The sequence below is a fragment of the Urocitellus parryii genome, chromosome 8 (genome assembly GCF_045843805.1).
Source record: "Urocitellus parryii isolate mUroPar1 chromosome 8, mUroPar1.hap1, whole genome shotgun sequence".
NCBI lineage: Eukaryota > Metazoa > Chordata > Mammalia > Rodentia > Sciuridae > Urocitellus > Urocitellus parryii.
Window position 1 is genome coordinate 27,648,445 of NC_135538.1, and position 121,896 is coordinate 27,770,340.

The 121,896-nt window shown below is 37.9% G+C and overlaps 2 protein-coding genes across 2 annotated transcripts; both read right to left on the bottom strand.

Moving 5' to 3' along the window:
• Positions 1-45,033: 45,033 nt before the first annotated feature.
• Slc35d3 (solute carrier family 35 member D3) lies at positions 45,034-47,293 on the bottom strand. Its single transcript, XM_026391911.2, has 2 exons — positions 46,855-47,293; positions 45,034-45,863 (listed from the first exon to the last, which is right to left on the bottom strand). Exons 1-2 carry the CDS (start codon positions 47,291-47,293, stop codon positions 45,034-45,036), a joined length of 1,269 nt encoding a protein of 422 aa, XP_026247696.2.
• Positions 47,294-53,930: 6,637 nt separating this feature from the next.
• Positions 53,931-118,289, bottom strand: Pex7 (peroxisomal biogenesis factor 7). Its single transcript, XM_026391868.2, has 10 exons — positions 118,088-118,289; positions 116,459-116,516; positions 115,021-115,171; positions 101,409-101,486; positions 100,939-101,047; positions 91,232-91,338; positions 89,520-89,633; positions 87,287-87,342; positions 67,749-67,848; positions 53,931-54,385 (listed from the first exon to the last, which is right to left on the bottom strand). The coding sequence occupies exons 1-10, from the start codon at positions 118,200-118,202 to the stop codon at positions 54,317-54,319; spliced, it is 957 nt and encodes a 318-aa protein (XP_026247653.1). The 5' UTR covers positions 118,203-118,289; the 3' UTR covers positions 53,931-54,316.
• Between the last annotated feature and the right edge of the window lie 3,607 nt (positions 118,290-121,896).

Here is a 121,896-nt window from a genome sequence, read left to right on the forward strand (position 1 = left end):
GATCATGCAAGCATATCCATGAAGACGACAGAACAATATGTGGACAGGTGTCAAAACTTTTATCTCATAGACAGGTTGACTGTCCCTCATCTGAAATGTTTGAGACAAGAAGTATTTCAGATTTTGGATTCTGGAGTGTGGGGGTGTTTGAATATTTGCATATACACAATGAAATATCTTGGGGATGGGACCCAAGTCTAAACATGAAATTCATTTTTGTTTCATGCAGACCTTGTAAAGATAGCCTGAAGGTTATTTCGTGCAATGTTTTTGATGAGTGTGTGTTCTGACTGTGACCTATCCTATGAGGTTAGCTGTGGAATTTTCCATTTGTGGCATCATGTCAGTGCTCAAAAAGTCTTGGGGTTTGGAGCATTTTGAATTTTTATTTTCACATTAGGATGTAAGGGCCTTTCAGGGATGGAGACAAGAGTGAAAGCCTTGTGAAACTGGCAAGGGAGCCCCATGTTTAGACCCCCAAGATAGAGCCTGGTCACGCTTGGAGCTCTAGAATCCCAGGTTGGAGACTCTGCTAGCCTCCTGTTTGCTACCATCCATAAGCAGTCTTTTCTGAAAGTCAGTCCTTTCCTAGCTGCCTTTCCGACCCTCAGCCCATCCATGACTGCACACACAAACTTTTTATCTCTGTGAATTCCTGCCAATTATTAAAAGTGTCATATGCAATCACACAAAGGCAGCGAATCTCGGAAGTAAACATAGAGGTTTTCTAGTGACTGGGCTTTGGCCAGCCCTCTGGGGGAGTCAAGACTCTCTGGACATCCAGTTACTGCTAACTAGGCACTTATTCCCCATCCTACCCACCCTACAGTTTAAAACCTAACTGGTGACATATTTGGGTAGAGTCCAAAGAGCTGTGTCTAGTCTCAGCTCTGTCTCTTACCAGCTAATTGGCAGACATTTGTATCATGCACTTGGGCTTTTTCGTCTTTTGTAAAATGGGGAGTTTGTTTGATGGAATCTCTCAGGTCAAAATTCAACAATCTGATTCTAACAATCTCTCTCATCCATGGCAGGTGACAGTACTTCCAATATTTAAATTCAATATTCACATCCTTTCCTCTGCAAATGTTCCCCTTCCCTCCCACATGTCCCTGTCACTTCAGGTTTCCAGATCCCTCTTTGCTCTTTCTGGTCATTCTCCTTTGGAAGGGGGCCAGTTCATCAGCTCGGTTCAGATAAGGGGCATAACAGAGCCTGCCTGGGACTTTTTCCAGAGCACCTGCTCATTGCCAGAACCAAGACGATCTGACTCATTAGAGCATCTGGTCACCTCCCTTATCCCCCCAGCTCTGTGGCATAACCACTGGCTTTGCAGATCCAGTAAGTTAGATTTAAAATGGGGACTATTAGGAAAAGACGAAAAAGGTGCCTACTAATGCATAACCTCATAGTTTCCAAGACATTAACTTAAGAAAAAAGAAACATTAAGAAAACTCTTTGAATGAGTACTGTGAAGCACCCCAGATCCTCAAAGAGCGACTGTGCCTGAAAGGTTTGAGGAGGGAGAAAACCATTTCTTCTGCAGTGAACAGGCACCCACTGGGCTAGAAGCAGTTGAGGAGATATTGCTGCCACCATGTGGCGGCCGTTGTTACCTATCTGTCCAGAAGGACTTCAGGATGAGAGACAGAGAAATTGGCTGGTTTTCCTATCAAGAGTCCTGAGACAGAGGAAATTAATGGAGTCAACACACAGCCCAGATTCCATTTCCTCACTTCATTATTCTCATCCCTCAAACCACTGGTTCTAAGCCTCTTTAATATCAGAAGTCAGTGTACTTTGGACAAGCTCTGCAGCCTGGAGTCCATCCCCAGGTTGGTTAAACAAAACCAATATAGAGAAACTACCTTTGTCTAAGAAGTACTAAATGCTTCAAGGACGACCCTGATGTCTGACCTCCATTTCTGCAGTGAAGATGAGCTGCTCCCGCACCTTTTTTGACAGCATTAATGGCTATCATCTAGGGTCTCCACCAAGAACACTACCAAGAGATGTCCAGCTGGACAGTAGCTCTGGGATGCACGGCCACAGCTTCCTATTGTTAGTCCCTCCAGATTGCAAGATATATGTGCCTGTGTCCACACAGGTCAGTGACACCAGCTTGTCTCCTCATAAATGCGTCTCTTTTCCTTCTGAAAGTCTTACTGCAGGGTCGTAGGGATTAGAAAACCAATGCACAGGAGAAGGGTGACTATGTATATGACTATGTGATCTCTCTGATGATGATCTTAGGAATGTTGTCAGCCTTAAAATAATGTATTTTCCCATCATTAGTTCACAAGTCCAACTAACCATAAAAGGGGGGGATGGATTGACCTATAGTAGAAAAGTATGATAATAAGCTTATTGGACAGCAAAAACTACTATTTACCTGAGTACTTTCCCAGGCAGCTAGAAAAAAAAAATAACCAATGTTATCTTAAAAAGAGAAAAGGATCTAACTGTTCTGGTTAAAAGGCAATGAGAAAAAAAATCACTTAAACAAGAGACAGAGATAGAAACACAAACAAGATGGGGTCTGGGGATGTAGCTCAGTGGTAGAGCACTTGCCTAGCATGTGTTCAATCCCCAGGACTTCCAAACACACATATACCAAATGGAACATATTGAATATTTAATGCACAATCTCAAGCAGTGGGTAGAATCACCTGCCCATCATAAACCCACTTGTGAGGAAAAGTATTTGTATGCTAATCAATTACCAGATGGAGTTGGAGATGCTTGACTACATGCAAGATGCTAGCCTATGACACGTGGGTAGGAGACAGGCCCAGTGAGCACCACCCACACTACACTGGTCCCTCAGTATAGAGGCCACTAAAAAGATACAATATATAAAATACCTAGAATAAGACCTGGAAAGATCCACAACAATGAATGTGCTTATCTTCAAGAGCTGGGGAGAAATAGGAACAGAGAGAGATGATCTTTTTTTCTTTTTTCTTTTCTTTCTTTCTTTTTTTTTGCAAGGGGGATATATTCATTATCACTTGTATAATTTTAAAAATAGATTAGTTACAAAATGCAGAAGAAGGAGCATGGGTTTAAGTTGCACACCTCAGTCTAAGTGCCAGTTTCATCTGTATCTAACTAGTGTCTAGCTTCAGGCAGATCACTAAAACTCTTGAGCCTCAGTTTCCTCATCTGTAAAATGGAGATGTTAATATCTAGCTCACAGGACTGTTGTGCTGATTGAGGCTATAATAGAAAGCACCTGAAATATAGTTGGTTCTCAATTAATGCTTAAGAAAGAAGAGATTATTGCCCAGGCCAGAGGTACTGCAGGCTTACTGAAGATGAAGGCAAAGACATAAAAGAAAGATGCGAGAGACATTTCAGAGACCATGTTGGAAAAATAAAGGGATTAGCCAACAAAACCAAGGTTTATGGTCCAAAGCCTTCTCTACATTCCGGGCTTGCTTTCCCTGGGCTGCCTTTTGTATATCTTTTCCCCTTTAAGTCTCCAAAATGTTGCTTTTGTTTGAGGCTATGAATTGGGAAGAGAGAAAAAGAATGAACAAAATGTATTCAAGACAAAAAAAAAAAAAAAAGTCCACAGTGAAACTTTCATATATTTGCATGTCACACTGGCTATTCTGTAAAGCAAGTTTCAATGCCCCTACATTCTATAAATGAAAAGGTACTGCATCCTGAGAGTACCCTTATAAAAATATATACTAATATGTCTCATTATAATAGCCTATTTCTGTCTCTTCCTCTAAGCCATTCTCAATAGAGAATCTACCCCAAGAAGACAAAAATTGGCTCTTGGAGGATGGAAAATCTTACAGTTTCAATGTGCAAGGCACAGATCTACATATGGTATGTACACCGACAATACAGTGTTTTCCATGGCATTAAATGCTCAGAAACAGCACCAGAAAAAAATCTAAAAGAGCACTTTTTGAGGTAATAATGAAAAAAGAATGTTAGGAAACCCTGCTCTTATACTGAGTGCCTTTGGGGCAGGGACTCTGAGTTCACATTCATTGTGGAATCCTCCATGCCAGCCACAGAGCCTGTGCATCTTAGGGGTTAACAGTAATAGACTAAAAGCACATTGGGAGGGAGGGAGAGAAATATTTCATGCATCCATTTTCACTACAAGAAAGGAAAATTATTCAATAGGCTTAAAAAATGAATGACATGGGTTGGCTTCGTTGGTGTTCAGCATAGGGAGTGGGGTGCTGCAACCTATCTCACCCTGAGAAGTAATTTCAAGAAAGAGGGCATGTTCTGGAAGCTCCCTCAAGGCTCCTACAAGGTTCTTATCCCATGTGCCGGACCAGAGTGACACGCCTTTCCCAAAGCCAGTCAGGAGCGAGAGAATGGAATAACCCTGAGATCAGAGGGTCCAGCCCTGGAAGGGAAGGGGGTCAGTTTCCCCGAAGGCACAGACACAGCACAGGGGCAAGGGAGCAGCAGGAACCTAAACAAAGTGGTGGTCAGGCAGACCATGCAGTCCACTTAATTCCTGGCTCAGAGGTTCCCAAGCAGTTTCATTAAGAGAAATATATTTCTGCATTGTTCCCTCCATATTTCACTAGGTTATAGAGAGCCAACAATTGTGAAATTAGTTATTTTGATCCCATTTATTTTGACAAGCTATTAATTTAGACACACGACCTATGGCTGTATCTTTCCGTTTTTGTACACACATTTTATGGTAAGTTGTGGTCTTATCTAAGTAATGTGAGCGATGGATAATGTTGTGGCTCAGGAAACAATACCTCAAAGCTGTGGCATTTTGACAGGCTGAATCCTTCAAACTAAAATAACAGCCTCAGAACCCGGATTTCTCTGACCTTCCCCAGGGTTCCCCCCTGCCCATCTCTCGCCCCTCTTTTCTTCCAAAGTACAGGGAGGAGCTTCTCTAAAGTCCCCCTTTCTACCTAAAACCTGGGTCCTCCAGAAGATAAATAATAAGAAATAATGCCCCACCCAGAACACAGGTGAGCTTCCTCCCAAGCTATTATCCCAGGCCCTTCTGTCTCTTGATAATTGTTTCCTTTTCCTCTCAAATTGCCTGCATCCTCCACTTCCTTCTCCCCTGTCAAGGGGGCACTTAGCCTTCCAGATCTCGTTGAGCTGAAGGCTCACTCTCCTGTGATGCTCTGTGCACATAATATACTCATATGCCTTTTCTCCTGTACATCTATGGTCTGTTTGTTTCAGCAGACTCAATTCTCAAGCCTTTGGTAGGGAGCAGGAAAGGGACATTCCTTTCACCCCTATGATGGACAGACAGATAGACAGACACAGAGAGAGAAAGAGAGAGATGTTTAGGTTTAGGATTTTTCCAAGGGAGGGAATATGTTATCAGGAAAGGAACATGGATCTGAGAACCTCAGCATCAGGGCTTTAAGCAACCTTAACTTGTCCAAGTGAAGTGGATGACATTAGTCCTTTCTTCTCTTAGAACTTTGATTTTCTCACTTGTGAGATAAAGATTTTCAAAGTCCCTGACGTCCTGGGGGCCAGCTGAGCTCAGTGGTGGAGCACTTACCTGGCACACATGAGGCACTGGGTGCAATTCTTAGTACCACATAAAAATAAAATAAAGGCGTTGTGTCCACCTACAACTAAAAAAATACATATAAAAAAAAGTCCCTAACATTCTTACATCCTTAACCTTGGAACATATTTCTACTGTATTATAGTTTATTTAGGTTTGTGGGGGTTTTACTGTTATTATTGGTTTTACTAAATATTAGGGTCCAATTTGCAATTTTTCCTGAAAATTTGAGCAGATTTAAGCTCTCAGTTGTAAAATTTGATAGGAAAATATAATCCATTTAAAGACAAACCATGTCCTGTCAGTTTCCAAAAGGGAATATTTATACTGACAACAGCAGCCTGTTGTATTCAGGTTTGTTGTTGTTGTTTGTTTTATTTTATTGTATTCAGTTTTAAATGATCACACTCAATCTTTTGGATAGATGGATGGGTGGTGGGCAAACAGGAAGAAAACTGAATGAACAAATAAATGTTCCTGCTGTCTAATAATTCACAGGTGACAATAAGGAAATTAAATGGCAGGTGTAGGTCTTTCCACAATTAAGAGCCTTCTGACATTGTGCCGATTCTAATAATAAGCCCATGGATGTTTCTGCCACTCAACCCACAGAAGCAACACACTATTTGCCAACTTCCCATGGGGCTTGCTGGCATTTTTTTATTAGACTCTGATTTCTTTCTATTAACACATCTAAACAATATGTTGCCCTTGCTAAGGGAGGCCAGAGTCAGCGTTTAAATCTGTAATGTCAAGGAATATTTGATAGTAGATACATTTCCCTGGTCCCTTGTCTCTTAAGGATCATGAAACTTGTAGGGCACTCCTAACCTCCACAACAGGGCTGTCACCTTAACTTGTCCAAGTGAAGTGGGTGACATTAGGAAGTCCTTTCTTCTCTTTGAATTTTGATTTTCTCACTTGTGAGATAAAGATTTTCTCAAAGTCCCTGACATCCTTACATCCTTAACCTTGGAACATATTTCTACTGTATTATAAGTAGAAATAGTAGTTTGCCCACCACCCATCCATACTGTATTATTGTAGAAATATCTTCCAATGTGGAACATTATGACATGAGTTGGCTTCATTGGTGTTCAGCAGTAAGGAGTGGGGTGCTGTAGTCTATCTCACCTTGAAAAAGTAATTTCAAGAGAGAGGGCATCTTCTGGAAGCCTGAGATCATTTTGTTTCTTTTTATACAAGTTCCATATAAAACACACACACACACACACACACACACACACACCTGGAGCCATTTAAGAAGTGCATACAATTTTGAGATTTTTAAGAGCAGCTATGAATTATAGATTTTCAGAGAGGACACTTTGATCTAGAAGGGCTTTTTAAAAGCAGCTCTCTATTTTGGCTTAATAAAATAACATAATCAAATAGTTAGTTTTTAACTTATTTAATTATTCCCAACTAATTCTGAAAGCCTAACTAACAAAAACTGCTTCTACCGTCCCAGGCTCAGAAACTCCAGGACACATGCTTCCTAACAGCCGCATTTAGTTGAAGACCTCCGCTGTCAACACCACATTGTGATTGTTGCTTAGAGGCCACTTCCTGCAGCTGCCATCTGGCTGATTAGAAGGGGGAAAGGCCTATGGTGACAAGCCCTCGGGGCATTTCTCCAACCCTTTAGGGAACAGAAGGAAATACTTGGGACTCTAATTAGAGACCCAGGAACCACTAATAAATAGTTCACGCAGCCTTAAAGGTTATGGGTCCTTTCCCATGCCATATTCCACATGGCCCCTTTCATTTGAGTAGAGTCTTTATCCCATTCTATTCTTTCTTTTTCACAAGTACAAATCTGAGCATCCAACCTCTGGCTCCATAATTAAGAATTCCCACTCTGTATCAGCCTAGGAGCCTAGCCAATCGTTTTTTTGTGTCTGTTAGGCACCAGGTATGGAGAGAAATGCTGTCACTTCAAAGACAGGCAAAAACAAAATCCTGCCATGAAAATATTTAAAACATAGTTGATTCAATACCTTCCTCTGCACCAAATATATCTATTTCTTTCTCTAGCTTCCCATTTTGGGCTCAGTGTAGCCCAGTGGTTACAAACATAGGCTCTAGGCTCCCAGACTTTATATGAACCCAGCTTTCCCTCCCATCTCTTTACCTCCCAACTCCGTATTACTTTTCCTCACTCACATTTGAGAAACTTACTCATGGTCACACAGCTTCTAAGATACAGAACCGGGGAGGGGTAGAGCCATCGATTCCATCAATCAATCTGGCTTATGATTTCATGCACTAAAGCACTATGTTGTACTGTTCTTCCAATCTATACATGTTATTTTTCACTTAAAAACATAATACAGGGCTGGGTTTTTAGCTCAGTGGTAAAGCATATGCTTAGCACGTTCAATGCCCCCCATATAAAGTTCTTTCCAGGTCCTTAATATACATCCATCTAACTATTTAATAATTTAATAATCCTAGTAATATTCCATCTAAATATGGATTTATACATGTATATAAACATGCATATAAATAAATATGAATTTATTATAGTACTAATTATATATTGTTCAATATGTATTTATATATTTAACCATCCTCATGTCATTATACATTTGGGCTTTTATCAGTTTTCACTATCATAAACAACAACCACCATCAATCATCCTTATGAACATGGTATGACTGTGTTCATTTATTTTCTCAGGATAAACACCTTGAAGTACAACACCAGACCAAGAACTTCACTCTGTATTTTTTTAAGTGGGGGGTGGGGTACCAGGGATTGAACTCAGGGGCACTTGCCCACTGAGCCACATGCCCAGCCCTATTTCATATTTTATTTAGAGACAAGTTTCACTGAATTGTTTTGAGCCTCTGGGTTGCTGAGGCTGGTTTTGAACTTGCCATCCTCCTGCCTCAGCATCCCAAGCTGCTGGGATGCTGCACCCTGTAATATTTGTAATGCCTCACACCAAGGTACCCTCCAGGAAGCCTCCAGTCAGCAGAGGCTGAATCTGTTTCCCCCACACCTTTGCCAATACTGATTCAATTTTATCAGTCTGAGAAGTGAAAACATCAAATGTCTATTTTTACTGATTAAAAGTTGAACATTTCTTTACCAATTAACTACCATTTATAACTTAATTGTTAAGTTGGAGAATGGTTTTCCCTGTCCTTTTTCTTTCTTTCTTTTTCCTTTCTAATGGAGTTTTAAATTTTTTCTTATTGATTATATTTTTTATGTGTTATTATTAACCTTTCATCTGATATAGTGTTGTCATATTTTCTCTAATCTTTAATGGAAGGGAAGTTTGCACCATAAATTACATATTTGTCTGTCCATATAGACAGTCCTTTCAACTCCAAGAGTATAAATATATTCACTTAAATTTTTTTCTAATCCTTTCAGGAAGTCATTTTTTTTAAAGTTAATATTTTCATGCAACCACCACATGTATGGCTCAAACATGGCTGATATCAAGGAAGGAAGAGAGGCTTTGTAAGCAAACCAGATAAAATATTACCAAGTTGAAGTATTTTGACTTTTTAAATCATAACTTTATACTAATTCATGTTAATTTTAAATACAGCAGAAAGCAAAATATCAAACTGATGGAGAAATGATCCACAGAAGAGGCTTTTGGGGATCGCAGTAATTGGTGGCATGCCAGGGTCACAGTATTAAAACTGATGAAACAGGACTTGAACCACCACCACCTGGTTTCACTCTGAGCTTGACAACATTCAACCTCCCTGGAAAACCAAGTCCTGCTCTTGCATCCCCGTTCCCCACGCTCTGTGTCCCCAGGGTACCATTTCTGTCTCAATCACCTGGATGTTCTTCTCCTCATTGCCCCTTCCTCGGGCCATAGGAACTGAACTTCCCTGCACCTGTGCTTGTCAGCCTCCGAGAAGGCAAAACGAGGGACTCTGGTGTAGGTAAAGTTGTTTTGCCTTGGGATGACATTATTACTCCGCGTTGGTGGCATCTTAATATCCTGGGTCAGGCCAGCTACCTAGTTTGCAGGGCAAAATGAAAATGTGGAACCCCTTGTTCAGAAACCAGCAAAGGACTCCGCCGCGGCCCGCCCCCTCACACACACACAGGTTTTCTCTTGCTCCTTTCTGGTGGGCTTTTTTTTTTTTTTTTTTTTTTTGCGGGGGAGAGGGGGGTGTAGTTTGTTTCTTCTATTTGATGCTAAACCCCCACAGGCACCAAGATACTTGGAGGGTGAGTACAGAAGCGCATGAGCACTTGTGGGCACTTGTGATCTCGGGATGTGGACAGGTAGGGTGGTGGCTTCCAACCCCTGCTCCTCTGTCCCATTCGACTTCATTTAAAAGACACAAATTCGGGCTGGGGATATAGGTCAGTTGGTAGAGTGCTTGGCTTGCCTGCACAAAGCCCTGGGTTCAATCCCCAGCTCCACAAAAAAGACGCAATTCAAATATAAATCAGAATTGCAAGGGAGCCACCGCAGAAATGACAGGTGAGGTCCTGTGTGCCTTCCCTGGGCGCAGGCCTAGGCAGCTAGTGGGGTCCTGGCTCTCCCTCTCCCCCAACCACCTCCTCCCAGGGCTCGGGTCTGCACACACAGTGCCATAATTAACTCTTGTCCGTTCCTCACCAGCTCCTCTCCACCCACCCCACTGGCAACCCCTGGGCTGGTCGAGATAAGCTCAAAAAGCCACAGGGAAAGCAAACCAAGCCGCCCTTCTGTGTGGGGTTGGCTGGGGCCTCAGAGTGCAAGTATTCCACCAAATTAGGGGGAGAAAGTCTCTAGGACTGCTTTTGATACTATTCCTAGAACCAATTAGCCCAAACCTTTCATTTAGTTGCAACTTGAAGATGCAAAAACAAATAACTATGGCACTGTATTTTAACAGCTTAAACAGCTCCGTTTGTTTAGCTTCCCAGAAATACCCAGAAGAGCACTTGGGGTCTGATGAATGCATAACAATGACAGCTGCGAAGTCACAAAGGAAGTACCGTTTAGGTGGCATTTGCTAATGAGTTGTATTTTGGGAGGGAGAGAAAAAAGTCGTTAAAATAATGAAAGTCAAGCCAAAGTAGAAACCCTCTCCCATTTACTTCTCTGTTTGAATTCACAGCTCTGCTGATCAGTTTGGAATATGATCTGGTTGACTTCAGCCAGGAGCAGGTTATAGCATTTTAAAAGGGACAGTTTTGTCTCCCCTGGCTTCTTTGACTTCACATTTAAATAGATATCTTATCCATGAGATTATTCTATAATTATGTGACTATAACTTTGTTTCTGTTTTCATAAAGATATTTGCTTATGGGCTGGGGATGTGGCTCAAGCGGTAGCGCGCTCACCTGGCATGCGTGCGGCCCGGGTTCGATCCTCAGCACCACATACCAACAAAGATGTTGTGTCCACCGAGAACTAAAAAATAAATATCAAAATTCTCTCTCTCTCTCTCTCCCTCCCTCTCTCCTTTCTCTCTCTCTTTAAAAAAAAAAAAAGATATTTGCTTATGATGAGATACATGTATGTATGTGCTTAAAAGTCACAGTTAGCAGACTTCCTACAAATAAGCAGGTGAGTGATTTAATTCCACAGAACACACTTAAAAGCTATGCTGAAAAGTAAGAAACAAATTTTCAAATATTTTCTTCAATTTTAAAATAATGTATTGAAGCAGAGCAGGGTGGTGCACACCTGTAATCCCAGCAACCCTGCAGATTGAGGCAGAGGATCAAAAGTTCCAGGCCAGCTTTGTCAATTTAGTGAGGCCCTCAGCAATTTAGCAAGGCCTTTCTCAAAATAAAAAGGACTAAAGATGTAACTTAGTGGTAAAGTGTTCCTGGGTTCAATCCCTAGCACCCCTCCCCCACAAAAAATAAATAAAATTATGTACTCGAAATAAGACAATAGAACTTTATGAGCTTTCAATTCAAACAAAAATTTAAAAATTAATTTTGTTGTTTTACTTCCTATCTCATTTAAAGATGAACTCATTTAAACATTAACTTAATTGATTTTCCACCTAAAGAACTTAATCCAAGCTTGAGTGATTTTGAATTACATGGGTAACAATGTCAGTCAGAGAGCAAATGTTTCCCTGAATGAATACAGACCTGTCAATTTGCAGATGAATAGACTGATCAGAGAAAAAGCCTGTTTCTAAATGACACTAGAATTGTTCACTTGTACTACACATAAAATAAAGAACTTAAGCAGTTTTGAAAGTGCAGAGAGACCATATACTCTGGTTGAAAGAGAACTTAAATGCATTGTTACAGCTCTGAGGAAGTTTGAGAATAGTAAGCAACATTTGCAGCTAAATATACATTAAGGATAGAACCAGGGGCACAGATCAACCTGCCCATTTTGACCTCAAGTACTCTCTCTCCTTCTTCCAGATTACCTTTTCTATATTTCCTTACCTGTTTCGTAAACCTCTTTTTCATCGTAATCTTAATTCCATTCTTGATTAAACTCCTGAATGAAATCAGCCTCTCCACACAGTCTCACACCAAAAGTGTTATATTTTTTAGCCTGCTTTGAGTTCATTTTGAGTTCATAAAACCATTGGATTACAAGATAAAAAAAAAATGTATTCTAAATTGTGTGCTGGTGAGCATGTGTCAGTGCCTGATTGGTAACACAGAGGGGCCAGCCACAGTCAAAACTGAATTAACTCTGTTGTGTCCTTCAGTTTTCCTGGATTTCCTCTCTTCACTACACTGCCTTCCTCCTCCCCACTGCCTCCTCTGCATCCTACTCTCAGCTTCCTCCTTCCCATCCTTCAAAAGGGTTCTTATCTCTTCTTTCATTAATGTGTCCATCGTACCCTACTCCAATGATTCTGTAAATGGATACATTACAGAAATCTGTTCCCAGATTCTTACATTTATATGGGCCTAGGAAGAGTCCATAGTCCAGGTGTCTTGTGGATATTTGTTCCCATCTCCCCTTCCACAGGCATCTTTCCCCAACCTGAAAAGGGTGGGGGGGTAGGCACTCATCTCATGTATCAAGACTTACCAGTTAGTGTAGTGCCTCAAGGATTAAACCTTCAGAGGCAGCCAAGATGAAATGAGTTTGAAATCATGGTGTTAATAAGAAGGCTTGCTGCCTAATGTGCACAGAAGCCAACATTACTATGGCACCAGGTTTGTGCAAAAAGAAAAAGCTTTTTTTTTTTTTCTTTCCTTTTTTGCACAGGGTCAACCTGCAAGGAGACCAGGAACTTCCAAAAGAGAGCAGCTCAAATCTGCCTCCCTATCAGTTATGGATGTGGAAGATTTATAAGAAAAGGAAGGGAAGAAATTACTTATTGATTGAATGGCAAGAAGAGTATGCTTTAGGGTTCTATTTGCACAGGCATAAATGGCCCCTTCCTAGGTGGCATGTTTCCCTTCCGGAGTTATCATGGGTGGCGGGGGTAGGGGAGGTGTTGCAGGAAAGGGGAGGTGTAGATTTTGAACCTCTGACATCGAGCTCAACTTTTGACCTGTTGAGCTGGCTGCTTCTGGAGGTCAGTTCTTGAAAAGCCAGTTCTAGTCTGTCCTCAAGAGGATTCTGTAGGCTTCTCCTGAAAGATAACTTAAGAACTTTGTTATTTAAGGAATTTATGTTCAGGTGTGTCCAGGCCTTGGCCAATGTCCATGTCATGTTCAAACTGTGAATGAATCTCATGACTGGGTGATAAATTCTCTTGCAAGTCAGGTGGCTTCCACCTTTCTTGTTCTTTCTTTTGAAGGAAGAGCTGATAAATCATTTAAAATGTTTCATGGTAGATCACTGTGACTTTATTAGGCTATATAGTCATGAATCACGTAAGGACAGGGATTAGGTTCTGAGAAACGTGACATTAGGTGATTTCATCCTTGTGTGAACACCATAGTGTATTTACACTAAGGTGACCACTATGTCACTAGATGGCGTAATCTTAAGGGACCACCCTCATACATGCAGTCCCTCCTGTGTCCTTACATGATGCATGACTGTATCACAGAAAATATAAAACTTCTCATTCCCATCTCTTTATCTGAGTGAACAAAGTTTCTCAACATTTCTATAAAAATGACAGATATGTTGAGAATTGGAGTTGGACCCCATCTCTTCCTCATCGTAGTCATATTCATCCATAAATATGGGAAATAACTTTTTAAATGCCCCAGCTATCCCATTAAGAGATGCACTCCTCGGCTGGGGTTGTGGCTCAGTGGTAGAGCACTTGCCTAGCACTCGTGAGGCACTGGGTTTGATCCTCAGCACCACATATAAATAAATAAATAAACAAAATAAGATATTTTTTAAAAATGACACCATGTTAAAGAAAAGAGATGCACCCCTAATAGTATTTTAATTTTATATTTAGTAACTATTAGCATTTGTGATATAATGATATTGAGGACCAATTGAGTACTGCTAATTCAGAAGAAAATCCTTAAATACTTTGGATCCTATAGTCAAAGGAAATTTTAAAAATCAGCTCAATTGACTCTTTGCCTGATAGAAGAAAAAGTTGGCTATGATCTACATATTGTGGGGTCGGGCTCCAAATTCCTTAATAGGACACCCATAGCACAAGAGTTAATAACAAGAATAAACAAATGGGACTTACTTAAACTAAAAAGTTTTTTCTCAGCAAGAGAAACAATAAGAGAGGTAAATAGGGAGCCTACATCCTGGGAACAAATCTTTACTCCACGCACTTCAGATAGAGCCCTAATATCCAGAGTATACAAAGAACTCAAAAAATGAGACAATAAGATAGCAAATAACCCAATCAACAAATGGGCCAAGGACCTGAACAGACACTTCTCAGAGGAGGACATACAATCAATCAACAAGTACATGAAAAAATGCTCACCATCTCTAGCAGTCAGAGAAATGCAAATCAAAACCACCCTAAGATACCATCTCACTCCAGTAAGATTGGCAGCCACTATGAAGTCAAACAACAACAAGTGCTGGCGAGGATGTGGAGAAAAGGGTACTCTTGTACATTGCTGGTGGGACTGCAAATTGGTGCGGCCAATTTGGAAAGCAGTTTGGAGATTCCTGGGAAAGCTGGGAATGGAACCACCATTTGACCCTGCTATTGCCCTTCTCGGACTATTCCCTGAAGACCTTAAAAGAGCATGCTACAGGGATGCTGCGACATCGATGTTCATTGCAGCACAATTCACAATAGCTAGACTGTGGAACCAACCCAGATGCCCTTCAATAGATGAATGGATAAAAAAACTGTGGCATCTATACACAATGGAGTACTATGCAGCAATAAAAAATGACAAAATCATAGAATTTGCAGGGAAATGGATGGCACTAGAGCAGATTATGCTTAGTGAAGCTAGCCAATCCCTAAAAAACAAATACCAAATGTCTTCTTTGATATAATGAGAGCAACTATGAACAGAGCAGGGAGGAAGGGCAGGAAGAAAAGATTAACATTAAACAGAGACATGAGATGGGAGGGAAAGGGAGAGAAAAGGGAAATTGCATGGAAATGAAGGGAGACCCTCATTGCTATACAATATTACATATAAGAGGTTGTGAGGGGAATGGGAAAATTAACAAGGAGAGAAATGAATTACAATAGATGGGGTAGAGAGAGAAGATGGGAGGGGAGGGGAGGGGGGATAGTAGGGGATAGGAAAAGTAGCAGAATACAATAATTACTAATTGGGCATTATGTAAAAATGTGGATGTGTAACCGACGTGATTCTGCAATCTGCATTTGGGGTAAAATTGGGAGTTCATAACCCACTTCAATCTAATGTATGAAATATGATATGTCAAGAGCTTTGTAATGTTGTGAACAACCAATAAAAAAAATTTAAAAAATAATAAAAAATAAAAAATAAAATCAGCTCAATTTATATGCATATGTTTGTTCTAGAAATATATTTAAGACTTTCAAGTATAGAATACATGGAATAAAATTCTGAAGAGCCAGGTGCTGAGGTGCACACCTGTAATCACGGCGGCTCAGGAGGCTGAGGCAGGAGGATCACGAATTCAAAGCCAGCCTCAAAAAAAACAAAGCCTTAAGCAACTCAGTAAAACCCTGTCTCTAAATAAAATACAAAATAGGGGTGCAGATGTGGCTCAGTGGTCGAGTGCTCCTGAGTTAAGTCCCTAGCGTGTGTGTGTGTGTGTGTGTGTGTGTGTGTGTGTATAAATTCTCCTGAAGAATGGAACAGAAATATGCTTCAAAGAGTGTAGGAAGAAGAAGATCACATGAAATGTCCTCCTCCTGTCTGCCCAGGTGACTGCCCAGGTCTTTCTTACAGCAACTCTTTAGGTTCCATTGAATACATTAGGAATGACCTATCAATTTTATTTCAAATAAAGCAAAGTAGAAATTTTATCCTTTGCGACTGTGTGAATTTATGTTGAAAGTGGTAAGAGATCAACTTTAAAATATACAAAACCCCCACAGCTTTTAAGCCTCTCTGGGGCTGCACAAGCATACAAGTTTAGTCACCGCTGCTGTGCCTCGTTTTCCAGCCTCCACCTCTTCACTCCTGGCATCTCTATCCAGTGTTCCTCCTTTGGCTATGGTACAATGCTCAGGAGCTTAGGCTTTGGGTTCAGGAAACCCTAAGTACAATTACTGGGCTGAGGAGGCAGCATGCAAGGTGCCCAGGATGCAAAATTTGAGACCTCCCCTCCAGGTCATCCCTGTGGACTCTGAGCTTGTGCAAACAGAGTTGCCCTCCCTGAACTGTGCGGAGTGCCCCTCTTGCCTCACCTAGAACCCTCCGGCTTATCACTGAGTGATCTCTGCAGATTATTTAGCTACTCTGAACCTCAGTTCTCCTATAAAATAGGCAAAATAATGCCACTTTACTGAATGCTGAGGGAGAACAAAGGTAGAGAAATGCAGAGTGTTTGGCAGAGTGCCTGCCCATCGCGGCCCACTGCTGCTTTATTCTGCAGCAGAGCAAAGAATCTGTTAAACCAACCCCTAATGAGGCAATAATCACCAAAAGACTCAATGGATTTCCATTTCCAGAAGATCTGATTTTAGAAGGCCTTGGAAAAGCACCAATCTCTCTCTGCCTCTCTCATACTCACACACCGAGTGGCTGACTGGTGAAAGCTGCTGACACCTTTATAACAAAAGACCGATTTACAAGAGAAAAATATCAGAAATTTATTTAACCAAAGTTTTTTTGTTTTTTGTTTTTTGTTTTGTTTGTTTGTTTGTTTGTTTTAGTTATAGTTGAACACAATACCTTTATTTATTTTTATGTGGTGCTGAGGATTGAACCCAGGGCCTCGCCCATGCTAGACGAGCACTCTACCGCTGAGACACAACCCCAGCCCCTTAACCAAAGTTTTACACAACACTAAAGCCCTCAGAAATGGAGACCCAATCCAAAATAACAGAACTGCCAGTTCACAGACTTGTGATCAATAATGAGCATCACTGTTTTAGGCCATGAAACACTGGGGTGGTTTGTTATGCAACCACATATCACCAGTACACTAAAATATATGATTGTTTTCTCAAAAAGAAAGAAGGAAAGGAGGGAAGAAGGGAGGGAGGGAGGGAGGGAGGGAGGGAAGGCAGGCCCAAAGACCAGAGGAAAAGCTGAGTCTTTTTCTGCTTAGGTTTGATGAAGAACGAACAGTCATGTTGAAGGATGATCAGACAGAAGGAATGTGACCTAATGGTGATGAGCTGGGGGAACTTAGCTAGACCTATTTGTTCACGTTCTTCTTTGCTTTTGTGAATAGCCAGGACCCCTCTGGAATGAAGGTCTCATGGCATGCTTTCAGACAAGGTAGGTCAGAGAATTGCTCTGTGTCCATGCTTCAAGGGAGAAAGGCATAAGGTAGTTTGGAGTGACCTCACTTTTGCCATATTCTCAATTGCCAAGGTGTCAGATTTGGGGTATCAGGCTCTGAGCCTCAACAAGGCTTTCCTCTTCTGTGCCTCCTGCTAACCTCTCTCCCCTCTATGCTGACATGTGCCCTCTCTGTGCTCAGGAATGTCCATCTTTCCAAACAAACCTGAATAGGGTAAGTTTCTGTTTGTTGCTTTCCTTTTGCAACAAACAGATGTAAAGACATGGTCCACACAATACATTAAACATAGTATAATATAGCCTAACAGCATGGCTTCCAAAAAGGCATTATTAATGGAACTACAAAAGAGTGCAGGAAGGATTAGATCTGAGGTACATGCATTTCTGTGAGATGTCCAGTGAAGATTTAATGATTTTCTCTTTCATTCCCTGCCCAACTGTTAGGATCAGGCTGCAGGACCTTGTTCCACCCTCAAGCTTCCAACTACTAAACTCTGTGTGGGGAGGATACAGGGCAACATTCTGTTTGTTTGTTTTTCTCTCTAACGATTGCCAGTTTTAATCCTCTGGCCAAGAAATCCACAGATGGTTTGAGGGTTACGTTTATTTTTTAAAGTTCTTTCATCAAGAACTATAGGCATCAAGTTACACACAGGATAAAATTCTGTATAACTTAGTTGCTAATTATTTATTGATTGACTGTTCCTTACAAAAAAAATCCTCAATTCTTTGTGTATATGAAACATATTCATTATGCTGGACACAATGGTGCACCCATACTTGTAATCCCAGCAACTCAGAAAGCTGACTCAGGAAGATCCCGGATTACAGGCCAGCCTCAGCAAAACTAGTGAGACCCTAAGCAACTTAGTGAGATGCTGTTACAAAATAAAAAATTAAAGGGCTAGGGATGCAGCTCAGTGGTAAAGCATCCCTGAGTTCAATTCCCAGGACAGGAAAAAATAAACATGTTCATTAAAAAATACACACATTTCTAAGATGTGCAAAACTTTCCAGTTAAAAAAATAAAAGTGAAAAATGGGTCAAAATTCAAGATCCAATAAGATGTTGATAACAAACTACCTAAAACAATACCAGAAAAGTAAAATGAAGGTCAAAAATGCATAAAATATTAACAGAAACAGGGACCACATTTTACTACCAGACAAAAGAAAGGATTCAAGGTCTGAAGCCCACAGATAAAGACGACTGTAGGAAAGTCTTTGCTTCCCACACACATCATCACAGAATTGTTTCTTACTCTTCCCTAAGCCTCTCCAGCTAATCCAGTCTTTTCTTTTTTTCCACAGTACTGGGATTGGACACAGAGGTACCCTACCACTGAACTACATCCCAGGCCCTTTCTTTAATTTTTTATTTTGAGACAAGCTCTTATTGCTGAGGCTGGCCTCAAAATCGTGAGCCTCCTGCCTCAGCCTCCCCAGTGCCTGGGATTATCAGGCATCCTCTTATCAATTCTTCAGGGTCCAAGGAGTATCTTCTTTAAATCCCTGGCCAGGCTGGGCAGCCCCTCCTCTAAGGTTCTATCTGCTTCTTGTGGCACACCTTCTGAAGGGCAGTCTAACTCTGCCTTCAACATGCTTCGTGGTTTTCCTTCATTTTCGTCACAAGACTTTTCACAAGATGAGTACTTTTTATCACTTTCCTTTTGAATAAATTAATCCTGTAGGAATCCAGGTGACTTTCCTCTCTCTTCTCTTACCTCTCATTGTCGTGCCCAAAAGACCAAGAGTCCTTTATTCTACCTGAAAAGATCCGGGCACTTTTCTACTTCTCCAGCAGAAGTCACTCTCCCAGGGTGACATTCTGGGGCAGCAACAGGATGCAGAGGTGAGGCTCACCTGCAATCCCCTTAAGATTGAGAGGATAGATTTGATTTCCTCTCTTGGATGCTCATTTTTTCTTTTCTAGATTCACAACACTAAATCAGTATTGTCTTTTTTTTTTTTTTTTTAGTTTGTCTGCTTGTTTGTTGCTGTTTGGTTTTACATGCCCAGAGTCACAGAGGGACTAGGTAAAAGAATTTTACCCGGGCTGGGGATGTGGCTCAAGCGGTAGCGCACTCGCCTGGCATGCGTGTGGCCCCGGGTTCTATCCTTAGCACCACATACAAACAAAGACGTTGTGTCTGCTGAGAACTAAGAAAAATAAATATTAAAATTCTCTCTCTCTCACTCTCTCTTTAAATAAATAAATAAATAAATAAAGGTAATGAGAGTCTTGTCTCTTAATTTTACCCGTTTTAAAATTCATCCAACAATCTTGTACAACCACAAGAATGGAGTCCTAATTAGAATAGGTTATACTCCATGTAAATATATGTCAAAATACATTCTACTGTCATGTATACCTAAAAGAAACTAACAAAATAAATAAAATAATAAATAACAATAGATAAATAAAGTAAAATTTATCCAACAAAGATTTTGGGGGGCCCAGTTTATATCAGGCAACTTTTGCAGGAGCTGAGGACACAGCAGAAACAAAATAAAAACAAACAAAACCCTACTGTTACGACGGGGTGGGAGAGGTGTTGATAAATCAAAACCCAACCCTATCTCAACCTATTCTGCACACTTCTTCCACTCCTCTTATTCTGCCATCATTTCCTCTGGGCCCAGGGATGGGTCATATCCCCTTTAACTATCCCACCCACTGAGCCTGGGAGCCAAAGCCAGCCGGATGCCTGTTCTTATAAATACAGTTTTATTGGCATCCAGCCACCTTTCTTTATGTGTTGACTGTGACTGCTTTCCCACAGTACAGCAGACTTGAGTGGTGGTGGCGGCAGGAATCATGGGGCCTGCAAAACCTGAAATATTTACTGTCTGAGTTTTTAAGGAAAAGTACTGACTTCTACAGGCCTCACCCCAGATCCACCTTCCCTTGGCTGCTCCTAGAATATCTGAAAGTCCTAAACTTTTGAAAAGACTTTACAAAATACCTAGAGGAAACAAAATGAAAATGAATTCAGAGAATAAAATAAGCCCAACCCTGGGCTTTGGTATCTGACTCTGGGCCCTGGCTTAACCCAGCTTGCTCCCTGGCTTCAGTCTTTACCTTCTAATCTTGCCCCCGTGGCAAACCCAGAGCTGCAGGCTTGTTAGTGCCTCTTCCTCTGGCCTGATTCTGTGCGGAGCTCCATCCCATTGTCTAACATTTAGGATCTACCTCCTGGACATCTTAAGACCCTCGACTCAAAACCATGACAGACTCCATTCCACAGTACTCCTAGGTCTCTGTGCTCCACCAATTCATCCCTCATAACTCCCAACCCCTGACAACCACTGTCACCATGGTTTTGCTTTTTCTAGGATGTCACATAGTTTGAATCACACAGTATGTAGCCCTTTCAGATTGGTTCCTTTCACTGAATACAATGCATTAAAGTTTCCTCCATGTCTTTTCACGGCTTATAGCTCATTTCTTTATAGTGCTGAATAATATTCCATTGTCTGAACATGCCATTCACCTACTGAAGGACACCTTGGTTGCTTTCAAGGCTTGGGCAATTATGAATAGAGCTACTATGCACATCCACATGCAAGCCTTTTTGTGGAGATAAGTCTTCAAATCAATTGGGTAGATACAAGGAATGTGATTGTAAGAGTGTGTTTAGTTTAATTTACATTTCACTGGTGACATATGATGTGGAGTAGCTTTTCATATGCTTATTTTCCATCTGTATATCTTCTTTGACTTGTTATCTGTTCAGGTCTTTGGTCTTTTTTAAAATTGAGTTTCTTATTGTTGAATTTTAAGCACTCTTTGTATAGTTGGAATAACAATTCTTTATTAGATATGTTTTTTTGCAAATATTTTCTCCCAGTCATTGGCTTTGACAGTACAATGCCTTTTGCGGAGCAGAGATTTTTTAATTTTAATGAAGTCCAGCTTATCAATTCTCAAAGAGAGAATTGGATTGTGTCTTTGGTGTCTCACCTCAAAAGATTTTGCCAAACCCAAGGTTGTCTAGGTTTTCTTCTATATTATCTGAGAGAAATTTTCTAATTTTGCATTTTTTACTTAGGTCTGTGATCCGTTTTGCATTGTGTTCTGTGAAGGGTGTAAGGTCTGGGTCTAGATTCATATTTTTGCACATGAATGTCCAGTTGTTGCAAAGAGTGTCCTTTCTCCATTGTGTTGCCTTTGCCCCTTTGTTGACCATATTTAAATAGGTTTGTTTCTGGGCTCACCATTCTGCTCATTTGCTCTATTTATTTATTCTTTGGCCAATACTACATGGTCTGATTACTATAACTTTACAGTAAATTTTGAAGTAATGTCAGTGCTCCAACTTTGTTCTCTTTCAATATTGTGTTGACTATCCCCAGTCCTTTGCCTCTTCATATGAACTTTAGAATCAATTAATTAATGTCCACAAAATAACTTTCTAGGCTTCCTGGTATTCCTATAATTTTTTTCTCCAGTGATTGACCCAATCAACAACCTCACCCTTAAGGGTCGTGTCTGGACTACAAGATGAACAATAGTATAAAAACTTCTGATAAATATAACATTCCAAAGGAAGTGTCACCTTCGTATATTGGCAGAGTGTTAGTTCTATTGTGTCCCAATTTCAGAAATGCAATCACCAAAAAGAAAAGAGAGAGAGAGAGAGAGAGAGAGATGCAATTTCCTAGAGAATATATAAATCACCTGAGGAAATCAAACCTGTTGGTGCAGACTAATCTGAGAAGAACATGAGAAAAGCTCATAAATTGATGTAGTTATGCATGTAGCTGCAGAGGGCTATGGGATGAGAGAAGGGTCAGAGAAGGAAGAAGAGGCAGGAAGGCCATTTAAAGGGACAGATGTTGAATAAATGTGGAATGGGAACTAACAGGGAAGATTTGTATCACCAAGAGACTGTGCTACTACCTTGTCACTGAATTTTTCTCTGTTTTATATTTTTATATTTATATTTGGTGACATATGATGTGGAACAGAAATACTATACAGTATCTCTTCCCTTTTAAATTGTCCTAATAACTGTGACAACAACATTGGATGGCTGGGGGCCTGGTAACAGCAGCTAAGGTATTAATATCTGTGTTTAGTGGGGGGGGGGGGATTTGAAGAGGTCTTAATTATGCATTTGGTGATCAACAGTGAAACAGAATTTGCTCACATAATCACCCTTTCTGGAAATGGAGGATATCTATGACTACATAGTAAGTGTAAGTGGCTTTGTCTCACCTAGGTAAAGAGAATTTTTATAACTGTAAGGTAACTGCTTACTGAGACCGATTTTCTCAAAAGGTACAAAATTTCTTCAGTATTGCACTCTCTCCCACCCAATGCCATTTTTAACTCAATGATGTTCCTTCCTTGCATAGTCATGTAATAAATTTATTCTGTTCCTTATAAATTAAGTGGCTCTAAAATTTGGTGTAAAATAGCAATGAAGAAATTTATTAATAAAGATAAGTTTAATCATTTGCCTTTGGATTTTTATCTTCCACTCTATATTAGTATCTCTAAGGGAAAATAGATGAGGTCAAAAACATTACAACTAGCACTTATTTTGCTTCAAAGGAAGAAAAAAATCTTTGTTTCTGTGGCACTGTTGGGCTGATGCTTAACATCAATTTCATGCTAATGGGCTTTCTTTTTTTGTTCTACAATTTAGATTTGAATTCCGCGTATTTCACTTTGATGCATTTGCAAAGAAGGATTCCAATTAATCTGCTTCTTCTTTTAAGTGTAATAGGAAGATCTCATTCTATGCCTCTCTTCTAGGTACCTTATTTAAATTTTTTAAAAAGTCATCAACTTTGTTCTATCCATGGAAGCTTACTGGGGAAGAGGGAGGTTGCAACAAGATGAAGGGGATGTTTCCATCAGAGGAGAATTGTTCCAGGATGAAAACGCTCCCAGGCATATATAATGTGTTTTAGAAAGAAACGAAGAGGAAACAGCAAAGGCTGGGAGGAGTCTGATCCTGTGGGTGGCAGACTCACAAGAGAGACTGCTCACACCTGACATGTTTCAGATCTTTTGACACGGTCATGCAAGCAACGGAAAGTTATATGGTTTTTAGTCTCCCAGGTAGCAGTCAAATGATGATGTGGGTGGATCAGGAAAAAAAAAATGAACTTCTCATTTTTTTATTTAAATTACTTTTGAGCTAGTTCTAGACTGCGGAGGAGTTGATAAACCACCCAGTTCCCACACACTCACACCTCCCTACTCCTCCACAGCCACACCAAAGTTTCTCATAGACTTGCTCTAGCCAAACCATCACTCACTGGAATTGTATTTCTGGAAGGACTGGTCCATGGGGACATGCTGTTTATGCCCTAAGAAAACAGATGAGTGGCTGGGGATGTGGTAGCGTGCTCACCTGGCATGTGTGTGGCCGGGTTCGATCCTCAGCACCACATACAAACAAAGATGTTGTGTCCGCCAAAAACTAAAAAATAAATATTAAAAGAAGAAAACAGATGAAAGAACACATTTCTTGCCTCTAATGAGAAAGTCGGCCAGATAGACCAAAACATGACACATACTGCAAGAAATCTACTGACAAGAGCAGGATGCTATGTGCCAGAGACGTCGCTGGGGAGGGGTGAGCAGAGGGCCAGGGAGGTCTTCCCAGAGGAGGTGATGGCTCGCTTGGCATTGAAAGATGGACGGAGTTGTTCAGGAAAGACATTTCTGACAACCTTAGCTGTACAATTTCCATATGTAAACTGCGGCATGGAAATGCTAGGTTTGGTAAAGAAAGCAGGGAGCATCACAAACCATCTTGGAGGGTACAGTAAGAGTTTGGACTTCATTCTGAAGTAGATGGGAGGAAATTACTAGGATATTAAAGAAGGGAATTATTTGATTGGCCTTAGCAGCAGCTGGGGTATGCATAGGTTCTCAGTTCCTCACCAAATGAATCCAATCAGGGCAAGGTGGTTAGGATAAAAAGCTGGCCCAGAGCCATGACTTCGAGTGAGGACAGGCAACACAGATGACTTGAGAGGCATTTCTAAGAAGAGGCATGCCAACCGTGTCGATGGGCTGGACGTGGGAAGAAAGTAAAAGCCGAGACTCAAGCAGAGATGGTGTGCAATACCAGGATCAAGAACAGAAACCTCACAGAGGAGGGGCAAGCAGGGTGAGGGGCTAGGTGGGCACAGCTGATGAGTCCAATCAGTGGACCTATCCCGTGGGAACTGGATATGGAGATCTTCAGCTCAGGAGACCTAAGGCGGGAAGATACAGTTGGATGCCGTCCAACAGGTAGAAGTCACAGGTGAGGATGAGATGGCCCAGGAGAGATATGAAGCCACCAGCCCATAAGGGATCCTGGGGGAAAAAAAGACTGAGAAAGTCCAGGTAGACAGGCAGAGTGAAAACCAGGAGAGCCGTGTAAAAAACTGAGGAGGGAAAGATATTTTAAGAATAATCAACAGGAGCAGGTGCCACCGAAATGTAATCAGACCAAACTAAAACCAAGTCGGGGAGGGACTTGGTTTTTATAAGCATGACAGCCTCCCAGATCTCAGCAGAGCAGCGTTAGTGGATCCCAGATCTCAAAGGCTGGAAATGAAATGGAGATGGACAAGAGGGGAAAACAACGCAGACTCTAAGTCCCTGTGGACTGACACCAGAAGCAAGGTGAAGGAGGAATGGTGAGGGGTCGGGGTGGAGATTGGAAGAGAGACATGAGTTTCCTCTTAAGGATATTTCATCTCTGGGCTGGGGATGTAGCTCAGTGATAGAGCGCTTGCCTATACCTGCCATCTCCCTCCTTTTCCTGCTCAGTGAGAACTCTAACTCTCATGTTCAGAGGTTTCAAAAAAAAAAAAAAATATAGCATGTGTGTTCCAGAAATCAATATTTAGGAACTGCTTACCACATGTCAGAAATGCCATGTACTTTTTCTCTCTCCATCCTAGAAACTTTACCTCATGAATATGTAAATATTGTCTCCCTTCAAACTGCTGGGAATATGGATTCAGAAAGTCTCCCTGTTTTGCCCCAAAGCCCACTACAGGTAAAGCTGGAATTTAGTTCCAGATCTCTTTTGGTTGGTCTGTTGGTTTGTTTTTGTGCAGGGGATGGAACTCAGGGTCTTTCATATGCAAAGCATGCATTCAGACCCTGAGCTGCATCCCCAAACCTTCCAGGTCTACTTGAATCTAAGGCACTAATCCCCTGGGAGTGAGAGGGTAGCCATGCACTAATAACTTCTCCACTGGGGCCTGTTTCCTTACTAATGAAATGAAAGGGCAGTGCTGGGCGCTCACCATCTCAGCCGCACTCTCAGCCGCACCTTGCAGTCAATACCCAAGTGCTCCATTGAAGGAGCCAATCGTTTGGTTTAAAAAAAAAAAAAAAAAGGAGGGGTGGGGAATCCATCTATTTATCTTCTTGGCCCTCTAACTCCCATCTGCAATTGTGTGCACACCTGAGCACACAATTCTATTACTTTCGAACTCTAATTTAAGTATAGGAGGAATTGAGCTCATTTTACCCCCTTAAGTGCTTGCTCAGCATGCCGAAGTCCCATTACATTAAACACAACTGCCTTTCCTAAGCAATTTCAGGAAAGCTTGTTTGGTAGGGGATTTTTAAATTTTTTTCTCTTTGTATCATGCTTCTGTGTATTTCAGCTTTTAACTTTTTATTGACATGTATCATAGATTCACAATAGTGAACTCGTTCTAAGTATTTAGCTTGATGAATTTTCACAAGATGGACACAACTGTGTAACCAGCACCCCAGTTATTGACTCCTTTTGAAAACTATTTTTTCTTGGTTCTCACAGTTACAAAGCTTCCTTGATAATTCAACTCTCTACCTCACAGTGAATTTAGAAGGGCTAGCTAATTATAGCTTTAAATGTAAAACACTTTGACAAACTTGAAGTAGGTAGAGAGCTGCTTAAATTGATTATAATGTCACATGGTTTCTACTTAAATTATTTCACCTAGGAGAATGTCAAACTGTCCTCATTAGCAGATCACGAAAGAAATGTGTTTGAGATTCAATTTAATGGAGACTTGTGAATTTTTTAAACTATTGGCGGCTTGTTACCTGAAATATTCCTGTTTAGGTTCTCTGAGTCAACCTCCTTCCCTTCACCTAACTTTCTGTGAATTCCTTTTTCTCTAGCAGTGGAAAACTCTGTGTTGGAAAGTGGTTTCCCCAAATCTCCATGTTGGTACTGTGCTTGCTGACGCTGATCCCAGCCTCAATTCTTGGTTCTCAAGCATTGTAAATGATGTCTTGAATGAAGCCACATTCAGAATTTCTGGGCCATTTCTAGCTCAGAGAGCCCTGGTTTGAAACAGCTCTGGTGGATTCTTCTCGGCATAGGAGGAGTGAGGCAGGAAGGTACCTGGTACTTCCACTCCCTCCACAGCACTGGGGACAAGGATGGGCCCTCTGTGACAAAGACTGCTGCTGAAATCTAGACAGTCCCAGGGTAATTAGTGAGAAGCCAGGTTCACTACATGGTGCAGGACTTCTACCCCAAAAATCAGGCATGGCAGGGTGAAGATGTGAACTAAATAATGATGTTTCTTGTGGCATGTGAAAAGGGTCTCCTTGATATTATTAATATTTAGTTATGCTGGGGATAACATGACTGGGGATTTCCCTTTCCAATAGCTGTTTTAATAAACCTAGTCATTTCATATACTCTCTGGGAAATTCGCTTTTCTATCTGAAAAGATCTAGCTCTCAAACTAGACTTATCACCATAAATTTACTTTCAAATTAGGGCCTTCCATCTTTCATGCATAGTGATTTACTAAGGGAGTGAAATTTAGCCCAGCTTTGGCAGTTTCTAACTTTAATTTTTTGTCTTGTAGCAAAAATATGCTATTTTCAAGTTAAAGGTCAGTTGTTCTATTTTGTTTTGCCTTTGGTATTGGCTTAGGTGCTAATTGGATTCTTAGGTCACTTGCCATGTACATCTATCTGCCTTGTTCTTCCGAGGAGAATTTAGTTCCTTGAGAGTAGAAACTGTCTTATACTTCTTTGTATGTACAAAGTGCCTTCAACAAAATAGTTCTAAATATATTAATTAATTGGATGGTTACTCAAAGATCCTGTTAATATTTTTAAATTCAAGAACATGCTACTTGATTTTGAACTGTCAATACTAATAATATAAACTTAGACTTTTAAACTTAAAAAACTGTTGCCGACAATAAATCAATCATCCAATAAGACTGAGTATCAGAGCAATACCTTCCCTTTCTTAATTCTAATGGCAGTTTCTTCAGGGCCAATTTTGATCCATCTTAGGAAAAAAAAAATCTCTTCCCCCATAAACCACTAAAAATCCATCATGCACAGTCTAAATGCTTTCCTACAAAACCTCTTAGATTATATTCTCACTCTCAGCTCTACCAGTTAGAAAATATCATTTTACATATCTGACAATGAAAATTTTTCTCCTAGCAAAGTGCAAGCAATTCATGAGAGCAACATGAATAGAAGGAACCAAGGAAAGGACTTCAGGCTGCATGTAAATGAACAATGTAGGGACTCCATTGACCTCCTCAGAGAAGACAGTCTTTACAAATCCTGAATAGTGGTATTAAGTATTTCAGATGCAAAATATGCATATGTCTGTTTTGCTCATCAGGATGTCTCTTCAACCAAATATGCGGCACCTCATTTAAATAATTATCTAATGGGTTGTATTTCTCTTCTATGTTGTGTATTAAGGGTGTTCAATCAGGAGAAACTCTTGCCTGCTTAAGAATGTTTGTTAATTAAAAGATTTGGAGACTGAAATGGAGTACTTCCAGCTTTGGAAGAATCCTCAAAGTTAGGTCAATAAAAATTACCGCTCTCCTTGCTCATCTGGAACTAACGCCATACTCTTGCAGGCATTTGAACACATCCTCAGCCACACAGGAGGAATTCCGCTGAACAGATCACTTTCAGAAGGCCATCTTTGCTATCCATCCATCCTGGACTCTTCCTGTTGGCCCAGCTTTGTTAATCTCCCCAAGGATATTTTTCTATTATTGAATCTAAAAATGAAGCAAAACAGCAAAAAAATTTGTGTCCCAAACAGTCCAGTTTACATAACAGTGTCTTGCCCAGGTTTAAGGATAACCTAATTTGCCAGTAAGAGATTAATAGCCAACTTAATAAAAAGAGAAGAAGAAATTAGACGTCTGTGCTATAATTTGGTTTTAAAATTTTGACAACAATCCAAAAACAGAAAATTCAAGGAGGATTTTCAGTGAGTCTCCTTTTTTAAGGTCTGCTACTCAAGAGTCTGTGAATCTCCTTGTTGCCAGAGTTGTGTTTATTTTCACAAATGGATGTGTTTGGGAAATTTGTTTTTAGTTTAGAAAGATAATTTGGATGAGTTCAAAGGTGTTTTTAGTGACCCTGAGAGGATTCATGCATTGAGGAGGCGCTGACAGAATACCACTAGGCTCTAGAAATCAGTCACAAGGAATACAAAGATGAACTCAAGCCTTTCTCCGTGGTAGTTCAGTCCAGTTGGGAACACAAACATAAATGAAAATAAGACACAAGATCCAGGTCCTATAATAACTTAAATGAACCCTTTGGGGTCAGCTGGAAGAAGCTGGCTAGGTTCTTCAGATATAGCCACACCCTACTTCAAAGGACTGTGCTTAGAACACTTCTGGAAAGTGAATCATTCATCTCTTTTGTTAGTCAGATTTTCATATATTCAGCTTTTAAAAAGCAATTGAGGGGGCTGGGGATATAGCTCAGTGGTGGGCACTTGCATGGGATAGATAAGGCCCTGAGTGAGGCCACAATAAAAACAGCAGGGCAGGATGGCCCATGCGTATAATCCCAGTGACTTGGGCAGAGGTAGAGCTCCCCTGAGTTCAATCTCCAGTACTGAAAAAGATAAAAATAAAAACAAATTAATAAAAATAATGGAGGACTGGGGTGTAGCTCAGTGGTAGACCACTTACCTTGCCTACCATGTATGTGGACCTTCGTTTGATCCCCAAAACCACAAAAGAAGAACAGTAAAGAAAAAGACAAAAACAGCTGAGATATACCTACCATTTTATTTAAGAACACTTATTCCTGAAGCTCTCTGACCATCCCAATTTTCAAAGATGAAACTGACGTCACCCAAGGTCATAAGAAATTGCTAGAAAGCACAGGACCCAGCTTCCATTTCTTCAACCAGCTCTAACTTGCTGCTAACATAACTGCAGACTCAGTAATTAGGTTTGGTTACTATATCAGCAATTAAACAGCTGTCTTCTAAAGGAAAAGGCCTCCTTAACTTTTCTTGTGAAACCATTAAACTGACAAATCTTCCAAAACCAAGAACTTCTATTGGATTCTCAAATAATACTTCCATCCATATGTACCATTTCCCTTTGCATTTGCATCAGTGACTGTATTTTTTTATCATTATTTTTAAATCAGAGGTTCTCTGGGGTATGTCTTAGATTTTTGTTGGCATCAGGTACACATTCCATGGCACTGGTGCAACTAATGGCATCTTAGACATCATTGGGGCCACTGGCTTACTCCCAACATGAGCAATCTCCTCTCCAGCCCTAAAAAAGGGCCCCTTGATTTTCACTTGTTCATCCATTCTATTTTATGGCTTCTTGCCTCGTTCACTTGGTTCACTTTCTTGCTAACTCCTTTTCTAACTGTTCTCCTTAGACATTGCATAGCTCTGCTACGATAACTCAGCACTAACTTAGAAGCTGCTAACTTCTCTGTTAAGATCCACAATTCTCCAAACTTGGACATGACTGACAGGCACCCCAGGATATCTTCTATTGCAAGGCTGTGCTTGGGAGGCAGCTGACCTCCAATGGGCTCAGTCTAGTCATTTCCTATTTATTAGTTATATCGATCACCACCCCCAGAGGAATGACAGAAACCCTGGCACAGATATTAACTCCAAAATACAGAACAAATTCCAGCTGCCAAGAGCTATTTCAAACACTGTTCAAAAGATTAAAGAAAGGCCAGGTCAACTTCACCCCTCATTTTTTGTCTGACCTATTTCTACCTTCCCCGTCTGAACTATTAACAATGTTCTATATTATTTTTCAAGACAAGCATCCTAGCCAAAAAAAAAAAAGTTTCTTTATGAACAATTTTTATTGGATCGGGCCAGGGCAAGTCTCCTAAAATCTGACTGCAAAAGAGCCCCCAGGGCGCCAGGATGCAGTTCTCCTGACTGAGCAGAACTCCAGACACTGTACCAAGTCATCCTGCTCCTCTTTCTTTCATGCACAGTCCCCAGTCTGTTCTCGCAACAGATTCAATTTATAGCATTTGATTTTCCAAGAATGGCACTATAGGCAAATCAGGCTTTCCTATCAGGCCATCTTAAAAGGAACTTAGAATCCATTGTCATTTCCAGTTGAATGAGAAAACTCAATTCATATTTTCATCTCATGTCTTTGGTTTCTTTTGTCAGTCCGTCAACCCACATTTATTAAGTGCTAGACCAAGTTCCAAGCACAGCGCTGGGTACAGGCAGCCTGAGAGGTGATAAGGTGGCTGGAATGCCAGTCTTTATGAGGTGTGCTGTCTAGCCTCTGTCTCCCTTTCACAATCATCTCTCTATATGGTTATGGAATTAAAGAGGATGATATTTGCTCACAAAGTCATTCATCAAATGAAAAAGGCAGTGCCATCCTGTGATTACAGCAGTGCCCTGGAAGGCTTAGGTACTATTAAGCAAAGTGAATTTCCTTTTATACCATTGCAATGACAGTAAGTGCCTACAGAAATGGCTGCTTACCAAGTCAGTAATAATGTTTATGAAATATATTGCAGATTTTGGAAGGCAGCCATTAGGTGAAATGCGAAATGTTAAACTTTTCCCGATTTGCCTGCCCAATTCATCTGAAAATTGATCATTATTCTTTAAGGAAGAATAAGAACTAGTGATTTGAACTGGGCTACTTATTGCAGTCTGCTGAAAGGGTAACTGGGCTTAGCAATTATTGATGAGAAAGAATGGTAGTCCTCCAGAGAGTTGGGCAATCAGTGGGAAAGCACTCTACATACAGCCAGGACTATTGGATTTCAGTCATGACCTGTATTCACTTGTGCTAATCCAAGACTACACAGAGAGATTTACAACTGGTGGTGCTATATTGAATCACACAATAGATTTGCTCTCTGGTCATAATTATATGGAAAGCCAGCCCTAAGATCAACAGCACTTCTCATTCATTAAGTGATCTTTAATACAAGGAAACACACACATACCACACAGGCACCTGTCTACATGAAGCAACAAATTTGACCCACTATCCAGATATTCCCAAATTAAGAGTTTTCTGCATCAAGTACCAAAGATGTCAAGAGGGATGAGTTTTTACACCTTTTTCAACCAAACAATTAAAATTAAAATCAAATTTTCTTTTTTGCATACACAAAAGAAGAAGCTTGACCCAGAGACACGAACAGATCCAATATACTTGGAGTTATATCCCATAGAGGGACAAAACCAAAAGTAAACTCTTCGCTAACAAGTCATTGTGCTTCCTGTGGTATCAATCTTAATTATACATTGTTTTTGGAATAAACAATGAATATAGGTTAATCTGTTGTTTGATTCTTGAAAATTTCAAAGATATACCAAATTAGTTTATAATAAAGAGTGACTTAAGGAAAATGATGGTTTCTATTCCTTTGCTTTCATGTGCTAAAATCTTTTCTGTGATGACACAAAGGAACAAATGGCAAATAGGCATGACTCACATGACTTTTTTAAGCAGACCCAGGGCATCGGAAATAATTCTTATTCGAGTTATAGTATGGGATGCTGTACTCACCCAAAATAGCTGTTAGTGAAATCAATGAGAAAAAATAGTAGTAGCCTTACCTTTATATACAATATTGTGCCTTCAGCAGTTTGGTAAATTAGAAGTTAAATTCTGCAGAGGGTCCAGGGAGTGTGGATTTGGGGGGCACTACTCATTATAGGATGAGAATTGGTAGTTTGAGGGAGGAAGAGGCTCTGGTTTGAATGTAGTTTGTCCCCCCTGAAATTCAGGTTGATGTTTGTTTGCCTTTGTGGTAGTTCTGGGAGGTTGAGGCTTTAAGAAGTGATTGGGTCATGAGTTGTCTGCCCTCCTGGATGGAGCAATAGATTAACAGGTCATTTTTATTATAAAAGCAAGCTCTCTCTGGCTAGTTTGCCCTGGCTCACCATGTGGTACCCTGTGCCATGTTATGATACAGCAAGAAAATTCTGACAAGATGCCAAGTAGATACCGGCACCAAGCTCTTGAACCTGCAGAACTGTGAGCTAGATAAACGTCTGTTCTTTATAAATTACCCAATCTCAAGTACTTTGTTATAGCAACAGAGTAGAAAAAGGTAAAAAAAAAAAGCCTCAACTAGATTAGTGTCTCTTGTTTTTCAAAATCATTGTCTTTTTTATTGTGAGAGGTGGGTGAAAGTGGATGGGTTATTATACTGGTTAAACCACTGAAGTTTGAAAAAAAAATAACCAAAAAAACTAAAACAAAAAATGCTCTGTTACAGTTTGATCTGGAATGTCCCACAAAGGTTAATGTGTTGAAAACTTGGTCCCCAATGCAGCAATGTTCAGAAGTGGGGCATTTTGGCTTTTGGAAAGTGACTGGGTCACTAGGGCTCTGACCTGATCAAATGGATTTACCCATTGATGGGTTCATAATTGAATGGACTGTTGGGAGATGGTGGAAACTATAGGAGGTAGGGCCTGGTTAGCAGAAATGGGTCACCAGGGACATGCCTTTGAAGGGAATATTTTGTCCCCAGCCCTTTGAGTGCACTTTCTCTCTCTCCCTCCCTCCCTTCCTCCTCCTCCTCCTCCTCCTCCTCCTCCTCCTCCTTCTTCTTCTTCTTCTCTCTCTCTCTCTCTTTCTCTCTCTCTCCCCTACTGTCATGAGCAGCTCTCTTCCACCATACAACCCTCTACTCCCCCACCATGATGATTTGACTTACTACAAGCCACAGAAAGGGAGCTAAACAACTATGGACTGAAACCTTGAGCAAAAATAAATTTTTTCCTCCCTTTAAGCTGATTTTCTCAGGTATTTTATCACAACAAGACGGAAAGCTGACTAACACAAACCAAAATTACAAAAGTTCCACATACAAGTCTATTTTCTCCCTTAATATTCTGAAATCAGGACTAGTGGTAGACTGATAGAAAGCTTCGCTCACGGGATTATTCAGAGCCCCTATTTTCTTCTGCATTTGCTCTGAGTCCCCTAGTCCTTGTCTTGGCTGAGTTACTGTCATACCCACAGTCAAGCCGTAGATTTAGAAAGAAAGGAAAGGACAAGTAGGTGTTTTATTGTTATTTTTTTAATGGCTTAAGATGTAATTCACATTCTATATACAATTCACCTTTTCAAAGTGCACAAGTCAATGGATTTTGGTATACTACATCATTAGCATGTTAAATTGTGGTAAGCTATATTTAACATTTTAAAAATCTGCCATTTTGACTATTGTTAAGTATATAATTCAGGGGCACTGATGACATTCATAATGCCAAGCAATCAGTGTGACCGTCTACTTCCAAAAAGTTTGATCAACAAGCAAGTTTAAGTAGGTGATAGGAACATTGTCCAATTCCCTTCCATTCACCTTCCATTGGTGAAATTAGTCATGTGGCAGCAGCTCTCTGCAAGGAGGCTAGGAAGGTAGTCCTCAGTTAGTAGCCAGGTGTCCAGCTAAAGCAGAAGGGTACTCCAGGAAGACATCTGCAGTTCCACCAAAGATATTTATCCAAAGCAAAATCTTATAGGACTTAATCACACATTTTAAACTATTTTCTAGAAATTGAATTTATTTATCCTCTATACTTTGGGGGGAATATAAGACACTAAACCTTTGTTTTCTTTCTCAGGAGGTTGTCATTTATATTCAACACCAGCAAATAAGCATCAGCTTTTTATCAAGAACTCGTGTGTCTTTGTCTGTTTTGGTTTGTTACAACAAAATATCTGAAGCTGGACGCTTATAAAGAAAAGAAGCTTATGTAGCCCACCGATCTGGAGATTCAAGAGCAAGACGCAGGCATCTCTGCTTGGCTCTGGTGAGGGTCTTGTGACCACGACATCACAACAGTGAGAGCAAGTATGGGAGAGATTACATGGTGAAACAGGAAGCAAGAAAAAAAGGGGCAGGCTGGCTTTTTTATAACAACTCACTCACAGAAACCAGCCCACTCCCTTCCAAGGGCAATGCTGATAAATAAATAAAATAAAGATATTGTGTCCATCTACAACTAAAAAAAATTATTTTAAAGTTACATTCCCAGAGCTATGGCTATGGCTCAGTGGTAACACACTTGCCTGGTATGTGTGAGGCACTGGGTTCGATTCTCAGCACCACATATAAATACGTAAATAAAATAAAGGTCTATCAACAACTAAAATATATTTTTTTAAAAAGTCTAAAACAAAAAGTTACATTCACAAAGTCTCCCACCCTCCACAGCTGTTTTCAGTGTATCTTAATGTTCTTTCCTACAATTTAAATGATGTGAAGGATCTTGACATGTGTAGTATAAGAGCCATTTGATTTCCTTTGCTGAAAATTTTCTGTTCATGTCTTTTCCCACTTTTAGGAGGTGTCTGTTTCCTTTTTTAAGTTCTTGATGAATATGGGGCTTGTCCAGCTTGGTCTTTCAGATAAATTTCAGAAGATAAGCTTGAGAGTTTGAATACCCTTTTCAAGAATGTTTGACTAGTATTTATCACCAAACTAGCTCTTACGGAAGTAATCCTTTATGTGTATAAGATTACTAATTACCTTTCTATAAAAAAAGAAAAGAAAAAGAAAAAGAAAGTATGCTGAACTAAAACTGAGTTTAAAGTAAAAATGTATTGCCCCATCAAACCAAAGATCTAGAAGTTCCAATGTGGTTTATTCAGCCAAGTCATGAAGGTGCAGGGAATTGGACTCTTAGCTCATCCATCCTGGTTGCCCACATAGTACTGCTCATCCTTGGAATTGTCCTCTCGTGGTGGCAAAGATTCGGGCATCACATCCTCACCAACTGCACCCAAAGAAGATCACCAGAGTTTCTTCTTAAGAGTCTCTCCTTGCCACAAAGAACTGCCCCCTGAGCCCCATCTCCAGCACACTTACCCATCATATCCTGCAGCACCGGCTTACTGGCCAGCCCCTAAACCGATCACTGGCCAAGAGATGTGGGTCCACTGTGATTGGTCTAGAAAATGACGTCATCCACCAGGGGTTGGCCCACCTTCCCTAGCACAGGCCTGGCTCTGCAGGACAAATTAAGTTCCAAGTGCAAAGGAGAATGAGGAGGAGAACAGAAGACAAGTGGGCAGACAAGCCATGTTGCATTGGATGTGAAATTTTCCAAGATAACTTTTTATGAGTTTGGTGAGGTGGCATAGAAGAGGGGTGATGTTTTAATAACTGTCTTTTCCACATTCTAGGAAGTGGTGAAGGGATTATATTGGAGAAGTTCCACTTTGAACTTGAAGAACACTGTTATAGCCTGTGTAGTTGCTACTTAAGAAAAAATATTCAGAAGTTGAGGACTGAGGATGTGAGTATAGGTAACCAAGGGGAAAGGAACTGTTCTGAGAGAACCCAAGGAGAAAGGAACATTCAAAAACTCCAAGAGCAGGGACTTTTTATACTGACCTTCAGGCTTCCCATTTTTTATGTTTAAAATGGTCTTATAAGTGCCAGGGCTGTAGCTCAATAGTAAAGCATTTGCCCAGCATTCCTAAGGCTCTGGGTTCAATTCCCTGTACCACAAAATCAATCAATCAATTAATGGAAACACCCTTACAATAGGTGACTTTCAATGTAAGTTTTCCCAATGCCAGTTTTGCATCAGCAATACCTTGGGTAAAATCAGAAACCAGCAGAAGATTGAGAAGAGCAATCTGAAAAGGCAATTTCAGGATTGTTGAGAGCCACAGCCAAAGGGGCCCCAGCAAACTTCCAGCTGCCGGCTGATGATTGGCTCACAGCGGCCCCAGCAACATCTAGCTGATTGGCTCCTCTGCGGTGATGTTCATTGGGCTGTTTCCCTGCCCTTCAGACTGCCAGCTGATGATTGGCTCACAGCTTGTTAAGAAAATTGTTTTCTTTTAGTGCTTTCTGGAATGTTACATAATTTTTTCTTTAGCCATTATTGCCAGAATTCCTATCTTCATCCCAGTGCCGGTGAAGACAAAGATAAAACTAATCTACAGTTTCTGCAATAGCCATCACTGAACTGCTTGCAGAACTTGCCTAAACTATGTGTCACTTGTATGCATTGTGAACTATCTGTTGGTGCAGCGACTTGTGGTAGTGTTGGGTAGCTCCTGAATTGTGCCCAGCCAAGGTCGCGGGTCCTAAATTGTGATAACGCCAAGGTCATGGGTTCGTTCCCCGTACGGGCCACCAAATGCCGCAGTCTGGCTGGGCACAATTCAGGAGCCACTTGTCAAAAGAAACTAACTTTATTTTTAGAACACAAACGCCAAACAAAACAGCTCCTCAGGAAAAAACCCTCAGAGCCCAACTGCCACCACCGGCTTCCCACAAGCCTCTCACCCACACAAGCCTCACCACCTCCCACAATCCTCCTGCTCTTGAGGCCGATTGGCTGGGTTGTGTGGGCGGAGCCAAAGAAGTCCCCCAATGAGCAGCTCCGTGGTCTGAAAGGGCAGGGAAACAGCCCAATGAACATCACCGCAGAGGAGCCAATCAGCTAGATGTTGCTGGGGCCGCTGTGAGCCAATCATCAGCCGGCAGCTGGAATTTTGCTGGGGCCCCTTTGGCTGTGGCTCTCAACACAGGATAGCAAGAACTGATCAGTCCCAATAGACAAATCCATGGAGACCAAAAGTAGAAGATCAATTGCCAGGGACTGGAGGCATCAGGGAGAAATGGGTGGTGACTTGCAATGCATGCAGGATTTTTTTTCTTTTTTCTTTCTTTTGTTTTATTATATGGATGCAACATTTATGTGATACTTCACATGTATAAATGTTTTTAAAAGAATATGCAAAATATATCAGAAAATAAAAATTTACAGAAGCACATAAAAGATTGAATTATACCCACTACAATTGAGTGTAGATGATAAAACTTGTCATTACAAAGTTAACTGTTATCCCCAAACTTAATCTGTAATATTATTCCAGCAAAATTTCATCGTGCTTTTCTTTTAATGAAAGAAGTACCAAAGCAAAAAGTTCTAAAATTCAACTAAGGGGTATATAAATTTTTTTAAAAAATAAACAAACTCTGACGTGTAAAAGCAAAAGAAGTAGATGTCATTTCTTTACACTAATGTGCATTTTGAAACTATAGTATCATAATAATAAAGACCAAGGAATCATAACACAAAAACAAAATCCATAGATAAATCCATATGCATATAAAGTTTTTTTGTATTAAGAGCAATAAAAAGGCCTGAATAAATCCAACCATATCTAGAATAACATTAGATGTGAATGGACAATAAAACCCAAATCTAAAGGTAAATGTTTGGATGGGGGACAGTTCACTGTAGTGTGTGTGTAGAATCTGTAAGGTCCTGGGTTCATACCCCAGCACCACAACAAAAGACAGATGTTACAGGAGGATGATGTTGGAAATAAAGCAGAATTGGAGTCCCTGCCTCTCCCTCAATCTATGCATGCACTGAATAAATATCTACTCATGTTTTGAGTCCCTCTTAGACAAAATCATAAATGAGTTGAGATATACAGTAGACAACTGAGAACATATCTACATTCAAAGGAGTAGGAAAAGCTGAGATATGCTTGTTCATTAGTTCTGCTTTGGGCAACGTGCCATATTAATTGGGACACAATCCCCAACAACCAACGTTACCCTGAGTAGATGAAGATTGGACCATATATAACCTAACTCTAAAGGTTTCTGTGGTTTATGTCTTTATCTAGTGCTAGGGAAGAAGGGATCAGGTATACATAGCTATCAAAACTTCAGGAAAATAGTAGTGATTTGCTATGGCCATGCAAGTTCTTCCATGGGCTTCACTAGACACTCCCAAGAGAATTTAGACATGATAGCTGTGAGTACCATGTGTCAGGCAGTTCTGAAATGCAGGACTAGGAAAAGACGGGAGGGTTGGATGGGGACGCATCACACAGTGACAACTGCAAGGGGCTCTCCGCTCAAAAATATTGTGATGAGGTGTCTATATCTGTGTTCACATATTTGATACATTCCCACCCCTTTGGTTTTCTTGATATTTCCACATGGTCACCCACAGTTTAGAGCTCCCTTCCTTGCTCCAACATGGAGACAATATTCCTAAGCAGACCATATTCCTAGGGAGACCAGGTCCCAGTTGTTCTCTAATATCATAGTCCTGTACAAAGCCCTCTGAGCAGGGTCCAAGCACTTCTACTCCTCCTCAGAAAGTTCTATGGTCCATTCCGGAATGTCAACAGGGTCAGTGAGTGTGAGACACTGACTGCATGGCAGGGGAGAGAACTGAGGACTAGAGGAGGAAACCATGAAAAGGGACGTGTCTATGCAGACTGGAGGCAGACAGCAGGCAGGACCCAGACAAGGCTGCCACAGCCAGACCTCTAGCTCACAGTCTACAGAGTCTCAGGGTTTTTTTTTTTGTTTTGTTTTGTTTATGGGGTGACGGAAATGTTCTAAAATGAGACAGTGGTGATGGTGGTTCAATTCTGTAAATATGCTGAAGACCAGTAACTGCACACTTAAAATGAGCAAAATTTGTGGTATTTGACTTATATCTCAAGAACATTAATTATATTATAAAGCTGTTTTTTAAAATGAGATCAGCACAGAGCCCAGAGCGGGAATAACGAATCATCTTGAGCAGTGGGGGTTGGGAGAGAGAGGATGCTCAAAAAATCTTTAGGAATACTAGGAGAAAAGGCAAAGGAAAAAGTCATTTTCTTTTAATATTAAAGGAAAGTTTGACCCAAGAGGTTGGATAGCGTGGGGACAACTAGGTTTCAGTGGAACTTCAGCCTCTTCTTCTACTCTACTTTTCATGTATCTCAAGTATACTCTTGGTCTCTTAGTTCTCACAGAGAAGTAGTCACACACACACACACACACACACACACACACACACACACACACACACACTGATCCTCCCCACTTCTGAGGAAAACAGAAAGGAATAAGGGAAAGAGCCAGGATCTTCATCAAGTGACACAGCGAATCACCCTTGGAACAGCCAACCACTACTCCCACCTTGTCCAGCTTTATCCTGTGAGACTGAACACTTCTCGTGGAGGGGCAGAGCAGCAGAGCGGTGGAACATTTGAGCTTTGCAGTCAAGCCACCTGGGTTCAAATCAAATTTCAGAATGCATGTTCCTGACTGAGTCATAGGGCAAGAGACTTAGCTTCCCCATGCTTCAGTTTACCCCTTGTATAACATACAGTAATGCTGTGAGGGTTAAATGAATTAGTTCATGTGAAACACTGAGACCTGAACATAGAAAGTATGAAACACAATAATAATAAGCATTAGGCTCTATTATTCACAGTAGTGTGCAAGACACAGCATTTCTTACACTCCGATAAATTCATAAAGCATGACTGACCATAGGAGTCTACAGAATCATAAACGAAGGCAAGACAGTAAATAAAACCACAGACTCCTTAAGAGCATGCATGATACATGACAGACAGTAATTTTCAAGGGACCCAGGAGTTATACCTTCTAATCCCTAGTTGGGCACAAGGGATTAGAGCCAGATTGTGTGGTGAAAAATCAAAACCCAAACAAACAAATAAAAACCCTCTTGGTCTTCCCGTCCCTGTGAGATGGAAGTCATTAATTTACATTTGTAATATTAGAACTCTTTGGTTTGCAAGGGCCAGAAATCTCAACTCAAAATGGCTTAAGCAAATAGCAACAACAACTACAAAAAAAAAAAAAAAAAAAAAACCCGCTTTGTCTTTTTTTAAAATGTAATTGACAGTCTAAGGGATAGTATGATTTTTTTTTTTTTTTTTTGGATAGTGTGATCTTAAGGTGAAAGTCAACTTAATACTAGGGCCAAGTAAGATAAGCAGAACTTAGTGTCAGTCTTTTCCCCATCCTTCCTTTCTTCCTCCTCCTCACCTGGTCCACCTCTCTGTGCTATTACCTTTCTGTTATATCTTTTCCAGTTGGTAAGCTGATGAAAACACTTTTGCTCTACCCTACTCCAACCTCCAAGATTCAAGTCCATTAAGAAAAAAAATACATACAACTTAATTCTTGCCAAAAGCTTCCTTGCATCACTTTGACTCTCTCTAGGTCTCATGATCAGCCCTGAACTAATCTTGTTAGCCAAGTGGAGGAAATGCTTTGATTGGATTGTCTAGAGTCACCTCCTGAGGGCGGAGCATGAAGTTGAAATCATCTGAACCACATGAGTTCAAAGAAGGAAGGGGATAGTTCCCAGGAGGGATCTGGGTTTTCTAGTTTGCTGGTTGTGTGTCCTGCTATCCTGTTATATTCTATTTTGCTCACAGATTCTCTTCTGAACCCTGCCATTTTATCCTAGGAGCAGGACCAAGCAGATGGGGAAAGCTCAGTGGTAGAGCACTTGCCCTATCATGCACAAATCACAAATCCCTGGGTTTGATCCCCAGTACTACAAAAGTCACAAATCCCTGGGTTTGATCCCCAGTACTACAAAAGTCACAAATCCCTGGGTTTGATCCCCAGTACTACAAAAGTCACAAATCCCTGGGTTTGATCCCCAGTACTACAAGAGTCACAAATCCCTGGGTTTGATTCCTGGTTAAAAAAAAAAAAAAAAAAAAAAAAAAAACCTAGAAGAAAAGAGAGAAGTTTTAAGTTTATTGACCAAAGAAATGATAAGTGTTTAAGGAGAAGGAGATAGAAATGCCAATTACCCTGATGTGATCATTACACATTTTCTACATGTGTTGAATTATCACATCATACCCCATAAATATCTACAACATATTATATGTCATTTAAAAATATACTTTTAAAGCTCACAGAACACTCTCCCAACCTTTTCATCATACCAGCAGGGTTCCTGTATGATGACTGGATTGAAGCTGAAAGAGTGGAAAGATAAAACATGGATGTTCGAGGAATGTGAAGTCTTCAGCATCTACATTCACCTCTAGCATTAACCAGAGTCCAGTTTCTAGCCACACTAACATGATACCTCACACTCTTTGCCTCAGTTCCTATTATCCAGCCTATCATCTGGCTTTTGACAACAACAAAACTATTAGACGTGCTGAATGGCAAGGAAAAAAAATGTCTAAGAGACAAAGCAAACATTAAAGCCAGACTTGGATGTGATTTGGGTTTTGAAATTATCTGACAGGGAATTTTAAATAAGTCTGACTAATATTTTGAGGGCTTTCATGCAAAAAGCAGGTGGATAATGTAAGCAGAGTGATAGAAAATATAAGAATCAAAAGGAGATGCTAGAAGTTAAAAAACAAAAACAAAAACTAGTGTGATAGAAATGAAGAGTCCCTTTGATGGGCTCATCGGCACACTGAACATGGCCAAGAAAGAAATCAGTGAATTGAAGATAGGACCATAAAAATTATCAACTGAGCTGGGCATGGTGGCACATGCCTGTAATCCCAGTGGCTCAGGAGCTGAGGCAGGAGGATCGCAAGTTCAAAGCCAGCCTCAGTAACTTAGTTTGAGTCTGTCTCAAAATTACAAAATAAAAATAGGCTAGGGATGTGGCTCTATGGTTTAATCCCCAGTACAAAAAAAAAAAAAAAAACTCCCAAACTCTAATGCAAAAAGTCTTTAGTTAATTAAGGACTTGTGAGGTTCACCCAGTTTTATCTTCATGAGTACTGCTATTAATCACTTAGAGAATTAAACCCTATGACAATGAGTGATGGCTGGTCTTGTAGGAGTTTAAGTCATTGCTCAGCTCTGCTCAGCAGCCTCCAATAACATGCACACACCCTCTCATCTGTGCCATTCTGGGAAATCATTATCCCAATGTTTCTGATCGATCTGTGCTAGATAACCTTCAAAGGGAGTAGATCAACAGCAGGACCAGCACTGAGAAGTCTGGTCTAACAGCAAGCTGTTTTAGAAACCCATTCCAGGTGAAAAGTGACAGATAAACATGAGGCAGAGCCTCCCCATCCTGAAGAACTGATGTAGAAACAGACTTCAAGACAGGGACCCAGTTAAATACAAGGTGTGAGTGTCACGTCAGAAACAAGGGAGAATCTAAGTAGCCAGAAATGGGGCACAAAGACTGGTCCAGCCAAGCAACAGTGGTGAGTGACTTCCAGTGGGGTCCCATCAGAGTGATGCCCTCCTTCTGGCCTCACCAGAGCATAGAGCTTAGGCTGCACCTAAGTCTTTTGATGAACTCCTGTGCTCTGAGAATGGAGGAACGACTCAGAAGCCAGGTAAGGCCTGCTACCCACTCAAGTGTTCTGTGGTCAAACCCCAGGCACCAACTCACTGCCTGCCATTTAACTTACTTTCTCTATGAAGAGACCCCCAAGTTTTGCCCAGATAAAAGCATGTGACGAATTCCTGAAGTGAATCTCCCTGAGTTTGTCTTAACATACCACCTCCTATTCCCTCCCACCATAGGTGTCTATGACATTTACTGTCACTTGCTAACTTGGCTAGGCTATTTGGTTAAACAGCAGTCTAGATGTTACTGGAAAACATTGTAAAGATATGATTAACATTTCAGGATTGACAAATGGCAATATAATCAGTAAAGCATATATCCTCTATAAGGCAAACAGGCCTCATTCAGTCCATTGAAGGTCTTTAAGGAAAGACTGAGTTTCCAGAAGGAAGAGGAATTTTGCCTCAAGATTGCAGCATGGAGACTCTGCCTGAGTTTTCCCCACCTTGTTGATCATAGACTTGCTAACTCCCATAATCACTAATTCCTCAAAATCTCTAATACAAACCTTCTACAAGTTTATTGGCAGGAAAGAATGAGTCTTTCTACAATAAATGCAAACTCACATTTTTAACCAAAAGGGAATTTTGTTCAGTGAAAAACAATCATTCTATTCATTTATTTGACAGTGATATTAACAAAAAAAATTTTTGTTCGACTTTGCCACTTTTCATTAATTCTCAGTTTCACACTGTTGCAATAGGACATTGCCCTCTAGCATGTTGACGTCAAAATTGATGCTTATTTTTTAAAAAGTCCTATCTCTGGCTAACCACTTCTAACTGCAGCCACATGAGGGCTCCTATATCTTCGATGACTTGTAGAGGCACTTTCAGAAGCAAAAATGAATCCCCTGTGAAAATCAGTAATTCAGGACCCATCCAAAGCACCACAATCACACCTACTCAGTAGCTCACTCATGGAGCCAAATGGATGGACCCAGAACTTCATTTTTGGCTTCTGCTTTTTATTTTGTTGTTATGTTTGGAAAAGGAACAAAAACACAAACCGGCATAGTCTTGAGAGCCTCAGAAATAGCCTTGTGAATAAGAGTGCCCTCACTGTCAAGTACCTTGCCTACAGGAGTTGACAGAAGGCCTCTTCACAGGTGGATGCTACTATTCATTCTCTCAAACTCCTTATGAACTGAAGGCTGGCATGAATGACTTTCATATCTCAGCATGAGACATTTGTTTACTTTATCATAGTTTCCCTCACTAGAAAAAAAATGTTTCTGTTTTTGTTTTAAGCCAAACTGCCATGTTAATTTAGAGAGTTCCCAATGGGCTGTCACCTACCCACCAGACACTACACCCACACATCATAGGCAAACACAGACTATACAGCAACAAGAGAGCACGAGTGTGTCTAAAACAAATTTCTAACAATATTATCTTTTAACATACAGACTCATACTTTATTTTGACAAATTTAAGATAGAAAAATACCATAATGTGAATATAGCAGTTGCTCTTTTTGTAACATGATTTGGGATATGCAGTGCAACTTGGATGGCCTTAACCCGTGGTCTCTCTTCTGACTGGGCTACAGGCAAAAATGTATTTTAATATCAGCCATTGCATTTGCTTGAAAAAATATTACACAGTAAAACTGGCTTTTAAAAAGGTTGTGGCATTCAAGAATAAATACTATAAAGCCAGGAGTCAAAACAACATTTTAAATATTTTTATAATTACTAGACTTCATAATTATAAAGCTAAGAACTCATAGTTTCAAAATAGCTTCAACATTTTCCACTAATATTTAATAGAACATTAGAATACTAATTTTTTAAAACCAGTGAAGAAAAATTAGAGTAAACATAATATTTCAGATGACTCTAAACAGTAAACATCAATCTAGTGTATTTACATTGTCCTTTTAACATTATACTCTGCCTAGCTGATAATAGAAACTAGTCTTATCACCAAAAGTGTGCCCCTGAATGTAATCTTTGAACTCAGTAAGTGCTGTCATCATTTCTACGCTCCATCTTTGGAGAGGGTGTTGAAGGATTCTTGATACATGCAGATTTTTGGTTATGGTTATAAAGACAAAAATAAATAACTAAGTGTGCCAGGAGTTTGAAGCTGAAAGTGCTGTTTCACTTTGTTAAGCACCTTCACATGTTTTTTCTCTGTGATGCCTCAGTCATGCTAAATAATTCACATAAGTGCTAATTTTGTTGCTATAGGTCCTTTGAGCTTCTTCCTTTGCTTTCCTTAACCACTCCTTAAAGAATAAAGCTGGGAGGCCCCTCATTAAAATATATTATTTCTAACATATAAAATAGCTGTATGTACATGTGTACATACGTGCATGTCCTTCTCAAGGACTGGGTAACTCCTCATTTTCTATCAAATAATCCTTCTTCATATACTTGGTTCCCCTAACTAATCTCCACACTTCCAGGTAAGCATCCTTTAAGGACCTTTTACTCCCTTCTTCAGAGGTGTCTGAGATCTTTGAGCTCCTAGCCACCAGTGGGACCCCTCGGGGGCTGCCCCTCAACTCTGGTCCACTCTGCTGAGTGGAGCCACCTGCTTCCTCCCCACCCTCGGTCCCCTCATTTCCACCCTCCCCGGGAAGCTCTTCCATCACGAAAGGCAGCTGGTCTCCACTTGGCTGCGTTTCCTCTCCCTCGGGCTGCGACTCCAGGTCCTCATAGTTGCTTTGCCTTCTGGTCTCTATGAATTTGGCCACACAGTAAATGATGGAGCCCAGGGTGTTTACCACGACACCGGCAATGAACAGAGAAGTGGGCTCCACATCGCTGAAAGCCACCATGCCCACCGTGATGGTGGCGATGCTTTTCACCACCCCCACGAAGCTGGTGGTCACGGCTGAGTTGATGTAGGTACAGTGTAGAGTGGTGAAGTTCATGGCGCAGCCGATCAGTATGCAGGCCACGAAGATGCAGACCATGGCGGGGTCCTTCCAGCCAGGAAAGGCCCAGGCGTGGATGGAGTCAGTGCTGGCGAAAGAGCAGACCACCAGCAGTGGCGTGGCAGAGACGGCGATGACATACTGCGCGGTGAGCGGCCCGTGATCGGTGTCTGCGCTCGCCTTCTGGATGAGCACCAGGTAGGCGGCGTGCACTAGCACCGCTAGCACACCCGTTACGTACCCGATGGGGTCTCCAGTCAGGTCGCCCGCTCCTGTAGCGCACCAAGAGGATGGCAAAGCCAGCGCAGGAAGGAAAGAGAGAGAAGACACCGGGTTGGCGCGGGTGGGTATCCAATGGGCAACGCGTCGGGGAGGAAAATAGACGGAGTTAATACTCAAGCTCTGCGTACCGATTTCCCGAGTGCCTATATGGATGCCCACTGTGCCTCGGCTGCCTGGCCAAAATGCGACAGCCAGCTCCTGTGCGATGCATAAGGAGAGGCATCTTCCCTGACAGGTCTCCGGGTCACCCCTCTGACAAAGGCCACCGAGAGCGCAGATGTTCTCAGGGTAGATACTTGTGGCTTCCCTGAGCTGACGCCGAGGTCATCCAGATACATTGTACCTCTACCCCCAACCCCTTTGCGACCAGAATGGAGAGGTTGCACCGGCTAGTGACCTCTAACCGAGTGTGCCAGGCGCTGGGCGAAAATCGCCTCCCTCCTGACCCTCCTCGGTTCGGTTCGTATGTTGTTCTGTCTCCTAAACCCCGCCCGCACCTGGGTCCCAGGTGGGCCCCCTCGGCCCCGCACCAGCAGCCCCGACACCCCAAACCAACCCCAGGATCCCAAGTTTCGCTGCCATCCCTCCCCCCATTCCAGCCCGCGTGACCCAAGGAAGTTCACGACCCCCTCCTTCCGGCTCAGTCCAGGGTTGGACTCCGGCTCGGGTTCAGGCGGCTCCCCCATCCCTTCCGGAGGAAGGGATCCAGGGGAAGGGCGATACGCGGTGAAACCCGGGCAGGGGTCGGAAGCCCAGACACCGGGTGGGAGACCCCGAGGGAGGAGGACAGAGCGCTGGGAAAGGCTCCGCTGGGTCTCAGAAGAAAGTCCCTTTTGCGAGTCGAACAACCATTCTCAAAGCTCTCCGCCTCTCTCTGCCTCAGTCTCCCCATCTGGAAGCGAGGGCGTTGCACTAAGTGGTCCCCGCCGTCTCTGGGGGGCGGGTTGGGGTGGGCTGGGGGTTGGCGCGGGTCCCGCTCACCTGCCAGGGCGGCGCCGCAGGTGGTGATGAGCACGGCCGTGAGCACCCCCGGCGAGGGTGCGCCGTTCTTGAGCACCAGAACGCCGATGAGCATGGTGACCAGGGGCAGGCAGCGCTTGAAGACCACGTACATGGGCAAGCTGAGACCGCGCAGGGACCAGAGCGTGAGACTCGACTGCAGTGTGGAGAGCACTGCGACCCCCGCGAAGGAGCGCGCCAGGCTCAGGCCGAAGGGGGGTACAGCGATGAGCCCAAGGCGCCGCAGCAGCTCCAGGCTCAGCGCCGCTGTGGAGCTGGTCAGGCACTGCACCAGGGTCAGGAAGGAGAACTGGTAGCGGCTGATGAGGAACTTGAGCAGGATGTTGAGGGAGCCAGAGAATACACCGTGCGCGATGGCCACCGAGATGCCCAGCACGCGGCCCCGGCACAGCTGCCGCATCGCGCCGGCCCCGCAGCACCGGGCGGCGGCTGAGCTCCCGGACGTGCGGGAGCGGAGCGAGGGCGGCGGGGGCGCCCGCCCAGCGCCGCGGAAAAAGGCAGGGAGCTTTGTCTCGGGTGCAGAGGGCAGCTCCAGCCGGGCGTCCTCGCGGCTCAGCGGCTCCGCGTCCAACTGCCCTCAGCTCCGGGGAGGCAGTAGCGGGGGCGGGGGACTCCGAAAAGTGGCAGGGTGCGAGGGGGGGCGGTTTGAGAGGAGTGGCGGGAATCCTAGCGACAGCGAAGTGTAAGTAGGTGACGAGCCGCAATGGGCTGTATCCCGCGCGAGTTCCCCGTCAGGAGAGAAGCTCTACGAGGGAAGCCGGGCTGCTGCCACAGGGCGGGACAGGCCCGCGCCCCTCGGGCATCAGTGCCCACCCGGCCCACTCTGGTGCGCGGTTCCCTCTTCTGTCCTAAAAGCGGCCAAGCCGAGGGGCGCGGATTGGGGGAATCCCAAACACAGTTTAAGATGATTTTAGAAACAGCAGCTCTCCGGGATCCAGCACCATTTATTGGTCGCAACAAGTGATGGCGCCCCCAACCCCCTTGCTGCAGAGGATTTTCCACCCACGGTCTCTCCTCAGCTGGGGAAGAAAACACGTCGGTGCTGGAGGCACCCTAATACTTCAGATCCGCGTGCCGTCGCCCAGACGTTGAAATAACCTGCGATCCGGGCGTGCCATGTGGTCTCGAGACAGGCCTTTCCTGGTGCCTGGCTTTGAGCACCCAGGGCTGCGCGAGGCTCTGCAGGAGCGGGTGTCTTTTGCAGGACTGCAGGGTCTTGGGGGTGGAGACACACATTTAAGTGAAGCAAAGATGTAAAATAAGCTAAAGAGCAGAAACTATGTCTCTGGTACAAGGAGCCATTACCAGTTCTGTGGAGGAGCTTGGAGGTGACGCTGTCCGAGCGATGGGAGAGGGGAGGCTAGATGCTCTGGGACCAGGAGAGAGCGCGATGCAGAGGAAAGCTGGCGCGGCAGGGGTGGGGGCGGCAGGAACCCGAGCCCTCCACCCTGCAAAGGGGGATCCGTGTAGCGTTCTTGGATACCAGGGAGGGGGTTGCACTCTTCAGGACAGTAGTGGGCCATCTCTCCAGGTCAGGGTTAGGGATACACCTTTGCCCACACAGGACTGGTGAACTGTGTGCTTCTAATGCAGCTAAGAGAAAAAGGTGATTCTTTTTTTTGCAGGCGCCAGTCTTCAGTTCCCTGGGAAGCATCACCTGGGTAGTAGTGAACTCTGCAGCAGCAAACAGACTCGCTCAGCGGCGCTCATCACTAAGCGCCAGTTTAGTTTTCACACTAGTTGAAATTCGTGGCTGCAGCCGAGTTTGGGTGAGAGGGCAGAGTAGGTTGGAGCTCCACTACACCCCACTTCTTTCGATCCCTGGCCATGGTTCACTTCTTCTAGCCAACGGGATCGCAACCTCCTAACTTTGAAACGCCACACAACCTTACCTTTAACACACAAGATCAGTCCCTTCCGCAATTTTTCTTTCTGCCTCTTTTTCCATCTCTGTTCTGTATCACTCCAGTACAGGTGTTGAAGATTGGATTATTGCAGGGGGGGGGAATAATAACAGTTGTAATCGCAGCATCACTGCAGTTCTTCCTCTGAGCCAGCCTTTTGTTATGGATGCTCACTGCAGTGGGAGAGGGCTATGTCTTTACGAGTCCATTAGCTCCTGTGCATAAAGCCTAATAGGATCACCTCCCTATCCCCGACAGGTGGACAATCAAGAAAATGTTTGTGAATGGACTACCATGCTCACTTTCCAGGAATAACACTGGACAGCATTACACTGAAAACACGTGCTTCCTGTTCCCCAGGGAGTTCTTGGTTTTTAGTGTTAAAATTTGTGGTTAGGCACTATTTAAGGATATTTCAGGGACTGGGTTTTTGTTGTTGTTGTTGTTTGCTTGTTTTAGTTGATGTTATTTTGGGGGGAAATTATGAAGTTTGAACCAGCAATTAAAATTGTGTATGTGTGTGGTGTAAATGTATATTCAAAATATACTGAAATAAAAACTGAAAGTTAACTTTAAAAAATATTAATCTTAAGTTTTAGGTGGACACAATATCTTTATTTTTCATTTATGTAGTGCTGATGATCAAACCCAGTGCCTCGTGCATGCTAGGTGAGCACTCTACCACTGAGCCACAACCACAGCCCCCACAAAAGTTAACTTTTTGAAGACATCAGCAAACAAAAGATTTCTGTTTCTAGGGACCATTTCAATTAAAGAATGGCTTCTGCAAGCCACCCTAAATGGATATTATAAAGTGACTGCACAGACCTAGTTTGGGAATGATTCATTTCTGCCAGCAATTATAATTGCTTCCATTTGTGATACTAACATTAGTAGAAGATTGGTGACTGATTCAGCTAACTTACCCCTCTCAAGCAAGACTATTGAGCTTAATATTTGAAATCTACTGTGACGTGAAACCCCATACATTTTTTCCACTGTAGTGCATATAGTTCTTTAGTAGGACTTTTTATTTTTAACCCCATCTCCACAAACCAGTTACTAGGTAAATGCCTAAAGAAAACTGGCGGGGTGGGGTGGGGTGGTGGGAATAAGAACACTATGTTTAACAAGGTTAATCAAACAAGAATGGGGATCTGAAGTCCAATAGCAATTTGATCTATTGGTATCAAGGATCTAGATATAAGGGCTCGCTCTCTCTCTCTCTCTCTCTCTCTCTTTCTAACAGAATGCAAGGGCTCTGTGTGCGTGTGTGTGTGTGTGTGTGTGTGTGTGTGTGTGTGTGTATGGCAGCAGAATGCATTACAATTCATATTACACTTATAGAGCACAATTTTCATATCTCTGGTTGTATATAAAGTATATTCACACCAATTCGTGTCTTCATACATGTACTTTGGATAATGATATTCAGCACATTCCACCATCATTTCTAAGCCCCTCTCTCTTCCCTTTCCCTCCCACCCCTCTGAGCCTCTTTATGTCAGAGAAAACATTCAGCATTTGTTTTTTGGGGATTGGCTAACAGGGCTCTATCTTTAGAGCTACTCAATAAATATTGGTGGCATTATATCAATCTCTTAATTCATTCATTCAACTAACACAAAGAGCAAGTATTTTGTGATAGGTAATCTGTTAGCCACAGAGGATTCAAGGATGAGCACTCAGCTAGTCCTAAGGGATCCACAAGTGGTTGGGGGGGAGCACAATGAAGCTAAGGAAGGAGTGAAGCCTTGAAGCAGCAAAGGGGGAGCTTCCTGGAGGGCAATTAAACAAGCTCGACAGGGAGTAGAGAAGCTTCATGAGAAAGAAATTTTGAAATTTTTACTTATTACTTTTATTTGTAAGATTGACACATGATCATAGGAGAATGTAAAAGGAAAACAGACTAAATAACAAATGAACATGTTTTTTGTTTGGTTTGTTTGGTACTGGGGATTGGAACTAGGAGTGCTCTAGCTCTGAGTTATATTTCCAGCACTTGTTCTTTTTTGAAACAGTTGCTTAGGGCTGAGGCTGGTCTTAAACTTGCAATCCTTCTGCCTCAGGTTTCAGATGTAAATGATGGATTAGAATTAGCCAAACCAAGGGCAGGACTCTTGAGGCATGCAGACTTAACTTGATCAAACACAGACATGGAAGACCTGCATGATTCCATGGGGAATTTTGTGAGTACAACAGTATTGTAAAGAGGACCAGTGCTGCAGGGAGAGTTTTTTTTTTTTTTTTTTTTTTTGTTTTTTGGGGTTTTTTTTTTTGGGGGGGGGGGACTAGCCCAAAGACCCTGGCTGCTTGGTTAGCAAGCTTGAACATTTCGCTGTAGGCAGTCCTACAAGCAGAGAAAAGATTACTCTAAGACTGGGATAATCAGATTGCATTTTTGATTAGTCTCTGGCAGCTGTGTTGATGAGAATGGTTCTGAGGATTCAGAACTAGAAGCAGTCACCATTGAGGAAGCTGCCACAATCCACCTAAGGAAAGCTAATGATGACTTGAATGGTGGCAGTGGTGGCCGCACTGAAAGGAAGAGACAGGTGGGAATGAGGGAAGCCATGGGATGCTATTTAGGTTTCTTTTTTGTAGTTGTTTGTTTGTTACAGTTATTTTGTTTATTTATTTTTATGTGGTGCTGAGGCTCAAACCCAGTGACTCACACATGTGAGGCAAATGCTCTACCGCTGAGCCCCTGTTTAGGACTTTAGTTTGTCTGAAACTGGTCTTTTAGCTTGATTCTTCATTAGCAACAAATGAAAAAGCATGTGCAGAAAGGAGGAGATGGTGTAGCATGTAAAATGAGTTTGGATGGAACAAAATGAATGCAAAGGCTCTTGGGACACCCAAGTGGGGAAGTGGGGAAGGCAGGAATCATACACATGCCCACACCCATACACAATGTAAGTGCTTAACACATCTGAGAAAAGGCCTGTTAAGTAAGAGCTCATTTTTGGAAGAGCCAAGTTATTGCTGAGATAAGCAGTTAAGAAGTGCCAAAACCAGAAAGGACAGCTGGCTCTCAGCCTGGCTGTCCCAGGAGGTGATGGACCTTGGTAGGCTCACTCAGACACAGGTTTAGTTTCTTAGCTTTTCAGACTTGGAAGCTCAGTCTTCTCAGAACCCCACCCCCCCGACTCCCACCCCCAGAATGATCAGGATCTACATCTTGACTCTCAGCAGATTTCTGTTATTCCTAAGAAGGCCATGTGGCAGGACCAGAGGTTTGAATTCAGTCATCCTAGTTCATTCCAGACTTCAAGCCAGTCTCATTACTTCCTGGCTATTGTGGCTGAGAGCCTGGGCTTTCTTGCCTGGAAAACAGGGCTACCTCTCAGGGAGGTTATAAAGATTTAAAGAAATAATGTATAAAGCATCAGATGGCTGGCTGGGGGCTCCCTTTTCCTCCATCCACTCTTCCATCACTGCAGGTGCAGGGGCAGCTTGGGAAGCAGCCAGGAAAGCATTGCTGATTTTTCCAACCTGGAAGGAATGACTGATTGCCCAGAAGTGACTTAGCTCATGAGCTACCAAGAATTCAAAATCTTGCATATTCTTTTCAGGAGAGAATCCAACTCTGCTTTTTCTGGTTTTCCAACACTAACTCCAAGGAACCAACCGAATAAGCATTCAGCCACACTCTTTCACACTGACAGACTCCAAGAACTGAGTTACTTATTATGGAGTAAGTGTTCTAAACATCTCTAACATCCCTGAAATAGAGTGAAAAAGTAAATCAAAAGATATGTTAATTTTTAAATCAATTTTTTTTTGTTTTAAAAGATACATAGTAAATTATTAATACCCTAAAGGGAAAAATAATTTCATTTTTATTGTAAATCTGATCTGGGTTAGGTATTTTGAAAGTTCTATTATCAATTTTGCTGATGCAGAGAACACACACTGAGGACATGCTTCTATTGAACCACACCTTGGTGTGATGCCATTAATTCACACAGAGGGAAGCAACACGGAAAAGCTCTATGAAACTCATCCTGTGTGACAGCTCTGAGGGTGGGGTGAGTACCTTGTCATTACAATCCACTTATATTGTCCTCTTTATGGCTTCTTTCAAAAACTATTAGTACTGCCTGAGATGATAAATTTATTTTAAAAATGTTAATTGAGCACCTTGTATGTGTGAGGTCTGGTGCATAGGCACTGGATTATATATAAGGCTAGACATCTTGGTAGCAAATCTTTGTCAGTAGCAACTTCACGGAACTCCTCCCACCCAACCCCACCCTCAGGGCCAAAGACCCCACTCAGGGCCTTGTGTGAGCTAGGCAAGTACTCTGCAACTGAGCTAAGTCCCCAACCCCTTCACGGAACTTTTGACGGATGCATTTTCAAGTCCCACTCCCGGCTCCACTTTGTCTTTTGTTCTACCTCCTAATTTATGCTGTCTTGGAATTATATCTTAAGATGTAATATTTCTTTCTAGAATAAATAAAAATATATATAAATAAGACAATATCCAAATATTTTATTTCTGCTCTGATAATTACATTTTGTTCTTTAAAAATTCTCCAAAACTTAAGAATGCAGTTAGTCAGACTTTTTTGTCATTTGTTTTAACATTATATAAAAAACTAAAAAGTGCAAAGTTTAACTAATTTCTCTTTTTAACTTGTGTTTTTTTTCCAGGTAATTAATCAGTATATATGAATTTTTCAAGATGATTTGGGAAGGTAGCAAGCAGAGTTTGTAGCACAATTTAGGGCTAGTTTCATGCAACTTATAGAAGCCTTAGTAGGACTTAAGACTCTTCTTAAGCAAGGAAGAGTTTTCAAATTTGTTGATAGAGAAGTGGGAAGAGAGAGACATACAAAGAGGTAAAAGGATTCAAATAAATGTAAAAAAAACAAAACAAAACAACTTTTAACTCACAGCATTCCATGTTCTTAAAGCATGGCACCAGTCCTTATGAGAATTTCATTCAGTCTGTGTAAGACATAGTACATGCTCAATAAATAACCACTGACTATAATTAAATCTATATATTAGAGCCCATATATGAACCACAGCTATATCTATATAATTATAGTATTCACACACACAATGTGTTGAAAAAAGCAATCTTGTTAGGGATATCATAAAATGATAAATGACCAAGAGATGTAATTTATTTTGATTTTTATTAATAGCAATGATTTGTGTTTCACATCAAAAGTGACAAATTTAAAAATATATCACTATTCACATAATCTCATCTCCCATATTTTAATCCATTTTATAATGCAGAGATTATATTCTAATTGATATTATAAGATATACTATAACATCAATTATTTCTTAGGATTATAAGAAACATGACTTATGTACCAAGCTTAAAGACTGAGCCCAAGTCTTTATCAGCTGCCTCAAAACTGACTCCAGAGTAAGTCTGGGAAAATTTGAAATCTGAATAGCATATAAATGCATAACATCTATGTTTTCAATAGTTAAGTCAGCTGCAGTTTAAGCAGTTCTTCAGTCAACATTTTTTCTGACCACAGCCGTGTATCTCAAGCAGGAATAGTAAGACAAGCAGGATCATATATCTTTATTGTTTCATCCCAAGAACAGTCAGCTACCTGCAAAACAAAAACAAAGGAAGAAGGCACACATTTAAGTGTATAAAAATCAAAACTGGTAGTAAAAGTCCCAGTTGTTTAGAGTATAGAAGGCCATTCACTAGTAAATATGGGACAGGAAAAACACCGGGATATGTTGTCTTCAAGAAGTCCTATTTTCCCTTTTCAAGATACACTTTGGGAACTGTTGCCAATTGACTGCAATTGCCTACAAGAATTTCCCCTACCCTATCACAGAGCTCCATAATCCCCTAAGATAAATGCTGGAAAGATGAGTTCCTAGATTAAACTAATAAGACTTTTTGCTCAACAGACAGTTTAAAAAGATTTTTGATAGTAAAGAAGTGGAATGGGAAGAAGGGAAAGAAATACAGTATCATATACCATATCTACACAACCATTAAATGCATGTAAAAATGTGTGACCTACACAGTGAGGAGGGGGAGGAAGATGAAGTACGGATCTCACCTTCACAGAACAACAGGTCAGAATGAGTGTGGAACATGCTCTAGAGACTCCCAGAGGAGGGACCATCCCATTTCCACAGGGGTAAAGTCAGAAAACTTGACCATGCCCTGGCATTTGCACTGGAGTCGCAGAGGTGGAACCTGCGCCTGAGTCTATTGAGTGTTTCCATTAGAAACAGTCCCTCATAAAAAGCAAATTGTCAACCATAATTGCCTAATCCTGTAATTACAAGTTTTCATACCATGGGACACAAAGATCATTGCATTAATTTACCCCTGACTCATCTATGGGTTCTTTTCAAGTATTAGGCCTTTCAGTGTGTTAAGCATCAACTACTATGGAAAAGGGAATCAGAGAAATAAGACGAAGATTTTTAATGCAAGGCATCTGTAAGTTATGTCTATGAATTTCTATTCAACATTCTTCAAGTTTTTATTTACTCAGGACTTAAAATAACTCGTAAATGTGAAGGTCACTAAATCAACAATTGTTCACAAATATTAATAATGCAAGGAAGATCTAAAACTGCAATGATTCAGAATTGTGAACACCTTAATTCAAATTAATGCAAATAATTAATTAAATTCCATTTCATTCAACAAATTTAAAGATGCTTACCATAAAAAAACAGTAAGGTTTTTTTAAAAAAAACTTTACTAACAAAGAAGCTCTAAATTCTCTAAGGTTAGCACGTAGAGATTTCCTGGTAAAGAAAAAGGACTGTACCACATGTTCCATTGTGGGGAGTCTCTCATTAATTACCATCTCCATCCTAATAGCCTCTACTGGCATGTTTCCCCTTGAATTCTAGGACCGAGAGTTAATTAATACAAGGCTCTTGATGTCCCATAGACATCCATGGACAGCCTAAAAGACATTCGAAAAGAAAGTGCTAAAAATAAGGACCAAGAAAAAGATAAACATTAAAAACAAAACAAAACAAAAATGGACTCTGGTAAAATAAAAAATGCTAACAAAAAGACAAAGCAAATGGCATGAAAATAAATAATCTACTTTACAGGATAAGATCCACTCAGACTTTTGCTTGTTAAAGAGGAATCTTTCCTATCTCCCATCCCACTTCCTCTTAATAAAAGCCCTCAGTCCCTCCCATCCCCAGGAATGCATGCCTGGCCACAGACTCCTTCAAGGCCAGACTGGGGACAGAGCAAAGACAATGACACAGGATATCTTCTTTTCTATCTATGATTGATACTCCTTCTCAATTTCAGTTCCCTCAATGAGGACTCACCTCTTTGCTTATTACACTATTGTCAGAAAAACTGTGAAAAACTGAAAGCAGCAAAAAGATCACCATGTCCTTGAATAGAATGCTTGTATTGTCTTAAGGCTGTTCTGGATCACCTGATGCTTTTAGGATCTATGCCTTTTACTGCCTTACCCCAGGGCATCTTACCAACTGAGAACATCTCAGTCCCTTTAGTTTTTCTTTATTTTGAGGTGAACTCTCACTAAGTTGTCCCAGACTGGCCTTAAATTTGTGATCCTCCTGTTTTGGCCTTCCAAGGTCCTGGGATTACAGGCATGTGCTTGTCCTCAATTCTACCTGCATATTAGAAAGTTCTGGGGCTGGGGATGTGGCTCAAGCAGTAGCACGTGCACTCGCCTGGCATGCGTGCAGCCCGGGGTTCAATCCTCAGCACCACATACAAAGATGTTGTGTCTGCCGAAAACTAAAATGTAAATAAAATATTAAAAAAAGAAAAAGAAAAAGAAAAAAAAAAAAAAAAGAAAGTTCTTTGGGGAACACTTAATGTGCAGGAATTTTTGTTATGGACTAAAATAAATTAAAAATTTGGCAAGATTAAAATATTCTTGAGGAAAAATTCTTTTCTTGAGAGAAGAGATTTATAAGCCATTAATATTCAAAATATCTTGTGCTGTATTTTCACATTTTTATTTAAAATCAAGTTTCAAATCCAGTAGGCTGATATGTGGTAGGAAGAGAGACACATGGGAGGACAAAGAAAGAGGAAACAAGTGAAAATCCTGAGTCCTCCCCGAAGCACTCTGAAACCAAGAGTTTTTATGCACCTTCCTGGGCCATTCTACATTAGCCAGGATCCAGGATTTCTACTTAAAAACATGAAAATTTGTATTATTTATTTAAACCTTGGTTACTTATAATTCTTAAAATTTATTTTGCTTGAGATTTTTACCATCAAGTTCTAAATGGGTTTAGGTAGTTTACAGATTAAACCACAGGACTAAATGAAGTAAATAAAGATTAAAAAAAAAAAAAAAGAATCTAAGAATCTAAAAATCTCTTCTAAAGGCACAAATGGAGTAAAGCTTTCAGACAGAGCATATCAATACCTGCACATTAACTTAAGCAATATGTCTTATAACAGCTAAGAGAAAATGGAAGCATGCTGGGTAATGGTTTCTTTTTTCTAACACTGGCATATGGATATGTCTATGCAACTAAAACCAAACAGTATTTTTTTAAAGAGGGACTGTATATTGACCAGATATGTAAATCTGTATTCCTTGTATTTTGCATACAATAAATCTTTAATAGATGCTTACTGAATGAATTAATAAATCCATGTATAAGCTGTGGTTTATTCTTCTCAGATTTTGTTATGTAGAGAGGGCCTCTCACAAGAGGTGAGGTTAGAAATTTGGGTAAAAGCAACAATTTTTATGTGTTTTGGGAGATATATGGAATTTTTGAGGGTCACGAATATTATTTAGAGAAGTTTCACAAGGAGCTTTCTGCCCTATGAACTGTTAGTAAAATATTCCTTTGCATTACAAAAATATAAATATCATAATTCATACACACATATATTCATCCATTTAGTCAATAAATTTTATTGAGAGCCTCCACTGTGTGTCAGAAGTATACCAAGACTATGACAATAAACACTATCGTCCTGGTCTCTGCCTGATAGCTCCTGAGTCCAGTGAAGAAAGAAATTAAGCATAGAGACACCTATAATGCAGGGTAATATGTGTGATAATTGTGGGGCCCAGTAAAAGTAGGAAAGGAGCCACTGTGACCAAATTTGAGGAAAGCAGATGTTTTCAGGAGTATTATCTAAGCTGAGGATTAAAGGAAGAGTGCCATAGCCAGAGAGCACTTCTTGTTATTTGTGCAACAAAGGTACAATGTAGAAAAAGAGTATGATCAGCCGAATAAACAAGAGTGAATGAAGAACTAAAAATTCCAGCTTTTGGGAAACTGAAGTGCTCCATAACTCCTCTGATGAAACTCTGAATGTATTGGTAGAAGATTCTTTTCTGAGTGTGCTCTAGGGTTCCTTGAAGGCTGGATGCTGAGGCATGTCTTGTGTGACCCTCTTCCCTTGCAGTGTGAGTGTGCATGGAGACACCCAAGGATGGGAGTCTCCAGGGTGCCGCTGCTTCTGCCCAGGGATATTCAAGTGGAAAATTTATTCCTAACCCCACAAGCCACCACTGTGACACATTCATCTTTTTGCTCTTCTGAATTTCCTTGAACCTGAGATCAAAATGCAAACCTTCTCATCAAAACTCAGAATTAAAATTACCAACATTCTAAGGAAAAAATGGTTTGTCAAAATATAATATTTTTCACTTGATGTAAAACCTGAAGAGAGATCCAGTCTTCATTATTCATTCTTAAAAGATGCTATTTTTCAAGTTAGTAAAAAATAACCAGGTAAGCCTCAACATAAGTTCTATTTTTAATGATCTTTACTTTTATATAGCAAAATAGAGATTTTTAAGTTTTAAAAATGAGTAACACTAATTAGAAATTAAGAGTTACTTGCTATTGCACCAAAATGTCAATTTCCTTAAAACATACAATGAAGTACTCTTGAACACCTAATAGAAATTTATTATTTATCAATATAACAATTTCTAAATACAGCTATAGCACATACATTGTAACATCAAAAATGGAATGCTTGCGAGCAACTTTATTAAATTAATATTTTTAATATTGCCTATATGCAAAGTACTATGCTGATGCTACAAAAAAAACCCAAATATAAATGAAACAAATGCACTCAATAAGGAGTTTATGATAAAAACTTATTATTGGTGGATCAAATAAGATACATTATAGAACACTTTCTATACTAATTGTCCTATAAATACAGCACTTAGAGAAGGCAACATTATAATGAAATACCAGACTTAAAATACATGTGAAATTTAGAACATGGATTTATATTCTCTAATTTTATTAATTTTATCAATTCCCTCCACTTTATTAAAATGTTTACACATGCCACTGATAAGGTAATTCATCTCAAAATGATTGGGTTGATATATTATATAACAAATAATTCCAACTGACCCATTAAGAGACTTACTTCATTGACAAGTTTTCCATTTCTTATTTAACATTATACTCTTTTCTCTCAATTTTGTAGACAATTGCTTTTGCCCTTGGGAAATTTGTTCAATGTACTGTAATTATCTGTATGACATACGGCCTCCTTAGCAAGAATGAACAAGAGAAATAGGCAGAAAGATGTAGAGAGAATAATGTTTGAAAAAAAATCACTTAACAGTCAACTTTAATTTTGAAAAAGTAGCATAATCATGATGTTGCAGTATATTAAATTTTGGGCTAAATAAAGAAACATATTTTCCTTACTAAACCAACTTACAATAGTAAGTGACTACAAGGGAGAATATGATTTATTATACTAACCATTATGGAGTGAGTTTATGCAAAAGTAGACAATAGACTTATGCACTAAAAAAACCTTTACAATTATTCATTCATTCATTTTATATTTAGCACATATGTATCAGATACTTTACATTAATCTATTCCATAACACCAACCACTCAAAATACTTAGTTGACATTCAAAATATTTATTGAAGCAAAAAAGGAAGGGAGAAAAAGGAAAAAAGGAAGGTAATTCATCTTGGATACTATTGTTGTTGTTATTTTTTTGTTGGGGATGGAACCCAAGGCCTTACACATCCTAGGCAAGCATACTCAATCTTGAAAGGAAGATTTAAAAAAATTAAGATTCTATCCTGAAGAAAGTTTCTAGGCAAATTGAAAATGACAAATTGTGTTGATTTGCACATTAAAACTGGCATATAACATATATACTATGATATGGCACTTCTTGACACATAGTATGGAAGGAGGTGAATGGTCAGAGTGATTTAAAAGCATCACAGGAGAGGCTGACCATGAATGTGAAAAAGCAAAAGATCTGTTTGTTAGGAGACAAATAAAAGTAGTATCTATATTACATGACGAAGGCCTCAAAAAATGGCAGCAATAAGAAAAAAGTATTATATTACAAGAACATGATATGGGTCATCATTGATTCCAATCCTTCCTTTTTGCAGTGCTGAGGAATGAACCAGGGCCTTGTGCATGCTAGACAAGTGCTCTAACCACTTGGCTACAAGGCAGCCTATTCCAGTCTTTTTTATAGATTCTTTAGTAAAGTGATAAAATTTTCACCTACAGTCCTGCACATCTTTATTTCTAGAAAGAAAAAATTAGCAGAGTAGCATTAAAATAGGAGAGGACATTTTTTAATATCAAAATTATATCTAAATAAGAAGGAAGTTTGAGAAAAGGCAATTTGGTTTTCGGGAGTTCACTGGTGACATTTTGGGGCTTAACTTCAACTGAATGATAAAAGGAAGACAGACACAGTGTTAAAAGAGTAAATTTTTGAGAAACTAAAGACAAGAACTAAAGCCACTAATTCTAGATGTTATTTTTATAACAAAAGAGAAAAATAACTCAATGGGAGTGACACAGAACACCGGGGTCAAATGATGATAAGCCCCATAAAACTTTGAAAATTAAAAAAAGAAAACTGATTACAGATATAAATGGTAGATAACTGAGTAAGCAAAGACCTGATGGGGGAGCAGTAAGAAAGCTGAAAACTGACTAGAAGGAAAGGGAAAAACTACGGAGACAGCATAAATGTTTTGAGGTGATAGAGATGGAAGACTCATTCCTGAGAATTTCATTTTTACATAAGTCAATGTCCAGATACTGACTCTGAAAAAAGACTGAGAAAAGATACTGTGAAAAATGAGCTTAAAAAAAAATCAAAAGATTTCAAAGGTAAGCTGGATAGGACACTAAGTGTCCAAGAAAGTTTTTCTAAAAAGCAATTTGCAGTGGGGCTGGGGTTGGGGCTTAGTGGTAGAGCACTAGCCTAGTAAGTGTGAGGCACTGGGTTCAATTCTCAGCACCACATATAAATAAATGAATAAAATAAAGGTCCCATTGACATCTAAAACCAATTTTTAAAAAAAGTAATTTGCAGTGTGCCAAGTCAGTGTTTTTGCTTGATTTTTAGAAACAATGCTCTATATCCTAGAGAAAGGAAAAGGAACAAGAAGGTAGATGATTCAGGAGCAGAACCCAGAGGTGGCAGAGACTAGGGTGTCACCAATTCTGGGAGGCATCCTAGTAAGGGATGCCTATGGAGTGCAGACCAGACACAGGCCAGTCCTGTCCATTTTGGAGCTCACTGAGATCCTAGAGCTGTGCCTAGGAATATTTCACATCTGGGGTAAAACAACAAGCATTGTTATATAACTTTGTGCTGAAAAATTATACAATTATGAAAGCATCAAAGAGGAAACAGCAGAGACTAATGCCTGAGGACATGAAATGCTTCTGGCACATTGTTCTTTTCAACTCAAGAGCTAGTCTGTGACAGATGCAGACACTGTCACCTGAGATAAAAGGTGAACAGGACACAGAAACCTGACTACCAGTAATGCTAGACCCCTTCTAAAGTCCAGTTTTCCCAGACTCATACTGAGAATTTTAAAATATTTTTATCCACTGTCAACCTTTAAACCTGATATCAAATATTGTGGGAATAGACTTGAACCAAACACAAGCTGAACTTTTACACAACATCTTTTAATGAAAAAATCCAACAAAGTCAAATACATACTTTAAGTCACACCTACATTAATAATTTACATCAGAAACAAATCTAAGCAATCTTACACTGAAACAAAATAAAAACATACAAAAGTCCTTCCGTCCTACTTTCAGGAAAAGTGGAAAAGTCTCTACAGTAACTTGCTACATGTTCCTAGCATGGAGAGACCAAGATAGTCATTTATAAAGATTATGCTTACCAAACACCTAGGAGTCCCAGAAGGCAAATTCATATATGCAGGATAACTTCAACTTTTAAAAAATATACATAAAGAAAAAGACTGGAAAAGTAGTCACCATTGAAAAGAAGGCAAGGGGTAAAATTTGGGAGGAAGCTTCTGGCTATGTTCTGTGACTTAAACTGAGTGGTGGTTACACTGGCACATATTGAGCTGTTCCACTTAAAATAGGTGCATTTTCCAATATGGTTGTTATGCTTCAATTTTAAAAAATTAAAGGATTAAAAAAAAACATGCTACAAAAGACTTTTTTTTTTATTTTTTGGAGGAGAGTACTAGGGATTGAACTCAGGAATGTTTTACCACTGAGTTACATCCCTAGCCCTTTTTAATTTTTTATTTTGAGACAGGGTCTTACTAAGTTGCCAAGGCCAGCCTCAAACCTGCAATCCTTCTGGCTCAGCCTCCCAAGCCACTGGGATTACAGGTGTGTACCAACATGCCCAGCTTACAAAAGACTTCTTTCTAGAATAGTGGGACCATAGGTAATCATTTTTCTTTCCTCTAAATGTGATTTCCAAAATTTTGTCATGAGAAAAAAGTTAAATTTTATTAAATACATAAAGTTGATCTTGGAATGAATCAATATGTCTACTCTAAAAGACATTAAAGGAAAAGTAACTATGTTTCAAAAGGAATATGTAAAGATGTGCACCTGTACCCAGTTTATAAATAAATAATACTAAATACCAATTATCATTCAAAAGAGCAGGGTCATCACTACAGAATAAAAAGCCAGAAGTTCTAAAGCTAAATTAACACAGAAATTCCAATTATAAAATGGTTATACCCAGGACTTGAATCACAAACCTAAAAACAGAAAAGGGCTATCTAATTTAGAAATAATAAGGATAAGGGAGAAAAGAGAAAATGCTAGAACTATATGAATCATGACTAGAGAGGGGAAAAAAAAATCAAAGAAAAAATTTCTCAAGTGAAAGATAACTTCAACATGGCTAACAAGAAGGGGCGTGGAGTATTTCTCAGCAATTATCCTTAAAGAATGACCTCAGATACTTATTTGTCAAGTTTTAAACTTTTAAAGACAAGATCTTACATTTTGTCAAGAAGAAAGACAGTATAAGATAAGAATGCCTTTGGACCTTTTTGTTCAGATCTCTAAGAAGGGAGACACTACAAAGAAAACTGTCTGTAAGTATAAGGACTCAGAGAATCTCTTTTAAGACAGAATACATTAAGGCAGAGAGCCCTTAGGTAACATCAGCAAGGTCCTGAAGCTGCTAAGATTACAAAGTACTACAGGTTTTTGAAAGCGGATGGAAAGATACTAAGAGGTAAGAAAAAGATATTTTCTAAGAAAATAAAATATGAACAAAGGCCCTGGATTCAATCCCCAGCACCTCAAGGAAGGAAGGAAGGAAGGAAGGAAGGAAGGAAGATGTTGATTTTAAGTATATGAAAAACACAAATATCAGTTGACATCATCATCTTAAATTTGAAAGGAAAGCTTAAAGTCCACAAAAGAATGTAAATAAAATGCAGACAACAGTATAAACTAAGATAAATTTATAGGGAGAAGAATATTACAAGTGTATAATTAAAATTTTATATAAAAAAGTAACTGGATTTTAGAACTTGGAGTTAGAAAACTCCTTCTTCAAATCCAAAATTCACTAGGTCACAAAGACTTAACCTAATGAGTCTCTCATAGTTTCTCAGGTATTTATTGTTTTTTTATCTGTTTTTTTTTTCTTTTTTTGGTACTGCGGATTGAACTCAGGGGCACTCAACCACTGAGCCACATCACCAGTTCTATTTTGTATTTTATTTACAGACAGGGTCTTCCTGAGTTGCTTAGTGCCTCGCTGTTGCTGAGGCTGGCTTTGAACTCACAATCCTCCTGTCTCAGCCTCCGGAGCTGCTGAATTACAGGCATGTGCCACCACATCTGGCTTTATCTGTCTCTTAATTAGAGTATGTAGACTTACATTAAATATAACTGTTGGTTGATTTGGTTAGATTTAAAGGTCTTCTACATTTAAGATCATGTCATCTGTGAAGAGAGATGATTTTTATTTTTTGCCTTTCTAACTTTTTAAAATATATTTTTTAATTGTCAGTGGACCTTTATTTATTTATTTATATGCAGTGCTTAGGCTTGAACCCAGTGCCTCACACATGCCAGGCAAGCGCTCCACCACTGAGTCACAACCCTAGCCCCTCCTTTCCAATTTTGATACTTGTCTTGTTGCCTGTGGCTTGAACTTCCAATAGTCTGTTGAATAGAAGTAATAAAAAGTGTGTATCCTTATTTTATTCCTGACTTTAAAGGAAAAGCTTCTGGTCTTATCACTGAATACATGTTGGCTCTGTTTTTTTTATACATGGCCTACATTATCTTGAAGTAATTGATTATTTTTCATAATTCCATTTTACCTCCACAACTGGCTTATTAGTTATACCTCTTTTTCTAAAACTTCTTAAAGATTACCATGGGGGATTACAATATACATACTGATTTTACCACAGGGTACCCTCAAATAATATCACTTTAAATGTAGTAATAACAACTTTAAAATGGTATACTTCCAACTCCTCCTTCACTTCCCTTGTTTGCTTACTCCCACACATTTCACTTTTGCATATAAACTGTCCCCTGAGACAGACAAGCCTATTTCTATCTACCGGACATCCATTTGAATATCAAACAGGAGATAGCTCAAAAATAATTCTCCCTGTCCCAAACCTCTCCTCTTCCCCTAGCTCACTAAATTTAATCATTGTCCACCTTGTCTCCTACATCCAAATCCTAGAGTAAAACTTGACCCTTCTATTTCTTTCACAGTCCACTTCCAATCTGTCAGTAAATTTTATTGTTGCCAACTTCAAATCATTAGGCTGAACCATGTAAAAGTTCCAGCAAATTAATGTGGTTCAACCTCATATATTCTGAATCTCTCCATCTCTTTTACTCTAACTCACCATTGTCTTTTGCCTGTATTACTTCAAGAGACTCCAAGGTGGCTTCCTAATTTTCACTCTTATATAGTGTATTCTCCATAGCTACCAGAATGATCTTTTCAAGACAAACTGGATTCTATTATTTTTCTGCTTTTAAGCCTCCAATGCAATTTCAGTGAGAATACAGTATGGCTTACAAGGCCTATATAATTGTCCCCTACCTACTTCATATCACTCTCTCTCCTGTTCTCTAGGCTCTAGTCACACTGGACTTCTTGCTGCCCCTTAAGGTCATACCAAACCCATGGATGAATGGCTCCATCTTGTTAATTTCCAGCTTAATTTCCCTTTTTCTGACAGCCTTTGACACTCCATTCAAGCAAAAGTACCCCTTTGCCTGTTTATCATTTTCCTTCTGTATCTTCAAATCATTGACACCTTCCTACTCATCAGCTCTCAGATGAACCTCATTTTCTACAGATTCCCCACCTCCCCTTTGGCAGTGCTGGGGATCCAACCCAGGGTCTCATGCATGCTAGGTAAGTGCTCTACCACTGAGTTACATTACCACTGTTATAATGGAATTACAGTGAGACTTAAAAACAGTATGGTCTACATGCCCCTATAGGTAAACTCTGTATGATGCTCTACTATTTCTACACAATTTGTCCCCTACCTACTTCCTCTCACTGCCCCTCTTGTTCTCTAGCCCTTATAGATGTCTCATATAGATCAAATACCCATCCTTATTATGAACTCTTGAGGAACAATGCACCTCTTTTTAGAACTTGTCATAGCCATCTACTTACATTCATTTGTGAGACATTCTGATATAACACTGAAATAAATGATTTATGAAGGAAGGGGACATATTTATTTTTATTCCACCTTGAATCCTCAGTACCTAACACAAGATCTGGTGTATGAGAATATTTGCTGGAAGAATAAATGAATGAAAGAAAATACTCTTATCTCCAGGTCCCACAATCCCAAAATTGTGTTCATTATGAATTAACTGAAAGGAGATTTCTGGCACATCTGAACTATGCATTATGCCATTGAGCCTGCTGCTTATTTACAGCTCAAAGATCCCTGCTTCTCCACTTCTACTTACTCTCAATAGCAACTACTTCCTTAGTACACATGGAATTTGGTTATCCAACTGGAAGAGACAGATGGCAATTGCCAGGCTACAAACAAAATATATGGTGTTGCAATAAAATCTGCTGTTAGTTAAAAATGTATGTCAATGATTGATAAAATCCTCTGATTACAAGGTTCCTTTTAATAAGGCAAGTCTATAGAGGATTTAGAAAACACTTGGCATTCTTCAGATTTCAGTGAGGACCACAACCAAGCAAATAGAGGAGCTACAGGTGCTTCCACAGGTCCCAGTCTAAGTCTCACAGAGTACAGGTAATAAAAATATTAAATGTGAAGGCTTAATGTATGTCTACATAGGATATCCTTTGTTTCTTAGTGCCATATTTCAATGGGCATGTTACAAGTTTCTTCTTTACTAGGATAGAAACAAGTATAATTATCTTTTTCAAAATTATCAAGTACAAATGTATTTCTCAGTAAAGGAACTAATTCATTTAAAGAATGTATTCACATTTAGGATACTTCCATCTCATTCATCACTATTTCATCCTCTTGTTACATGCTATTATGTCATTTTTAAACAAATATTTTAATGTTAATGAGAATATTCTAATGTCTACTAAGAATATTTTAAGCAGAACTACATGTTAAAATCCTAAAATGAAATCTGCGTATATATTTAAATTTAAGAATATAGTAATGTGAAATGGCTTTTCATTTTAACTTTTAAAAATTATCATACAAGCATAATTCCTTAATCCAATGCTAGTATTTCCATGTACTATTTTGAGTTTCAATGATATGCTGGCTTTTTCACACAGTTTGTTTTACAAAGTACCTTATTATATATTTATAGTGTTTCTGACTTAACCTAAATGTACAATTTCTGAAATGGAAAAGCTTTTTAAAAAGAAATTTTTTTTCTTAATTTTTTATAGTTGTAAATGAACAGGATGCCTTTATTTTATTTGTTTATTTTTATGTGGTGCCGAGGATCAAACCCAGTGCCTCAGGCCTGCCAGGCAAGCATTCTGCCATTGAGCGACAGCCCCAGCACTTAAATATGTATTTTTTTAATATTTTATTTTTTAGTTGTGGTTGGACACAATATCTTTATTTTAATGTGGTGCTGAGGATTAAACCCAGGGCCTTGCACGTGCTAGGTGAGCGCTCTATTGCTGAGCTACAACCCCAGCCCTGGAAAAGCTTTTTTACAAACCTGAAGAACACCTAGAGTACAAAGTATTTATTCTCAAGTCCTCAAGAGAATAAGAGGGAAAATACAAAATTCTTTATTAAAACAGAAATTCTTCTCTTCTATTTTGTTCTCCATCTGAACTCTCACTGAATATAGGTTATAGAAACAAAGGCGACAGTTCAGAGAGGGAAATGACCTGCCCATGGTCACTGCTTACTGCTGAATATAGCATGATGTGCCACTGACTTGGGTTAACCAGTCCATCTTAATCTTATTTCTTTGGTGAGACCAATGCAAAGCTTTCAACACGTTAGGCCTGACACCTCTTTAAACAGTTCTTCTTCTCCCAGAGAAGTCAATCTTTTAAGAGGAGAGAGAGGCACAGCAAGTTTCTGGATAACTTTTGTTCCCTAGTACTTCAAAGTTCAAGTGCCCAAGTCTGTCTAGCAAAGACAACATATCCCACGTGGAGACTTAGTAGTGAACTGTATGGGTAGAAAAAAACGTGAGATTACATCCTTACCTGAGTGGGACTCTGAAGACTGAAATCTAAACCACAGGTAAACTCTGTATGATGCTCTACTGTTTCAAGAAGAGGATCAGGCTTTGAAAAGTTCCAGAATCTGTGAAGACAAAAAGAAATAAAGAAATACTTTTAAGTTTTAAAACTGCCCAAAAATTATATTAAGAAAAGGTAGATATTTGACATACAAAAGATTTTATCAAATCAGATTCAAACAATCCATAAAAGCAGAACCTACTAATGATCTACATTAAAAACATGTAATAAGAAAAAAACATGTATCCCATCCTGTTAGATCAAAAACAAACAAAAACCCCCAAATTATCAATAGTCTACCCTTGTAAAAGATTATTGTACTCCCATTAGGAAACCTTATAAGATAGATGCTTAACATTACATTTTTTAGAAAAAAAAAAATTTATACTGCATAGGACATTTGAGATGAGAGACACTAATGCCTTTGGAGCAGTTTCCCAAAGCATTCATGGCTGTAAAGTAAGAATACTGGATGAGATGAACTCTATTTTGATTTTAAATTCTACTTCATTTTTCAACAAGTGACATGAAAAGATCTTAGGTTTAATTTACATTTCAACAGCAATTCAAATTCTTTAAAATAAATCTGTTCTCTTATGAAATTTTGAAACTATTGCCCCCGTCCCTACTGCAGCTTTGAGGCACAGCCTTTCTTATAGATTCCACATCACTATAATTTCCAGACTCAAGAAAAACAGAAACATGTTTTCCTGGGCCAATATTATGTATTCCACTTCTCCTCTGTAGACTGGGAGTGATAATACTTGCCATAATATAGCTCTGATTTCTACCGTTCAGGAAAAAATTGGCCCTATTTTCAATACACAAAATAGTACTTTAACTTTCTAAAGCTTTATTTGCTCATCATCTTTTTTTATTTGACTCTAAACATACTATAAAAATGGCACTTTCAGAATCACAGAGTCATACCCTAATTCAGCTTCTCTAATGATCTACAACATGGAACACAATGAAGGCTGGGCAGATCCCTTTAAAAGACAGTAAACACACAGAACCAACAGTTGCAGTTTGTTTAACCTGGTGGTATTATTTCCCTAATAAATACAGAGTTGGCCCTATTAAGTTTTGAAAAGGGTTGTTGCTATGGATAATCCACTGTGTGGGTACCAGAGAGACACTGAATAAATAGCTAATTTATCATATTACTGAGATATATAGAATATTTAGGGAGAGTAATTTTATTTTTAAAAATTTGCTTTTTCAAGTAAATAAGGGAACAAGCCATAGGCCTTTTTGGAAACTCTAATGGTGGTCTCCACAGCTTTTGCATATTTGTTCCTTTGTGGGTTTTTTAAAATATTTTTATTAGTTATTGATTGAACTTTATTTATTTATTTGTTTATATGTGGTGCTGAGAACCGAACCCTGTGCCTCACACATGCTAGACAAGTGCTTTACTCCTGAGCCACAACCCCAGCCCCAGCATATTTGTTCCTTTGGGTCTAGACAGAATGGTGGTAAAATCAAATTTTCTGGTTCTTGATATGTTTATATAAGCAAAAGTAAACATGTAATTGTATAACTTCATTTCTAAAATCTGGTTATCTACTGACTTACATTACTTGAAACAATAATCAAATTATTTTGTGTATATCCACTATGTTCCCCAAAATGTATAATGGCTTTAAAAATATGCATTTAATATGGCAAAAAATGAGTAAAGGAAAATTAAGGGTAAGAAAGTTAGTTGAAACCTTCAATGAGATTACTAAATGAAAATATATCCCATGAAGTCATCCATGCCTAATGGGTAAGGACCTCAAGATGTGTCTAAGTTTTCTAGCAGCCAAAGGAAAAAAGGAGACACCATCAGGCCTTGAACTCAGTATCTACAACCACATCAATCCAGAAACACTCAGAAGGAAATTCTCCCTTAAGAGTTTATAAATAGGCTGGGGTTGTATCTCGGTGGAAGAGCTCTTGCCTAGCATGTGTGAGGCACTGGGTTCGATTCTCAGCATCACATATAAACAAATAAAATAAAGGTCCATCAACAACTATTTTAAAACAAGAGTTTATAAACAAGAAACCCCATGCTTATGTAATAAATAAATTCCTTAATACCTCTTAGGTAAACAGAGTTGTCTCACCAGCTACCACTTGTCAGTCAATGGCATCACACCAAAGGATAGTTCAGTAGAATCGTTCTATGGAAAGGTCAATTTGGTGTAACACATGTATTCAGCTCTCTGGCTTCATTTGGGATTTAGATTCATTAAAGTAGAATGGGTTCTACTCTTTAGGTAAACTCTACAAATTGGTTTCTTTAAAAAAATATATTTATTTTTTAGTTGTAGTTGGACACAATACCATTATTTTATTTATTTACTTTTATGTGGTGCTGAGGATCAAACTCAGGGCCTCAAACATGCTAGGTGAGTGCTCTGCCGCTGAGTCATAACTACAGCCCCCAAACTAGTTTTTTTCAGTTGAATTTTTTAAGGATAATGAACAGCAACAAGTTCCTGGAATGCAGTTTCTGTGATTGTGGGTTTGAGCCATTAAGGATAAGCTGCCCTGAGAACAGGATAGCAGGGCCTCATAAAAATTAAGATGCCTATCAAGGACAGGAATGTGATGCCATCCAGCGGGAAGTCATCCATCTCAGAGACCTGGGCTCTTTTCACAAAGTCCACTTGTAGATTCTCTAAACATAGCTAAGTAGGCCAATCAAGGACTCATAGGGTTCTACACCTCAGAGTCACAACCATCATAAATTTAACCTGGGAAAAACTACCAAGCATTTGTCTGCATTTTGAAAAAAAAAAAAATCCATCAAACAAAATGCAGGCCAAAACTTCATGGAGACTCTTTGGTGGACAAAAGGATGGTAGAGTAAATGGCATAAAAGCACTACTGGCCATTATACCACCTGACAGTTCTGAGAATGTATATAATATACAAAGCATATATTAAAGTGAAAAAATTAAGAGAGGTTCATTACCAAAAGAATGAACCCCTAGGTATGACCTTTTTAAAACAATTACATTCTAGGTAAAACATAAAAACAAATCACCACCACCACAAGAGTGTCACAAAAGCACTATGATGAACACTCAGGTAAAAACTAACTGAAGGCTGGAGCCCAGAGCATTAAACAGGACAATGAAGCCAGCTTTGCCTTGATAGGATTTGATAATTGGGGAGACCAGAAGCTTCAATTTTCTCTCAAGGGCAACCAGCAGCCAGGAAAGTCAGAAAAATCTGTATATGTATATGTATAATTTAAAAATAATTTTCAGTAAACTAAAATATAAAAATATTGTTAAATATAGTAAATTACAAAAGCTAAAAACTTTTTATTTTTATTTTTATAGTTCTGAGGCTACAGATATTTCTTTTGTAGGGCCTGGCACTAGCAAGTGCTTTACCACCAAGCTATACCCTCAACCCATGTATATTTCTTTCCTCACTTCTACTCTTTAATAGCAACCATTACTAACAGTTTGATATGTACATTTGCAGAATGTCTTCACATATCTCTATTCAAATTCCTTCAAGAAAAGACCAGATGTAAGAAGGAAAGCAGCACTTCTCTAGGTTTTCACAAATTTCAAATGAAGGAGGTGGGAGAGTAGCAGAAGTTTCTTCTTGCAACCTTCTGGATTCAAGGATCCCTAAGTGCTCTGAGTGCCTTCACACTCCCTATTACAAAAGTAAAATGGGCTCTCTTTTACTGGGAGAAGTCAGAATACTTCTATCATTAAGTGGGCAAATAAAGCACATTATATTTAAGTGAAATGTTTGTTTTGGTTCAGTACACTTGCTACTTGGTGCCTTTTTGTCTCTGTGCTGATGAAATCACTGACTATTTAAGCTCTCTCATGGGACTAAATATACTGGATAGATCCCCAATGATTAAAAATATGACAGAACTGTAGGAACATTTTTCATTTAAATTGTAGATCATAATACAATGTCTTGGTTGAGTTGCTTTTTGCCTTCTGACCACAATTCCTTAACAAAGTATGCAGTGATGTATTAAATAAAACATTTCCAAAATTAAACTTAAATTACTTTCTATTTTACTAAAATGTAATTTGGAATCTCTATACTAACACTTTTGAAATTATGCCAACAGATGAATTAGCAGGAAGTTTAAAATATTTTTAAAAGTTCTTCCTTTTCCTTTCCTTTTCTCAACTTACAAGTCAATCATTAATTCTTTGTTATTTTTTGCTAATTATAAGAAAAAAGATGGGGAAATGTTTGGGATATTTTTCAATACCTTATATGTGTATTAATTTTAGTTGCGTTTTTATAATTTTGAGCAAACTGTACTATAATAATCTCCTCCATTTGCACTGCTTGGACCTAGCAGAATTAGAATAATAAGCAAAAAATGTCACAACACTTCTTTTCTCTTCATTTAATTACTCACTCATCAACAATTTGGGTCCTATGGTGTCAGGTACTATGCTCATAAACATCATAAGCAAGACAGACCTGGTTTCAGCCCTCTTGCATCTTACAGTTCAGTGGAATAGACTGACATTTAAGAAAAAATTAAACACAATAGTGTCAGGGATGTAGTTTAGGGGTAGGATGTGTGCTTAGCATGTGTGAAGCTCTGGGTTCAATCCCTAGCACTGCAAAAAAAATTTTTTTTGTAATTCCTGAAACACAAACACAATCACATCTGATAAGAGCTCCAAATGACAAAGCAGGATGATGCAAGAATGAGATCCCAAGGAAGTGACACTAGCTGATATCTTAAAGGTGAGGAGTTAGCCAGTTGGAAAGCAGAACAGCTTGGCGCCTGGTCAAGGAGGATCCTGGCAGTGGGTGAGGGGGCTGGAGTAAGGAAAGAGGAGAAATTTCACAGGAGGTAAATAGGGCCAGATCACATGGGTCTTGCAGGCTCATTTGAAAGTTGGGACTGTCTCTTACATTTAAAAAACAAAAACCCCACAAAACACTGATAGGTTTTATGTAACAAATTTATATGGTCAGTTTTGCCTTGTATAAAAAGTGTTTAATACGCTCTTTTAAATTTTATTTTTATTTATTTTACTTTTTGTTTTGTGAGACTGGGTCTCACTCTGTTGCCTAGGCTGGCCTCTCACAACCCTCATCCCCATCCTCCTTTCTTATATCCCTAGTAGCTGGAATTATAGGTATGTACCACCACACCCAACTTAAACTTTTATTTTAGAAAAGTTGTAAATTTATACAATTATTGTGAAGATACTAGAGAGGGTTCTCATATACCTATCCAGTTTCCCCTACTGCTAAATCTTTTCTTAGTATGATCAGCTTTGCTATAAAGGTATCTCTAGGCACGTGTGAGAAGAAGGAATTTAAAGGTTATTGTGTGGGTGTGGGGAGATCAGTGGTCTAAAAACAGATGATAGCAGCATAGAATTAAGGTGGTACCAGTGAAGATGAAGAAAGGTGGATGAACTGGAGACATATATAGGCAGAAGAATTAATAAGACTTTGTGATTAACAGAGCAGAAGAAATCAATAATGACGTTATGTTTCTGGTTTCTATCTTAGTATTTATAATAATTCCATGTATGTATTTATTTACAGATCTTCTTCTGATAGGCACTAAGGTCTCTGAAATCAGGGACAATGCCCTTGTCTTCTCTGCATCTCATATGTATAAGTGTGTGACACATGGACATCCAAAGAATGTTCATAAATGAACAAATGAATGAATAAATGAGTAAATTAAGCTCAAGACAAATAACAAATCACCTATAGACATGGCTCCCAAATGACAAACCAAGGATTCATTACATCAAATGTTAAGAAAATAGAATGAGCTAGGCCTGGTGGCACATGCCTGTAATCTCAGCAAACTGAGAGGCTGCAGCAGGAGAATTGCAAGTTCAAGGCCAGCCTTATCCACTTAATGAGGCCCTAAGTAACTCAGCAGACCTCTGGGTCAAAAACATAAAAGGGCAGGGAAAAAAAAAAAAACATAAAAGGGCAGTGGTAAAGTCCCCCTGGCTTTCAATCTTGAAAACAAAGGACCTAAGAAGGGAGGGGGAGAGAGAGAAAAAAGAAGGAGGAGGAGGAGGGAAAGGAGGAGGAGGAGGAGGGAAGGAAGTGAAGGAAGGAAGGAAGGAAGGAAGGAAGGAAGGAAGGAAGGAAGGAAGGAAGGAAGGAAGGAAGAAAAGGAGGAGGAGGAGAAAGAAAAGAAAGGAGGGAGGGAGGGAGAAAGAGAGGAAGAAAGGGAGGAAAAGGAAGGAAGGAAGGAAGGAAGGAAGGAAGGAAGGGAGAAAAGGAGGAGGAGGAGAAAGAAAAGAAAGGAGGGAGGGAGGGAGAAAGAGAGGAAGAAAGGGAGGAAAAGGAAGGAAGGAAGGAAGGGGAAAGAAGAAAGGAAGGAGAGGGAGAGAGAGAAGGAGGAGGAGGAGAAAGAAAAGAAAAGAAAGAAAGAAGGAAGGGAGAGAGGAAAAAAGAGAGAAAGAAGGAAGGCAGGCCAGCTGGCAAGCAGAATGCTCCTCAACTCTGTGCTTAAAAATTCCATTGTGTACTCTATGGGATCTAGAAAGCTCTTCACAGGGAATGTTCTTAACCAGCTAGGTTTGGGAACTACCATTCAGAAATGTTTCTTAACCTTCTTTCAAAGGATACAGATTTGATAAATTCCCATTAGAAACAATAGTGATCTCAGGTGGAGGTAAGCAAAAGAAAAAGTCAACAGGGCAGTGATTTTCAAAGGTGACTAGGTTGAAATCAGCTGAGAAACTCAAAAATTAAAAAAATAATCATTAGGGCTGGGGATGTGGCTCAAGCGGTAGCCCGCTCGACTGGCATGTGTTGGGCTGGAGTTCGATCCTTAGCACCACGTACAAAGAAAGATGTTGTGTCCGTCAAAAACTAAAAAATTAATAAAATATTCTCTCTCTTTAAAAAAATTATTAAAAAAATTAAAAAATAATCATTAAAAAATACCCTGATATATGAGTCCACCTCTAGAGATTCTGATCTAACTGGCCTGGCATCTGTGTCAGTACTGGGAAGTTCCAAGGTTCTCTGGGTAGGGGAATAACCCATTAATTGAATCAGTTATCTAAACTAGTGGTTATAACACTTCATGATTACCTAGAGGGCTTGCTAGTAACAAATTCAGAAGTTGTAAAGCATCGCTGAAGAATCTGTGTAAGAAACAGTTTCCTAGGTGATGCTGATGTTCCTGGTCTTGGGGCCATACCCTATGAACTACTGTCCTAGACTGCTATTATTGGTAAGAACTTATTAAAAACACTGTGTCTGTAGTACTAGGTAAAGGCAAAACTTTGTGGAGGAAAAATTATGTTAGAGATGAAGAACAGGCAAAGAATTTCATAGGAAGAGTAGCACTATTAGTTCAGGTAATTTAAGTCAGCAAACTGACTTTAAGAAAATAAGTGTTTGGGCTGGGGATGTGGCTCAAGCAGTAGCATGCTCGCCTGCCATGCGTGCGGCCCAGGTTCGATCCTCAGCACCACATACAAACAAAGATGTTGTGTCCACCAAAAAATAAAAAAAAAAAAATTAAAATTAAAATTCTCTAAAAAAAATTTTAAAAAAAGAAACTAAGTGTTTGCTTTTGCTTCCAGGTATAAAGTGAATAAAAGAATAAAAATGATCTGAGATTGAGTTTTTCACTAGACTCAATACATGCTCTGAAAGAATTGCATATTAGTACTTCACAGTTTGAATGCTGCTTTCACATCTTATAAAACTGTTTTTGATCCTCACAGAAACTTTCAAGGTGGATACAATGAGTATAATTTCATTTCAGAATGAAAATAGGCTCAAAGAAATCATGCAATCTGTAGCTTTAAAGCTAATAAAGAGCAACCCCAAAGCAAACACTCTAGTGATATCGTGCCCAGTACTTTCTCTACTAAAACATCATCCATTCACTTCTTCTCTAGCCCTGGGCCACACTAGAGGATTTACCATGTAGGTGGGCAGGACGCCTAGAATTCTTTAGGCAGTTTTGATTAATACCCTGAATGTCTGAATGGGCCTGGACCAAGTCAGTTTCATGCTAGCTCTTCCAACTATATAGAAAATGTCATAAGCCAAAGCCCCTGCCAGGACTCCATTAGTCAGACAACTTACATTCAAAACCAATACCCCAAAGAAATTATGAGTCAGAATAAATGTGAACCCTCATGGCAAGCAATTTAGGAATTCCTTTCCTCTTCTAATATTTTTATATGTATTTCTTCATCTCATCTATAACCTCTTTCTAACTTAGGTACCACTCCACTGATCAGCTTGATCTGTAACAACAGATTCCTAATCTTTGGCACATAAAATTATGGGCTAACACACATGAAATCACAGACTTATTAGTTTGTTATTTGTATCAATTTTGGAAGGGATTTGAAAATAGAAATTGTACAACTAATACAACAATTCTGTAAAGAGTTAAACTTATTTTCATTTGCACACTCAAAAATTCACTGAATGCTAACACTCTTGTTTATTTGCATTTTGGATTGGAAAGCTGTTTGGATTTTTGTTTTTGGAATTTGTAATAATAAAAATAAAGTTTAAAACAGAAAAGTGCTAACTGCCTGCTAAATGAATAATATATAATTTCTTTTGAAACATTACTGAAACAAATGACTCCTAGAACACTCATTATGGTATCTAGAAACCATACCATATTTTCAAGCTTTTCAGGTTAAATATGATAAAATTCTAGACTTAGTTTCCCTATCAAAATGAATTAATTATAATTTCAATTAAAACTTTAATCAGATCAATATTTTAGAGGGGCAGACTCCACTTCATCACAATAAACATTAAGCCCAGGAACCACACAGCATAAAGCCTAGAGTACTTTGACAAATTAAAGGAAACCATTATGCTGATGGAAGGCTTGTTCTGGAAGTACTTATGGTTGTAATCCACAGAGATGCAGGATGACTTTCTGAAGAATGCTACATCTCAACAAGAGGAGAAAGCGGTGGGGGGAGGGGGCACAGCCCAGAACACTCCAATAGGGTTCATTTACTGTTTATTTTACGAACTGAAGAATCATGAAGTAATTTTTGCAATTCAGTTTCAAGTAAATTTTTTACTAAAAAAGAAACAAAACTCGAAGAACTCTCATGAAATAGTATTGATATCTCAGGGATAGTCTCTGTACATTTGAACTGTAACTAGCACCAAAATTTGGCTACCAAGGGTAAAAAGCACATTTCACAAAGGTACAATGAATAATGGTGGTAAGGAGGTTGCATTATAATGTCACGCCTAAATACTGAAAACGTTAAACTTACAGCAGCTGCTTGCTTGTGCTTTTGGTCATTTATTAGACCAAATAATAAAAGTTCTCATCTTTGCAGCTAAGTGTTTATGTCCAAACCCAGCAAGGTTGTAAAGTTGTGGAATGGTGCACAACTTACAATCATCTCCTTTATTTCACAAAAATCTCTCAGTAGGGGATAGACACAGTCTTAGAGATGAGGCCAGGAAGAGACAGATGTCAACAAAGGTAGAGAAAATAAGACAAAGCAGACCAAATAATTCTGTTTCTTTTCTGGTGTCTAGACATGAAAATTTGAAGAAAAAAGTCTGCAGAAAGAGGAGGAAGGATGAAGCCAGCACAGAGAAAGGCAGTTTCAGTACCTGCCTTAGGCCCTGCTGCACTCCTGCCTTTGGGCTCTGAGGGACCCAGAGCCTGAGAAACATTTTCTCTTTTCTAGCTATCCTAGGTATTTAAGCAGCATGTGCCCACACACACCCACTAAATTACAAAGTAGAGGAAGATACGGGTCTGTGCTGACTTTTATTTAAGATGAAAATAAGTTAATAATTATTGCTTTTTATTCTCTGGATGGTTCATTCCATTAAGGTGAATCCCTATTCCAGATTGTACTTTCAGGACAGACCTCAAGGGTGAACTGTTTACCCTTGAGTTCTCAGGAAACAGAGTAAACTACAACTAGTTGACTGGCAGTACCCACTTGACCTAAAATAACTAGTAGGAGGAAAGACCACAGTTTTCTGCTCTGTCACCTTTTTCTTTAAAACTGTAACTGCACAGATTAGTCTTACAACAAAACAGCAGCTTCCTGTAATACTCTCTCAATTCTTCACTTCAGAGGCAATCACTTTAAATTCTTTTAGTTGCTTCTTCTGATATTTTACTCTACATTTCTAAATAATAAGCTCACTCATTTAATGAGTTTCTTCATTTTCATATATTATCTTTTGACTTACTACTATGAGGAATGAGGTAAAACAATATCTACTTAAGAAAATACAAATATATACAACAAAATCTACTCAGTTGCCTTATTAAACTTACAAAACAGAATTTTTAAAAAATTATAATGCAAATTAACTGACAAAATCTATAAATTTTCTGTTGGAACTAATCAGCACAATTCAAAGTTCAAAGCAGTGACTTATACTGCATTAAGCTAAGGCTTAACATTCCGTACTCCTTTTACAGCTATCTATTTATTCATGTGCTTGCATTAGGTTATGAATTAGACATGGATTTGGTTTGATTCTTAAAGAAAAATGTTAATACTAAAAATCTTGGAAAATGTTCTGCAGTTATAAATCAAGCTATTTAAAATCAAAAGCTTTATATATTCCTTTCTATAATACATATTCTTTCATTTTATAAGAAATTCTGATTTTCCACTTGGATTTAACTTATAAAATTACACTTCATTTCATGAAAAGATCTTTTGAGTATGACAATAATTGACAAAAGAATTTATTTTGGGATACATTAAAAAACTAACATAACAAACTTTTTGAAAAAATATTTATTTTTTAGTTGTAGTTGGATACAATATCTTTAATTAATTAATTAATTTTTTTAAATGTGGTGCTGAGGATAGAACCCAGGGCCTCGCCCCTGCTAGGGAAACACTCTACTGCTGAGCCACAACCCTAGCCCCTAACATAACAAACTTACAGGAGTTGTTGCTTCATACATACAAACATCTTAGCCCATGTATATAGAAAGCTCAAAGAGATTATTCAGTGTATTAAATATCAAATGACTAGAAAAAAATGCCTCTGTAACTTTAGCTAATAATCAGGATATTGATATGATGGTTCCAAGTTAAATGGGTATACTTCTCAATCTACCCAATAATGACTCAAAAACAATAGAACAGCATGATTTGTCCTTGAAATATTTTCTCTTTTTTTTTTTTTTTGGTAGGGGGGGGATTAAACCCCGAGGGGCTTACTACCACTGAGCCACATTCCTGGCCCTTTTTAAATTTTAATTTTGACACAGGGTCTTGCTAAATTGCTTAGGGCCTTGCTAAATTGTTGAGGCTAGTCTTAAACTTGCAATCCTGCTGCCTCAGCCTCCAGAGTCACTGGAATTACACGCATGTGCCACTGCACCCAGCTTCCTTGGAAAATATTTTCTCACCCAAACAAGACTTTTCATACTAAATTCAGTTTTATTAATAATTACTCAAAACATAACTAAAGTAAAAGCCCTATTAAAATATCACTGTTTGTATTTTAGTATATTTAGTATTAAATATACTAAATATATTTAGCATACTAAAATATATTTAGTACTAAAATACCTTAGTAAGAATTAAACAAACATGGAAATGCAAATATTCTTCTTAAAAAAGAAACCAAAGACAACTACATTGCAATGCTTTCCTAATGTCAGTGGTGAAGTCAGGCAAACCTCTGCTGCAAAGTAAAAACTGTGCTAGGGTTACAGAGACATTTATATCTAAGAAAGGATAGAATATTAAACAAATCTTCCATCACTTAAAGAACTAAATTGTACTTCCTGCAAATGTTAATAATTAGCATCTATCGTTAGCCTCAATATATCGTGGTTTGATGAAAAATGTACCAGAATTAAAAACAACTGTCTCAAAAGATGAATCATTTGAAGATGCATAGGAGCTCACATTCAACCACATTTCTTATCTATTTACTTTGACTGACCTTTTTTTGTGGGTAAGGGGAACTAGGTAAAGTTGAAATGAAAGGTTTGTGAGACAGAGTACATATTCAGCTATACTATCTGTTTACTTTGGCTGACCTTTTTTTTATGGGGAAGGGGAAGAAAGAGAAGTAGCTCCCATAGAAATCTCTCTGCTAATAAACATAAGGATCAAAAAAGCCCATCAACCACACCAAAGCTAAAACACTGACTATATAAAGGCAGATCCCTTGAGAGGGACTGTGACAATGATAAAAGGAATTTGTACGGCTGCTTTGTTAAGATTCCACATTAGCTATAATCCAACTGAGGATCTTTTTCTTGATTATAAGAACTTTATTTTATTTTAAATTAAATGTTAAATATCACACTATTAGAAAGCATTACTAAGAAACATTCAATGTCTTATTTTGCACGAGTAAAGTTTACTTTTTTCTCAAATATTTTTACTTTGAAAATTATCAATCTGCACAAAAATTCAAAGACTAATATAATGAACACCATATGCCCTTCATCTAGCTCACAAATTGTCAAAATTTTGCCACACTTTTTAAAATCTTGTCTCTCTACAAATATACCTACAAAACAATATTTCTGCTGAACCATTTAAAAATAAATTGCACAGACATTGCATCTTGAGTTATCACTGTGATTTTGCTGTTTTTTAGCAATTTGACCAGAACCATAGGAACATATTTATAGTGATTTGGTACTAAGTACAAATTTTGAAATATATACAAACATGTGTATACATATATATGTATACACATAAATGAAAATGATAAGGAAACTAAAACTTATTGAGTGCCTAATATGGGCTAGGAACTATGAAAAGAATTTCCACATATTGATATTTAAATCTCATAATAATATATTTTATGATAGAAGAAATAAAGACTCAGAAAGGTTAACTGGCTTTATAGAGATTAAATATAACTAAATAAAATAAAATTATATATTAAATAACTAAATATTTATTATCTATAAATGTAAAATATAGCTGGTAATGGCAAAATCTAGAAATTTAAATTAAAGTTTTCAATTATACATGCTGCCTCCCTAAGAATTAATAAACATGCACATAATAAATAGTAATTTAGAGGAAAGACTTAAATTGATTGAAATGAAGTAGAAGTAGTCACTTGATTATGGATTTGCATAAAATGCCCCATACACTTTCAACTCTGTGTAGTGTAACCATTCTTCTGGCTCCTGCTGCACCATATTCACAAAGCTTGCTTCCCTATCTCATCTTCCACAGTACCATAAAAAGTCCTATTCACAAAGCTCCTCAGTGGCTGTAAGCAATATAATTGTCTAATTAATATAATGTTAGATAAGGCATGAATGATTAATATCTCAACTCTCCCTGAGGTACTCACCTTTTAAAATAGGAAAGTTATTGTTACTACTAGCATTCTCATTTAAAACATCGGCTATTTTTTGAGCACTAAGTATGTGCCAAGAACATTTATACATACTATTTCATTTTATCCTCTGAACATCCCATAATGCAGGTATCATTTCCTATATTTCATGGCTAATATATTGAGGAGGCAGCCTTTCACAAGTCTTATTGACTCAAAGGCCCATATGCTCATCACACTAGAAAACAGATGTCTAATCTACAAATTTTCCCAAAGAGCAAGAGAGGGGAAAGCACTATTAGGGTCCCTTCTTGCCCCTGCAAGAGGTCAGTTTCTATTCTTCACACTTGAATAAATCCTATTCCTTTCACTCTTGGGAGAAAACAAAACAAGCACAGAATGTGGAGAGACAGGGCTGATCCTAGATAACTTTCTACTCCTACTTTGTATTTCTCTTCTACCCCTAAGGGTAGAGGACAAGAAAAGGCCAGGTGGAGGCTGATTGCCTTTGCTGTTATAAAATATAAATGATTACTTCTTCATTGAAGAATAGAGATGATATGGGCCTCAAGCCCTAAGAGATGATCTTTTGTCACCAGCTATTCTGCCATTAATACTGACAACAGAACAAACCCTTATATATAGCACTTTCTAAGTGCCAGCATTTGTGTATGGTAACTCATCAAATCATCACAAGAGTCCCGTGTTGTATATACTATTATCTCCATTTTACAGATAAGAAAACTGAGCCATACAGTTTTAAAATAACTTGTTCAACTTTATATAGCTAGTAGAAGACAGTCTGGCTCCACAGTCTGTGATACCTAGGAATATGCCAACCTGTAATTAATCCATTAACTATGCCTTCCATTACTTCATAACTAGATTTGTAAGTATGTATCTACACCAATTTGACAGGCTTAGGATTCCCTTAAACATGCTTCTATTTCTCCCCAAGCCTTCATTTTTACCATTTCCTCAGCAAGATATTCCAATTTTTCTACTACAATGGCTAGCAGGTAATATTCTACAAATATATATTAATTTTATGACAGAGCATAGCTGTACAACTTTGTAACTGAAAAGTGGTTTAACATTTGAAACATTAATATTGAGAGTATAGGCAGAGACCCCTATCATGCAAACTGTGGATAAGTACAGTTTGATTATTACTGAAATTAAAATTCTTTTCATATTTTTCTTGCCGAAAAAAATGTTAGTCTAAAAAAATTAAGTGCTTCGTTTAGAATATTACTACCAAAGACCATGGATAAAAAAAAATGTTTATTTTAAAAGTTAGAATATTTTTAAAAGTATCACAAACCTGAAGAGTGTTAACTATGAGGCTAAATTGATCATTTTAGCTTTATCAATGTATGAAAGTTATTAAAGAAGCATTTGCTACAATGTGGAACTGCAAAAGTCTTCTTCCTCATGAAAAAACAACTGTTGTTTGGTTGTAACACATACCTGGCTTGCTGATTTTGGTTTTAAAATCTACTTGGTATGGGGGCTGGGGTTATAGTTCAGTGGTTGAGCACTTGCCTAGCATGTGTGAGGCACCAGGCTCAGTCCTCAGCACCACATATAAATAAGCAAAATAAAGGTCCATTGACAACTTAAAAATGTTTAAAAAAAAATCTACCTGGTATGAAACTAAAACATGCACTCAAAATTCAAATCATGCTTATACAGGGTTGGCACAGTAAACGTGGCCTGGCAGGAATAAGAAGTAACCTAATCAAGAGTGTATCAGGAGAAGGAGACTTAAAATCTATGATGATAAAACTCATAGGAATACGGAGAAAATTTACTAAGATACATTTTAGATTTAGTGTTACCTTGGGTGAAGTTTAGAAAGAACTAAGGTATGCAGATACTCCTCAACTTATGATGAGGTTACATTCTAATAAACCCATCGTAAAGTGAAAATGTAAGTTAAAAACACATTTACTACACCCTACTCAACACTCTAGCTTAGCAACAGCACACTGTAGAGTATCCACTACTTCTCCTCAACATAGTGGGGTGACTGGGAGCTGTACCTCTGCAGCTGCCCAGCATAGAAAGAAAGTACTGTACCATTATCAGGCGACCTTTCCAAACCTAGTAAAAGATCAAACTTCAAAATTCAAAGTATGATTTCTGCCAAATGAGTATCACTCTCATATCACAGTAAAAACAAAAAAATCTTAAGTAGAATCAGCATAATTCAGGGACCATCTATATTGTTATAAAATATATTCCTCATTAGCTGAAGAGAGAGAGGCTATTTTTCATAAAGCTTGAGTTTTTATGTAACCTAAACCAAACTACACAATTTAAAACATTAGGTTTTTTTATATATATATATATATATATAATATATATAATATATATATATATATTAGTTTTTAGATATTTATTACATATTCAGTGAAACACAATATAATGAGCTACTGTATTAGTAAAGGATACAATACATACACTCATCTATCATCAGTTTCAATATAACACCTACCATGTGAACTATTTTTAACTGAAATTTTAAAAGTTTCAAAAAACTAAACAAAATCTAATCATGGGCAACTCAATATAAACTCAATATAAACTATATCTGAAGAACTTGTATTATAAATATTAGCTACCCAAAATCTAAATGAAATATCTGTATAATTATCAGTGCTAAAAATTAAACCACTTATTCCTGGTCTTATACCTTAAATCTGTTTTCTTTCTGTTAAAATCATTTTTCTGGCACTAAAATATCATCAATCCAATCAGATTTAAAATTCTTCAGAGGATAAATTTAACTCATATCACATGGGGCAAAAATCTACCAAATGTACCTTTTTTGAACTTTCCAATCAATGGTCACCAAACACAAATAAGGAGAGACTAGATTCACACAAGCCATTAGTACGATTAGTCTTACTGTCTATATGCATTGAGAGTTACAAATATACATATATTTATACACAAAAAAATATTCAAAATGAAAGCTTGTCAAATGACTTTGTTTTTCTTTTATTTTTATTTACCTTTTTACAGGAAAGTCTTTGATAATCCTATATTGAATGATCACTACTGGCCACTAATACCTGGGTCAAAAGCTCTTAAAAGAAGTCACAGCTAGAAAAGGATTGTTGGAAATTATTTCTTAGAAGGATATGTGAAAAAGCCTTAAGCTAAAGGTGGATCACCACGTTCCAGGGGAAGGAAATTCCATGACAAAGTATAGGAAAGACCAACGGAGAATCAGAAAAGAAAACCATAAAATTCCTGGAACAAAAGTTTTCAGGAGGAAGATTTGATCAACCACGTAAAATACAGCAGCAAGGTCCTGAAGTATTGACAAATGGACTGGATTTTGTATTACAAAAATCACTCATGGCTTTATCCAGGGCAATTTCAGTAAAGAAGGGCTGAAGCCAGTGTGAGGTTGGGCATAAATACAGATATAGCCTTAAGTGTCTAAACCTATAAGCTTTCAAGGGTCTAAGACCTAAGATCTGAAAATTAAAAATAATTTCTTAAACTAAATTCACAATTTAACATCATTAATTGATAAATTTGGTTTTCAGAAATATTTTCTTCTTGAAAACAATTTCTATATCAGATTTTTTTACTTCATAAGAATTCCTGAGTATGCATGATGATTGCCAGAAAATCATAATTAATCATTCGTGAGATAGTCTGCCAAAGCACTTCAAAAGCAAAAGTTAAAAACCTTTTCAATGTACCTAACCCTGTTTAAGCAGTGAGGCAGATCCATTTTATAGGTTCAAATTTATCAAGTAAGACTTACAAAGCAGACAACCCTGGGATGACAAAGGCCCTGAAAAAGGCCTGCTGAATGGAACCATAAAGGGACCTTAAAAGCTGGCTAAGAAGGCAAGAACAGTATAAGACAGAAGAAAGATACAGCACCAATGGAGAAGCTGCAGACTGAAGAAGTCAAGAGAGTCACAGAGTGATGATAAAGGAAGGACAAGAGGTGACTTTGTAGAAATGCAGTTCTGAAAGCAACAGGAGTATAAAGGATTAAGAGCACCTGTGCCCAGGGGTTCCAAACATAAGAGGAAGAATAGAGAGGTACAAATATAGATAAATTTGCAGATTTGATTGGAAACTGAGATTTGTGCTTGAGCTCTACAATTATTTTTTAAAAAGAAGTAAGAGATAGTCTTTTGCTAAAAGTTCAGGGCATAGGCTTGGGAAGGTAGCTTCAAGGCAAAGGTTGGGAAAAGTAATTAAGAATTAGCTCAGTATTTTAAAGCATGACTTCTTATATAATTCTTGTGATCACTTTGTGAGCTTGTGGGAATAGATATTACTAATTTCAATACAACATATGAAGAAACTCAGACTCTTAAGTTATATACATATTAACTTATTGAAATATCTTTTTCAACTAAACATTAAAGATCTCTTATTATTTAACTATACTAAATTTTTCCATATGCTTACAAATATAATTCTGGTAACTTTGACTTAGAACCACAATCATCTACCAGGAGTACTAAACATCTCTCCTTCAATCTCTAGTCTTAAAAGACACAGCCTACATCTTAAAAGCAAAGAGCAAAGCAAAAATGTGAGGCAAAAATTGTGATGATTTATGAGTATACTAGTACCTACAATATTTTAGAGCAGTGTAGTTCACATTCAGTTTGTATCAAATATTCCTGAGAAAATTTTTATCTGCAAAAGTAAGGTATTTCCTAACTGTTTATTTAGGAATACTGACATGCCTAAATAAAACAGTGGATTAAGATCATAGTGACAATTACAAAAAGAAAGTATGGGGTAGTCATTTACTAAGTCTCCCTTTTATTGAAAAACAAACCACTAAAGTGAATTTAAGATGTCCCTTGATTGACAGGGCTCCCAAATCAGAAAGACCCAATTAAAACTGTTAAGAATACTAAAAGTGAGATCACCAAAAGATCAATACCCAATCTCAAATTGGTTAAAAGTTCTATGATCACTTTCAGAGACCTTGAAATGCAAGACCAGATTCTCTATGTGGAAATCCCTTTTGATCCTACTGTGACTTACGTGAAAGAGAAGATTCTAAGTTTTCTCTTTACCCTGTTTAGCCTATACATTCACAGTCATCCTCTCCTTCTACAGTTTCTGAGACATACTGCTTACTGTTCCCTTCTGTTTCTGGTGGGTTATTCCTTTCTTCCCTCCAACATTAATTCCCTCCTAAAAATACAATCTTTTTGCTCTGCTTTCTTTATTATTTTTTTTCCCTTTAGTATATTCATTTTCATGGAATGAATGATCAGCCTTCAAACCCCCAGCCAAAGATCTAGCTCCACAGTTCCAGTTTGGAAATGTCTGGCATAGACAGAGAAACTGACAAATTTCTTCCTGTCTGTCATGTTGCCATTCTTTGGCTCCCAAGCTTTATAATCAGTCCCCACTATTCTATACAGACTATTTAAAAACAAAACAAAACTTGGCTACAGTATGATTTCAATTGAGAAGTAGAAGCATCAGTGTGATTATATTTCCTAGTTTGTCTGTCTTCTTGTATTGAATCAGTCAAAAAAAACCAAGTTAGGGCATGTAATTTCTCTCAAAGCATTATTATAATCTGTTCTATTAGAAGTACATTTTATCCAAACAAAGTTATACAGATTCTACCTCATCAAATACTGACTCAGAAATAAAGGAAAGGAGATCCGGGTAGCTGAAGCAATAAAGCCAATACAAATTTAAAACTCTTTGTGTATCTTCACAAAAAACAATCCAGAACAACAAGAAGAACAAATAAAACTACACAGAACACAGGTCTTCAACACATCTAAACTTCAAATTACCTATAAGAAGAAATATAAATATAATCCCACTGAGCTGTCTCCCATATTCTAGCTACAAGCCTTTGTGAACAACAAAGGCAGTCCAGGAAAGAAGGAATAGAACAGAGAAAGCACAGAGAAGCCAGAATCAGGGCTAACACTGATCTGAAATCACTACTAGAAAGAAAAGGCTATCACATGAATGAAAATACTGAAAAGGATAATGTAGACTGAAGTACAGATTTAAAAGTAGAGAGAACAGAAAGAGATGGGATTAAAAAGTTAATAGTTAAAGGAAAAGGAAGATTAAAAGGCAAGAAGGACACATATTGTTAGTAAAATAAATATGTAATCTTTCAAAAAAGTGGCAAAGTTGCTACTTGGTATTTCACAATGAAATGTATTTAAAAACCACTGTACCTTACAGTGAAATCATAGGAGCAAGAGGCCAGCACTGAAGCATGAAATGGTGAAAACTAAAACAAAACACACACACACAAAGGTTAGCTCTAATTACAGTATGCTAGATCCTATGGTCATTCCATTGTAATAAATTTAAGTTTATTCAGTGCTGTCACTTAAAATTATGCTTTCCTGAACCTTACATGCTTAAATTTCAGGAAAAAAATATCTTTTGGTCTTTTAAGTTTTCATTTCTAGAAAAAAAAGTTTATTTTTACATTCTCCAAAGAAAGCCATCCCTTGAGTTTTAGAACTTATTTAGAATAAGTGTTCCCAAAATGTTGCTGTTCTATAAAAGTTACATATAAATTCTTATTGGCTATCCAAATATGATTTTACAAATATGAGAGTATGTGACAGTACATTTATATGCAATAATTATAGAATTTACCAACTTTAAAAATACATATTATCGCTATAATGACAGATATAAAAATAAATATTTAAATGTTAAATAAAAACACCTTTAAAATAATTTTTATGTTATTTATAACATATGTCTAATGGAAACTGCTTTCAAAGATACAAACTGCAAATTTAAAGGCAAATAACACCTTCAATATAAGTAATAAACATAGTAATATAGACTGCCCTTTGCAATTATATTTGTTCAGTATTTATCTTACTAGCACTTTATGTATTTACTTACTTATTTTTGTGGTGCTGGGGATTGAACCCAGGACCGTTAGCACACTAGGTGAGTACTCTACCACAGAGTTACACCCCAGACTTATAAGCATGCTACTAGTTATATACATATATAACTACATTTGAATAGTATTTTACAATTTTTAGAGCACTTTCATTATATTACCCTATTTCATTCTCAGAACCACTCTGAAATATACATAAAAATATTTTTCAACTACTAAAATCTAGGGTTGGGAGTATATTCAACAGTAGAATACTTGTCTACCAAACTCAAGGGCCTAGATTTGATCCCTAGCACCAAAAAATCTACTAATACCATCCACACAAGACTACCATTAAAAAATAAACAAAGCAACTCAGACATGATTCAGCATGCCTGCAATCCTAGGCATCAGAAGGCTAAGGCAGGAGGATTGCCAAGTTCAAGGCCAGCCTGGGCAACTTCTAGCAGGACCCAAAACAGAGTATCAAAATAGAGTAAAGATGGATGGGGATGTAGTACAGTGGTACAGTGCTTGCCTAACATGCATGAAATCCTGGGTTCAATCCCCAGTATTGCGAAAATAAAGAAAAGAAAATTAGAAAAAATAAAGCAAAACAGGGGACTATGCCTCATATGTTTCATGAAAGCCAATAAAATTAAAAAAAAACTAATTTTGGCCTGGAGCAGTGGCACATGCCTATAATCCCAACAGCTCAGGACACAGAGGCAGGAGAACCAGAAGTTCAAAGCCAGCCTAAGCAATTTAGAGAGGCACTAAGCAACTCAGTGAGACCCTATCTTTAAATAAAATATGAAATAGAGCTGGGGATGTGGCTCAGTGTTCAAGTGCTCCTGAGTTAAACTCATGAACCCCCCACCCAAAATACTAATTTAATGGAAATTTGGAATTTAAAAAATAGAAATGTATAGTTTTCTTATTGAAAAGATCACTAAGGTAATTTTTTTCCCTGAATGTAAAAACATGAAAGAATTAAAATTGGGAAATGTCATTTAAGATGTTTTCCACAGTAATTTAGAAGAACTTGCATAAATAAAAGCTGAGAACTAACTTAAGTTACTTTATAACAGATGAATTTCTTGGGAGCAGCACAAAGGAGTTACCTCATCCTTTATTGTTTGGAGAACAGAAAATTTTTTATACCCCACACATTTGTGAACATTCATATATGTCATCATAATATACTATTTCCCACTGAATGGAAAATTATAAAGACTGTAATACTAAAAGTAAACTACTATAGTAAAAAGTGTTAAAATAGTATCTGCTTCCCTCTACCATACTCTTCTGCCATGATGGAGCTGGCTGGACCTCTGAAACCTGTGAGCCTTAAATAAATTTTTCCTCCTCTACACCTGTTCTGATCAGTGGAAAAAGCTGACTAAAACACTTATCATTAATTTGGTAACAAAAACACATAAAAAAGAATCAATAACCCCCACTCCTAAACACCAAAACCTTCTTTTATACATGCTTCACTGATTCTATTTATATTTACATTTTTGCTCTACATATAAAAGGACAAGATAAAAACTTACTTTCACCCTCCTAATAGCATAGGTGTGACCAAGAAGTTCAAACACCGGTTGTCGCACATTCCTTAGGTCCCAGCCTCTCAAACTACAATCTACTGCTCCTGTCACCAGCAAATTCTAAAAACAATTCAGAGAAAAGTATATTGTGACATTTTTGCAACTGAGCAGTACTAAGGCTTCCTATTACAAACAATATCTACTTTCTGCTAATTATCCATTTCATCTCAGGAGTCATTCTTGTAAAAATGTATAATAAGCATAGAAAGGAATCAAAATAGACATTACATGGCCAAAAAAAATTAACCTGAGAGAAAAGAAACTTAGAATGCTTTATGTCTATAATGGAATACTATACACAGAGATAAAAGCAGAGTCTCTATTGTACTGTAGATTTTTCCAATTCACTTTTAGTAGTAGTAATAAATACATAAAAGATTAAAGCTTATTTGACAAGTCAGTCCACTTTTCTCTTCAAAAGATTTTCAACATCCTCTGAGATCATAAGAAGTATTAAAAGGCAGGAGGCCAATTAATTTAGGACTTTTTGAAAATGTAAAGGGAACAAATTAAATTTTTATGTTTTTCTGAATCCAAATCCATCACCATCCCCAAATCTGTTGGGCCAAGTCTTAATCTGATCAAAACTCAGAATCTATGGAGAGAATCATCTATCACATCAGGTTTTACAAATTCTGCTATCTAAAGCCCTAATGAACCCAGAGGCCTAGCTAAACAGAACAACTGCTGGATCCACACTCAGCTTATCCCACATCCACCACAGCAGCAATTCACTGTCTGAATATGTTGGGCTTTAATATAAGATCATTTGAGGAAAAGTTTCAATGATTAAAAAAAATTTAATCTGTGACATTAAAATTAATGTATAAGTTTAATCAAATGTATAACAGCACCTTTTTTAGAATTCCTAAAATTTTTAATTTTCCTAAATGGAAAATTCATTTGTAATGGGAGAGATTAAAACTGTCGTCATTAGCATTAACATTTTTATTTAAATCAAATATTACTGAATATGTATTATATTTTCTTTTCTGTTTAAAGAATTCTGTCAATATCATTTTTTTTCCACTTTCAATAATTTTAACTTTCAAAACTAGGGAAAAAATAAGTATACATTTTATCTATTTTTCACAGTTAACAAATCATTTGAGGTACACAAGTAGCATATTAACACATTTAATACACTCCTATGTAATTCATACGTTCATATGGTTAACTGAAGTTCTGTAAAAAATTACACAGTGCTATCTTACAGAAGCATGAAAATTGTGTTTAAAGGCGAAGATGAAACAGAAAAATTTTAAAGCTGATACAACAGTCAAATTAAAAATCAAGTTACAAATAGTTCAGAGGTCTGAGTGGGAAAGTGAAAAAGAAGGCAAAAGATGATACAAAGTGACAGGGTTAAAAGCAATCAAGAAAAGATTACATAAATTGTAAAGCACTTTCCCAAAACAAACAAAGCTGCACTGTTGAACTTTTGAGAATTTGTGTTTCTTATTTTGCTTGTTTTATGAGCACTTACAGCCAATTAATGCTAATGCGGGTCAGTCACAATCATTAATTAGATATGAAGGGACTGAATTTTACTTAATAGTTCAGAACACCACCAAAATCCACATAAACAAAGATAAATAAATCTTGAACATTTCAACATCTGAAAGGCCAGAAGCTCAGGATAGAACCACACACAATACCTCATTGTATTTACACCAGTCACAGCTCAAAATTTCTGTCTGATGTGCTGGAATCACAATTCTGACTCCTGTTGCCTTCATATCCCAAATTCTCAGAGTCTGATCACCTGGTAGAAAAGGAAGACTTGATCACTTTCCATCCATCATCACACCATTTAGCTGCTCAGTGACATAAGGAGCTCATGATGATAAATCAAGTAAAATTACTTTTATTACTTTCATTCTTACAATATTTCCATCTTTATATGTTTTTTAAAACCATAATAATGCATAGGAACTACTAAATGTAAAAGATTACAAAAAGTAATGTAACCATGATAATGCTTTTAAATCTATTCAAAGAGAAAAATTTTAATCTCACACTCAGACAGGTACAATAATGATTAACACTCAGTCACACTTCTTCCCTAAAACCCTGAAAATCCTCATGCCCAGTAAATAAAGTCAGCACTCTGTACAAGCATATTATACAAGAAACAATACAGTAACTGTCTTACTGTTAAATACAGGGAAAAGTCTACCAAGCCAAGCGAATAGAGTTTTTTTTTTTGTTTGTTTTGTTTTTTACTTTTAGGTGTTTTTGTTTGTTTTAGTGCTGAGGATTGAACCCAGGACCCCAAGCATGGTAAGCATGTACTCTACCACAGAGTCATACTTCCAACCCAATACTTTTAGTTTTTATATATGCTACATTTTAATGGGTGAGCTGGAGGTATACTTTTTCTTTGGAACAAACAAACTCAAGAATTTTAAAGATTATACCTTAATCTTTATGCAAAAATTGGCTTACATTGTTTAACTGCACAAAGTCACTCTGACTAAATGTTTTATATGCTGTTTGACTTCAAGTTTTCTGAACTACAAGGAAAGAAAAAATGATAGAATGAGTAAAATCTAGAAGTATATACATTTACCTCAAAAGTAAAATATAAACAACAATGATAGTAGAAGCAAGCTACTTAGGCTCTGGCATGAGAGCAAGTGGGGGCTCATTTATAAGTGTGTGATTTTGCATAGGGTATATACTATCTCTGAGACTATTTTTTCATTTCTTAAAAAAAACACAGGGTACAGTACAAGAATTTAATAGAATACAATTTTTGTAGAGCACCTCGCATGGTCTCTAGCACATGGTAGATACACACTCTAATATGAGATATCTAAAAATGCTAAATTTTAAAATTATCCTTAACTTTAAAATTATCCTACATGTATTTTTCCTATATATCTAATTATGAATCCATGTTATATGGCTAAATTTAGCTACTTTAGACATTTTTCCCCCCTGGCTTATTTGGAAGTTGTTAAAGAAAGATAAGAATTAAATTTGTTAGTACTAATGAAATGTAGAGGTTAAGAACAGGGGCTTTAGGGTTCCAGAACTTGGTTCTAACCAGTTTGATCATTTGGTAGTTACTTAATTCCTCAATTTCCTTACCTATGATAAAGTATCTCTTACAAGACTTAAATGAGATAAGGCTTCATATGGTTCCAGATATATGACATATCCTTAATGATTGTCTAAAAGCTGAAAAAAATGCACCTATATTTAGAAGTCATCTCTGTCCTTCCAAATAATAACAGCTAATATTTATTGAGTGTTTCCTATGTGCCAGATGCTGGTCTAAATAGTTTATATATATATTAACTTTTATGAAACAATACAAAAACTATTATGAAACAAAAACTATAACATAAGTAATTATTATAACATTTTACAAATGAGGAAACTGAAGCATATGGAGATGAAATGACTTACCCAAGATACTAAGCAACAGAACCAGGACACGCAAGCAGAACCCACTTGGTCTGGCTCTCCGGTGTGTGCATTTTACAACTAACTACACTGCCTCCTAATGTTGCCATAGAACAAATGTCATAGTCAACAATGCTGGCTGATTCTTGTGGAATTACTGTTCTGTTATTTTTTATCTTTCTTTTCTTTTTTTTGAAACATGTTGTCATTATGTGTCCTAGGCTGATCTCACATTCCTAGACTCAAGTGATCCCCCATCTCAACCTCTAGAGTAAACTAGCACTATAGGCATGTGTTACTATACCTGGCTTCTATGTTACTTTTTCTCTAAATTGGGAGAAAAATATTTTCTTTCTCTCATATATACATAGATGATATTTTGTAGACTGTCATTTAGAAATAAAATATAAGTGTTACAGATAAAATTTCAGTGCATTTCCAATCCCACTTCCTACTCTCCCTGCCTAGAGGCCACCACAAGCATGACTTCAGCATGTCTGCTTTAGTCTATGTTTTGTAATACTCTTATAGATCCATAAATATGTACTAAATTGCTTTGTGTGTGAAATTTTTCCTTCTTTAATTTCAAAACACCAATCTGCTACTTTATAAAAGGCTGGAAAACACTTTTATAGGTAAAAAGTAACTAACATTTTTGGCAGAGATAAAAGGGAATGAGCCAAATGGAAATAATTTTGAACTGATATAGGCTAGAGCTTAAAATATCTTCATGGACCTTAAAAATAACCACTATTTCCAATTTAGCCACTAACTAGTGGAATTTGTTTCAGAATTCCAAATACCTTTGATTAAATGACATTTTTTTACTTTCCTCAGCCTTCAGTATCTACAGCAGAGTGACATGTGAATATCTAGCATCAGCCTCTGAACAACCTCTTCTCACCAAGTGCTTCTAAAAAGATTTACAGTTCAACACAGGCTCACACCAGCCAGCAGCAAGTCCAAGCAAAGCCAGCTGTAATATCTCATTCCCTGTTTGACCACAGCCAGCAGGTCAAAGAGGGGTATTTGGGATACATGTTTGTGTGTGTGTGTGTGTGTGTGTGTGTGTGTGTGTGTTTCTGAAATATAATTGAAAAAAGATAATGCTAACCACTTTCTTATAGTAGAATTTACAAATTTAACATTCAGAAGCCTCTGGGTCATGTGTCTCACTGCAAAGACAAGTTACCAAGGACAGAGAATGTGTCATGGGGCAGTTCAAGCATCCCTTCCCTTTCTAGGATATGCTTTCAAAACATGTCTCAATGACTTAAGACAATTCCAGTACTATCACTTACAGGCAAAGGAGACCACTTATCATGGAGATAGTGAATGGTATTCTCCCAAGTTTCATCTCTACAAAAGCCTAGCCCCAGATAAAAACATCTGATTTGGTCTGAAGCTTCCACTAAAACATACAAAGTGTACAAGTGATGCTTGTTCACTTTCGAAACTAATATTTAATACTACACCTGAAACTATAAGGTCTGATACAGTCATGACTAAAGCACTGCCTAAAGTCCAATTATCTTGTATTCACCTGATAATTACATTATCTGAAAGTGTGAATTTCCTTAAAGTACCAATGCATTACAATGAGTATAAATTAGGAGATGACGAAGTAACTTATTTTAGCACTAATATGGCTGAGTTTCAAAAGAATCAGTGTCAAACAAAACAAAGAAGACACAAAAGTATAAAGAAGGCAACATTATTAATCTATGCTGTCAGAAGGCAGACATATTTACCGTGGGTGGAGTGTCTGGGAAGGGAAGTAGTGACTTGAAAAACAGAAGGGGGTCCTCTGGTACAGTTCTGTTTCTTGGACAGAGTGCTGATTGCACAGATGTGCTCACTGTGAAAATTCATCAGGCTGTATACATAAGAATACATGCCATTCTGTATGTGTGTAAAAGATTAAACAACAGCACAACAAAGGCTGGGTGAATGGCTACTCTATTTCTCTTGACACAATATTATAGTTCTGAACCATCATATTCAAACAACAGTTTTTAAAGTCAGTTTAGGTTGTCCCTCTAGTGCAGTTAACCGAAGGGACACAAAAATGTAAAGACTGCTCTGCAGGAGCTAAGACTTTTAATCACTCCTATGGTTACACATTTGGTACTCTGTCTTCATCTCTCTTTCCTAGGTAAAAGAAAAGACTTTCTAGCCAAATCGTATACTGAATGATTCATTCAACTCTTTCAGGACATCGATACTTAAAATCACATCTTCCAGACAACTGGCCTTTCATCATCAGCCAGACGTTTATCAGAGTCCTATGACATGCCATAGACCCACCTGAATTACCAGCTTCTCTTTATCATTTGCAGACCTGCCATTGGTAACAGAACCAGAATAGGAAGTGCTGGCTTTTACTATGTCTAATTCCAAATTGCAGTAAGTAAGAGGAAATTAGGTAAGAATAATGAGTACAAAGAGAGTGAACTAAGTACCAAAAGGGTACTTTTGGGCACCAATGATTTAATTGAAATGCCAGATGCCTATCAGATGTAATATGACTTTTTCTTACAGTAGAATGAGGTTTATTTTAACTACTGGCTAGACCCCACACATTCAGGCATGGCTATAACTTATGCAATTATATGGAGTCTGTAAAAGCAGTAATTTAGTTTTCATGGCTCAAAAGAAAGTTTGCTTCATATTAATCCTCTTTATATAAAGAGCTCAAATATTCTTCTTCACTGGACTAGTATGTTATTACCTAACTGTGCACTCCATATTCTCTAGAGCAAGATACTTTCAGCCACTGCTCAGAGTTTTCATTCTCAGAAAAGCCAAGATTGCTTATTCCTGCAGCACACATGCACTGCAAAGGCCATTCTGATCCTTTGCAAATATGCTCTGTTCTATCCACATCCCATCCCTTGGCCTCCTGCCCCTCATCTCCTAACAATAGGTAGTTCATAGGTAGCAGCTTAGACACTACTTCCTCAGGGAAGCATCCCTACCAAACAACCTTAATAAACTCAAGAGTAAATAATGTTTCCATAGAATTCAAGGAACTTGTGTTACATAAGGAGGTAACATTTCCAGAGCCATGATGAAGTATTACTATCAATCTTATTTTAGAAATAATGAAAATATAGAGGTCAAGTAGCATGACCAAAGTCACACAATAGTGAGGAAAACAGAACTTGATCCCAGGCAGTCCAGCTCCAAAGTCCACGTACCTAATCACTGTGTTAAGTACCTCTCCTGCAAAGAGCTTCACACCCCTTACCATCATGTGCTTCTATTTTTTTCTTAGCATCTCTCTTTCTTACTGGACAATATGCTTTAGGAGGACCGCTCTATTTTTTTCCTCACTTTAATCTCTTATGCCTAGTAAACAGATATTCGATAAATATCTGACTGAACCTGACAATGTCCCTCTCAACAATCAAAATAAACCTCGGATCTGTTTTTAAAATTCTTACTAGATGTTTATTAAAACTCTTATTATATTGTTTTAAAACATCTTACTAGATGGTTGCTCCCATATCTCATGTAATAACAATCAAAAATATTTTAGTCTTTGCCTGTGAAAGGAATCCAGTTATAAAAGATTATACATTTATTATACATTATACATTTCCTATTATTTTATTCTCTATAAAAGAATATACAGTCCTATAGGAAATGTATGAAAACAAGACATGGCTCGGTAAGCAATTTTCTTGTCTCCCTTGGAATGACTGGCACAATAAGAGTCTACTGCTTACTACACCACAACTCCTTACAAAAGTTCTGCAGAATAGAAAAGAAACTTTAAATCTTTTCAAATTTATGAAACAGGCTACTATTTGAAAAGCATCATGAAGGACTAAGACAATAAAATGGCAAATGTTTGGGGCTGGGGGTGTGGCTCAGTGGTAGAGCGCTTGCCTAGCATGTGTGAGGCACTGGATTCAATTCTCAGCACCACATATAATAAATAAAGGTCCATCAACAACTAATAAAAATGTTAAAGAAAGAAAATGGTAAATGTTCAATAAATCAACCTTCCAATGAGTTTTCAAAAAATTCTAAACAGCTTTATTATATCCAATTTCACAGGGAAAGATTTTAAAAGGTTTTGTTGTGGTTGTTTTAAGGAACAGATTTTAGAGCTAAAAGGTTCAATGCTTTATTCATTAAATCCCTTCTGATTTATTTTAAGCCTTACATGTACCTAATTTAACGAAGACTGGCCTTCTAGAATCTACCTACCTACTTTTACTGAATCAGATTCACTCTTTCCCTCCTCAGCACAGGTAGTTTAGGTATTGCCTTCTCCCATTTTCTGTTCCCAACTGCAGAGGCTAAACCAGACCTAAGTGAGTCAAAACATTTCATCCCCTTCCTTGGGCAAAGTGACTGCTGCAGAGACATCCACATGTACCTATCAGAACCAATGACAGAATATAAAACTTTGAATGTCTACAAGAGAATCTCTTCCTTTCCTACTGGAAAAAGCTAGAAAGGATGTAGGGGTTGGAGCTTTTGCCATCATGCCAACATATGGTACCTGACACCAAACCAATAACAGGAGACAGAGACCTACATCTAACCAGCCTCTAAAGCCTAAGCTAGTTCTAGACTTTTCAACTGTGTCAGAACATAAATTATCTTCTTCCTTAATGCAGTTTGGGTCAGAATATTTTTCACTTTTAATTAAAGAAGTCCTGGATAACATGACTACTATTTGTATTTCTAACATAACACATGAAGCTAATATAATTAAACAGAAGCGTCTATGAAAGACCACTTTTTAAGATATTTTTAAGTTGTTGATAGACATCTATTTATTTATTTATTCATTCGTTCATTTATTTATTTATTTATTTATACATGGTGCTGAGAATCGAACCCAGTGCCTCAGACATGCCTGGCAAGTGTGATACTGCTGAGCCACAGCCACAGCCTGAAGGACCATTTTTTAAAAATATTTTTTAATTGTCAATAGACCTTTATTTTATTTATTTATATGCAATGCTGAGAATCAAACCCAGCACCTCACCCATGCCAAGCAAGTGTGCTACCACTGAGCCACAGCCACAGCCCCTGAAAGACCATTTTTATATATTACCCATTTTCCCTGTATGAGTAGTTTAAAAGTTAAGTATTCAGATTATACTGCTCATTCTACAATTAATCTTTTTCTACTGTTCAGTCTCATACACTGAATATTCTATGTGCAATATCCAGAGTCAATAATATATAGTGCTTCACAAAAGCCAATGTAAAAGGAAGAGATATGTGTGACTTAGTTCAAATAAAGGCCTAATAGACACCATTCTACAGATGCTTAAATAAATGCAGCTGTATTAGTTCATGATTTTGTCACCAGATTTTATATTTGGTCACAGGCCTATAAAGAACATGGTTAAAAACAAATAAACATGGGGTGCAGGTGTATCCTTGTGGTAGAACATGGGCTTAGCATATTCAAGGTCCTGGGTTCAATCTCTAGTATCCAAAACAAACCCCCCCCAAAACAAATGAAGGCAATTTTAGAACTTTAAATGTAAACATAAACAAAACTGCATATCAATTACAGCAAGGTAGAATAATTTTTTTAAAACTCTATCAGTAGTTTAAGTTTTACTTTCTGGTATTTTTCCAAATATGCAAAATTATACTTATTATTAAAATTAATTCACTGTGAATGCTGCCAATTATCGCCCTCAGCAGACATACCTTTACTTTTACTATTGTTGAAGGTGGACATTTTTTATACCACTAATTCCATCCAGAGTTTGAAATGACCTCATTGAAATAGTACATATAAGGCCAAGGACATTCCTCCCCTAAGAAAATTATGTGAATGTAAATCAAATTAACATTCTATGTTAGGGCTTTTCACCAATGGTAAAAAATATAAAAAGGCAGAATTTTAAAAATTAAACTGAACTATGGTCTTCTCACAGATCTGACTGACTACATGCATGAAATTCATCCTTTACGTTAAATTAAAAGCATAAAAGATGATTAACTCAAGTTATAGACATAGGTTAAATGGTTAATAAATTCAAAGTATATTAACATTGCTGTTTACTTAATATATATACAGCCTATGGTTAGCTGTGCCACAGAAAAATAAAATATCAAAGAAGAAATTCAGACCTAGAAAAGGAAATATAAGTAGGAACAATATTTTAGTGGTCTCATCCTAAAAGACTTGATATTTTGGAAAAGATTTAATTCAGATCATGGATAAGAAAGTTACAACTCAGATAACTTAGAAATTCTTAAAAGTGTGTTAATTTCATAAGTTCGCAGGTAAACTACTCTTCATTTTAGAAAATGTTCATTTTATCAAAGAACAAAATGTTTCTTAAATTAACTATGGCTCCATACATAGATATTACCATTATTCACAATTAGAATGTCAAAAAATTGCATAAAGTGGATATATTTGTTTGCATAGAATTTACCTCAAAGTTTTTATTTGAGTGTCTTCAACTTAATAATACTTCCAGAATTCACAAAAAATTGGTTATTTTTAATTTTAAAGTTAAAAAATAATAAAAATAATGAAAAAAATTTGTCATTATATTTCCTACGGAAACTACTTGTTATGTTCTGAATATGAAGTGTCCCCCAAAATCTCCTGTGTTAATGCAGGAATGTCTGGAGGTAAAATAATTACACTGTGAAAACTGTAACATAGTCAGTCCATCCTGGTTTAAATGGACTGGGTGGTAGCTGTAGCAGATGAGGTATGCTGGAAGAGGTAGACCACTGCAGGAATGCCCTAGAAAGGTTCATCTTCCCTGTAGCCCCTTCCTCCCTTATCCTCCTCTCTGCCTCCTGCCCACCTGGAGGTAAGCAGCTTCCCTCCCTCACGCCCTTCCACCATAATGTTCTGCTTCACCTTGGGCACAGAGCAATGGACTCATCTGACCATGGACTAAAACTTTGGAACTACGAGCCAAAATAAACTTTCCCGTCTCTAAGTTTCTTTTCTGTTGTTGTTAGGTAGTATGGTCACAGCAACTAAAAGCAAACTAAACACCATTTAACATAATTCAAAAACTCAGGGCACTGACATAATTTATTATCAAGAATGGAACACATCTTACCTAGTGGTTGCCTATCTTTGGATACTGCATAATTAAATAAGAAGATAATGCTAGAAGTACACTATTTCTTCCTCTAGTTATTGTCTTATTTCCTCCTCTAAACAAGTAACTGTGCATAAAAGCTTCCAATTATTTACCTCCCCTCAAGGTTTTATAGCAGGGGTCAGCAAACACTCTCTGTAAAGGGCTACACAGAAAGTATTTTTGGTTTTGAGAGGCATTAGGTTTCAATAACTACTCAATTCTGCTACTACAGTGTGAAAGCAGCCAGACACAACATACAAATGAATGGACATGGTTGTGCTCCAACAAAACTTTATTTATAAAAACTGTCAAAGAACCATTTTGACATGAGGCTAGCAGTTTGCCCAGGTGTGCTCTATTTCAAGATTTCTTCTACTTAGTCTTCCCTGACTCCTCTGATTTACTACAATGGCTTTGGTTACCAATCATGAGCCAAGGACACAATTTTTATTCACAAGACCAGACTTTTTAGCTCCAAACTCAACCTCTTGTTGACAACCCCCCCTCCAATCACACCCCCTGCATCTCACAGGTTCAATACTGTTCTAAGACAAAAGATCTTCTCTTTCAAATTTATTATCTCAGTTATGACATTACCATCCACAAATCTGTCCTTGCCAGGAAACACGGAGATATCCTTTAGGACTCAGATTCATTGATTCATTGGAAAGCAATTTGAGTCTCAGCTAATTGTTTTAAAGAGGTTAATAAAGAATGAAAGTTCTTAAGAGCACCAAAGAACAGTAACATGTTCCACTTTTCTCTGAATTTAGGGTACACAGTGCCACCTAATGGGGAAAAACAAGGCCACCCTCACTGCAAGTAAAGTTTTTGGTAAATTCAGATTTGTTTACCTGAAGCTGAAGCAAAACAACCAGGGATATGAGGAGACCAGATTGTGCTATAAATGACACTTTCATGACCTCTAAAGGTGCACAGAGACTTTTCAACAGTTGGATCCCACTACAAATAAATGAATAGATTAATTATTTAACAGAGATAAATTCAAATGTATGCTTTTACATATATTGCATGTACAATATACCATATATATTTGCATATACACATATAATACACGTTATCTCAAGGCTTTAAGATCTATTTTCATAAAAAGCAAGGTGGTCTTTAAGGGGCCAAAATAATCAATGCTAAGCTAATTAGGTTCTAGCCAAAAGACTAGAAAATTTTAAGTTCTAATGTTCTAATATAGCTTTTAAAAAGAAAATCGTTCAATTCTTAAGTTACAGAATAATACTTTGGAAAAGAAATTCAGTAGAAGCACGGGGGAAGAGAGTTTTTGTTTTTAAATACAATGCTGACATACCACTTTGATAGTCTGATCCCATGAGCCAGACACCACAAGCTGTTCACCTCTGGTTTGGCTCCAATCAACACTATATACCTAAAAACATTTAATGTGTTTAGAACGCATAACAATATTAAATTGAATATTATATTTTATCTCTTTACAATGATAGCCAGCTAGAACAACCAATTTACTTTATTAAAACATCAAATAAAGTCCTAGCCATCTCAACACGATGTTTGAGAAATGTCTATACCTCCATGCATACTCCTTGTAGATAAGACTCCAACTGCCCTTAATATGATTCTACAGGATATTTCCAAACCTTCTTCACTAAAACAAATTACACATATTTTTAAACCTACCAACAAATCATTGTTTGCAGCACCCATGAAGAAATGTCAAAGCAGATTAGAAAGTTACTTGTCTAAAAAAAAGCTTGCCTGGTCAATGTTTATCAGAAAGCATTAAAATTCAATTAATATCACTATCTGGCCTTTCTTTAAAAGATAAAAAAAAAGCTTATAGAAACCAGGTGATCCTTTCAGATCTCTTGGTAAACAGCTTTATTTATCCACTGCCACTATTATCTTTCACTGCTCTCAGTGAACCATTTCAAAACTTACATATGTGCATAATTATACTTGATGAAAGTAATCCTGACATGGACCTGAGTATATGTCATTAAATATGACCAGCTAGAGGTTATTTTGAATCTTAAAACTCTTAATTTCCACATATACATAGGAAATATAAGTGTATGGGATTTACTGTGATAAGTAAGGGTTACTTGCTGTCTGCTTCTCAGTGCTATATACTGAGTCATGTTAGAGCCTGATGAAAAAAAAAATCAGTAATACCAATACTGCCTTTACAATCTGGATGTTTTGTCACTTAGATATGAAATCTTAAAAAGTAACACTTAGGGAAACATAATGACCTTAGCATATGGTATCTACTATATAGAAGTAAAGATTAAATGGGATATAAAACAAAGTGTTGAGAGCATCTGACACACAAAGCTAAATGAAGATTTTTGTTGTTATTAAAGTATATTGTTGTTATTTTTGACTTTTCACATCAGCTTAGAGCAGGAGTTGGAAAACTATAACTAGTGGACCAGGGCCAAAGTTGACCCTATGCTTGATTTGTAAATAAAGTTTTATTGGAACATAGCCACAACCAATCATTGATAATGGCTGCTTTGTGTGCTGCTTGGGCTAAGTTTAGTACTTGTGACAGTTACTTGGTAGCCTAGAAAATCTAAAATATTTACTATATGGTCCCTAAATAGAGGAAATTTAGAGGATAAAGTCAAATTCTTTAGCTGTCAAGATCTTTAGCAATTGCTTCCAAACTCTTTTTTCTATCTATAACTAATAGATGCCCAACAGCTCTTGGCTTTTGCTGCCCCTTCTGTTTACTTTATGAGTGGTTCCTTTAGTATTCAAAGTGCCTTCCCTCTTGCATGAATATGGGCAGCAGGTGGGCCAGGACTAGAGTAGGGTATATGAGACACTCACTTAGCTACCCTAAAACTTGGTTATCAAGATAAATAATCTGTTAATGCAGTATTTTAAAAATTTAAAAATAATGCAAAAAAATCCATGATGAACAAAATGTAAAATTTTCTTTTTTTTTCCAGAACCTTAATAATTTTATTTTTAAAAAATTTAAAACTTTATAGTTTTAAATAGTACTGCCCTTGCTGGTACTATCCTCACTAGAGCTGCAATTAGGCTCAGAATGATTCCATTTTGCTTGTGAATTCTTCCTATCTAAGAACTTAAAGCTCCTGTTTATTTGTGAACTCCCATTTATCTGTCAAGATGTGGCCCCATTACTTCCCTTATGAACTGAAACCTCCCTGAAACCCCCAAGTGAGTCAGATGCTCCTTTTTGTGCACTCCACCAGCAGTTTGTACCCACTTCTAATCCAGCACTTGGCAAATTTTACTAAAAGTAATGTTAAATAACTGCCATACCTGCTAGATTTTGGAGACTCCTCATGAGCAAAACCACTGAGCTTTGAGTACACTATATTCATCACAATAAATGAGGCACTCATTAATTATTGGTTAAAATAATATAGCTAATCAAATTTACTTTCACAACCTGCATTGTCACTGAGTACAGTATAGAGAACTACTAGCTAAAGACTAACATCTTCAGCTCATAGCCCCCTGCCTCCTCACAACTCCAGTGTGATGCCAGAGTCAAAACCTTATGACTTGTCATCTCTAACACTGCAGGCACCTCCATCAGCTCAGACAGAACCCAGTCCTAGCAGAACAGAAGAGAAGAAAATTATGCTGATGACACTTTCTTATCTGTCACACAACAAAGTGGCAAGTAATAGGTCTCAAGAACAAAGTTAAGGACAGAACATGGGATAATAAGGCCTGGGGTTGTAGCTTGTGGTTGGACACTTGCCTAGCACAAGTGAGGCACTGGGTTCGATCCTCAGCACCACATAAAAACAAATAAATAAAATAAAGGTCTTGTGTCCATCTACAACTAAAAAAATTGTTTTAAATGGGAAATTAAGGAAACATAGTCAACTCAATCAATAAATACCTCACTTATCTTACTATGTTTAAAGTATTTGGACATAGTAAAGGAACTAGCAGGCTGGGAGATCATGCTTGAAAATGAAAGAACTACAGATATTAAGTTCAAAAGGGGTGTATGATGGAAGATTCAGCTTGATGCCCAGAAGAAAAGACTTAAGTAGGGCTTTGAGGGCTGGCTAAAATGTCAGTAAGCAGAAATCAGAGATGAAATAGTGACCCCAGATGCCTCCGGACATAAATAGCACCCTAGGGATTAGGGTTAGTGAAAGCAAGATAATACCAGGGTTTTGTCAACTATCAGTCATGTTGGCATTAACAAAAGTGGAACACTGGAAGGTGGACATGAATGTATAATTTTATACACACCAAGTTTGAAGTCACAGCAAGATAGCCAAGGGGAAATATCTAGTATGAATATGGTTTGGACATTAACTTCAGGTTTTGAATAAAGTTCACAACCAGAAAGATATTTAAGGAGACAGATGAAAAACAATAACTGGATTTGTTAATCCAATCTCAAATCAATTTGCTAATCTATTCAACAAACATTTATTAAGCATCTACTATGTACAAGGCACAAGGAAAGGAGCAGTTACAGTATTAGATAAGACTGACCCTCACAGATATTATATTTAAGCAGAAGACACTTATAAATAAAAATATGCATAATTTCAAGTTGCAATTTTAAAAACCTATTAAGAAAAATAAGGAAATCAGAAAATAATAACAAGGGCAGGGTCACTTCTCAATAAAATAATCAGGAATGACCTCTCTAAGCAGACATTTCAGTGTGAAAAAAGACTGGACTCTGCAAATATGAGAGGAAAGGCTTCAGATAGAACTAGAAAAGACTTTAAGTAGGGAACAAGTCTTCCATATCAGAGGAACAGCAAAGGTAAAGAGTTAGGAGTGATAACATCCTAAAGGATGGGGGTTAACAGTGTGTGTGTCACCAGGTGACGTGGTACACAACTGTAATCCCAGTGACTTGAGAGGCTAAGGCAGAAGAATGGCAACTTCAAGAACAGCCTCAGCGAGTTGACAAGACCCTGCCTAATAAAATAAAAGGAGCTTGGGCTACAGCTCAGTGGTAAAGCAACCCTGGGTTCCAACCCTAATACCAAAAAAAAAAAAAAGTCTGTATGTAATCTCTCTGAAGAGATCCATCCTTTAACTGCTTTCCTCATCTATTCTTATTCACCTCTAATCCATTACCAGACTGCATTTTAAAAATTATAAAAAAATAACAATATTAAGACAAGTATGATGGCATATGCCTGTAATCCCAGCTTCTGACTAAGTCTTCAGATCTAACTTCCAAATTAAGGAAATAGGAAGGATAGAGGAAGAAGTTAAATACCACCACGAGGAAACAATTAGAAATCCAGAATATAAAACAGGACCAATAATTTGGTTGCTTGAGCAAGTAAATACTATGGGAAAGGTACTTAGATTAAGAGCCATAACAGCTAATTGTAAAATATGGACCTTATTTGGATACTGATTCAAATAAATCAACTGTAAAAAAGAAAATATATTTTTGTGATAATCAGGGATATAAGAATTACAAATTTAAGCCCAGCTTGGGCAATTTAGCAAGACCCTGTCTCAAAATAAAATAAAAAAGGGCTGGGCTCAGTGGTAGGGTGTTTGTCTAGCCTGTGTGAGACCCTGAGTTTGATCCCCAGTACTGCAAAAAAAAAAAAAAAAAAAAAAGGAAGGAAAAAAATGTATAAATATCACTCCCCTGTAAAAAGCCTTCCAATGGTTTCAGACTATGTGACTTCCAAAACTTATCTTCACTCAACATTATGAGATTCATGTTGATTCATATTACCCAAAGGTCAAAATCATGCAAAACTATGCATGACTTAGGAATGCATACATAGGTAGTAAAGCTAAAAAGAAAACATAAATAGAAAATTGAGGTTAGTGGTTACTCCTGGGAAGAAGGAAGGAAAAAAGGAGAGAGAGGAGGGATAGGATTAGAGATGGGTAATCAGGGACTTCCATGGGGCAGGTAATGTTTTATTTCTTAAGCTAGATGGTGAATATGCAAGTGTTCAATATACCATTTTTTTACATTTTACATATATTTTGAATGTATTAAATATTTCATAGCTTTTTTTTTTTAATCTGCAATGACTTCTCACTGATCTTAGCACAATGACCACTGACTGTCGAAGGCCCACAGTCCATCCTTCCCCCTTCCTTTGCCTCTCACCCTACTCCTCTGGCCCCTCCATTTGAATAGTTCATTTCTCCTTTTACTCCCTCAGAGTGGACATGGCAAATGATCAAATTAAATATAAAAAGGAAGAAAAATATGCAGCATTGGATTTTATGCTTTAAAAGCAGGGTCCTCTAAATGCCTACCTTATGTAATTACTCTTGGCAGTGGTGAAAAAAAAATGAGAAAAATGGAAAAAGAAAAAATTTTAAAACACTGAACAATGTTTTGTGCTGCTTTATGAAATCTGAACTTCAGCAAAACTAGTTTGAGAGGACACATTTTATTACTGAAACTAATTCCCAAAGAACTCATTTTTAATCTACTGTAAAATAATGCCCTTTTAAAGTTGGTCTATTTAATTAAAAACCATCAAATACAAACTATGCCCATAAATTTTTACTTATCTGTATCAATGCAAAGGATAGGGACACTGACTTTTAATTACTAAGCAATTAGAAAGGCTACAAATTTCTTTTAATGTAAAACTTAAATCTAAAAATAATTTTTCATTATGGAAATTTTAAAGCATGAACAAAATTACAGAGAATAGTATAATAAATCCCCAGGTACCTATTACACACTTTCTGTGACTATCAACATTTTTTGCCCATCTTGTTTTATCTGTCCCATTATTGACAGATTGACTCACTGCTAAAGTATTTAAATATCAGACCACTTTACTCATAAGTACTTCAGCAGACAAGGATTTTTTTTTTACATTAGTTATTAAGTTTTATGCATTTTCACCCCTAGCAAGATTAACAAGTCTCCAATATCAACTGACACTCAATTTATATTCTTATATTCCTGATTATCACAAAAATATATTTTCTTTTTTTACAGTTGATTTATTTGAACCAGTATCCAAATAAGGTCCATATTTTACAATTAGCTGTTATGGCTCTTAATCTAAATACCTTTCCCATAGTATTTACTTGCTCAAGCAACCAAGTTATTGGTCCTGTCTTATATTCTGGATTTGCTAATTGTTTCCTAGTAGTGGTATTTAACTTCTTCCTCTACCCTTCCTATTTCCTTAATTTGGAAGTTAGATCTGGAGACTTAATCAGATTCAGTTCAATGTTTTTGTAGCTTCCTATTATATTAGGAAGCATATAATTTCTGATTGACCCACTTTTAGTGATCCTAGATTGTTCAGAGACTGTTTCAATCTTAAATTAATGACTTTAACATCCATGGATGACCCTCGCCTACAGTCATTATTTCATTAGGGGCTACTAAATGATGATTTTCTAATTCTGTTATTCCTTCTGCATATATTAGCTAGGATTCTGTTATAAAAAAATTTAATCAATTTTTTGTTATTCTACAAAATTCACACAGAAAAGGCAAGGTAAATGCCTTGTTCCTTTATCTTTATTTATCAGTTTTCGGAATAAGGACTTGTTTATCATATTAATCTTTAATGATCAGTTATTTGCTAATATTTATAATTTCATGTATGAATGAAAATACATATATAACAGGGTGTGTATATACCCTATACTCCAATTCATTGCTATAATCCTTTGTTATATTCAAATTGTCCCATCTTTGACTGAAAACCACTTCCAGTTGTTTCTTCTGAACCTTGGACATGCAGCCAATGGCCCCTTGTAACGTTCTTGCTTTCTGACACAAAACATCCAATTTTAAGATAGTTTCTACTTACCCTATATTCCCATGTCTCTTATTTCTTATATTAAAAATTTTGGTTTCTGATGACATAATTACCGTTAAGCTTTATCCTGTGATATACATATAAGAATTTCAAATAATAGCATTGATTTTTCTGAATGCAGTTTAAAATTTTTACTGTTTATCAAAATCCCATTGGGGTGAACAATACTGGTTTCTTAAAGTCACTTGAAATCATTATTTTTAATACCTGATCATGGCACCTTTTGGCAGATAACAATATTAATTTGTTTCTGTTTGTTTTCAATTTTTAGCATTGCCTTTTTCTTTCTGATTCAAATTGTGATTCCTAATTATATAAAATATTTCAATGATCCTACCTCAAAAATATGGAGAAATCTTATATTCATCTTTGTCCTCACTCCCCTTTCTTCCCCACTCCCTTTAAAAGCCTTATTAGTTTTTTCAGTTTTTTCATCTTTCTATTGTTTCTTTTTGAAATATATACATATAAAATGTAATACATGTTTATAATAATGTAAAAAATTAAAATACGTATGCTTATATTGCTGTCTTACAAAAAATTCCTCATATATTTAAAAAGTTCTGCAAATAAATCCATTTCATATGAGCTTGCAGCAAAACTAAAAATAACTTCTAGTTTCATGATTTAAAATTATGAAATAAGATTGCATAATTCTCCTACATATGTTTCTTAATAGATTCTAAAATAAGAGAGATGGGGTTCCAATTCCCATCTATGGTTCACTCACTAACTTGCTTTGGAGACAAGTATATTGTTGACACCTACACTGAGTAAATGAGAGCAATGACAGATACAGTAGCAGTAATCATGCATGAAAATTTTTCTTTACTTGAATACATTACAGTTTCCATCTATTTAAAATTATCACTTTCTCTAAAATTTTTTAGAAAGCCTTGAGATTAGATAAATGGACTGTGAATGATTTTTGGAGGTAAAGTAAATCACTCCCCTTATTAAAGATTTTTAAAATCTACATTTTGATTACTATAATCTTCAAAATACTAGACAATACACATATGACCACTATGAAATTAAGGCAGTGGCTTCCAAACACTGTACAAGGAAATCATCTAGGAATCTTTAAATAATACTGATGGCTTGCTCCAATCCTCAGATGTTGTGAACTGACATGAAGACTTTTAAAAGCTCCCCAGATGATGCTAACTAAAGTATGGCAAAGTCTGAGAACCACTGAATTAAAACAAGAATTTGCACATCTTTCTCATTTTAAATGCTAAAATTTCAAATGTCTGAAGGATTTGTCTAGTCCTATATAACAGCTGATGCTTAAAAAAAGTGGATTAAGTGGAACATGGGTAATGTTTATCCAGCCATGTGTGGCCTGCTTTATACCAACAGGGTGTGCCCAAAATCTATATAATCATTTTTCTCTTAAATTTTCACAGCATAAACTCCAATCCTGCCAGCCTGGCACAAGATAGAGGTCCATCATGAAATGACCTTTATCCCTCTTCCTTACCTCATCTTCCATCTTTCTACTACACACTTTAAGCTCCAATTAGACCAAAGAACTTGAGGTTGCCTGAATGTGTCACACTCTTTCACAGATCTTAACTTATGCAGATGCCTATTTCCATCACATATCATTTTTCATTTAGGCCATGCTTTTAAAACATAAGGATTAAAAAGTAACAATCAATATTGTTATAGACTGGATCAAGGTATTCCCTCAAAGCACAGTTAATATAGGAATGTTCAGAGGTGAAATGGTTAGATTATGAGAGTTGTAACCTGATCCGTCCATTAGTATGAATGAGCCAAATGGGTGACAGATAGGTAAGGCATGGCTGGAAGAGGTAGGTCACTGGGGATGTGCCCTGGAATGGTTCATCTTCCCTGAAGCCCCTTCCCTACCCTTTCTGCCTCTTGGAAGACAGAAGCAGAGCTTCTTCCACCATGCCCTTTTGCCATGATGTTCTGCCTCACCTTCGGCCCAGAGCAATGGAGTCAGCTAATAATAGACTGAACCTCTGAAACTGTGAACCAAAATAAACCTTTCCTTCTCTAAATTGTTCTTGTCAAGTATTTTGGTTATAGTAACAAAAAGCTGACCAATACAGATATTACATCCTACTGGCAGTAAAATCTAAAATGAGAGAATTGATTCAACTTATACCTAACTAGAAACTATTTTCCTCCACAATCACAAGTTTTACTATTTCAAACTATAAAGAAATCTTACTACAGTAACCTACTCTAAAACAAATGGCTGAATGTTTCTAAATATGAGAAAGGAATTACATTGAGTCTAATTCCTTCCTCTAACCATTCCAATTTTTTTTTTTTTAAGGAAAAGAAGGGGAGGGGAGGGAAAGGGAGAGGAGGGAGGGGAGGAAGAAAAAAATTCCTTCTAGACAGCAAATCTATTATGCAGCTTTAAATTTAAATATATACCTAAATGGATCACATGAGTGTTAAATGTATGAATGGTTGTCATTCTACATTAATATTCTTACAGGTACCCATCATTACAGCCTTCTCGGCACCTATCATTAATAAAGGGTGAATAACTGACTCATTTTTTTTAAGTTAACAAGATTTTAACCACATGGCACACCATTACTAAAAAATGTATAATCAAATATATTTTCTCCACAATAGGTTACTAAAAATTTCATGTTTAGTTCAAAGTAAATTTTTATAAGCTATGCTCAAAAACTTTAATGAATTATACCTTATAAAAATTCAGCAAATTAATAATCCTTGGTATTTTGACAAAATTTAACTATTTAAAAAAATTTTAATAAGTAATCTGAAAATGAAAAGCTGAAATAAACATTACATTGACTCTGCATCTTCTTTTTTTTTTTTTTGGTACTAGGGATTGAACCTAGGGCATACCACCACTGAGCCCCATGTCCTTTTTATTTTTTAATTTGAGACAGAGTCTTGATTAAGTCACCCAGGCTGTCCTCAAACTTGGAATCCTCCTGCCTCAGTCTCCCAAGTAGCTGGGCCTATGCCACCATGCCTGGCTTGATTCTACATCATCTTTAAGGTCAACATAACTCACTATCAACAATATTGTGCCATAAATCATGAATCAGAAAAACAAAATTCTGGGTTTACACTCATTTTTTTTTCTCCTTCTTACTGAACTTTAATTTTTTTTTTATTTTTCCATTTCTAGTATATGTTCAGAAGTAATCTAAACAAAGGCATTTTGAGAGTTCAAAAGTAATAATGGCTTCAGCAAACACCAGTTAAACAATATAGAGAAGAATCTGATTGCTGCTTCAATGCCAACTTTAGAAGCTGTATACATATATAATGTTTTTCTTTCTTTTCAAATCACCAAGACCTTCATTCTTCAAGGCCTAAAATATCTGTTAGATCTCTCCGTTTTGATTCATCTAAACATCTGAAAATCGATTATAGGGCATTTGTCACAAGTAATCAAGTATTAAAATAAGTAAACAGAGACTTTCTAACACATTTTATATTTTTCTAATGCCATTATAACAGCAAATGGTAATAGTTCATATTTATTCAGTGCTGGCTCTGGTCCAAGCACTCACAATGACCCTGATACAAATTACTATTATGCTACGTTTACAAATGAAGAAACTAGGGTTTAGAAAAAAATAAGTAACTTGCCCAAAGTCACAGAACTGGTAAATTACAGAGCTAGGCTCATACCGAAGACTGACAGCAACCGTGATGTTCACCCTTCCATAGGAGAAGACGGCCCATTGTTTGCTACTCTATTTTATAACATAGCTTCCCTGAACATACCAGTGAAAAACATTGAAACTGTGTACACTCATTCACTTACTAATTTATCAACAATATTTATAAACTCCTCAAAGCATTCATTTGACCTAAAATACTTTTTTAAGTGCTTCTTAGCACCTGGTATATACAATGTACAGAATGTGTTCCCCAAAAATTTGTTGTTGAAATCCTAACCATCAATGTGATGTCAGCAGGAAGTAGGGCCTTCAATTCAATCAGGTCACAAGGATTAAGTTCTCAAGAATGGGATTACTGGCCTTATAAAAGGGACTCTCAAGAGCTTGCATACCCTCTTTCTACCATGTGAATATACAATGTGAAGACAATGGTCTGAAATTTGGAAGTGGGCTCTCACCAAAAACTGGTCATGATAGCATCCTAATCTTGGTGCTATAGCATCCTGAACTAAGACAAAAATCAGTATCAAGAAGTGGAGTTGATGCTGTAACAAATACTAAAAGGTTATCTTAGTTTATTATTACTAACCAAGCAAATTAATACAATAAAATAATGATAATAATAATAAAATCTAATCGTTCAAGCTACTTTTGTTGGGCTATTTATTACAAGGCATCCTAAATGACACAGATATTCATAAAAATTGCATTTAAAAAGAAAATGAGTAGGGAAAATCTAGAATAATCAGTTGTAAAAAAAAAGATACAAAACAAAATGTTTTCAATTTAAAAAGTCAGTTTCATAATTATAGAATGATGTAAATCTGGTTTAACAGTTGTTCAAATAACAAAGATTTTCACAAGATTTTACTAGTGAATTCAAAGTAACCCACCACTATGACACAGCTGAGAAAGATATACAGCCTTTTCAGGGAATATTAGAACCAGAGGCACAAGATTATGGTGGCAAAGTCTTATATAGCACAGCACTGATCATCACATTTCTGGAATAAATTAAGCAGGCTACATTAAAAGAGACATAGAAAAACAGGAGAGTACCAAAGGAGGGTTTCCAGGAGTGTGAAAGATGTAGAGACCATGTAATAGGAGGACAGTCTAAAGAAATGACAAATGCACAGTTTGGAAAAGACTAAAAAAGGGCATGATGGCTATTTTCAAGGGTTCTCCTAGAAAAGAGGGAGTGGACTTAGTCTCACTATTTCAGAAAAAGGCATGGGAAGCAATGCAATGCTGGGTGCTATTGGAGCTTTATTCAGGCATAGAAAAAGCACTTTTCCAACCATTAGGGTAACCTAAAAGTCAAATAAGTTACCTCCTAAATATAGTGAAATTCATTTTCACTGAGATGAGTAAAGAACAAATGACCATCCATCAGGGAAATTCTAGAACATATTTCCCAGGAAATATATACACACCACTGATTGTATAAAAAATGTTTTTAACTGGTATATACATTTTATTCACTATATATACTTTTAGCATACATTTAAAACATACTATAATGCTTTATATTTACTGTGTGTAAATGCACATGCTAAATTAGTTAACAATCCTATAACTTCACAAATATTACTATTTTAGAATAAATGAAGTAATAATTTGAAGTTGATTTAAAGAAAAAAATCAAATAAACATGACCCATTTTATGTAACTAGATGCATTATTTTATGATCCATCTTTTTTATTTAGAGAAGCAATAAAAGTCAACAAAAAAATTAAACAAAAAAAACTCTTGAGGGAAAAACATTTTAAAATGAAAGAAAATAAAAACATTATTTATAATACAAGTGGTATAAGAAGATGGTAAAACTCATGAAGGCACAAAATATGTCTGAATTTTGGAAATGTTGTACTATGAGAATTCTTTCGCTGCATACCCTGAAACAAAATTCTTCCTTTAACAGTTGTCTTAATACTCTGTGATTCTCTAAAAACATGGTAATTTACAACTATATTTATTCAAACAACCTTCATGATATAACAAACTAAAACTTTTCACTATTTTCAGTACTAATCTTAGAAATATTAGTTTTCTATACAATATTTCAAACTGAAATCAATCTCTCAATGGACTCAAAACTTACACTCTGTTTTCTAAAACAGAATAGGCAATTCATAAATGTAAAAATGAAATGCACATTGTATTTAAAATGCATAATTAAGAAAACCCATTGGTGTAGTGTTTTTCTTATATACTAATAATTAAGGCCCTACTACTGGTACTGTTGGTTTTCTATTTTAACACAGAAGAAGTGAAAGTATTTCCTATATTTATAAATTTACAAAAATACTGGCAATAAAAAAGAAAAAATTATCTAAAATCCATGAGTGAAAATTGTTTATCTATTATTTTTTTACTCCCCACCCTTAAGTTGGGCACCAACTGTGTGCCCTAAGTTGCTTAAGGGGATTTCACTACTATATAAAAATCAATAAAATAAAAATGGAGTAGTTGAAAATACAAAACATTGTACAGAGGAGAGATATTGAATAGCACCTGTCTTCCTTCACTTTTTTTGGTCCCCTAATAACTAGTCTACTTTTTAAAATTTCATACTTCACCACTCTTAGAATTAATAATTCCAATTTTCACTTTATTGTTATTGGAAAACCAAATCTAATAAATGTTTTCATTATTCCCATGACACAATGAAAAATTTTTAAATGTTAAATTTTCAATAGCCACAACTATAAAAATCATATTTGTAAGCCTCATATAACCAATTTTTTCTCACAAATACTAATAAAAATTGATATATGTCCTCCCATAACCAATCTTTTCTCTAATAGTCTTACATCCAACAAGAATTTATTGATGGCCTACTATGGAACAGGCACTGCAGTTGATACAAATTTGAAAGTAAATTTGCAAGTTATCACCTGAAGGATCTGTGCTACCTAAATTTTTAAACATTAAAAAAGAATGTCTTTACCATTCTGTTCCTTAAAAATATATATGTATTTTAGTATGACTAAAGCCCCAACTATTGCCTACGCTACACATGCATACACAGAAAATCTAGACACACAAACCAGATAGGATTTACATTTAAATTTTCTTTAGTACAGGCTGTCTCATATTCAGTATTTGGTGCTGTCTCAAATATATTCTGAAAATCCTCAGGAATCTTAATGAAGCCTAAAGATAATCTTGTGATGATTTTGTGAAAAGTCCGCCTACCCCGGTCTTAAGGCACCGCATGGAAAGCATATTCTTCATGGCATAAAGTATGGGGCTCTCTGGGGGAAATGACGCTACCCACAGTATACTACTGGAGGCATTTTTACGGCCTAATGAGAAGCCTGACCTTTTCTTCTCTTTCCAGATCCTTAGGCCAACTTTATATTTGAATAATCAGATAATAAGTGACATCTAACATGTATAAGAAACGTTAAACTTGTCCCCTGAAAGCATTTCAAAGTCTAAGAAAGAAAAACAATCAGCATAAAGAGATTCTCTTCCTACCTCTTGAGTGTGTTCTTTATAGACTTGTAGTGGCCCTGCGGCTTTGGCAGTGTCCCAGAGCTGCAGCGAGCCATCACCACTACAGGTGACAAGGACATGTTCATTGTTCTCACTCCAAGTCACGTCAAACAAGCCATCGTTCCAGTCAAAGCTATACCAGGATGAACAAAATCAAACAAAAATTTACACAGGAAGCTGAACAAAAATAGTAATTTAAAAATTATGAGTATTTTTCCTTAATTTATCTTTGTGTGCGTGTATGTGTGTGATGGTAGTGCTGGGCCTGGTGCATATTTAGGAAAGCATTCTACCAGTAAGCTACATCACCAGCACCAGTTTATCACATATTTTAACATACATTGTCTCTTATGATCTTCACAATATGGGAGAAGATAAGTTAAGCAGGTACTTGACAGAGGAAACAAGTTCAGAAAGGCTAGAAGAATACCCCAGGTCATATACGTAGAAACGTAGAAACGGAAAAGCTGGATTAAAATTAGGTCTCCTGACTACTAATATGGAACTATTTACACAGGAGTATTCTACCATACATGGGTTCTAATTTTTGCGACTCATAGGATGGCCCAGCAAGCATATCAAAGTATGAATGTAGAGTAATAATTTTAACTTTTCCCATAAATCTTTCACCTAAGTCAGGCATGGTAGCTCATGCCTATAATCCCAGTAAGGCTAAGGCAGGAGGACTGCAAATTCAAGGCCAGCCTCAGCAACTTAGCAAGGTACTAACCTTAAGCAATTTAGTGAGAACCTGGTTTTATATATATATATATATATATAGAGAGAGAGAGAGAGAGAGAGAAGAGAGGGAGGAGGGAGGGAGGGGGAGGGAAGGGAGGGAGGGCGAGCGCAAGCAAGCTGGGGATGTAACTCAGGAGTAAAGCATCCCTGGTTTCAATCCCCAGTACAAAAACAAACAAACAAACAAACAAAAATTCCCCTAAGCAGAAAACAGTTAAACAGTTATTTTCTGAGAGAATTTCCCTTTTTTCCCTCCCCCCTTTGACTAACCCTAATGGAAGTATTAGTGAGCCCAAAAGTCCAAGAGGCAAGACAGGCATGGAAGGAAAAGAAGAAAAACACAGGATAATCCACAAGATGAGTAATTAGCTCCTGCATTAGGAAAGTTACACTATATTAAGACAGGAAAGACAAGCAATGACATACCTTATACTAATTATTTCACTTTTTAAGTTTAAATTTTATAATTTATAAATGGATACTGAAGAATAAGTTTTAGAAGTAATGTGGCATAGTTATAACTTAATGGCAAAAACAATTTCTATACTATGCAAATGCTAAAGTTCCTTTTGTAATGCAAATTAAAACATCTCTCCTTGGTCAAAAAGATTCAAATTCTAATTCTATTAAGACTTTAATAAAACAGAGAATACACGTTTAATAATTAAAGCCATCTTACCTTCTAAAAATTCTAAGACCAGATTCACTGTGATCCAATATCAGTAGGGTTCCACAGCCTAAAGATAAAAATGTCAAGGTCACACTGCCAGGTAAACATCTAGGAAGTATCAAATACTGGGTACCTGATTTTACTACCACAGATTTCTTCCTGAAGTTATTAGGACCATGTATACGAAAAGATTAGAATTGTGCTATTAGTTTTTCATATTGTGCTTCAATCATTAAATATTCAAATTACCATCTCACCTGTGATTAAAATCCAGACGCAGCACTAATAAAGAGGAGATTTGAATGCCTACTCTGATAAGGCAAGGTGCTGGCACACAAAACTTCCAAGCTGGGGTTATCATCCCTATTGACAGATGAGAAACCTCAGGCTTACAGATCCCTCATGACTATGATCCTTGTACTAAATCACCCTGCCTTGCCAATAAAAAATACATCCAACATGGGATTCTAAGACAAAATATGAATGTGGAAACATCAAATATTTGGTGAAAAAGTTATAATATTAATAATATCAGTTGTTTACCAGCAATGAATTATTTTACTAAAGAACTAATGTATTTTTTTCTTTTGGGCACTGGTGATTGAATCCAGGGGTGTTCTGTTACTAAGCTACATCCCAAGCCCTTTTTCATTATTATTTTAAAATTTTGAGACAGGATCTGCTTAGTTGCCCAAGTTGGCCTCCAACTTACAATCCTTCTGCCTCAGCCTCTCCAGTAACTGGGATTTCAGTCATAGGCCACTGTGTAAAGCAAGAACATATTTTAAAAAGCTATATATGGGCTGGGGTTGTGGCTCAGCGGTAGAGCACTCACCTTGCCTGTGCGAGACCCTGGGTTCGATCCTCAGCACCACATAAAAATATATGAATAAAATAAGGGCATTGTGTCCAACTACAACTAAAAAATAAATGTTTAATTTAAAAAGTTATATTTATCTTTACAGAAATCAAGGCAGAAAGAAAGCTCTTCATTAAACATGGTTGATTAAAAAAAAATACCAAGTCCTTTAAAAGAAGTTTTTGGAAAAGATTTAAAGCAATATTTCAGACTTTTTAACCTCGAACCTAACTGGTGGGCAAGGACTGTAAACATGACATGCCAGACTAAGAGCTAATGATAAAAATATATATAAGGAAGGGCTGGGGATGTGGGTCTGTGGTAGAGTGCTTGCCTACTATGCACAAGACCCTGGGTTCAATCCCCAGCACTATATATATATATATATATATATTTGTGTGTGCGGTCCTGGGGAGGTGTGTGTGTGTGTCAGGCAGCACTGGAAACAGTGCGGTCCTGGGGGAGGTGTGTGTGTGGGGGGGGGGGGGCAGCACTGGAGACAGTGCGGTCCTGGGGGAGGGGTGTGTGTGTGTGAGCACTGGAGACAGTGCGGTCCTGGGGAACTTGGGCTTGGCTACTATGCCACTTCCACACTGGAACTGGCAAAGGGGACCACCGCCAGACCAGCTCCCCACGCTTTGCAAGCGAGGAGAGCGGAGCCGGCCGGCTGCTCTGCTTCCCCCTGGCGTTGGCTGGTGGCAGCTTCTACCCTCGGAGGCACTTTCCCAGGAGCGGGAGAAGCCAGTGCTCCACTGGCGCCCGCCCTTCCCCGGGCTCACCCGCGATGCCGTAGTGCTGCGCGGCGGCGCAGGCCAGGCGGCCCGGCAGGTACGGGGAGAACTCCGCGGCGTAGCCGTGACGGCCCGGCACCCGCAGCGTCCGCGCCGCGCTCATCCCTCCCGCCTTGCCGACCCCGCCGCGGAAGCAGTCCCCAGTCGGAGGTGCACGGAGGCAACTCCCTGACAGAAGTTACCCGTCCAGGAAGAGCAGGCGGAAGTGACAAAGCTGGAGCCCCGGATCCTGGATTCCGATTGGTCTGCAACAGAAAGGGCGTTGACTCCGGCGAAGACCATTTTTGTTTTGGGTAAAACAAAACTGATCTGCTCCAGCTGAGAGGATCTACAAGTAACTAGGGAGTGATCTAGAGTTAAATAGTATGATTTCAGACAATTATTGTTGCATCTCAGCCTCCACTGAGAAGCTGTTGTTTTTTTTTTAATTAAGTCTTTGAACTTTAGACTGGCATCAGAAATTTTTCTGATGATTACAGAATGAGACAAGCTACAGCACTCTGAAACCATTTAGCGAGTTCAAAAGGCAATCTCAAGGGAAGTTGAGTCAATATTTAAGTCAAGCGCCAGGTAAAGCAAAGGGAAAAAGACGTTATCGTGAGCAACTATTTTTATACGTAGAGATGTATAGATATCTCTATAAAGATATCCTTGGGCTATTCAAGAAAACTAGGGTTTATTAATTCATTCTTTCAACATTTGCAGAGCATATAGTATGTAGAGGATGACCATATAATTTATCTGCCAAATCAAACACTTTTGAGAGTGACAGAGAATGTAGTTAATAATTCAGCTAGGACAATAGGCACAAACCAAGTCGTATTGAAACAAGAGCAAAGATAAGGCAATTAGTATAGATAGATGATCTTTCTTGTCCAGAAGATGGAAGCTGATTCTAAAGGAATGGAATGTTAATACTTTCAGGACACATTCCCTCCCCCCAACGTGGCCAAAAAGTCACCACCTATCTGGGGCGGGGAGGGGATTGTTCCTCCCAATAAGAGGCTGTTAATGAATGCCTCCTGGGCGGCTCCATTCCCTCCTTTGCTCCACCTTTTGGGTCACTTATGCAGGATGGGGCGGGGAGGGGGGGGGCGCATGAAAACAAAGAAATTCTAAAATGCATAAAAGGGCAGAACACTCCCCACTTGCTCGGATAACCAGCTCTGGGACCCCCTTCTCTGTGGAGAAGTCTGTATTTGTTCTATCTTTAAATAAAACTTGCTTTCTAGGCTTGCCTCAGGTGTTCAATCTTAACATCTAGGGAAATGGAACTAGGCATTGATTGACCTTCATCACCCGCGGTTTCAATATTATCACCTTAACTAAAAGTGGTAAGATATGAGCTGGGCAGGGGAGCCTGTAATCCCGGCCACTTGGGAGGCTGAGGCAAAAGGATGGCAAGTTTCAGGTCAGTTTCAGCAATTTAGGGAGACACTGTCTCAAAAAAAAAAAAATTGAAAAGGGATGAGGATGTGGCTTACAGCAAAGGACCTTAATCCCCAGCATGCATCCCTCTCAGAAAAAGTGCTCCATGACCACAAGAACTTACAGTTAATACTATAGAAAACTAAAATACCATAGGTGCTATGAGAAATGTATATGGCATTTCTAAAAAGAGAAGAGCCTAGGAGAAGCTTTGGGAAGAAAATGAGCTCCAGTTCAACATGTGGAGGAATGATTTCTTATAGGTTCTTAGATATACCAGTCCAGAGATCAAGCAACAGTTCTTACTTGAACATAGATAACATGTAAGCAATGATTGCCCTTACTCAGGAAGAGAGTGGTATCGAAGAGGAAGAAGGACAAAGGACTGTGGGAGAAATACCAGTATGCAAGATGAGGCAGAAGAAGAGAAGCTAGAAAGTGGAGAGAGATCCACAAGATAAGTCCAATCAATTCATTTATTAATCAGCTTAAGAATACAGTTCAAGTGTATTCTTAAGGATTTGCACACTACCTATTGATAAATGCTCAGATGGACAGGTTAGTGGGTAGTTTGTTCATGAGGCAAATGAATTAACAGAGTTCTTAGGAGTATGTAAAACATACTCTTAAGGTGCCTAGTATGCCTATGATACTGCCTGGTACATAGTAGATGTATTAAAAAAAATAGCAACCATTACTGTGATAGCAGGCAAGAATTTGCTAGCACATTTGCTAGAAAAAACTCATAAGCGGCCTGAGGTAATTGGTCTTGCCCCCAGAAAACCCCACAAAATCATGCAAATCAAGAGGCTCAAATCTTTATGCTTACTTTTAAGAACAACCATAAAACAACCTGGGCCATCAAGGGTATGCATGTCTGGAAAGCCATCAAATATCTGAAAGGTGTTACTTTTTAGAAGCAGTGTGTAGCATTGCAGTGTTGCAATGGTGGAATTTGTAGGTGTGCTCAGGTCAAACAGTAGGGCAGGGCATAAGATTGGTGACCCTAAAGAGTGCTGAATTCTGCTACACGTGTTTTAGTAAGCTTTTTCACTGCTATGACTAAAAGACCTCACCAAAGCAATTATAGAGGAGGAAAAGTTTATTTAGGGGCTCAAGGACAGAGGTCTCCTTCCATGGATAGTCAGCTCCACTCCTGGGGCTTGAGGTGAGGAAGAACATCATAGCAGAAGAGTGTGGCAGAGGGAAACAGCTCACATGATGTTCAGAAAACAAAACTCCAGTTGCCAGATACAAAATATATACTCCAAAGGCACATCCCAATGACCCACCTCCTCCAGCCACACCCTGCCCAGCTTCAGTCACCATTCAGTTAATCCTATCAAAGGATTGATTCATTGATTGGATTAAGGCTCTCAGAATCTGGTCATTTTTCCTCTACATTTTCTTGCATTCTCACACATGAGATTTTGAAGGACATCTAATATGTAAACCATAACAGCATGCTTAAAATGCAGAGAGTAGTAACACTGAACTTAACAGTTTAGATGTAGATTCTCTGGTCATTGAACATATTCAGGTGAACAAAGCACCTAAAATGTGCCATAGCCCTTAACAGAGCTCATGATTGGATTGACCTATACATGAGTTCCCCTGCCACATTGAGATGACCCTCATTTACAAGGAATAAATTGTTCCTCAACAGAAAGGATGGTGCACAGAAGGAAAAATATCCCAGAAGGAACTGAAGAAACAAAAACTTAAAGCACAGGAATGAATTCAGAAAAAAAAAAAAAGAATGCAAATTTAAAATTTTTTGAAAAGTAGGAAAAGAAATGGAGCCTTTCTTTATTTTCTCCAAGAAAATTAAACATTCATCTTCCCAGGCCATTCTGTGTGTGTGTGTGTGTGTGTGTGTGTGTGTGTGTGTGTGTATGTGGTGTTGAAGTTGTTTTGTTTTTTGTTTTGTTATGTTTTTTGTTTGTTTGTTTGGCTTTTGCTTGCTTAACAAACAAAAAACAAAGTGCTGGTTGAAACCCACCGCCAAGCTATTTGAAAATGGAATGCCCTTGTGTATGGGGCTTTCTGGCACTTACAAGAACCACGTTGGAATCTGACACTAGAATATAAAGTCCACCAAGGCAGAATCAGAGTTTTGTTTACTCTCCTGCCTAAAACAGTGCCTGTCAAAGGGTGAAAGTCTCTAATCTTCAGATAGCTCCCTGTGTGAGGCTGAATGGGCCTGTGAATGTGCATGCAGTTCTATGCCATGCTTGGACACAGGCAGAGTCAAAGCTTCTTTGAGAAGATGGGTTCCCACATATTTAAGGGCCCCATAAAACCATTTCTGCCAGCAAGCAGGGCTACATTGCTGTCACTTCCCCATGCTTAGAACTGTCCCCTCTCAG

What these genes read in the sequence shown, in the direction of transcription:
- Slc35d3 (XM_026391911.2), bottom strand. Translation starts at nt 47,293, where the DNA reads ATGCGGCAGCTGTGCCGGGGCCGCGTGCTGGGCATCTCGGTGGCCATC. An exon ending in CTGCGGCGCCGCCCTGGCAG is followed by an intron (nt 45,864 to 46,854) that starts GTGAGCGGGACC and finishes GGTGCGCTACAG; the next exon opens with GAGCGGGCGACCTGACTGGA.
- Pex7 (XM_026391868.2), bottom strand. Translation starts at nt 118,202, where the DNA reads ATGAGCGCGGCGCGGACGCTGCGGGTGCCGGGCCGTCACGGCTACGCC. An exon ending in GGTCTTAGAATTTTTAGAAG is followed by an intron (nt 115,172 to 116,458) that starts GTAAGATGGCTT and finishes ATCCTGGTATAG; the next exon opens with CTTTGACTGGAACGATGGCT. An exon ending in GTCTTCAGAGTCCCACTCAG is followed by an intron (nt 54,386 to 67,748) that starts GTAAGGATGTAA and finishes TTTGTTTTGCAG; the next exon opens with GTAGCTGACTGTTCTTGGGA.